Source organism: Anopheles marshallii, chromosome X, assembly GCF_943734725.1.
Source record: "Anopheles marshallii chromosome X, idAnoMarsDA_429_01, whole genome shotgun sequence".
In the NCBI taxonomy this organism is placed as follows: domain Eukaryota; kingdom Metazoa; phylum Arthropoda; class Insecta; order Diptera; family Culicidae; genus Anopheles; species Anopheles marshallii.
The window spans coordinates 17,883,168-18,027,346 of NC_071325.1; the positions used below are offsets into that span (position 1 = coordinate 17,883,168).

The following is a 144,179-nucleotide window of genomic DNA, read 5'->3' on the forward strand; positions in this document are numbered from 1 at the left end:
GCTTTAAAATCCTATTGGAATTTAGCCAACGGCTTCGTAATATAATAAACAGCATAAAATATGATGCACCAATCTTAATAAATCATACACGCATACTACTTTTGTAGACCACACCTCATGGTATACAATTTGTGAATCAATTCCATCAATTTCATTGATGAGCTTGTATCGACGAAGAACCTGCATCTAACATCGACACCTAGCCTTTCATTAACGTTCGTTCCACATTTCACATTACCAAAAATAAACTTCTCTGCCATCGGCGAGCTTGGTCTAATTGCATGAAAGACCGTCGGACATTGTGAATAGATGAGGTGGAATTTCGTTACAAAAAAAACTTCTGCTAAAAATGATCTACTCTGAATGTACACTTTCTCTCCGATACCAAACCGACAATCATACAATGTTCGCAGTTTGGCTTATCCTCGTAACAACACAGACCCTATTGTCCTGGATGAAGAGAAAAAGCTGAAAGAAATTTTTTTAATCAAATAACAGATAGCGGATCACACTCGGGCACTGCAACGCGTTCAGTTTACGTGACGTCTGACGGTTAGACGAACAATTTAAGAAAATGATAATTATCCATCCGTTACCGTATAGGCTCTTTTGATGCTCCTGACACCGGACCGTTGCTTCATCATCTGAGGAGCTTCCCGTACTAGGCATTGCACAGTGAGAAGGCTCATAAAGTACTCATCAACATCTTGATTCATCATGACCGGGTGAAAGTGTGTATGGTGTCACGGATTGCTGTTTCCATAAGAACTAAGCGAAAGAAGCACCAAACTTTATAAAACTATCGTTAAATTTTTCTTCATAACCGATTTGCAGTCATTGTCAGATATAAAACTGTAGCAATAAATGTTAAAAGTTTGGTGTTTTATTTTCTTATTTTATCTGTCAATTAACGGATTACTTAGTCGACTCGATGCCATAGAATATTCTGACTGCTTTGTTTTACACGTATGCACGTTTTTACAAATATACTCAACGCGCGATTCGTTGTCACATAACTAAAATTGGAAACTTTATATTGATTGAGATTTATATTGTTTCTGTAGTAACATCTTTTTAAAACATTCATCTATCCTCAGTCTGCACAGTTGGCTTTCAGAATGGGTATGTTGTTAGGAATATTCGTTAGGAGTACAGGAGTACTTTACTGTTCTAACCATTTCACTAGATGCTCTTAGTTTAATCATTGCTTTTAGGTGTCTACTGTAAAACTTTCACGCTCATCTTCATGTGTTCGCCTACGATCACATGTAGAAGTATACGCTAGGTTTGTAACGCGAAGACATATGTCGCAGATTAAGCTTAAAACCAGTTGCTTTAATTCAGATACCAACATTTACAGTTCAATTCTTAATAAAAATTATAGAATATAAAATGGAAGATAAAATCTCGCATGTTTAATAAAAGCGTAGTGTCACTTTAAAGAATTCAACAAATCTATCATCTTCTACACAAGTTTCACTGATATTGCTAATACTACCGCACATGTTATGTGTAAATAGCATGTGTAACTAGTTATTTTCGTGTGTAGAGAGAGATTTCTGAAAGTAGAGAGATAGATTTTAGAAATTATAAGCTAAAAATATAAATCAAGACCATGTGGAAAAAGGTTAAGCTCTGTACGAATATACGAAGACGCGAGGACCGTTAGCCATTACGTATAACCGTGTTACTATCCATCTTGAAGATATAATTGTTCTCTGTACTGAAATCGCAGCCTTTAAATAATTTCTCATAGGATGCCTTTTTAATTTACGATTTGCTGATTTCAGCAAACCAGCACCAATCCTGTTGCACATTTCGTGGACTCCCTGTCTACCAAGGAACTATGACTACATCTTGGATCGTTTTGAATTTCTTTCATTACAATCTTTGCTAAAACAGTGAAACCCGATAAAGAGGAATCCCACTCGACTTTGTATACGCGATCAGATTTACACAGGCGTAGGAAAATTTCACTTTCCCGTGCATCTGTACAACAAAAGCCGACCGTGGCAATCTTCATATGCTCATCTTACGCCGTCATCTCGTAAAGGGGTTAAATAAGTTATGGAACGAGTGGTGGAAAGAGGGTTGAAGAGCGGCGTGGTAACTCATACGATAACCATAATCATCATGTTCATCCTCATCTGCTACTCACAAAGATGAATAGCCCTGGATTGTTAGCAACTATCTTCCTTCCTTGCAATAGAAACACACGCACACGCTTCATCTCCATCGTCAACCAGTATTTCCTCTTTCGTTTATTCTGCGTTTTTCGTCTTTCGAGGCCAACGGTGGCATACGCAATTAGCGAAATAATAACATTCCGTCGCAATTGTTAAACGAAAAGGTGTATATGTATGTATGGTTACTTTTTTCTAGGTTCGTTTGCGCTTACTGTGTAAAGTGGGAGAAGAGGCAAAAAAACACATCGTTTTCACGTTTTCACAATGTTCAGATTGAACGTTCGAAGCCGAGTACGGGTTACATCTGCGGAAGATATAAGACGTTATACATGTTGTTTTGTTTCATCTCCGTAGCCAAACCCTGTTCCACTTCCTCCCTTTCTGAACTCTAGTTTAGAAACATTTTCATGGGGCAGAAAACTTATAAATCAATCACTTGAAACCGGTCCACCAGCAACATTATTTTCTTCTCTTTTTTACCCTTATGTAGGCGAAATTGAAAGGTTAGTAGATCCATCCCTCTTGGATCATTCGACATAATCGAATGGGTCAAATTTGGACACGTTTCTTGAGGAACCATCGAGTTAATAATTGGAAAAAAGCAAATCTTCCGAACATCATTATAAAATTTATTGACCATGAAAATGTTCACAAATTCGAGTTTTCCTGCGCTTGATACGAATTTACACGAGTCAGAGAAAACTATGAAAGGGAACTTTGACTATATTGCGGTACGCGGTTGCATTGATAAATGAAAAGAAAATGAGCGAGATGGTTAAAACGCACAGTAAATCCGTAAACAATCATGACGCTTAGCGTAGATCAAAATACTTTTTAACAATAGGATACGATGCCCTGCAAATTTACATGAATGTATCAGTTTATTGTGATTTTAGTCCTACTTAATACGTTTGCCAAGAAAAATATTGTTTACCGTATTAAATTATAGTAGGTAATACTTATCAGATCTACCTTGCGACGGTGCCCTAGTTATAAACCATAAAGGTTCCTACTCGAGTTCGAAAGACTTGAGACAAAAGGTTTCTTGCAAAAGAACGGTATACCGCGTAAATCAGCAGACGGATTTGTCTTGGACAAGCAAACCGTACGAACGAAAGTACCAGCCAAGCGACTTACCGCCCATAACCGGTGGTCATTGTACGTACGGAATGAAATAATTAACGTGGTGTTGCTCTCTTTGCCGACCCTAGAGGTGAGAGTAAAGATTTATGTTGCCCTCCAGATTACATAAATTTAAAATGCATATATGCACATTCCATCGCTTCAACGAACCGGCAAAGGTAAGGAGAAAATCCCAAAATAGGAATGAAACAGATTTTTAGTACCGGTAATAGTGGAAGCACTATCGTTTGTGAAACTCTATTCGTTAACGTCCATTGATAGCTTTATTTCACAGCACCGCATTTGTATCAAAGAGTCACGGTTGATTTGCTATATCAAGTAGTAGCATTATTTATTACAGGACGGCTGACTTCCACCCCACAAAAGGTAAAACTTGTATACTGAAACATAAACGATTGGCGTTTATTCTGATGTTTATTTATAGGTTCTACATCCGCTTCTCAGTCTTGACTTGGGCTTAAGGGCTGATATACAGTGAGCGTGGTAAAAAAATGAAATATATGTTATTACATATCTTCGAAGATGTATATGTCAGGAATATCTGGTAAAACATTCAAATCAATTTACCGTCAACTACAAAACAATTACAACCGAAAAGAACAAAACATCACTCATCGCATTGTAATTTTTCTCAAAGTTACTCCGGTAAAATCGGTTTCCAGAATTCTGAAACCTGTGAACTTGAATTTTTCACCAGATATTATTGATACAATCTACAACTATTGATCTAACGTAAATCGGTGTAAACAGTTCAAATTATTAGCCGAAAAACACTTGTCCAGCTTTAACCGTCCTCCATATTATAATCGATAATTGAGGAGAGTGGAGGGGGCCGGTAGCGACGCCAGTCCCATACGATAGGACCGAGAGAAAATCACATCCGCACCGTTCCGCCACTATCTATCCAGCGTCGTGTAAACCAGAAATGGCAGACATGACCTAGAAGGTGGTTATGACCAGATTTTTTTTTATTCTTAAAGATCGTATTGCTACGACCGTGTTGTCTATCTCTATTTCTTCTGTTGCTTTTTTATTCTTGATTTTTTTTTTCGTCGCTAGAACGACCTGGCCGTATCGTCTTATTTTACCACGTAGCGGGGTAGTCAGTCCTTGTTCCGGAGGATTGGTCCGGATGGGATTTTGGTCCGGTCCGGTCATGTGAAGACCAGCGATGCTTCCATTATGCCACGTTCATCATATACTGAGTAAGAATCCCATGTTCCCGAAAAAGAATCTAAGAAGATTTGAAACTCCTTGTAAAAAAAACTACTCACTGCTTCCTCATTTTTGCCGATGACCTTAAAGCCCGGTCCGTGTCTCCTCTTGCTCTGTCTGTGACTGTCTATTACTTCAACGATTTCTTAACTCCCTTTCCCGTTGGAGTTCTTTTAAATGTTTTATTCTTAGGGGTTAGCCTAAGCCTAAATTATTCTTAGCCTCACTAAATTTAAGGCAATTTCATTCTGTCTCTCGTTATATCCCTTTTGCTTAACATGTGAACTACAGCCCTCTGGATCGTGTCACGTCTGTGCAGGACTTTGGAGTGTGGCTTAATGATAGGCTTAGCTTTACTTTCCATTTTGACAGTTATAAGTAATAAGTAATAAGTAATAAGTAATAAGTAATAAGTAATAAGTAATAAGTAATAAGTAATAAGTAATAAGTAATAAGTAATAAGTAATAAGTAATAAGTAATAAGTAATAAGTAATAAGTAATAAGTAATAAGTAATCAGTAATAAGTAATAAATAATAATTAAAACACAGGGCCAATGCACCCTCAGTTTATTTCGCCGTATTGGTTCGGATTTCTCGAACCCCTTGTGCCTAATAATAGTCTAGTTAGACCAATACTCGACCATCTGTAACTTGAATTGTTTTGCTGAATTCTTTAATTTTGGTTCCTCTATCTTTCAAACTTCCGTAATTGTCTGGTGGCTCGCCCCTCATCTCACCGTTAGATTTTCGTTCTGCTACCCTCATTACATTTCTTCTATATCCACGTTTATTTCCTATTTCCTGCTCCTTCGTTTTTAATAAATTATAGTTCAGTATTTAAAAAAATAAACAAACAGACAAATGCGAGGAAGTTTGACAATTTTTACCGTGGGATCTGCTCTACGTTAGGTAAACCGTAACATTCACTCACACATGTGTAAAATAACTCATTAATGTATTAAATCGGTGTTGTGTTTAAATACCGAGTTAGCTGAAGGTTAAAATCGTGAATGGAAGGTCGCCGTGAATAATTAAATAAGAAAAAAAAACGATTGTATCAATGATAATGCGCTTATTCAATTTGAAAAAATAAACGATTGTGTCAATGATAATGTGCAAGTTCAATCCTACCACGCCTCCTCTGTCTATGAGTACAATCTAAAAGGACTTTACTGGCTGGGTAAAGACTGGCGAGTCTAATCCGCTGTACGACAGTAAGTTCGCCTTACAGCTCATAGAGCTCGTAATTATAGCGGTTCTACGATTATCCTTCCACACATACGGAACCAAAAATCCTTCTGAGCATCTTCCTCTCGAACCCATTTTCGATTTTCACTTTTTGAAACTTTGCCTCCTTTGTAATAAAGCAGCTCGACCCTGGAAGTCAGGTTGACGCGATCAACACAGATTTTTTTCTGACTTTCAATTGAGACATAGTTGAGTTGAGACATACAACCTTATTCTGGCCATGCTGTCGAAGCCCGGTTTTTCTATGGAGTCTTTGGATGGTTGTTCAAACCTATCTAGGCGTACGTCCCGTGTGAAGATCTCAGATTCTCGTTATAATCATTATGTGGGTAGTGTGTTGTGACCTCTACTATTCCTTCTGTTTGAATTATGTATCTACTATCCCACTCAACTATTAAATCGCAAAAGGGGCCTCTTTAAAGCTCTATAAACTCTATAAACTAAATAAAAAACAGCAGTTTTTGGAAACCTAAAGGTACAAACTATAAAATTTGAGCAATACGATTTTTTCGTTCTTCATGAATTAAAATATTTGAAGCTTTTAACTTTTAATTACTTAATCATATTAGGAACTATTCAATATTGGTTAATACGTTTACCTCGTTATTCGTTTGTGCATATGTTTCATCAAATGTTAACTATAGAGCACGGTGTTCATTATTGGGTCCTGAAAGTAGCTCATAGTTACTAGTTGGAGAAATCCAAACTACTAGTTGGAGAAATAGACGCCTAGACTGAGCATTTATGAAACAGCCCAAATATTACAAAACCGTGAATTTTTCGTTCCTCAGCTTTAACGACCTTAATTTAGTAACGACTCTAGTTTTAGTTTAATGATCCTAGGATTTAATGAGAATCTTCGACGAACTAAATGATCTTCTTGACCTCACCTCTAGTACCTGAGCTTTTAAGTTGATGACTTGGTAAGATTTTCAGTCGTCTACGCAGCATAATTTAAAATATGTGAGTGTCAGTATTTTTTATATCAATCGTCTGGTTCTGTATGAAGGACTGCAAACTAAGTTTTGTTTCAAAGCTCCTTTCTATTAAATAAAAATCTATTTTACAAGCTTCTTAGTACATGCATATCCTTCCTTAAGCCCCAGTTAGTCAAAAGGCTTTAATTATCAAGAGCATTAGAAAATATAGCTAAACGGGCCCTTGCCTTACTATTGCTCGAACGATAACCTGCCGATGCATGCAAACTTCACCAGACACACTCTGTGTGTGAACGCACTCCTATGAAGCGAAGAGCAAAACGCTTTTTTTGCCGCAAACGCCGTCAAGGCTTGCTGAGCTGTACTTGAAGAGAAAAAGAATACTCACCCACTGTACTTACGTCTACATTTTCATAGCTTTTTTGTTTGGCTTAGAAGGCCAACAATTTAGCTGAAGTGTTTTGCTCGAATGTTGTTTGGAACAAAACAAACGAAATATGTGTTTTCTGCTTTCACCCACGTGTTTTAAACTAAAATCAAAATAAGTCCATTTCTCTATCATATTCAAAGCAGCAGTGTAACTAAAGCCAAAAAAAACATAACAAACGAGATAATATTTATACTCTAAAGATTTGAATGAACACAGCTCTCCAACATTGTTTTTCTACACTTTTGAGAGTATTGGAAATTACAGGTAACATTTTCGTTTACACCGGATAGTGAAATACTACGTACGCAAAACTACCTCTCATGTACCATTTGACACTCTCTCGTTTTCAATTGTTCGTCTCTAACAGTAGGATCCGATAAATTCTTCGCTATTGCCACACTCTCACCGTATCGGACGTTTGTTGTGAAGCTCTCACAGGAACCCCAATACTCTAGAAGTAGCCAGTGCCGCACTAGGAGTTTTCAATTTGAACATAGTCCCACCCGTTCAGGAAGAAGACCATCCCGACATTTCCATCCCTCATAAATATGCCCTCTGCCGAACCAGACGCATGATACGAGGTAAGATACTCGACACGACATAGAAAGTGAGCCAAAACGGTTCGGGATTCTTTATCAGGGCGCTGACAACTACGGTCAGATCGTTTGTTATGCAGCAACTCCCGCATCCGGGTAGTTAGTGGAGTAGTGCCGTGAGTGTATTTGGTGAAGATTTTGTGTTTTTCCGTCTGGCTCTTGCTAGTTCTAGTGCTTAACATCTTCCATCAACTAATTCAATAGTACCAAATTAGCGGCTTCTCAAACTTAATTTGGTTTAACGTCGTGATATTGATGTCTATTGTGTTGAAAAGGTTTGATTGTTTATTTTTTATACACATGCAATAAGAATTTCGGATTGCACATCACATTAAGCAGCTAGTTATAACCTACCACTAGTCATAAGCAATACGGCCTGGACGTTCTATCGAATAAAAAAATGAAAAAAAATCAAACAATGCCACGATACCAAAAGTGAATATGTGTATCACTAAAATATATGCACAGAAAACTCCCTTCGTACAATCTTGTCAAACAGGAAAAATTTGGTTTCAAAATCATTTTGGTAATTCCGATAGTTTCCGCATACAAGCCAGTTATCGTTATCGATCGATGTACCTCACACCAACGGCAAAAATGCTAGCCGGCTTCGTATAGTTGGCGAGATCAAACCACTCAGCGATTGAGCGGTGAGTTTTATGTCGTCTTCTCAGTGTTTCGCTCCGTGCTGCTCTTTGCAAAAGAACGATTCAATGCTTTTAAATAGCATATAATTGTTTCGTGCTCAAAAACCCTCTAGCAGATATAGTACGAATCTCTATACAGAAGAGTTTTCCTCTCCGAAGTGGAAAATATTTAATCCTGTGCAAAAATGACGCACATGTTTACAAATGCTTTGCTTGCAATAACATTTGCTAACCAAACCATTAGATTAATCGTGTTTGACAATTCTATGTTTTACGACAATTCGTGAACGGCAATACACTCTGAATAGCAACAATCAACAATCAAACGCTACATAAAAGCGCATCCTGCCAGAAATCTGAAACGACCGCTGCAGATATACCACTGTTTAAAATCAGGAAGGTTTATTATTGCTTTACATAAAATCCTCTGATATTTTCTTAGAATGTTTCGTGTGGGCCACCGGCAAGCTCTGGGTATCAGTAATGAAAAATGTCAGATCTTATGCTAAATGGTGTAGCACAGCGGCAGGCATATACGGCATCTGCCCTAGCCATATCAAATAGTCCCGAGCCAAACTTTTCAGCCCACGATGACCTTTGCCGCCTTGGTGCTGTTTAAACCGGTAATCCCTTTTACAGTCTGTTTGTCAGTAGAGAGTACAGGCCAAACAAGCGAGAAGTACTGATTGAGATACGCACCGTGCTACCAAAACGGATAATCAGTATGAGTAACCATGCCGTCTCCTAATTTACTACGTTCTACTTTACGCTCGTGCTACCTGTGTTCCTTTTCTAGTATCTTTTTCCTGGGCACTACTTCAATACACAGTAGTAGTAGTAGTAGTAGTAGATAGAGTCTGGATATTTTGTCTCCCAAAACCATACGCCCTTATACGTAACTATCAAAAGCGTAAATCCACCTTCATCGAATCTTGACCTGATCTAGAGGGCACTGTTTTACCTTATATTAAATAAGTAGTACAATAATTAATCTATTCTGCCTATTCATTCTAAACCGGATGTATCACTTTATATACAAACGTTTGTACGTGCTAAAGAAAACCAGAATGCCTCTACTTGGATCCCATTTTCTACCATTAACGTGCATTTACGGTCTCTTATTACTGTAACGTCTTCTATAATTTTCTTACCAAAGGTACAGTTTTCAATCGCTTTACTTGTGCGGTTACAATCGGCGAAATTTCGTCAAAGTTTGCTGCATTCAAATCTATGCGTTGGGCGATGAATAAAAAAAAACGGTTGATACCTGTCACAAAATTTTACTTACTTAACTATTTTTACAATTTACCTTGTTTTATTATTCGATCCAATATCGTGAAATTTTATCGTTCGCAGAACCTTGTGCAGTAGAATCAATTTTAGGTCGGTGGTCCTTGCGTCAGGAAATGCAGAAATAACCGAGTTTCATGCAAATTAAGAACTTATTCTTGCAGTTTTTTTCAAGTTCTTTTTTTAAGTTTAGAACAGCGATTTCGCTGTGCCGATCTCAACCAATCGTTTGGATTTAATGAAGGCAACAACAATGTAGTTTGAACAGTCTTCTACACGGGGATATCATGAAGTTTTTGTACGGTTTCTCTTTAATTTTTACGTATTCCGCTCCAGTTTTCCGGAGATTTTTTTGTAAATTTCTACCAATTTGGAGCCACCTCATGCCTGATTTTCTCACAACAGGACCCGTTACAAATTCTATTAAGCTCCTCCATAAGCTAGATCTACAATCCAGCTTCGAATCAGTAAAAACCAGGAAAATTTTTGGGGGAAATCAGAAAAGGTATTCCAAAACCCATGAGGTTGTAATATCAAACGAAAGAGAGAGTTTCAATAATTACGGTATGATTTTATTTATATTATATGACAATGCTAGATATGTCGCAGTACATTGACATATTGTGTCGGTTAAAACATCATTACCGACTTGCAACTTGTAAAAATTACAGCAATCAGAAATACTAAACAAAATACTATTCCGAAACATGCAGGCAGGACATTTTTGATTCAGCGAGAGAAAACCATACTAGATAACGACTTTTGCTGGTAAAGATTACGGAAATGAAAAAAAAAAACTTAACTTCTATTCCAGAATCTAGTGGTTGGATGATTTTCCGAAAGATGAAAATAAATGAAAATCTTGAGGTCAAAAATTCCGTTGGATACACATAGAAGTTTACACACTGCATAGTAGAGATGAGAATAATCTTTTCAATGATTTGAATCAGAGTCAAAGAGTGGGTTTAAAGATTTGAAACCTTTACTCACTCTTTTAAGATTCTTTAAAAAATATTACACTGCATTTATGTTTTAACCACTCTTTTGCGTTTATACTCACTCTCACTCTCTGTGCCGACTAGAAACTCACTCAGGAGTGAGTAAAACTGTTTTATCACTCTTTGGATTATAATCACTCTGTAAGAGTGAGTAAAAGAGTATTATCACTCTTTGGATTATAATCACTCTCTACGAGCGAGTAAAAGAGTATTATCACTCTTTTGGGATTTTAAACACTGAGAATGAATGAGCAAACGTGTTTTAACATGTTTTTTGGATTTTATTCACCGTCTGCCAGGGGATTTCGGGTTAGTAAGAATGAGTAAAATGTGTTGTTTCCATTGTTGGATTTTAAACATTGAGTAAAACAGGCAGAGAATAAAAGAAAGTGTTTTGTTTTAGTGTTTATTATTCTTTTATTGAAAATGGTTTATTATAAAGAAAGGAAACAATTGGATGCAATGGGTAATTTAGAGGGACTGATGGACAACAAGATTTTTTTTCGTTCATTTTGATATGGAAAACCGAGTGATAAAACACTTTTACTCACTCCTATTCATCAATCTCAACCCAAAACGGATAATAAAACATTGTCTCAATCTTTTACTCTCTCTCTGTTTTACACAATGTTTACAATCCAACAAGAGAGACAATGCTTTTTTACTCACTCTTTCTAACCCGACATCCCCTAACCGGGCAATGAATACAATCCAAAAAAAGTGATAAAACACGTTTGCTCACTTATCCTCAGTGTTTACAATCGAAAAAGAGTAATAATACACGTTTAGTCACTCTTACAGAGTGATTATAATCCAAAGAGTGATATACTCACTCTTACAGAATGATTATAATCCAAAGACTGATAAAACAGTTTTACTCACTCCTGAGTGAGTTTCTAGTCGGCACAGAGAGTAAGAGTGAGTATAAATGCAAAAGAGTGGATAAAGGAGTCATAAAAACTCCATGTGCTGATTCATACTCATTCACTCTGTCGAAGGTTTCAAATCACTCACTCACTCTTACTCATCGTGCACATCTCTACTGCATAGTGCTCCTTCATCTTCTTGCAACTTCCAAAGTTAGCTAACCTGTACATATCTTAGTCATATTCATCCCATATATTTTCCTATCTTTTTTTTTGTTTTAGTTTTTTATAAAATGTTTTTTTGATTTGATAACATGGAGCTTGATAGGATATTATTGTTGGAAATAAAATTGAATACTAGCAGAGCAGTTTTGTGTATCCCAGAGCTGTTGGTTTTTATTTTTGGTTTTACCGTATTAAAACTGTAGTATATTTGCATTTTGCTTTCGGGGTTTGATCCTGGTTAGTGGTGCGCGAGTCGACCATTACTTAATCATCCATAAGCGACCCAAGGTTATTTGGGTCGACCCATAGGTACAGGTAGTAGGTAGAAGGTGCAAGAAATCAATAGAGGCTCCGACCATTTCGAGCAGCGAGTTCAATTTGGAGTAGCGTAGAAGTAGGGTCAATAGAAGGGTTCCAGTAGGGTGAATTAAGCGCGATAATCGACACAGACCCGTTAGTGAAGCGAAACCGGATCGAACCTCCTGAACCTACTTTGATCCGTTTCAAACTCGCTGCATCAACGGGTCAGAAGTAGTGATATGCATACTGAGTCAGAGTTCATGGGTAAGTTAAATCATATTAATGAGTGAGTTAACTCGAATCTTTACAAAGAGTTGTTTCAACTCATTTCTGAAATAACTCGCTCGTTGAGTTATTATAGTTCTACATGGGCAAAAACCCATAAAATTAAGCTGCTATAGGTGAGTTGGTTTTCATAACTCCTAGGCCGTTGCGCTAAATGTTTTAGTACTCACTTCTTAAATTGTCACCCATTTATTGAACTTTCCTTGAACTTAATTCAATATTGAAAAAACAACAACTAGATAATCAAAATCTTTACATAACCCTATAAGTTTAACGTACATTGAGTAAAAAGGTGTACTGCTTATAGCCAGTACGATAATTCAACTATCACAATGTACTCCTCACGCTACAGTGCAACGATTTTGTTTTTTTTTCTTGTTTCTCGGGCAAAGCGATTAACGAGTTAAGCAACACTCTTATCACGATAGTGCATAACACACACCCTCATCTTCTCCCGGTCTACGGAACAATAACGCTCGACTCACTTTTATTAAATCTTATCTTTTTACAAATGTTTCGTACTTATATATATATATTTGAACCCATTGTGAGGACATCAGCCTTATTTTATATATTATTTAGCCTATTTTATATATATATTATCAGCCTTATTTTATATATATATTTTATATATATATATATATATATATATATATATATATATATATATATATATATATATATATATATATATATATATATATATATATATATATATATATATATATATATATATATATATATATATTTATATATAATTTAATATATATATGATATTATTATATATATATAATATATATATATATATATATATATATATATAATATATATATATATATATATATATATATTTATATATATATATATATATATATATATATATATATATATATATATATATATATATATTCACATTCGACATTCTAATATTGTAAAAAAATTAAACTGAAAAATTGAAATTGAAATTTTAATATTAACTTTTTTAAAAAATTAACAAAAAATCGATAATGACAAAGTTGAACAGTTTTTAAAATACACTTATACATCCAGTTTAAAAAACAGTCTTTTCCCGAGTTACGCGAAACTCGAGTTACAAGAATTCGAGATATGCGAATCCCAAAAATTTGACAGTTCGTGTAATTTTGTATGTGGAATTGAAGTTTGTATTTGTCAAATTTCAAATTTTCCTAAAAATGCGTTACATTTTGGTATTAAAAACATTAATTTGGGTAAAAATTTACTCTAATTGTCGAAATAAATGTAGAAATATCAACTACTGATGTGTATCGTAACGTGAAAAGAAGAAATCGATCACTGAATACTAACTAAAAACGATATTCTCAAAGGAATCCGAGTTACGCGAATATCTCTGGCACGCATTATTCGCGTAACTCGGGAAAAGACTGTACTTCTTTTGGTTTTATTTTAGTGCTTGTACAATATGCCTGTTTGAAAACCACTGACCATTACTTTTGTCCGAGTTGTAAAGGTGTTCTTCGTACTTGTTTCACACTTTATTTATCGCTTTGTTTTTTTATCTACTAAATCTAATTGAAATTGTAAATATGAAAGCTGAATATGCTTTTTATAAAAAAAATCAAATCAGTTCCTTAGTTACAGCAATTACATTGTGATAAATAAATAAACTAATCCATTCGCCATACAATATGAATATTTTCCGAGGAATATAATATTACTAAAATAGTAGAAAATATTTATTCACAAAAAAATATCCTTCGTAGAATTTTTATATCTAAGTGCCTAAGTGAAGTCTATAACATTATTCTATTTGTTTTAATTGTGTTTATTTTTTTTAAATTGTGTTGTTATGTTTGCTATATAGTCACTTTATTCCGTCTTCTATGGCCGATTTGAATTCCAAAAACGCAAAATTTCGATGAGACCGACAAAAAATGCGTACGTCAACGGATTGTAAACATACCCGGCCTCATGGACGCACCTCTGCCCGTACTTTATTTTATGCTTTTGCTGCTGTAGCTTTTTTCCCAACGATCGATACCACCAATTGAACAACACCAAGCAAAGTACCAAAAATGCTAACCAGAGCAAGAGAGCGAACAAACCGAAGTGAACAATGCGGGAGCGCATGCAATGGGTCGCGTATTGGCGTGGCGTGGTAGCAGCAACAGCTTAGGTACTGCCATGACGCAGCGCAGCTCACGGGTCTCCACACGTAAAGTGTACACGCAAACATACGTACCGTGTACGCGTGTGACGGACATTCTTGACAGCTCCCTTGACTGCGAACACTTTTAGTTTACATTTGGGACAAACCACGACTACGGCGTGATGAACATGGCTGCGTAAACCAAACTGAGCCGACGGAGGACAAATCTGCATCTTGGTTTTTGTGCTGTTCGTGCCTCCTTCATAGCTGTTGCTGGTGTCTGAGTTGCTCACCTCATTGAATTTCATTAGTAAGCAGCCACAGTTACATCATAGGGGCAATTATTGGCTAGCACTGCGGCTTCTTCCTGCATCCATGCATTGTCTACCGCCGATCGTATGCGGTTCGTTCTCTATTTGTGTTCAACACTTTCTAACTGTAAAATCTCTTACCATCTACACCTACAGGATGGAACAGTAAACGTTGACGCGATGACACCCGCACAAAAGAACGCCTATCTGGAAGCTCACATGGCTGTACAGCAGCAAATGGCCCAGGCTGCTTTGCAGCTTCAACATCACCAGCATCACCAGCAGCAATTGCAACAGCAACACCTCCAACAGCAACAGCAACAGCAACAACAACATAGTCAAAGTTATTCGCGAGCTGTGAAGAAAACAAAAATCAGCCACGATGGTCATTCCTTCATGCAGCAAGGACAGCTAGCCCATCAATCTCAGCAGCAGCAACATCAACCCGGCAGCTCGCCCTCCGCTCTCCCGAATCCGAACGTCAACCACTACACAAGCACGATAAAGGTGCCGCAAATCAACGCCGGTTCGCACGCAAGTACGTCCAACGCAGGCAATGACACTGCTGCGTCTGCTGCATCCGTCACCAGTACCACCACCGTCGCTAGTTCCGCTGCTACAACAGCCTCCGGCAACGGGGGTGGTAGTGGGGGTGGTTGTAGCAGCAGCAGCAGCGGCAGCAGCACCTTCACCGTGCCGGATGACGTCGGAATGGGATTTGAAGGTGGAGTACGCGTTCTTCAAAGTTTGGGGAATTGGTACATCGTCCTGTCCGATACTGCTAGATTATATCTAACCTCACCATCTCTTCCATTTCCGCTATCTACACGTTCGGTCTTGCGCTCGTTGGCTGAACCACCGAACCACTTTCGGTGCCCAGGTCACCGGAGATTCCACCCAACATACCGCGGCCCAATCTGATACCGTTCACGGAACCGTACGCGGAAGGAGGTTCCATGCATCCAGCCACACGCCTAAAAGCACTGCAGCAAGTGCAACAGTCATCCGCCGCGGCTGTCGCTGCCGTGGCAGCCGCAGCTGCTGCTGCCTCTGGTGCCTCACGTGCAAAATCGACTCCGACAAAAGGGAAATCGGCCGTGTCGACCGCGGATCCGTCCGCACCGCCAAAACCCGTGTTCGAGTGCACCGTGTGTGGGAAAGGGTTAGCCCGGAAAGATAAGCTAACCATCCATATGCGCATTCACACCGGCGAGAAGCCATACGTCTGCGAGGTGTGCGATCGTGCGTTCGCACGCCGCGACAAGCTGGTGATACACATGAACAAGTTCAAACACATTACGCCGACGAATATTGCACCACTTGGAAAGCGCCAGAATCGGTCTCTTACGATAGGTTTGAATCTGGGCATGTTTGGTTTAAAGGGAGTGGGTTCGAAAGAAAAGACGGAGCTGCTGAAGCAAGTGCATAATCTAGTCAGGAAGACACTCCGTCGTAGGAGATTCCTTTTATTGATCATTCAAAACTGTGAGTTTTGTATCCTAATCGGTTCTCTTTCTTTTTTTTTTCTTTCCTCCGTGTGGCCAATCCTATCTCTTCTGCACCATCGGTCCTCTGCAAACCCCTTTTCATTTAATTTTAGCAGAAAAAGAAGAGTTCAAAAACGAAGACAATAAGCCACCCATGCTGGTTGACCATCAGGCTCTGGCGACGCAAACGTTAACAACCGTCGTGAACAACATCGCAGCACAACACCAACATCAACAGCAGCAACACCAGTTGAATACTCAACTATCGCATCAACAGCAGCAGCAAGTTCCTTCCAACCAACTCACACAGTCTGGTGCATCCGAAGGATCGCAACTAGGCAATGTCGGCGCACAGCAATCACATCATACGCTATCTTGGCCCTGCGAATTATGCGGTCGGATGTTTGGCTCCCGAGAAGAGTGGACTCTGCACGCCAAAAGCCATCTGGAGGTAATCGTCCCTCAACTACCATGCACCCGACCACAGGGAACGTAATACCATAATACCTGGTCAACCCGTCAAATGGGTTTCCTGGAAGTTCCTGTCACGTCCATGCGTAGAAGCGGGTTTTATTTTTCAATCATTCATTTCTTCCCCAATCCTTCTGCTCCCATCTCATCCCGTACGATAACTACAACATCTGGCGAAGTATTGACAATACGATGAACGCCAAGCGACGCGCTGGAGACACTGCCATGCCTAAAGCGAGCCGCAGCTTATGACGGGGTGAATTCCCCAGCATTTCACACTACCTATAGTCGCCAAATTACGGCTTACGTGCCACTTACTTCCTAGGCAAGTTGACAGGCGGCATCGCGAAGGGATCAGCAGCATATAATGCCTACCACCAACAACGTCTACCGAGTTCTGGATCGAAGACATCGAAGAGAGGATGATTATGAATACACCACACATATCGATTGCAATCCTCTGCAGTTCCTTGCTAGCTTAGCGGTTATCCCATAATTGCAGATTGGAGTGCGTAGAGCGTGCTAGCTACGTGGACGAGCTGGCCAACTCATGGCAGGTGACTTACGAAACTAACCAGGCCACATTCGCATTCTATTTCGAATTTTATGAAATAAATGTACTATCATCAACCATAACTCATTAGCAGTTATGAAATAAAAATGTACTAAACGCAATGGATGTAGATTTTAAATCATGGCTTTTCCTTTCATTATGGGTTAAGATGACAGAGAACAGTTAGGAAGTTCAATTCACTTATAATCTTATCCCTATTAACATGGTTAACGGGCTAGGTGTTCTAGGTTTATAGTTTGATAAATTTGGGTCGGTTAATTTCAGGTTAATAAGATTTTTATTCTTACCTCAATTAATCCAAATATTCTGGATTGGATTGTTATCAATCAGATTTAGCTTCACAGAGAAAATAGGAGTGAAATTTGATGATGATAGGACAATTTTTGTCCTTCTTATCAGACCCTTGTGGCAACATGGTCTTTGATACCACCTGAATAATCTGATTCTTGGTTCACATTAGTACACCATCGGACTTGATATGATCATCTTCACAATCGTTTTATTAAATCAGTAACTGAAATACATGTAGAGAAACCCATTCATTTCCCACACACGTACACGCACGGCTTACGTTCAGTTATTGAGATATTTGCTAACGGCTAGCAAATCAACAACTATGTTGCGTTGCGTTTTTTTTTCAGTCATTTTGTAATTTTACTGTGTTTAGAAAAGGAAATATCGATTCACCATTGAAAATTATTAGTTGCAAGGAGTATATTAGACCATATACATCGCGCAATTCCAGCCGCGTGATTGTTGTAACGAATTAGAAATAATAGTAAATGATTTGTAAAAACTGATTAATACAAATCGCCAAGCAATATAGATGACTTGAACCTTATATTTTCTTCCCATCTACATCATTATTGCATATAAAAACTACACTATACCAATCCTGTAGCTACATTCCTCATAATTGTAGAATAAACGTTTTTGATTTTCTTTTAACAGCCTGGATTTTTAACTATAACTTTTGTTACGAATAGTTTCAGCTTCATTTCAGTAATTTAAACAAAGGCAGACTAAAGTATAAGTTTTGCTGAGCCAAGATAATTCATTCTCTTTTCACATGTACAAAAACCTGCAGTCATTCTAGCAACATTCTCATCAACTCAATTTATCCCTTTCTCAAGATTTCTTTATTTTCTCCAACTTCGATATTCTTATTTTCTATAAAAGTAGCACTTCTTGGTATCGATTACATTTTTTGTTTCGTTTTCAATTCAATATTTTTAAAATTCTTCATCAGCTTTGTTTCTGGTCTTTTGCGTGTAGAATATACAAGTGTAACCCATACTATCATCAATCAATTACCATCCATCAGCTGAAAATACTTATACTATACTCTCGATAAGCACGTCATTTAGACTGTTTCCATCCAGAAACCAAGTTTTCGCTCCTTGCAGTAGCTCGTGGACTGTGTACCAAAAAACAAACATAGATGATAAAATATGAATCGATGATTTAATAATAAAACAAACACAATTTATAAATGCACACTTACCTTGCATTGTGCTGCACTGGCTTCATCTTTGCACCAATAAGCCGGTCCCCAGCTGCACTCGTTTAATCCGACAAGCATGGCATCCTTCTTTTCAACATGCTCCTCCTCAACGGGTTGATCAATGACACGTTCACCCGAAGCAAACTCCGGCAGGGACAACAGTGTTGACATAATGTTGCACATGTCGATGTTAACGCAAACTTGCTCACGTTCGATCGAATGCTTCAGTTGCTGCATCATGCTGATACCATATACAGTCAACAACTCATCGCATTGGGTATAGTGCTTCGCCGGGAGTGCATTACAAATATGATCCACGTACTTCGTAACGTGATCTTGCAATTGATCACCATTCATCAACTCATCAAGAGCCTTAACGGCACCCTGGCATACAGCACATCCGACAATTTCCACTAAAGAAAACAAAAAAGAAATAAAAGGAAACACGCACCATGAGATCAAGTTGGTAGAAACTTTCGCATATTCAATTGAATATCACTTACATTCGGACTGCTTCAGAATCGCCTGCTGTTTCTCACACAATTCCAACTGCGTACAAATCGCTTGGGGCGGTAATGTTTGCAGAAATTTGATAATAAACTCGCCGTACTGGTCAATCAATTTATCACACTGCTTGGTAATAGTGCTGGGCATTTTGTTGCAAACCGTGCGCACTGCATTTTCTATTTCTGCACGAGTTTTTTTGTTCGTCAGTTCCGATTCGATTTTCACTATGACGAACTCGCAAATCGCACACTGTGGTGGTTGATTTTTTTCCACAGCCCCCGCGGCGGATAGCAACAAATCCTTTCCAGGCTCCATAATAGCCGGTTCTACAACATAATCGAGAAGTGCCTCATCAACCTCCACTACAAATGATGAACCGAAAAAAATAGAAATTGCAAGAAAATACAATGTTATGCTTGATTTTTATAGAGTGATCTGTGTATTGGGGATGTTCTACTTCAACAGTTAATTTTTATTTGGTTGACATTTGGGGTAATTATAATTAAGGACATTTATACTCACACTCATCAGCGAACTCCTTTGGGACACAGAATCCTAGCGTGGTACATATTTCTTTTGGAGACAATTGTTTCATTAAGAGATCGACGATTTGGTCGCTGTGCTGATCGATATACTTCTCACACTTTGTACGATACTGGCGCAGCCGATCGCAAGCGTGTTCTAGTGCTGCCTTAATTTGCTCCTTACTTTTCTTGTTTTTGACACGCTTTTCAACCGCCTTTACCATTTCCTCGCACACAAGACACTCGGGCGTGCTGTTCATCGGTATGTGGTCAATAGTGATCTGCCCATTGACTGTAGTGTCGGGTATTTCGTTCGTTTCAACATCACCAGACGGACCTGACGGTGCATTCACTGGTCGCTGACTAAGCAAAGTGCGCTTTTCATAATCGAGTTCCATGCCGAGCAGACTGAGATCTGGGCGTTGGTCAACGCACAACTTCAGGAAGACACAGATCTCCTGCGGTGTAAAATCAGACGCCAACATTTCGATCAGCTCCGCTGTGTACGTGTCTACAAAATCGTTACACTCGAGACGCAATTTCGGAGACAAATGTGTGCAGAGTTTGCTGAGAGCACTCTTAATGTTTTCCTTGGAGCGATCCGTTTTGACCGACTCTTCCAGTTGGCTAACGGCGAAAAGACAGAGCGGACAGGTTGGTTTATCGTTGCCGGCACGAGCCTCAATCGTCACTTCCACCTGACCGGGTGCAAATATCTCCACATCTTCGTTAGTTGACGGGCACATCTTCATAGTTGGGCAGATTTGACGAGGGTCCATCGATTGGATGAGCAACGCAATCACTGCATCGCCGTACACATCCACGAAGTTATGACATTCACCACGAATCGATGCCGGTAGCCGGTTACAGGTGGTACCTACCACTACTTTAATCTCGTCTTCATTTGCCGGCTCACTCAATGCCTCCTGGACGAAGTGCATGAAATATTCGCAAAGTGTGCAGAATTTGCCATTTTCAATTAAATTTAGGGCACTGGGTGCACCCATGATGCGATCAATAGGTAACTGTGCTTGCTGTATTTCCGTAGCCGACAGTACGGGTTCGTTTTCACCAAGCAGCGGACGACGGTACGGTTTAGATGCTTCGTTTTGTTCATGCTGAGCTGCCACTCCAACCGGTAGCAATGGCATGATAGGGCCGTTTGCGATTACACCATCTCCCTTGGGACAAACGCCAATCATAAAACAAGCGTCATTACTGTTCAGATTGTGAACTAACGTTTCGTAGATTTCGCGATAGTATTGGTCAACCAAATTGTTACATTCATCAGCAAAGGTCTTAGTTTGCTTGCAAAGACCCTCCAACACCTGCTTAAACTCGAGTTCGGTCGTGTTTGCGATCAGCACATCACGCAGGTGATCGACTAGTTGCTCACACAATTTGCATGGAACATCGTCACCGGTCACCGGCAGCATACCGACACCTCCCATTGGTCGTATCTCAATTTGCTTACCATCCTCGTGTTGATGGAATTTCGCCGAGCAGGCTCCGCTAAGGTGGCATAAGGCATCCACGTTTAGATTGCGGTCCAAATGCTCATACATCTCACCAAAGTATGTAAGAACGAGGCTCGAGCAAGCGTCCGAGTAGGACGACATTTGGCCGCAGACACGCAGGAATCCTTCCAACACGCTATCCCGATCAGCGGATCGGAAGCGACGTTCAATTTGACCGGCAATCGAATTGCATTCTCCGCAACTAAATGTATCATAATTGGCTGAGTTAAGTTCGCTGGATGGTGTATTATCATCCACATCTTCCTCCAACTGCGGTTTAATGGCGGGCATTGCAGCCAGCAGTTTATCGATAGCGGCATTATTACACAATCCGGCTACGCTGCATACGACGTTCGGATTCATCTGTGAAGCAAGTGCCTCCACCAACTCTGGAATAAAATCGTCAGCTAGTTTGCAGCATTCCTTTTTCACTACCTTCACCGGGATCAACTTGCAGGAACCCTCGAAGACTGCTTTCAGGTCCGATTGTGTTTCATTGCTTTCCAACTGATCACGAGCCTGTTTTACCATATCCAAACAGATATTGCAGATCTCATCATTATCCACAGGATAATGTTGTTTCTCCCATACAGTTTGAATGCAATGCGTTACGGCTCCACATGTCTTAGCGTTTCTAAAAATTAGATAATAAAAAAAATAATTGATTGAGAAACGTAGTAGCAACTAAAATAAATCCATAGCTGATATTTATAGCAGCAAGTATCAAACACAAAACAATTCATTTAACATCATATATTTATCAAACATGTAACATACAAGAATATTAAAACCAGACGCAGACAATAAGGAGGCTGGACTATTAAAAAGTAAATTGGAGCACTAAACAATCGAGCTTATACTTGAGTAACAATATTAATATGCTTCAACAAAAATTGGAGAAACTTTGAACGATCATGAATTAAAAACGTACCAATTGAATAGAACATGATTGAATTCTATTTTTAATATGCATTCAAGAAAAATGCTGTGAAGCTCTATCGAGCGGCCATACGACGGCAAGAACATTAGCTAATGAAACCCAAAACAAATATAATGTCCAAATATTTATAAAAATATGTAATCTTGGCCAAATATTTGTCGAAGTGTTCACTATCAAATACCACTCCGTGTAGGCCTTGAAGTTAATAAATTTGATTCTCTGATTGAGCTTTGCGAAACAAACCAATCTTTCATTCTAACCTACTCACTTTCATTTTTTGCAAATGGCACTCGCGGGCTAAATCGTCTAACAAGAAAGCATTTGCTTTCACAGTTTTAGTTAATAATAGTTAGGCAGAGCTGGAAAGCTGTATAGCATCTCTTCTTCCAAGTGCAAATTAGGGGATTCCAGGTCTACGCTAAAACATTATAAATAACCATTATCGAAGTTATAATTACAAGTCGACCATTTCGGGAGATTGCCTGTTTACCAGATACGACTGATCTTGATAATCACTTTTATAAAATAAAACTCATCTTTTCCAGTTACTTTTTCTCTGTATGGCCGACTGCATCATCTTCCGCAGGTACGCAGGGATCACTTTGGCCTCAATCTTCATTTTTAGGTTCTGTTGCACTTTACAGTGATGTTTGACATCGCTGCGTTCTGTGCTGTAGCTGCCTGAACAAGGCTTCTACTAGGCTCTGGTCTTTCTTCACACTTTATAGACGGGCGCATATTTCACAGAACTGATTGCAACCATGTCACGGAATTGATCGTTACGAGCTACACCTATTTTGATCTATACATGAAATCATTGCTTTTATGAATAAATGTCGGTTTAAATTCTATTCATTCTTGCTATAGTACAACATAACATGCGCAGAAGAAACAATCAAGCCAGTACAAGAATTACGGAACATACGATAGACTCTCTATGCGGGAAAATCTTTTTCACCCAATTTGTTTGTTAAAAAAAACTAATACATTCCAAACCGAAATAATGCTTGTTTGTAATATACTTAATTTGTCGACTATTTGATTAGAATGACAATTGATTCAGTATTTAGATGATCCAGTTTGCGTTAGACAGTTAAGTTGATAGGACGTCATCTGATCCGGTTACATCATATTAGAGACCTAAACACAGTGTCGAAGGTGGTTCTCTTAAATATATTTATTTCATCCAAGCTGTGGCACTTTGAATCGGTTTGTGGCGCCCAGTCAATGGACATAGCCTCAGTCTTTAATACCATACGACGTTCCTTCTGGGACTGAGATGGAGGATTCCGAATGCAACAACTGGTGTTGCTAAGACACCGCAGACACAGTGAACATGCATAGGCTCCATCTCGATCAACTACCCTTGTCGTAGCAAAATTGTACAGAATTCAGCATATTTACGTAAACTGCATTTAGCGTAAACTGACAATGGGTCTGAAAAAAGCATCATCATACACCAGATGTCATCGATCCAGGGGTCTACGTTGGACAGATGGATCATCCTCGGTCTGCTCGGTATGCTTCCAAGTAGAAACCCTAGAGCATAGGTTGGCAAAGTTCTCTAGAGTATCATTTGCTGGGAATATACTGTTTCAGGAAATATCTGAAATTGTACCTAAACATTCCATAAGCTTCCTCATCTAACTTGTACTAAATGACGATAGTGCGAGTAATAGGTCTCAAATTTAACTTTTCCATTTTTTCCGTTAGAACGACCTGGTCGTATCTACTTATTTTACCACGTAGCCGGATAGTCAGTCCTTACTCCGGTCAGTCCGGATGGGATTTTGGTGCGGTTCGTTCGTGTGAAAATCGGTGCCGCTACCATCATGCCACCGGGCCGCCCCTACGTTTGCAAATTACATCGTGCAAATTGTAGGAAAAAAACAATGCTGTATGTGCTGTAACAATCCTCAAATATTCTTTGTAATTCCTGTACGTCATCTCTACATGTTTCCCATTCTTTTTGTAAGTTTGTAAGTGAAATACTTTTATTTAAAAAATCATACATCCCCTCCATCGTCCGGATGATGATTTCTGAGGTATGGAAAATAATATATTATGCTTTCTACATCTTCGAATATTGAGAATTAGTTATCTTCTGTTGCCGAAACTTTTTGCTATGCATCGGTAACTCCACAAGTTCTTCAGAGGAACCACAGATTTTTTTTTTATTTGCTCGATTAGAAACTCTGCGATATTATTATTTTTTAACTATCAATCCTGATCTAATGGCCAACGTCACCAGTCTATTTAGTTCTCTCTTAGTTAGTTAGTTCTCTGATGATTTCGATCTGAACAGCTTCTTACCATTCCATATGCTTGAAATGTTACAAAATGTAATGTTCATACCAACATTCCATTTTCTAAAGAAAAACATTAATAAAATAAACTAAAATTCTGAGTTCAAATAGTAAACATCCAAAATTTTAACGGATTCTATATTGATAAAGTTTATGATAAAAATAATAATAGACAAGTGTGTTCGACTATACTTTATAACAACATAATACAAAAAAAACAATATGTTTGTATGGAAAATTCGGAATTTAGATATCTCGAGATAATAATATCCTAATGAAAATAATGTCCTCGGATTAATATCAATCATTTTGCATATCATAATAATGTTGCCATTCCGTATAATGGCAAAGTTTTGACTTCTGCAACAAGCAAATATAATTTTCTAGAAATCCAAATGCTATTCGGCTCTTCTTCTTTTGCCAAGGCTGTTCAAAGTATCTGGCTTAATGCGTTGATTAATCGTTTGAATTGCAGCATCAGAAAACAAACCGAGTGCCAATTTTCTACACTCTTTCTAGAAATAATCATAATAAAAACTCACCAACACATGAAACTAATTTTAGTGCAATACAAGATTTCATGAAAGTAACTGTTTCCACTACTTCGTTGTTAGAAACGCATTAAATTGTACTTTTCCAACGCACCGGATCATTTTGAACTGAATGCTCTATTGTCTTACAAAAACTGTATTCTATTTCTTCATTTTAAAACATTCATTTGAAAAAAACTTCTTTATAATAATATCGTATCAAGTCAATGCATAAAAGAATTGTTCATATCGACTGTCTTAGCGAAAATTACCACAAGGTCAATTACCAACTCACACGGTCTAAGACCAGTCGGCTTTATATTCAATTCTAACCAAATCCAAACTATTTTTAAGTGAAAAAATAAATATTTGTATGCCTGTTTGCCCATGACGTAACCAAACTATTTTTACTATCAATAAAACCCACCTTTTTTGGCAGCAAAACAAAGCAAACACACAATGCAATGCAATTTTTTCCAATGTTATAAATAACAGTCAGGGCAATTGTGTTTTAAATGCTTCACAATTAATAAAAAAAATCCAGTAACCTTCATTTTTGAAAAACAAAAATGTACAGCGCTATTTGTGGTGACAACAATTTTCACAGCATTTAACGTAGTGGGTAGAATAATTTTAGTTAAATCACTTTTTTGGCCTAACGATCTTTTAGGTCATGCCTACGCCCCTCATTGACTTATTTTTATTAGTTTGTACATTAATAAGTAGCGACCTTTTTGATTTTGTTTGAACCAACGAACAATGGCGCTCATTTTTTAGCTACATAACATTACATAAAACATCTAGCTGGGACGTATGTGAAACAAACCGCATTAATATATTTACTATTTACTTATTGCATCATATTTCCTGCACCTTAATGGGAGTTATTTCGTGTCCAACAATCGTCATTCACGGGATGTCAAATTTGTTGTTTTGTTAGTAAGCCATAAGATATCTTATGGCTATTCAACACCTGGTAAATGTGTACAGATATGTTTCTATAAATTAAACAAAACGTCAGAAGTGGCTTTAAAAACGGAAATTTCAACGCTGTTGAGTCTTCGTGTAGGAACCTAAAAGTACGTAGTTCCCTCTATTTATTCCACTATCAGTAAATGATGATGATGAAATAACTTGTTGCGTTCGATGGGACGGATCAGCAGTAGTCTAAGTAATATGAGAATATCGAATAATGTTTTGATTATTGGTTTGTTTCTAAAAGATAAAATTTCGGTATTTGTAAATTCGGAACTTGACAGAAAGGTGAGTAAAAGTCATGACTTGTTATGATTCAAATCAATATCATAGAACAATTTACGTCAATGAACATATTATTGCCAGTTTAAAAAAATAGAAACTCATTTAATTCATATCTTGCCGTTTATTGATGTTGTATTTATGTAATGCAAAAGCATTGACATGCCATCAACCTTATGTATCCAATTGCAATGAAAGTATATACGACGTTCCACTACGCTGTTATCTATAATTGATTACGCATTTGCTAGTGAAAAGCGGTTTTCTATATTACACACCGTTCGATATAAGGCTATCGGTACTACGTCTTGACATCCATTTAAGTTGGCTAGAAACATAATCCTTCGTAATTGAATTAGTAAACGGTATTGTTGGTGCCGTGTGCTGGTTTATTGCGCCATATCATTGCATTGCCTATAAGTATGTTTTTAAATCATCAATTCTTCACGGTCACATAGACGTTGTGCATATTCCATACTTTCATGCTTATTCTGCTACTTGTATTGTTGAATTTCAACTTTTACGTCACACCATAGTCACGTAATCTAAAAACTAATCCAATTCGTTCTAACATCCACGAAGTTTCACAGCATCTACCAGCATACATAGAAACGGAGAAATGCAACAAATGGTGGCTTCGAATCGGGGTAGGAAATTCTCCCAGTCCATTCATAGCTAAACATTGATTATACGAGGAGATTAACAAGTTTAATGACTCAATAGAGAGGCAGACAAGACCCAGTACATTATAACGACAATTAAGAAAACGAAAATATTACATACAAAAACATTCCTCTTATCTAATTTTCAATTCCTTTCTATTGAAAACCAAGTCGGATCCACTTCGCTTGGCTTGAGTGGAATAGAAAGCAGAAGAGAGCATTTTCCATACATTCAGCTGTTTCTCATAATTTTTGTTGATGACTCGTCAATCCAATGGCGGCTAAACTGCCGAGTTTGCATTCGTTGATACCGATGAGTGTATACATATTTTAAGGACAACAAAGACACAACGAATAAACAACTCCTAGTGTTGTCATTCGTGCTACATGGATTCTGATTTTCGTAAAGTTCTTTTAGACGATGAACGTTTTAACCTCCGTCAATTTGCCGATAACCTTCCCTCGTCGTTATGAAGAACGTCGGCATCAGCAGAGGAAGCCATTATCGGTATGAATGCGTCATCGTCACTACACACCATGATTTCCTTCATTGGCGTTAGGGACAAAAAAATGAGGACACAAGTGTCCGAAGCCTGCGAAATCATCACAAAGAACTCACACAAGAACACAAGCTAACCAAGCACAACAATTTTGTCTTGATTTCTTATCAATTAGCACCTCATTCACAATGCCGAATGAGAATTTAACTGCGGTGGTCGTGATAATTTCATACATGCTGTTTTTTTTTTGTAAACCAACAAATTCATTTATCCCAACATTAAGTCGTTCAATTTGCAGACTAATGAACAGCGAATCGAGAATTTTAGTTGCAGAATGAAAAATATTGCAAATGTTTAGGAAGCGATAGGAAACGCAATGCTTACCGAAACAAATCGTAAACATGAATTGTACAGTCAGGTACAGGTACTATATCAGTGGGAAACGAATTTTCCAGACCGTTTCGAATTACGGCCTACATTAATTAATATGGTAACTATATAACGTGCAATTGTGTAAACGCTGAAACGCTTCTTTATGCAGTCTCTAATCGCTTACCTGATATCAGAACACCAGTAAGATGGACCCCAAGTACATTCTTTTGCACCTAACAACCGCTGGTTGCTTGATGAATTGCTTTTTTGTTTGAAGGGTGAGCTGAGTACGGCGGAACAGGCTGGCAATTGGTCGCACATATGAAAATAAAGAGAAAAATGTAATTTTTCATGAACTGGGAATATTAATTAGGTTTCATTTTAATAGTTGTTGTCAATTTGCAGTCAATCAACAGTACAGCATCATAACCTTGTGAGTTATCCAGCTATGAGAAGCTAGATGATGTTATTATCATAACGTAAAAAAGTAGTATGTATTAGGATATTCTGATATTTTTAACAGCGATAAAGGACAGCTTGCAACTACTTTATTAAATTGGACTGTCGAATCGAACGAAATATTTGCGTCACGAATGTGTATCATGTATCATGTGTTTAATAAGGCATAGTCGATATATCGAGAACAAGCCTATAAACCCTTCGCAGAAACAATAATGAATTATTGCTTTCCTATAATTGAATTTGCAAACGCAAAATTTGTTTTGAAACTGTTGATCAACAATTAGCACAAATTAAATGAAAAAAAGACTGCTGTGGCAACCATTTTGCTTCCGTCAATGACGTATTATTCTTCGCAGGCTGCGCCTTTGTTTTGGCTTACAACTTATCGATACAGGTAGATAGTGAAATGGCTTGCAATGTGTCAGCATATTTCAATTCACGATAGGTGTGAGCGGGATAGAAACAAATTTACAGATGTTTGAAAATGATTATTTTTCGCTAAGACGCCATTTACTATTACGAAAGGAATGCGGGACGCAAACCTACGCTTGGCGCGTAAGTTTTACTTTCGTTAGTTAATTATTTTTGGCACCATTCCTTTTAGGAAACCTCTGCAATAATGATTGTACTTACCCAGCACTAAAATGGCAAGTCCCAGCAGGTGTGATTTCATCATCACGATTACTTCCTGCTACAGCAACTTGCACAACGCAATAACACTGTTTACCTAATTTTTATGTTACCAAAACTATTAAATTTGTATCGCACAATGCTCAATTTCACAAGCGCGTACAACGGCACACAAATTTATGAGTCACAACGAAAACACAAGCCCAGTACTACACAAACGACCTTACTGTGTGTACGCAAAAACAATTCTGATGCATCATTCAACGCGTGAACAATGAAGAAATATATTTCATGAAGTACGACCGGCTGCATCAAACGCAAGTGCGGACCTCCATTTTTAATTGACAGCATTTGACAACCATGCAATCATCTTTCACCGATTGTTGATTCCCCTCCCCATAGGGTTTGAAGCCACCCTGGACATATTTGTTGCACTATGAGCTCGAGTTGGTCATGAATAGGTAAAAATTCAAATTTTATCAGGTATGTTTTAGTTTTTGTTTCCGTGGCTGTAATAGTTAAAAAAATGGTGGTTATGAAAATTATGACAAAATAAGGAAATCTTTAAAAAACATACAACTATCAGCGAATAACTTATAATATATTTATGATTTCAGGATGGTTCATATAGTTAACAACATAACAATTTTTTAAATATTTAACTTAATATCTTTAATGAAAAAAACTTTGTAGTAACATATGTTTATTTGACTTTGCTAAATTTATTAGGAATATTCCCTTGCATAAATGTTTACTACATCTTTAGACAAATTATAATAAAAATTTCATGCTTCGCGGGTGTAAAATCTTTAAGCAGTAATGCTTTTGATTAATAATAAAATACATGTATTATTTTTTTTTCTTAACTTACACCTTACTTTCCTTAAATCACCGTTTAAAACCACCACTGCAACGAAAACAAAAAAATAAAAACACTTTAATTTTTATATTGTTTTCCTTCATGACTACGTTCAGCCCATAGTGGTATGTCAAATTTTTTTCCAGGGTAGCTTCAAACCCTATAGGGGGGGACTACACAAATCTTTTGCCCAAAATCTTTTACCCGGCTTTAATAATGGTTTAATACACCTTGATATCATCTATTTTGTCCGAATGGTCTTCTTCTTCTTCTTCTTCTTTGGTGGTAGGGTTTTATATTCCTATGTTTATAAGGACTGATTCCTTACTCCCATACTCAGAATCATACCTACTCTATTAATTTTGACCTGACGGTTATGTCATGTGGTTTTGGTGTTTCGTGGTTTATCTTCTCTTAGACTCTTTTTTCTTTGGCTTTTTTTTTGTTTTTTCTCTGTTAGATCTACAACAATTTTTTTTTGTGTATTTGTATGCATATTTAAATGTATATGTTTCTGCCTCGTTCGAAACGCTGCTTACTTTGGATTTGTTTGGACGTCTTCTGACAAAATTCGTTAGATTCAATCCATACACGCCCAATGTAAGCAGTGGTCGATTAACGTGGTTTATATTTCGATATTGTTTTCTTTAATGAACTTAATTATCTTCTTTATTTCTTTTCCATCCTTTTCTTTCCATCTTTCTTTTAGTTTGTCAAAAGATAAATTGTCCCTGTTTTTTCCATATTTTTTGCAATCAAATATTATGTGCATTCCTGTGTTAGGAGTGTTACAAACTAGGCATATCCCTGTGTCTGCTAATTTCATTTTGGCCAGCCAAAATGGAGACCAGTCGTGACCTGTTATGATTCTATTTATTACTTTTGTTTCTTCAGGCTTTATATTTATTCCTTTTTCCCATGGAGTCATTTCAAACTCTTTTTGAAATGTCATGAATTTTTTACCTTTATATTGACATGTTTCTTCGTACCAATCTTTTGTTTCTTTTACCATGTTGGTTTTAAATTCTTCAAAAGCATCGATAAGTCTTATTTTGTTTTCGATTATTATATCTGATATAGTACCTTCTTTTGCTAGTCTGTCTGCACATTCATTTCCGTCTATTCCTACATGTGCTGGTATCCACCATATTTCTGCCTTCAATTTTATTCCTGTTTTTAATATGTAGTATACTTGTTCTTCAATTTGGTCCTGGTGTTTTGCTTTTTCTAATATGTTGCAACTTGTAAGGCTATCTGTATATATAGTGAGATTACTAATTTGTTGTTCTTCTGCAATTCTCATAGCTATTTCTATGGCCTTTAATTCTATGCTTGTTATGGAAACATTGTTACTGGCTCTTATGCTGTGATACCATCTTACGTTTTCTTTTTGTATGTATATGCCTATCCCGCATTTCTCTTTAATTTTGCTTCCGTCTGTAAATATGCTATTCTTATTTTCCATCCGCTGCCTTATATTTTCAAGTACTATTTGTTTTGTCACTGTTTTATTTCTATTTGGCTTTTCCTCTATTTTGTCATTAATACTAGTGTTAATATTTATGTGTTGACTTATGTCGTTAGAAGTACTTATATCTATTTTTTCAATCAGTCTTTTGTTTTCTTCAAATAGTTGTTCTTGTGCGGTGATTAGTTTTTTGTTTCTGTTTGTTCTTGTTGAATTAATTAGCTGTTTTCTGATGATGGGACAAAAAGTGTATGCCTTTGTCATTTCCTTGCATGCTATATATTTACATCTGATGTCTAATGGGACCTCCGCATTTATTGCATGTAATGAGTTAATCGGGGTAGACTTAGTGCATCCTGATATTTTCCGTAGAGCATTGTTGGTTATAGTGCATATTTTTTTTCTATTTGTCTTTTTGCAGTTTTTGGTGGTGGAAGATCCGTTTTCTAATATACTTCTGATTGTGGTTCTGTATAAAATTCTTGCTTTTGTTGTGCTTATTCCACGATTTTTTCCGCATAGTATTTTGTGTATGTTTAGTCTGTCTCTTGCCTTGTTTTTCAACTCTTCCACGTGTTTTTTGAAATTTAGTTTGCTGTCTAATATTGTTCCTAGATATTTATATGAGTTTATATTTTCAATCTCTATGTTGTTTATTTTCAGTTGTATCTTGTTTTTTGTTTTTCCTATGGTCATTATTTTTGTTTTTTTAAGGTTCATTTCTAGTCTTATTTCTTGCATTCCCTTTATAAATTCATGCATGCCTTTTTTTAGTTTCTTCTGTAATTCATTTTCGTTATTTCCGGATGCTATGAGTGCAAAATCATCTGCGTATTGTATTAATTTAGTCTTTGGTAATGTGTTAATCCTATGATGTAACCTACTTGTGTAAATATTAAAGAGTGTTGGGGACATTACATCTCCTTGTGGCAATCCATCACTGACTAGTTTTTTTATTAATTGGTTGTTACTTTCGATTTCTATCATTCTATTCCTTAGAAATTCTCCTACCCATTTTACTATTTGGCTGCTTAAATTCTGTTTTATTAGTTCTTCTAGTAGGATTGTTAATTTTACATTGTTGTATGCATTTCTTGGTCAATGAATATGATTCCTATTTTCCTTTTTTCTTTTTTCTTTTTGAATATCAAATTCAGGAGATAGTTTGTGCAGTCTTGAATTGATCTGTTTTTCCTAAAACCAAATGAGGTTTCAGGTATAGTGCTATACAGTTCACAATGTCTATTTATTTTATTTAGTACCTCAGAGTTGCTGACTTTCATTATAGTGTTAATTAGGGATATTAGTCTGTAGTTTTCCAGATTTTTGTTGTCTCTGTTTGGTTTTGGGATCGCTATGGTTTTGATTCTTTTTAGTTCTTTTTTTATTTTTCCATTTACCCACATTTCATTTATTTCTTCTATTATTTTTATGGCTGCATTTGGGTTTAAATTTTTCAGCATCTCATATGTGATTTTATCTGTCCCTGGGGCTGATTTCTTTTTCTTGTTTAATATTCTTTCCCATTTTTCTTTGTTTAGTAGTATTTCTTCGTTGATAAATTCAGGTATGTTGATTTCATTTATCTTTGTTGATCTATTTTTGCCATATGTTTTTTTAAGCAATTCTTTGGCCGCTATTTCATTATTATGAATTATGTTTTCCTCTCTTTGTGTTTTTCTTTATTGGATATTTTTTTTACTAGTTCCCACAGCTCCTTTGTAGATGTATTTTTATTTATATTATCTATTGAGTGTTGAAATGATTTTATTTTGTTTAACTTGATTTTTGTTTTTAGTATCGCTGTTCTTCTTTTGTATTCTATAGCATCTTGAATATCTTTGGAAGAATTGTATGTTTTTCGTGCGTTATTTCTGTCTTCCAATGCCATTTTGAGTTCTGTATTCCACCATGATTTTGGCTCATATTTGGTTTTTGTTTTGTTATTCTTAATTATTTTTTCAATTTGTTTAGATATTTGTTTTATTGTTGAATATCTGTCATGATTTAGTACTCTTAAAGTGTCTAATATCCTGGCCTTATTTATTGTTGTTCTGATTTGTTTTCTTATTACTTCTTTTAATATTATTCTTATCATTCTGTGGTTGCTATTTCCTATGTGGTAATCACTAATTTCCCTATTTATATCACTTATTATATCTGGAGAAAATATTGTTAGGTCTATGGACGTATTTCGTTTCTTTGGGTCCTCTGAAATGCATGTGTCTTTTTCATTTTTTTGAACGATGAGATTTGTACTGTCCACTTCATCCAATAGACATATTCCTTTTTTATCATTTTTCTGGTCTCCCCAGAACGTATGGTGGCAATTAAAGTCTCCAGCTATTATTGTCCTGTAATTTCTGTATCTTTCTATTTGTTGTATCGTGTCTTTTAATTCTTCTGCTGTGGCTTTTGGGCTTGCATATATGGATATAACTTGAAGTTTTGCTTCTATAAGTTCTATCGCTGTTGTTTGAATGTTCTGGATCTCTTTCACTATTTTTATTTCTTTGAATTTTATTCCTTTTTTTATTATGATTGCGCTGCCTCCATATCCGTCTGCTCTGTTTTCTTTAATTATGTTGTATCCTGATATTTTTATCTTTTCATTTTCTTTTAGCCATGTTTCTTGTAAGCATGCTATACTATACTCTTCCATTTTTAATATGTGTGTTAATTCTTCTTTATTTTTTTTCAAACTCTGGATGTTTGCCTGAAGTATTTTTACCCACATTGCATTGATTTTAATTCTAGTATATTCAAACAATATACTACCTATTTTTTCAAACGGAAGTAGTTTTTTTTTCTTTTTTCCTTTCTTTCATTACTTTTCTTAAGTCATTTCACTTTCATTTTCCTCTCTAGTGGTGTTTTGTTCTATTTCCTGATTTCGGTGTTGTAATGGAATTAGTTCTCCATTTTCTTGTTGTATTAATATGTTCTCTAAATTTTCTTGTGATGGATTGATTTCATTATTTTCTGAATTTTTTTCTGTGTTTATTTTGTTTTCTGTTTCGTTTATGCTGTTTTCTTTGTTTTCAATGTTCTTAGCTGTGTCATTTTTTTCCTGGTTTTCTTTGTTTTTCTGTGTTGTTGTCGGTTTGTTTTGTATCATTATTTTTTTTGTGTATGAGGGATTTATACTGTCTGATTGGTTAGTTTTTTCTGTATTGTTTTGTGACTTTGTTTTTTGTGCGTAGGATATTAATGAGTTTATGTGTGTTCTGGGAATATTAGGGCATTGTCTTCTCCTAATTCTTCTGGCTTCTCCATATGTTACCTTATTCATCGTTTTTATTTTTTGAATTTCGATTTCATCCAAAAATACTGGGCAAGTTTTTTGTAGTGTATGGTGCCCTTCACCGCACGATACACACTTTAACACATTACATTCTTCCTCATGCGCTATCTCGCTACACTTAGCGCACACTCTTTCTCTCTTGCACCACTTTTTAGTATGACCCATTCGCATGCAGTTACCGCAGCGCATAGGTTTCGGGATATATGTTTCTACTTTTATCGGATACAAACCGAAATCGATCATCCTTGGCACATTCGTTGAGTAGAAAGTAATCACTGCTGTACGCGTGTTTATTATTTTGTCCTCTACTTTTCTTTTTAGTATTGTCACTTCGATCACTTTATCCGCCATTAGTCCCTCTTTTATTTCTTCTTCGCTCATGAACTCGATGTCGGGGCACCTTATAACCCCTTTGCAGGTGTTCAGTGTCGGGTGTTCATACACTTTGATTTTGATTTCATTTGGGCCACTTCCGATTTTGTTTAATTTCATCAAATTGTGTACCTTTTTTTGTTGGTTTACTCTCACTAACAGCCTTCCACCTCTCATTCTCGTGATTTGGGCTACATTTTCACCCACTACCGTGTCAATTGTTTTTTTGATCAAAAACGGGTTTACTCGGCTTAGATCCTTGTTTTCTGTAACGGATTCGATCAACAAAAATCTTGCGCATTTTGTCCCCCGAAACACTGTAGCACTGATCCTTTTTTTACTTTTCTTTTTGGTTCTCCCACAACATTTTCTTGTGGCTCCAGTTCATTGTAGTAATTGTAGAGGGGTATTCCCCCTCCGGGGTCGTTGACCCCCATCGTGCAAAAAACTCTTTTTCGTGTCCTTTTTTCGCATTCCTATGTAACTAAATTTTTCCCTTCAATTATATTCACTTCCACGTGTTCCCTTTTTTTTTTTTTTTTTTTTTCGTTTGTTCACTCTAAAGTAACGGTTCACTCAAATGAGATGCGTGTTCCTTTTACGGTGTCCAACTGTCAAGTGCGGTCCGAATGGTCGAATTATGTCATTTGGGTGCTTTGACAACAGTAACGTCAACTCGCCACAACACTTCACGTTGGATATTTTGCTTGCTGGATATAACTTGCAATCTCTATGTATTAATATTCTGCGACTTTTTGAATATTACTATATTACATCATGATGTACGGGATACGAAATAGACTCGGTGTTGCTCGGGGTAAGTGTAATATGCTTTTGTTTTTCTCTAATATGTTTGTATAATGTGGCCACCAACAGCTCTTTTAGGTTATGTGAATAAAGCCGCACTAGTGCCAGCTGCAACAAATTTTCCACTCCGTAAACAATACACGACGACCGTCGACAATAATTCCCCGGTCCAGTTTGATGAAAACCCATTCGCAAAGGAAAAAGTACAGTGCATTTTGTGCAAACATGGCATAAACCCGGATTACAAAAACGTTCAACTACTGTCACAGTTTCAAAGCCCATACACTGGCCGTGTTTACGGTCGACACATAACCGGTTTGTGCAAAAATCGACACGAGCAAGTAGAACGGGAAATCATTAAAGCACAAAATGCTGGATTTATGCCTACATACCATAAGGCTGTAGACTTCCTAAATGATCCAAAACTGTTTGATCCCGAAAAGGCGATTCGTCCGCACAAATATTAACTGAAGCAGTAAGGTAGGAATTCAATAAACTTGTATTAAAGTAGTTAATACATTAGATTGCTTTGCATGTTCATTACATCCGTATATCCTTGCCCGTATGTATTAGCCAATAAGAGCCAAAGAAATTTAAGATTTAAACAAAAAGTATGAGGAATAGATTTATTCTAGTTGTTCAACATTTTAGTATATAGCAATATTTGTGTATGCTGTACATAATCCACGTTTAATCATTAGGGGTTTTGGATTTTGACCAAACATTGGTATTGCAATAACAATACTTTACAATGGGGAAACTTTGCTGCATTTTTTCAAATGGTGGTGGTAATATTGTAGCCCTAATCGCCCTAATAACCCTAGCGGTCTTCCCAGGTATGATTACCAATGTACAGTCTTTTCCCGAGTTACGCGAATCCCGAAATTTTGACAACTCGTGAAATATTGTGGAATTGAAGATTTTATTTGTTGAATTTAAAATTTCCCAAAAATTAAAATACGTTACATTTTGATATTAAAAACATTAATTTTGGTAAAAATGTACTCTATTTGACGAAATAAACGTAAAAATATCAATTATTAATGTACTTCGTAACGTGAAAAGAAGAAAGCGATCATTGAATACTAACTATAAACGATATTATGAAGGGAATTCGAGTTACGCGAATATCTCTGGCACGTATTACTCGCGTAAATCGGTTAAAAGACTGTACCTTTCATTTACCATGAGGCTAGGTACATTGGGAGTTTCTCATGATTTGTGGGAGACCAAAATGCATTGTTCTCTTGCTAACGTACCTGGGCAGATTGCTAGGTGTAGATGCACGGTAATATCCCTTGTTGGACTAGCTTAAGATTTTAAAGGATAGTCTTCTTATGATTTCTGAATTACTCTGTTATAATTACTATTCACTAAGTTCATTATTTGCAATAATCAGTCAATCAGTAAAGTCCTTTAGAAAATGTTTCGTCAAATTGATCTCATTGATTGATTGATTGATCATTTATATTTCTATTTTCAACATATTTCATGTTTTAATATATTTGGAATTTTTTCATGTGTTATTTTCAATACATTTGCTAATGAAGTGATATTGTAAATCAAAATGTTTCTATCGCTTCGTTTCTCGCAGTTTTTTTTTTTTTGTTTGATTCGTAACTAATTCTCATTCCAAAGAAATTTTTCAATTCCAATATATCGTTCATTTGGAATTTCGTTTTCAACTGTTCCTTCATTTGTTGTATTTAGTACCGGCGCTGGTCCCACACGACAGAACTGAGACTCAATTCCATCCGTACCTTTCCCCCGGAGCAGGGACTTGAATATCCGGTTACATAATAAATTTAGTCGATACGGTTTGATCGTTCCAACGGTTGTTTCTTCTCTTGAATAATATTTTCCATATACAGGCAGTCCCCGAGATACGCGGTTCCTCTTATACGCGGATTTGGAGATTCGCGGTTTTTGGAAATTTGACAGCTGAGTTAGTTTATAGTACAAAATCTAAGCAACAAGGTGTAACATTGGTCTAAAATAGCTTCCTTTGTCATATAAAACATTTGTTTTTAGTTTACTTTAATGTATTCTATCAGAAAATAGTCTGGTTTGCTGAATAAATTAAGGGTAGAGTAGAAAATCAACTTATCCAACTTTGATGTATAAACGATTTCACTCCCGGATTCGACATACGTGGTAATTCGAGATACGCGGATTTTTTCCCGGGTTATAGCAGTCCGCTATAATAGCGTACCTCGGGGACTGCCTGTATTGTGATATCAAAACGAATCTTTTCCAAATGATTTCAATTTAGAAATGCTGTTCGCACATCTATTTGATGTAAATGAAAGTTTTCTGCAGTATGAAGCACTGCTACTACCAGAAAGATTCTTACAATCAAATGTAATTTTATTAATTCCTATAATATCTTAAAAACTATGTATTAATAGTTAAATTGTCTACAATTGTCATAGCACGGGTGCATAGGTTTCTTAGTAATCGTATCGCTCTAAACGCGAACAACTTTTGACAACTAGATGCGCTTTATATCTATCTATAGATCCATTATCGGAATTTTTTATCTTAAATACCTACTTGCATGGCCCTCCATAGGCTCAGTCAGGAAGATCAACATTCTCTTATGTGTTATTCTTTTCATGTGAACGTGTTTCATTATCATTCTCACGTTTCCAGTCGGGGCCCATCACCTAATGAAAACCAGCAATATTACTTGCTTAATGTCTTAATACCGTAACTGCCATATTGTAAATCGTTGCCTTCTTAAAATTTCTTCATTATTCTTTTACATCGTTATCTACTTAGTTAATTTTTTGCAACAATTGTATAAAAACTATGACAAGAGATAAAAATTCAAATGCCCTCTGGGTTTGAGTCCACAGATAGCGAGCAGTTATGATAGCCCAAAGACCTAGAATATACAATTCATATAAAAACATTCAAGGAAAAAAACATCACCTATTTCTGTTTTATGTGTTAGCATCGTTACTCTCATGTTGCCTTCGTTGTGCCGTAATTAAAAGGTATAACGGATACATAACACATCACCTCATAGATAATGTCACCTTTTTGTTGCACAGTACAATGCACATAAAAAGTCAAATTTTGTTCGCCATCTGGGCTATTCTTACGATTTTTTTTTGTTACAAAACCCAAAAATAACTAATTCAAATGTATTCAATATTTAAAATACACATATGACCCAAAGGGCTTGAAAAGGTAGTTCGAGTTCGTCATATAAGATGTCTGCATTTCCTTCTTCCTTTTAACGCTTCCTGCCTCTGTGGTTGCTTCGTTTGTATTCAGCTGTCAGTATTCGTGTAAATAAGCTGATTAAAACTGAATAATCAGCTGTAGGTTTCGTTAGTCGCATAATTAAAACGAGGAACCGGTTTTACACTTGGTTAGTTTAGAGAACCTTCGCATCATCAAATTTTGTTCCAAATTAGTCACGTTTTTCAAAAGCAAACTTTGTCAACAAAGATGTTAAATGAATTAACGACTGAAACCGACACAGTTAGAGCATTCAATAAAAAAACCGTACAAAATCGTTCAATTACATTAGCTGATGAAATGAGTAAGTTCATCGAGGGATGTTCACATCTTGTTTGATTATGTATTCTATCTTGTTCAAATTATTTGTAAATTTTACCACGTAACTGGATAGTTAGTCATTGCTACGGGGGATTGGTCCGGTTCGTCCGGGATTTTTAAAAATTGAATATGGAGTACGGTTGCATGCAGAAATATTTTTTTAAATTGCAAATACGCAAAATTGCAATTTTTTTTTAATCAACAATACGTTACATTTCATCATTATAAAATTTAATTTCATAACATTTTATTGTAATTCTTGAAATAAACTCATTATGCGAAACATGTCATTGAACTTAGCAAGTGATAAAGTTTCATTACTTGAAGAAAAATCCAAATATCTGTTTTTTTGGTGTCCACACATGGTGCGACTTGTTAGTAAGCTTCTGTCCATTAAAAAGGGACGCATACGCCGTCGGTATCTGTATGCTAAAAGAAAAAAATATAGTATAACCTGTTGTTGCTTAAGGCGATATGTAAATTCAGAATAAGGGAGAAGATCAATGCTCTTATCTTTCCCGGTGGACGCTTCTTGGTGTCATTCTATAACCATGCATAAAATATGCGATGGAATTAGTAATCCCGTCTACTTCATTTCCATATTATCTATAACCATTCAGTGATGAGCCTAACCAAAAATGTAAAATAATTTAACCATCGCATACTCCAGCCAATTTCCTGTCTGACAGTCTCATGAATTCTTGCGTTACAACAAGTTTTGTTCTTTTAGTTTACATTTCTGCACAACACATTGAAAGCAGAATTAACTGAATGATCATAACTTTGTTGACCTTCCGCACTCGAATCGCTCGCAACTTAGAGGTGCTAATCTTTGGCCGACCCAGCGACAGAGCATTTTTTTTAAATCTACCTTTGCTGGTCTGGCTGAGGAGATAAGTTGTAAAATAAAACTTAAACGATAGATCGCGATGGTCGTAATTCTTCAAAATGACTTAAGAGAAGTGCAGGTGTTATCCAATGATGTCATGTGGAGACATACTATATTGCATTATATATTTTCTGAGAATTATATATACTCGATAAATAAACGGTAAATTTCCCTATCTCTTTATCTCTCTCTCTCTCTCTCTCTCTCTCTCTCTTTCATCTCTCTCTCTCTCTACGGATGAAGTACGATAAGATGTTTTCCGTTTTCGATCTGCTACTATTCCATACCTCTTGGAATTAACCTTAGACGAACCAGTTTTCAATGTTTGTGAAAACCTTGAGTGTATCTGGTTTGTGAAGTATATGTTTCGTTGTAGTTTTAATTTTTGTTATTCGTTTTAGTGGCTAATCTAAGCATAAGTCGGACTTAAGTTCGTTACCATTCGTCGCCACCGTCGTCATTGTTGGAGCGCGACTCACAAGGTCCGGTATCGTCCGATCGTTCATTCAGTGTGATCGTATCCACGCGGACGGTTGCTCGTCATTCGTGCTCGCGGTGCGGAGTATAGTGGTAGAAACTAGCAATACATTTGGTGGTAGTGTCGATGTAAACGATGAACGTGATTGTTCTCAACATTGCAAAGTAAAGAAACTGCTAAAATACAACATCTTCAATCAAGTGTATAACATTTTCCCGGCTGCTGGCATTTCACTGAGAAAGAGAGAATTTTAGATAAAACTCTATCACAATTCTACGATGCACACCTTCTCCAATCATCCAATCGGGTTGCTCCCGATGGAGCAGAACTATGACCCATCTAAACCTTCAATTGCGGAATTTTTTACCGGTCGAGACATTTTTGTCACCGGTGGTACGGGATTCATGGGTAAAGTCTTAATAGAAAAGCTTCTGCGATCCTGTCCTGAGCTCAATAATATCTACATTTTGATTCGTGAGAAAAAGCAAAAATCGATAAAGGAGCGTATTCTGGAGATGCAGCAGCTTCCGGTTTGTAGTACCAAGAACTGCCACCGTTCAGGGTTTAAAAAAATATTTTTAATGTTTATTTTTGTGCTAGTTATTCGATAAACTTCGCGGTGAACAGCCGGAACTATTAAATAAGATGGTTCCGGTGCAAGGTGATGTTTCGCTTCTAGGGCTCGGCCTGTCTCAGAATGACATCGACATGATGGCCAATGTCTCGGTCATTTTTCATGTAGCCGCCAGTGTACGATTCGACGATCCACTCAAGACCGCAATATTGCTGAATACACGCGGTACACGTGAGCTGGTCCATTTTGCAGAACAGTTACCTTCACTTCGTGTGTTAATGCACGTTTCTTCTACCTACTCGAACCCAGATCGATATGTAATAGAGGAAGAGGTATGTACTTATAGAAGGCATATCGAATTACCCGGGTGTAAGATCGATCGACTCTCCGTATAGGTTTATCCAGCTTACGCTGATTGGCGGGACACAATACGCATTGCAGAAACGTTCGACGAGCAGACGCTCGATGTGCTCGCACCGAAATATATGGGATTCTTGCCAAACACGTACGTGTTTACGAAAAGTCTCGCCGAACAGATTGTAAACGAGCATAAGGACCGTCTGCCCATGATCTTGTTCCGGCCATCAATTGTCATCTCGTCGATGAAAGACCCTATTCCAGGCTGGATGGACAACTTCAACGGCCCGGTCGGATTGTTGGTCGGATGCGGCATTGGCATATGTCGTACAATGTATTGCGACCCTAACAACATTGCCGATTTTACGCCGGTTGACGTATGCATCAAGGCAATGATCGTTGCCGCGTGGAAACGTGGCACTGAACCAGTGCCCAGGTAAGCCTAATATCTTAAAAACGCCTCTAATGTGCCGAGTAAGGGCTATTAGCTCAGATGAATTGATGTATCTCATTGATGCTACTGTTTAAAACTTACCTTCTCGTTGGTTGTATATCCATTGCGTAATCGTAGCTATTAGAAACAATGAGAAGTTCATGGTGGGAACCGGTTGGTGAATCGATAACATGGTTCAAATTGAATAGAATCAAACGAAATATCGCAATTTATACACCAACCGTTGGGAAACAATCCCCGCTACTTGCGGTGATCAGAAAAGCGCATTTTTCCCATTATTTTTCATCCTTCATTTCCGAAAAATACAAATATGTTAGCCCTTTAACATCTCAATATCAAGGCCCCAGTATATAGGTCATGGATTCGAGAGGAATTGAAGGCGAAGGAATTGTGCGATTTTTAACATATTACCTAAGCACATTTTTAATTATGGCTACTACCTGAACCGCTCACAAAACCAATAATTTTGATTGGCTGCCCGGTAACCTTGAATCTGGGTTTTTGGTATTTGATACATGTTATGCTAGTTCAACTTGGTGAATGTAACAAATTCTGCGTAACACGAAAGCACAACAAACTAGATTAGATGAAGCTTTTAAGCAAACAAGGGTCAGACTGGTCAAGCGGCTAGACACCCTTTTTGTATGCTGTGTTCCTTTGAACGTTTTAAATGGGGCAATTGTAACGTGAACAGTTGAACAGCTCCTGCTACAGCTACACTGTTGGGTATTATTAAATTTTATTTTCTCATAAATATTAGCAATTTTTTTCTAGAAAGCATAAACATTTTTTCTCATCCGTAAAATAAACTAGTCAAAAATATTAGTTCACAAAGGAGAAAACATTTACTAATTAGTAAAAACATCTCGTTCGTTTTTGGTGTAGTATAACGCTCAAAGTTATACATTGAGCAATTAATTAAGTAACATTTTCAATGATTATTGACAACACGGCTATTGTTACGGTATATTTATAAAACTATCGGTTTATGTTATGTTCGGCTACTGTTAAAATTTTATGTTGTTTTTCATTTCTTATTTTTACAGCAGTTCTAATCAAGATCTTCCGATATACAATTGCTGCATTTCCAATTTGAGAAACTCTACCATGTCACAGATTGTAGAGATGGGTCGTACCTTATCCGACGAGATTCCACTGGACAAATGCATTTGGGCTCCTGGTGGGGGTATAACACAAATTCGTATACACAACTTGATACGAGTGCTTCTGTACCATATTCTGCCAGCTATTTTAATTGATGGAATATTTCGTCTGATGGGTCAAAAGCCGTTGTAAGTATGGTATTGTAAGATAATGTTTTAAATATAGTTATTTCCTAAACGATTATTTCTTATTTAACTATAGCTTGGCGAAGTTACAAAGGAAAATCTACACTGCAAACGTGGCGCTCGAGTACTTCATTTTGAATAATTGGGATTTTAAAAATGGCAACTTTATAAAGCTAGCGTCGGAAATCAAACCAGAGGACAAGTACTAACTCATATTGTGACATTCTTCTTATCCTTATTTCATAGCCAAATCTGTTCTCTTTCCATTTAAAGCAAAGATTTCTACTACCGTGACTTCATCGAATTCGATGTAACACTGTACTTTCGCAATTGCATTCTCGGTGCCCGAAGGTACCTTCTAAAGGAGAAGGACGAAAATATTCCGAGAGCACTTACACATCTCAAACGGATGAAGCTGTTGGATAAAATATGCAAGACTATCATTGTGGCAGTCTTTATGTACATTACTCTTATCCAGTTTGACATGCTAGGAATGATACTTTACATCATTTCTTATAAACCATCGTACGCTTTAGATATCGATTGTAAATGAATGTCGACATTAATGAGAAGTTGTTCGTAATCGCGCTTTTAGAGCAACTTTTAAAGCAGTTTGCTTTAAAGCGTGTTCGATCATCAATGCAGGGTGCTGTGGTCAGTAATGTTAATGGTAAAATAGCTCTGTTTTTATAAAAAGAAATTTGAATCACAATGATAGTTTGTACAGCAACGGTTTATAAATCGTGCCACTCTTTGTCTTTTTTGAATAAAATGGGATTGGAATGGTACTGGAAGCAATATTAGCTTAGGAAAACAATTTTTTCTTTCAGTACAACAGAGTCTCGATTATCCGAACTCGTTCGAAAATAGCCTTGACTTCACTTTTTCATTGTCGCTATATGAATATGGACTATACCTTCCCATGGCTGGTTATACTTCGTTCATTCGTCCATATTCAGAGGATTTCCTTACTATATTTTACTTTCGACTTCTAGAAATCATATTCGCTGTTTAGTTTCTTACTAAATAGGAGTTTTCATTAGTTCCTCGACTACCTTTACGTTTAAAAGGACCGGCAGCTAGACCATAACCATATACCATAGGAAACAAAACCATGCACCAGAAAACACAACATCCGAAAGAATGAAATGAATTTCGGTATACCATCAAACAAACAAGAAAAAAATATAGATTCAGTATATATAAGTAAACTAGTTTGCCGACACTAGCAAAACCCACTGTAGTTGATAACCGCCCATAGTGAATTGTTAGATTTCAATAGCAACTCAACCTCAACCGGAACAAATGTAAACGCTGCTGAACACACACCTATAGCAAATGGAAACATTTGTCTCTGTATTTGTTTTGTACACAGCTCTAGTTGATACACATTGGAAATGCGTCATTTTCTTCCCCACACAAAGCCTTAAAATGAATTTCACCATGATTCGTGGCCCGAAAAAAACGTAGATACTACATTTTCCGTGCTTCATAGAACAAAAATTTAAACATACTGCAGGTTATCGCGCCCAAGCAGCAGCCTCCCAATCTTGAAACTGATAACCCTCGCGGTAGCTAGGGTTTCGGCGGATGACAACCGTGATAGCCGGATTGGCGGGGTAGGGACCGTTTTGCCTGGGTGCGTAACGATGCAGTGCAGAAAACATCTGACAACAGCGAAAGAAGGCCACGGCGCCACTCACGCAAATCTTTTTACCGGCTTTAAGTGTTGTGCGACCTTCTGTAGCTGTTCGATCCTGGTGGATATAGTGAACGACGTGTGAACGTGTGTGTATGTAAACGCGCTAAGAGAGAAAAATACGTTATCTCACACAAACGATATAGAGCGATGGCCAGAGCACTGAGAAGATTTGTCTCGCTCGCACCGATGTTCAACGTGCGACGCCTGTCAACAGTTGCACGAGTTGGGGGATCCCTGCCGGCACAACTGCCAAAGCATCGTTCTCCAGTAACGTCCGATACCGGTTTACAATTGCACGAGTCTTTTGGGGCTAAAGTGAATAACGATCAAGCTAGGTTCAGTTCGTCGTTGCCAAAATCTACCTCTAAGGTAAGTGGTCTACCGGATATGTGTAGATTGTTTAAACGTTGATGTTTCCAGCTTCATGAGTGGTCAATTTAGTTCTAGAAACTATAGCTACTTCGGAGCGTGATCCGATCTATCAAGCACGAGGAAAGTCTAATTCATTAAAAAAAAGGATTTCATAGCCTGGTTTCATTGTGCTGGTTGAACCTTGCACTATCCATCACTGTAAAACAGGCCATTTGCAATGATCGTTTTAGAATATAATATAATTAAGATGTTACGTATTTTGTTGATATTTGTTTAGTAGACTTATTTATTAATTTTGTTTTGTTTTTGCTGAATAATCGATGTTCCCTCACACATAAAACATGCGATAAGAGCGACCGCCTTTCATCAACTTCACTGCGGCTTGTTGCTACGCGTTTGTGCGTTGTTTCTTTAGAGCTAAAAAAACATTCTTGCATATGGTAAGATGTGACATGGTAAACAACCCTAACCTCTATTTGGTATGGTTTTCAATGTTTCATTTTCAATACGCCTTGAAAAGGTTCCCTTACGTTGCAGAACCGTGACGTACTGTTTAAGTGTTCTTAAAAAGATTGTGACTGGTTTATATTCTACGGCAATATAATCTTTACCGCCTGACGACTAAAAAAGTGATGGTGCCTTATGTACAATGAAGCTGCTGGTAGTCCGGGTTTACGTTATAATTCAAACATAGATAAGGGTACGAACGTCGACCACATCGGAAGATCCTCTTCACAACAAACGTATTATTTTTGTTTCAAACTCTCCCCATTGCCATCCTTCGGCTTCCAATTGAACTGATTCCATCGACTCCTATCATCCTTTCCGATAACGCGACGGGCCAAGATCGTGATTTAATCAGATCGCTTTCTGCGTGTTTCGATTCGTAACACAGTATAGAGAGCTTATAAATTCTTCTGATGGTCTTCACCAATCAGTCAGTAGGATCGTATCTCACACTTTAGACCCATTTACTGGGACTACGTTGGCATACGTTGTGCAATTAAGATCATTTAACAGTTTCATTTCAACACGCTTCGCTCCTATCGAGTCACTGTACTACTATTTGTCACCAATCAATATGAGCAAGCATGTTACGAAAACTTCCGTAAATATTTTAAATAAACATCATTCAACAATGGATAATTTAGCAATTGCGAAAAACTACTAACCGGTATCATCAATTGTTGGATTTTGTTTCAGATGGCTGGAAATGCAAAGCTCCTGCATGAGAACCTATGGGATCAGGATAAGGAGCTTATGGAGTTGATACGAAAAGAGAAGAAGCGCCAAACCAGAGGCCTTGAAATGATTGCCAGCGAAAACTTCACCTCTTTGTCAGTGTTGCAATGTCTGAGCTCTTGCCTTCATAACAAATACTCGGAAGGTTTGCCCGGTCAAAGGTAAAGGTCGTTTTCAATGATACTTCAAAATTATTTTCAATACAAAAAATACGGCCATACTTTTTCGTTTGCTATTTCGATTTCGGTTCGCAGATACTACGGAGGTAACGAGTTTATTGACGAGATTGAACTATTGGCCCAAAAGCGTGCATTGGAAGCATACCGTTTAAACCCCGAGGAGTGGGGTTGTAATGTTCAACCCTATTCTGGGTCGCCAGCAAATTTCGCCGTCTACACTGCGTTGATTGAACCGCACGGCCGCATAATGGGTCTAGATCTGCCAGACGGTGGACATCTAACGCACGGTTTTATGACGCAGACGAAGAAAATTTCGGCCACGTCAATCTTTTTTGAAAGCATGCCCTATAAGGTCGATCCAGTAACAGGGTTGATCGATTACGATAAAATGGAGGAAATGGCGCGTTTGTTCAAACCGAAGGTGATCATTGCCGGCATATCATGTTATTCACGCTGCTTGGACTACAAACGATTCCGTGAAATTGCTAACCAAAATGGAGCGTTTCTGTTCGCTGATATGGCACACATATCGGGGCTGGTAGCCGCTGGTATCATACCATCCCCCTTCGAGTACGCAGATGTGGTTAGCACAACGACACACAAGACGTTGCGTGGACCGCGTGCAGGTGTCATTTTTTTCCGAAAAGGCGTACGCAGTGTGAAAGCAAACGGGGAAAAGGTGATGTACGACTTGGAATCGCGCGTTAATCAGGCCGTATTTCCTGGGCTGCAAGGTGGTCCGCACAATCACGCCATCGCTGGTATTGCGACCTGTATGCTGCAGGCACAGACTCCGGAGTTTCGTGCCTACCAGGAACAAGTAATTAAAAATGCACGCGCGCTTTGTGCCGGTTTGCTTGAGAAAGGATACTCAGTGGCGACGGGTGGTACTGATGTTCATCTTGTGCTGGTAGATCTTCGACCGGTCGGTATTACGGGTGCCCGTGCAGAATTCATTTTGGAGGAAATTTCCATCGCATGCAACAAAAATACTGTTCCTGGTGACAAATCCGCACTAAATCCATCTGGAATTCGACTGGGTACACCTGCCCTTACAACACGTGGCCTGCTCGAGAAAGACATGCAAGTTGTAGTAGAGTTTATTGACCGTGGATTACGTCTGTCGAAGGATATTTCCAACGTTTCAGGACCGAAACTCGCCGACTTTAAGCGTGTCATTCACGAAGACAGCACACTTAGAGCCAAGGTGCAAAGTTTACGCAAGGAAGTTGAACTGTACAGTGAGCAATTCCCTCTGCCTGGTTATGTGGATTTCTAAACAAAAAATAAAAAAGATGTTATAATTTTACGAACTATAAACGTAAGCCAAAGTTGTAGCATTTTGTTTGTTAGTTTTTTTATGTTATTCCTTATCGCATGAAGTACAGAAATCCAATGTATCTGAATGTTTCAATCCAATGAATTTAAATGTATTTTACGTAATTTTTAATTAAACCTCTTAACGAGAGGTACGATAAGAACCTGTAATAACGTTTCTACTCGGATCGTTCTGATGAGTATATTTCGCTGGTAGACGCTTGTCGGATAACTCTGGTGGAATGATTGTCGATGTGGAGGTATTTTGTTGGGGTTAGGATTCAATTGCAGCTCCTTTAAATGTTTTCCACAGAAAAGAGACCTTTCTCCTTAGTACCTGTAACATTTGAAGCAGATGGATTAAAACACAAAACAGCAGTCACTTCCACACGCGGAAACTGTCGTAGTTGGACATCGTGCCAATCGTAAAGTCTAGTGTTTTGTGGGATCCCTCCGTTGTAACAGATATATGGAGCGTTACACAGCAAATTATGTTTCTAATATCAAACGTTATTGTTTATTATCATCATGGAACATTTTTAGCTTTAGTTTAGTAGATTAAGGAGTTTAACTGTAATATGCTTAAGCATCATCGAAACATTAAAGAATCAACAGATATTTTTTGATTGAAAATGGATAATTTTTAAACAATTGGTTAGATTTAATTTGCTTGAAAATATAAATCACATTTAAAATTTTCTATCCTCAATGTAACGCATATGAGTAACGTATCATTACGAAACGCTCTGTGTAATGCCAAAAAATAGAAATGAATTTACATGTACTTGTTTTCTTAAGAAAAAGAATAATTCAAAGCGAAAAAATACAGATACGTAATATGATTAATTTAAGAAATATCCAGAGCGTTCAAAATTTGGTGTACTCAAGAAACCTTGGGCAGCTGTCATTGTAGAAGACGCTATTTGACAATCCATTCTGAAAGGGTGTTTTTAATAGGTGTTCGTAAGAAGAACAGGAAGAGCAATTGAAAGAAAAAACGCTTCGGTGGGGGAGGTTGGAATAGCGTCTTGAAACAAAATCGCGGTAAAAATTGTGCTGACGCTGGTAAATTGATAAACAGTAAGTTTAAAGCATTGTGGTTATAATTGCGACTAAGTATCATTTCACCAGTAAAAGCGAAATTCCTGCAAGCAACTAATTTGTGTTTGCACAACCTATATGCGATAGCTTTCCTTTTCTAATTCGCGTGCCATTGTTTAAGCTAGGAATTGACGACGATTATTCCATTATTGTGCGAAAAATGATGACTATCTAAATACAAACTTCCCAGAAACATTATTTGCATCCTTACTGTAAAAAGAAACATATAAAAACAGTGTGAAATGGAATATTAAATGTATTATTTGATTTTGAATTCTATCTCCCTCTCTCATACTTATTCTATACGTCTCTTGCTATTTCTTTTTTTCCTTCGTTTACGATTGCATTCACCATTTTGTAGATGTTGCTGGTGGAATAAAACATTGAACGGCGTTTCACATAACAACGGTGAAATAGAATAAGTGTGATACGTACTAGTGTCCGTGCATTGGCAGTGAGTTGCCCTGCGGTAACTTGCAATTCTTACAAACATGAATCCACAGCAATTTTCTCTACGGTGGAACAATTATACTTCCTACATAGCCGGAGCATTTGACTCACTGCGCTATGAAGAAGACTTCGTAGATGTGACGTTGTGTTGCGAAGGGCGCAAGATACGCGCTCATAAAATTTTGCTATCGGCTTGCAGTCCATACTTCAAGGACGTATTCAAGGAGAATCCTTGTCAGCATCCTGTCATAATATTCAAAAATGTGCGCTACACGGACCTGATGTCACTGGTGGAGTTTATGTACCAGGGTGAGGTGAGCGTGCCGCAGGAACAACTTCCATCCTTCCTTCATACAGCAGAGATACTGGCAATCCGAGGACTCACGGACAATACGTCAGATTCGCGCCAGCCAGCAAGCACCACAACTTCCGCTATCGCACAGCAGCTGATACAAAGCCAAGCTGTACTGGACAAATCTGCTACGATCACAACAACAGACTCCTTGTACCTAACCTTGCCATCAAATTCTACTATAGTCCATCAACCGAAGCTTGTACAACAAATACAAACGACTCCGATCATCACTAAACCTCTTATCAAACCATCGCCCCCCGAAATGCCCGCCCTGACCGCCTCAACAACCACCCTGGCTGTACCAATCGCGCAACAACAACAGCAACCTACAATCGCCAAAATTCAGGTACAAGCATCGTCACAGCAACAGCAGCAACCGGTACAAGTACAGGTTCAGCAAGTAGCCGTGCAGCAACAGGTACAGCAGACGCAGCAGTCACAACAGAACCAGCAACAGACAACATCCCAGGTTCAAACACAACCACAACACCAAACTACTCAAGCGACTACATTGCAAGAGGTGGTAGACAACGTCGTTCAGCCTAGAAAGAAAAAAGTTAAAGGCCAACAAATCACGTCTCAGTCAAATACTTCAGTTCCTTCTGGATCGACGGTAACAGTTACATCGACAACCTCGGGACAATCGGGTGAAAATGAAATATACGAGACGGAAACATATACTATCTCAACGAAAGATGGACGAGTGCAACAAGAACATGGTTAGATAGATCTTGGAAGTTATGGAGTATCGAAACAGTTTTCTAATTTGATTTCATTATTTTCTTTAGCTGAACAGTATACAGAAAATGGCCAAACATCTGGTTCTGCGTTGAAGATGGAAATTCCGGAGTTTATCAGCGTCGGAGAGCCGATTAATTCTGGTAACGGCTCAAATAATACGTTCCTCCAAGGTAGCTGTATAATTGACCTCAAAACATTTCCAACGAGAGCCTTTTAAATTAATTGTCTTCATTCTATCGATTTTCACGAGTAAATTAGTAAATTTAAATTATTTTCTTTTACAGAAAGCTATGAACTGGTGCCAGAAAACATTGAAGAAAAGGATGACGACGAAGATATGGCGCAGGACAATATTGAGATCGAAGGCTCGGAAATGGATATGAGTAAGTAGTCACATATATAATTCATGATGATGCTGTTTTTCGATTTTCTTATTTTCGTCTTCTGAATTTATTGTCTTACGTCTGTAGGTCGCATTTTTCAAGGATCAACCGATGAGCAGACAAAATCTAATATTTTACAAGGTACGGATCATTTTATTTACATTAAATTCTTGGGAAAAGCAGAAACACAATAGTATTAATTTCGGCGCCGAATTTCTCGACCGAAAGCCTAATGATTTCATTTGTTGTGGTTGCTATTGTTCATAATTATGTGATGGGATAAGAAAACATATTTGAAAAGATTATTGTTATCATATTTATTAATCCGTTGGGCTGTTGGTTATTTTAAATGCAAGGTAATTTTAATTGTCTACGCAGTTGTCTAGAACCCCAATCTTTTACTACCGCGAACCACTTTGGTTAAATATATGTTCATTTCGGCCGACATGTGCCCCTGCAAGCAAATTATGCATTACTTCACTGTTCGGTGTAAGCTCCTGAATCGGAGCAGTTAAGCTAGACAATCGGTCATTCAAGGTGGAAATCAAAACATAATAACCCGGAGAATTCTAAACGTTAGTAGAATTTTAGTTTGGGCAATAAAACATGACAAAAGAGTGATGAAAATGTTAAATTAGCTTACGATATTTTGCTCTGTAGAATAAATCTATATGTAACTGTAGAATAAATCAGCTAGTAGACTCGCTTGGCACGACGCATAAAGTGGTAACGATCGGGCAATTTCTTCCGCGGATCACTTCTACTTGTGCCACGGACCGCAGGTTGGAGACCACTAGTCTTGATGATGCTTTTATCGCTGCCTATTGTTTCTATTACTCATATTGAAATTGAAAAATCTGAAATACGGTTCTAATCAGAATGGACAGTAGACCAAGACGCCTATGCACACAGTTCCGTGTATTAAACAGTTCGGGACATTTCTACACGAATAAGCCCTTGCTCAAAGTATATATTCCTTACGAACAATAGTTTCTGTATCGCCGGGTGGCCTTCATGAAACTATTACAATGATTAATATTATTTCTTTGGACGTTAGGCGATCCCATTTTGTATATTTGTAACAGTACCCATGCGCGTCTGATTTATTAACACAACAACCAAAACCAAAATAAAGCATGGGATGGTTTTCCAAATCAAAAAAAAAAAATTACAAAGTTGACCTCCTTCTTTGCATTTCATTTATTCAGCAAATCAGGCGACTTTTAAAAGAATACATTAACATAAATAAAAAACAAATCTTTTATATCATAAAGGAAGTAAGTACTTTCGATAATTTTTTTACCTATAAATTAATTAATTGCCTGTATTACTGTTGGCTATCTTCATGGAATTTGCATCTCTGAATTTGCATCACCCATACAGTATTGAATATATTAAGGTGTGGTGGAGCGTTTAGTCAGGTTATTGTGTTGATTTCCGATGATTGTAAGTAATCTTTTACACGGGTTGGCGATAGATAGGATATGGCGTGCCTAACTTATTGAATCGCACAAACGAATAAGATAAACGGTAAGATTGATATTAAAATACATCGAATGCGATTCCTTACGCAGTTTAGCAGTCCTATCTATTGTAAAACCTTGTATTTTCTTGCTTGCACAAAGGGTGCGTTATTATGGTGAGAAATAAGCTGCTAATGGTTGAGAACCATATGTCACTATTTATTCGGGTTAAAACAACCATCAAATTTTAAATATGTATTTAATTTTTTTTATGTATGCATTGTACTAACTACAATCGAACTATACTGTTGTATTGTACAATTCTAACTATAATCGAAAATTGTTTGCATTATTACCGCCTGAGTCTTTATTTTCTTTCGATTAAAGAAGGCAGTATACGACTCTAGTGGAATGGAAAATCTTAACGAAACATAAGCAAAAATCAGACAGGCCTCTATGTGTAAATGGTATATTCTATGGAGCACACATAGAACGTGTCGTACGTCCATAGAATTACTATCGAGATTGTGCCAATGCGCACCGGTTTGATTTAACACACAATTTATTCTTTAGTCAAATCAGCCATTTGCAAAACCAACATAATATTCCAAAAAGATGTATTTATTTTATTTTAATTTATACACAGTTATACAAAGCACAAGCGAGTTTTGGAAAGTTTATGTTAGAAATAATGAATTCGCGAGATGCAACTGCTACATTGTTGTGTCATTCAAGAAGAAGACAAATAGATTTTATATGTAAGGTCTGTGAAGCAATAATGCAAAATTGTTGAAAGTCTGCAAAACAAGGGTTTGTCAAAGATCCGAGAAAATACATGAAATTTTGTTGGAGAACATGAGAGAAAAGAGTAAAGGGTACCCTTTTATATTTTTATATAGCAGTGCTAATGGCAACAACAGTTTCATATCGGAAGAATATTGCAGAACTCAAGTCCATTTTTAGAAACGACGAGTTTATTACTCGCGTACATTACATTACATTACTTTAAAAAAATGATTACATTTGTACAAACCTTTTACAGCCCTCAGTCAAGTCTCGAGATACAGTAAATTCCCGAAATATACAGTCAATACCCGAGATACGCGGATAATGCGTTCTAGAGAAATCCGCGTATCTCAAAAATCCGCACAACTCAAGTTTTTATGAAAATATCATCTATATGTCGTATCTAAACGTGTCGAAATATGTTTATGTTGAAGATTGCTATGTAATAAAATGTCATGACTTTTTGGGATTGTTTGAATTTGTGACTCGGGTGTTACTTAACGGGTTGGTGTGCTCGGGTTGCTTAATTGTCCTATCTTTTCATCGTAGAGCAGGGGTCTCAAAACTTTTGAGCCCTCGCACTGCATCGGTTAAAACTGCGGTAGCAAGAGGCCTGCTTGCACTTGCATATTGTGCTTGCGTTGTTGGCTAGGGATCACTTGTATATCTGTGTTCGGACCACATACACCGATACTGCGCTCGCGATAATATTTTACGCAATTTTTGGTTGTTAATGTTGTTAACAATAACAATAATTAATATTTGAATGCTTGAAAATTGGTACAACTTATTTTATTTAATTGTAAAATTTCGCAATAGCGCCGCGTACGCACTGGAGACTGTCGAGGGCCTTTATTTTTCAAAAAAGCAGATTTTCGAATTTGTTTTAAGCAACTATTGCATTCACGTTCACGTTCATTATGAATTTCATTCATTGTGTATTTGCTTACGTTGTGTTATAACATTATTGGCTTCAAAATACATGGAATGTTTTAGCGTGTTATGTCTGTTTCAAAGTTTTAATGTTTGTGCGTATTTTTAACAAATAAAATAGCAGTTGCTTAGCGTCATTTGACAGTCTGTCTAATGACGCATTCACTGTCCGCTCTATCTCTCTGTCTCGTTGACTCCATTCCTCTATTTCTCCTGTTCTCTTGTATCTTTAAACTTCCAGACACAGAACTTCGCTTCCGGTGCAGTATCTGTTGGAAGGGCTTCAAGCACCCGATGTCTTTGACACTGCATAAGGATTTGCACTCGGGGAAAACTAAGTGTCCGGTTTGTTTGCGTTCTTTCTCGCGCAGCTACGACATGCGCATACACCTGAACAAAATCCACCAGGTGACGCTGAAGCTGGATGCCCGTTTCAACTTTAAAAATATGAAATCGGAGTAGTTGACAGCTAGTTGGATAGTTTCGGAGACTATGTAAAACAAAAATACAAGAAGAGAAATTAAATGTTGAAAATACTTAGAGTATATTGTTTATAGTAGGTTAGATTAAATCTACTTAACGTAATTTCATAAAAATACCTCTCATGCCCAAAGGACACGATAACTTGCAATATTGAATTAATTGTAGTTTTAGGAAAAATAACTTATATTAGGTATTTGGTGCGGTAAAGCTATTTTTACGATGTTTATGTGACAATTACAACGCCGATTGCGATACCGGATACACCATGTTTAATTGAAAGGAAAAGGTGGTACTATTATGCTTATAGTACTTTTACTTGGATAACATATACAATATCAGGTTCTGCTGATATTGATAATGCTCAGATAAAATAAACTTTGTTTCATTATTATCTTTTCGGAATATTGTGTTGTTTTCAGTAGAAATGCTATCGAATACAAATAACGATCAATTGCACGTTTATAGATCGTATTAAAAGTATTTTTCAATTTAGTTTCTTTTTGTTTTGGTACAGTAATGCACATCTATTCTAGTATGATTCTAGGATAAACTATGCATTAAAGGAAAAAAATTGAATTGTACAAAATACAACAAATTAGTATTTTAAATAATTAAATTTGAAACTGTCGGTTTGCAGTCGGGCTGTGATGACGATGCTGACTATATGATGTAGAAAATGGTGCTATATTAGCCAGCATCATTTCATCATTATCAAACATACTACAATAAGTTAAATTTATTTTAAATCGTACGTCTTTGTGATGATATGTCATACAATTAAAATCATACAGTTTGAAGTTTGTGTAATTCGATGGAGGATCTTTGGTTTTAATTTTTAAGTTGATGATGATCCTCGATGAAATTGATAAAATGATCCTTCTACTTAAATTGATAGTAATAATAATGACAGTAGTAATTATTATTTGGAAAATTGTACAAATAATAAAGAAACAATGATGTGAGTGAGCTGAAAACAAAAACACATTTCAAAAATTATTGGAGACCAATCGTATAGTAAAACACAATAATTACTCTTCAACACGTCCAATTTAGGTTCAAATCTCAACCGAATCGTATGATGAAAATCAGGTAGGAATAATTCCAATGATCGACAGGCCTCTTGCATTAGATATGGCAGGGCAACATTGGCAAAATTTGTTCTTGAGCCAAATAATGAAAAGAAGATCTGTTTAAGACACCGGCTGATCTTCTTGATCAAACTAGTTGAACAAACCGGTTGATCTTTTTGCAACGTTTCACAGGCGAATAATTTATACAATCGTTTATTAGCTGAAATTTGGATTCAATTTTAAATCATTTTGCTCGAACACATCTCAAGAAGGAACGCAGAGAATTGTGTCATATAGCTGCCGGTAATTCTGTTTTCTATGGATGGCTTGTGCCTTTCTAGTAACGATGCTAGATTTACTGTTGCTTAACAATAACATTCCAAACAATGTGTGACACAGTAATGTTTTTTATTTGCCATTTTATTTTTTATAATAGAGGTAACGTATCCGTTACGGAAATATTGTGCCTTGTATACAGCGTTAGAAAAATTGTTTCCTTTTAGTAGTGTTTATTTAGCTGTATTACTATGCAAAATGTAAAAGCAGCAACAATATTTTTTATGAAAATATAGGCATGTCACGTAAAATGAAATTTGTAACAGTGCAACAACAAAAACCCCTATATCAAGAATTTCAAACATCAATATAAGCAGCTCTTATGACATTTTCCTCTCTTCTCTCTTGCAGAAGTGTTTGAGCAAAAAATGAAACCCAAAAAATACAAGTGCAAAGATTGCGACAAGAGCTTCGCCGCCTGGAAATCGCTCACGATGCATCAGCATATACACAGGGGCCTCACAAAATGCACTATCTGCGGGTCGATCTTGTCACGCACGGCCAATCTTAAGCGTCACATGAAGCTGAAGCACGAGAAAATCATGCCATAATTGGCTCGCTAAAGCCGTACCAGGTACCCGGTCGCTTGGATGGTACTTGCCCCACGTTCGTGACATACGCGAGCTCATCACCGTGTGTATTATTTATAATATCAGGTATTGTATATAAAAGATTTAATCTAAAGCTGTGCAGTCATCGCCAAATTTAAGGCGAGACTTACGAGAAGTTTGAAGCGGTAGGAGAAATCTCTTTCTCACTGTTACAAGGACTCTACAGTTTAACCTATTGCAGATTCTGAAATGCCATTAGGCAAATTATTTGCAATATGCGGACACTTATTGCGAATTTGTATGCCATGGGTACAGTGTAATGAATAATCTGCATATTCATTTTAGTAAAATGTCGTTTTATACTATCGCTAGGTTGCAGTCCCAATATGCAGAATACAAGAGCAATTGCACTGAAGCAATTGCAGCTACTTAGGTTAGGATTTTTTAGGTTCATGATTGTCATATTCAAAGGTATGGAAGCATTTGCTTTGAACGATCCAAATAGTGGTTTTATGTGAAAGTTTTCATGTGTTTTTCGTCTGTTGCAATATTGCAAATGCATAAAACTACTGTACATGATCAGCTGGGTGTTTGCATTAATGTTGATAATGTTGATTAATTTAAACGATGTGGATTGTGAATAGACGATGCAATTTATGTTTCATGTTTTATTTTTGGGTAAACGTATTGATTGGTCCTTTTTGAATCTAAGTATTCATTTTTTTATTCATAAAGATCGTCCAGACCAAAGTACGCAATTATTGGTTAAAGAAATATAAAATTACCTTGCTTCGCTTGCCCCTTGTTTGATCCATTTTAATGCTTGACGTTAAAACCTCCTGTTAAACTGGAAACTTGAATAAGAACGCATCAGTAAAAAATGTCAGTGAGGGGTTTATTTTAAATGTCTTCAAACCAAACAGTCAAACTCGTTTGATAACGTATGGAAACTATTATGTTGATAGTTTCTCAAAGTTTACACTTCTCGGCAGAATTATTTACTAGGTCATATGTGCACGCATGTCATAACGGGTGTACTAGATTTTTTTTTTTTACCTAGCCGGATAGTCTTCCAACCTCCTAGCAATTCACCTTCCGATTGGGATTTGCTACCGGTCGTATCATGTGAGAAACCGACACTGCTACCTCAGCACTTGCGGGTAGTACCGGAATGGTTTACTTCTTTACATAAGCTCATCAAAATAAGTTTGATACAAAACTATGACGCAAAACCGCCGAAACAAACATGCGTAACATCGAAATTGCTAATTTTGATAAAAAGAAGCAAATTAATTTATCAAAATTAATGTAAGCACTCGGTATATACTGTAAGGATTTATATTTGTATCTTATGGTTGAATGTAAAGAAAACATGATTTTAGAATGTAAACATTTATTGTAACTATACAGCATAAACATGAACATGAAGAAGAGAACTGCAAGAAACACATCCCCGGTAACAATTTTGCAAAAAATTGGACTTAGTAGACCGTTATTTGGCAGTTTGTCTAATTGGTCTAATAGGTCTAATGAAAGGAATTAAGAGACCGAAATCACCGAATTCGAATAAATTTAGCCGATGTCTTTTTCGTTAAAATATGTGCTTTCGGCCATTAATGAAAACACGGTTGAATTTTGTCATTAGATTCTCTTTTTCACTTGTACATTTACATCGGTATAAACACGGTTCTCTTATTCAGGCACATTTTTTTGTTCAAGAAGAACAGGTCAGCCGTATTGCTGATGGCTTATTGTAATTAATATATGGTACAGAGGAACAATTTGATAGTAAATAGCAAATTATCAGTAAACAACACCTCAAACGCCCTCCATTTGATTTTTTTATTAAACAGAGTTTGAAACGTGAACAACGAGACCTCTTTCAACATACACGAAATCGACATTATTGTTTATGCAAAGATACTATGATAGTTTCTTCACAGAATACATCGGTTTTCTATCTATACATCTTTGATTTATTCGCATAGTGTATAGAATAACGCTTTCGGTGAGACGATTTAATCGAATCTATGGATTTTAGAACACTTTCGGTCGAATAACGTCGCGAATGTTATCGGGGATTTTAACGCATGTGTAGATAACAAAACATTTTTTTATTAAACAAAATAGCGGAATGGCATTCACATTTCATGTAATAAAATGGAAAAAAATGAAAAAAAGATTTATAGTGTGTAACTCAATTTAATGTATAATTTAAATATAAGCAAAAGTCTTAAAAGTTGTGGTCATATTTTAAAACCGGACAAATGATCGAAACGGTGGCTTGGTTAACGGTTAAAACTAACATGTGGGAGTTTTGAAAGTAATATAAACATATACAGGTAGTCCTCGAGCTACACGGTGCCTCTTACCGTGCATCTACACCAAGCGGTCTTCAACATATCACTGATACGTTAGCCAACTGTAATTTACCATTGGGCTGGGTACTAGTAATGGGAAAAACGGCTCCGCTATACTATCCGCTATACTCTGCGCAACTCAGAAAATTATTTGCGCAACGTTTTTTAGCTATATTGTACAAGAAAAGTAGCAGATAAATAATTCACATATTCCACCTTTTTTATAAGCTATTGCAACGGAGTGATTTTCGTTCAATAATTTTACATGTGGCGTTAGAATGAAACCGCCCCATAAAGTTTAATTGCGAATTAACTTACTACATTTATGCCAACGGTACGAAATGTTTATCCAAATGGCATGAAACATTGTAGTCCATCTAGGAATGACTCCAAATTGGGAGTGGGAGCTAGGACGTATTTTCATTTGACCTTGTTCAGACGTCGACGTATTAAAAAATACAATTTAATGTACCCGCACAAAATAATTGCATTACCGCTATTTTTTCTAACTTTATTTACAAAAATATATTCTTACGGATGTAAGATGTACGACCTGGACGTTCTATAGGAAATAAAAGATAACATTCCTACGGTTGTTTATTGTCGTTTATTCACAAATTAAAATGACATAGGAAATAACTTTGGAATGCTATTTTATTGCAACATTCGAATCTCACTTTTTCGACTCGATTTTATCCGAATCAAAAATAGATTAACGAATTGTTACTGATGTTAAAAGTGCACGTAAACCCGGTCTGGTATTATTTAAAATAGGCTAGAAATTTTATTTTGATAAATAGGGTTTTTAAAAAACGTATTTAAAAAATATGTTTGCGCAATAATATGTTCATGCGATGTAATGGGTAAATGGAAAAATGCCATTCTTGTAACATGCAAAGCTTGTATTAATAAATTGCAAAATATTGTAATTGAATATTGCATACATTGAAGTCTTGCGTGCCTATATCGTACAGTTCAAATAATCGATTCCTCAATCTTTTTAACCCGTAACGAGTGGATGATACACACTCTCAAAAAGTTATTGACTTCTCGCTTACTCATGGTTATGAGCCACTTATGGTGACATGAATATTTGCACAATTCTTCACAATTAAACGATAATTATTATCTTAATCGGATCATTGTGTAATTTAGTGTGTTATGTTTTTTATAGGATAGAAGGAAAAGATAATCATGTCTATGTTGTCATTTCTCCTAGTTTACAGGATCTGAGTTACACTTATAGCTCACGACGTTTTCTCGTACGAAAAACAGTGTTACGTAATAACCTACTTTCCGTGCCGATTTTATCTACTAAAACTAAAAATTGTTTTTTTTTAAACCCACTGTTTACAAAAGAGTTAAGAAAGGATTTGTTTATAAAATAATAAAAAAAGGAACGAACAAAAATTAAATTATTTATTTTATTTATGACTCCATTATGACGATAAAATATTAAATATGTTTTTTAACGGTAATGAAATGGAAAAAACGATTTTTCAAAACAAAATTTTATCCTGAAAAGACCGTCCAAAAGGAAGTTTAGATGATTATAAATTTATAATTGAAGTAAACGTGCCAATGATTACAATTTAACATTCAGATTGCGAACGTGTTGGTTACTATTAAACAATACTTTACTCGGAGTCTGTGTAGAAGTTGTACATATTTTATTTATATCTTTTAAATTTATTTAATGAAAGACAGCCTTACGTACAGGCAGGCAAACTTCTGGAAATACAGAGCCATTTTTTAACGTAACGTGCAAAGATTATTTATCGCTGAAATCCATTATCGGATCGACTCGCCCACGGCTCTCTGGACTCAATCTGTATGTCCCGGTGAGATTGGTCCGAAAGCTACTTAATCACTACTTGACATAGGTGAATGTCGTACTTGCTTTGGTTCCTCTGATCTGCTCCTCTTTATGTGTCAGGAATGCAATGCTGTTTGTGATCATTTTGAACCAAATTTGTCGCGTTCCGTTTTTGAATTGCACAACTGATTTGTTATGCGTGTAAAAATGTCTAATACGTTAAAATTGTAAAGCGAGCTAACGTTTTAAGGGGCCACATAGGTCAGTTTAATTCAACCAATAAATAAGAAGATAGGAAATAAGAAATTATCATAAAAAATCTCATCGAATGAGTTTAATGGCCAACATATGAAGTTTGGTAACTCTGATCTCTCTTCAAATGTCATATATGATGTTTGGTACTTAATTTTAATGTTTTGATGAAAATTCAGAGAATATTGTTAGATACGAAAATGAAGCACTAACAGTTTATTTGCCTACATGCAGTCCTCGAAATACGTTATTATAGAGGACCGATATAACCTGGAAAAAATCCGCGTAGGTCGAATCCGCGAGTACAATCGTTTATTTCAATGTTACATAGAAGACTTCTCTCTCTGCACTTTATCTCAATAAATAAAGTAAGGTGAATTTTTGAAAGAATACATTAAAATAAATTAAGAACAAATGTTTTACATCGCAAAGAAAGGTATTTCTTTCGACCAATCTTTCTTTTTGCTCAGATTTTGTGATATAAATTAACTCAACTGTCAAATTTCCAAAAATCGCGTATCGCCGTATCCGCGTATAAGAGGAACCGTCGTATCTCGGGGACTGACTGTATTTATAAACACTAAAATCATTCATGGACAAACATGAAAGGAGATAGAGTTGAAATACTCACTTGATTATCATGTGCAAAATGTTTACCTATAGAATTGACACAAAAACAGGATTCCCAGTTCTAATTGGTCTCATGTTAAATTTCAACATTATTGTAGAATTGATTCGGCTATTCTTATGATTCAGCAATATGATTCGAATGTAGCTATAATTTGTGCTAAAATTTCGGAAAGTTTAGCATGAGATTGATTATTTTCTACGAAGTGCCAAATAAATCGATACAACCGCATGGCTTACCCATAATGCTTAGAAATTTAACTTTTGCTTACTTGTTTAATTATCCGGTGATACAACCGACTCGCAATCTTGGTCTTCTGCAGTAATCCTCAAAACCGCTCACGCTCAGTCGCCGTCGTCTGTCAACTAGTGTATGGGGATCGGATCTAATTCTAGGATTTGATTCTTCATCGGATCAATCCGGATCCAGTCCTTAATCCAGGACCCTCTGAATAGGAATCCCAAAAATCCTTTTAGATCCGGATCTGTCATGATGGGAATCCGGGATCGAAATCTTGAACAAGAATCTGTATTCTGTATTGAATTTGTCCGAAAAATGGAAAACCGAGTAATCCAAAACAATTAGTTTTATGTAAATCGTTCGTGATCAAGATTTTGTTATTTTAGTATATCTCTTCTTCTACTTTGGTTGGCTTATAAAGACTTTGCCTCTTTTAACTGCGTTCGCCTGCAGTGCTTTAAATATCTAAAATCGCAAAGTATTTTCATATAAAAACATATTTCATGACCTTTTTTATGGTAATGGTAATGGTAAAAGTATGAACATGTTCAGCACCGTAGCACCCAAATTCGGGTGATGCTCTAATACATCTTCTCTGGTATGTACATTATTATTTTCTGTATAGGCACAAAGAAGAAGACATTCGATTTTTTCCAAAGTAAGATTCGGATCGGATTCGAAAGATCGATCCCAAGGTGGATCCAGATCGGTCGGTTCGAATCCCTTATTGGAGCGATTTAACTCATCACTACTGCCAATCCATTATTCCGGCCTTTCTGCGGTCCAATTTGGGTCTATCACGTTTCCTTTGTTCACGTGGACAACATGAAATGAATTTAAGACATGACAACCCTCAACCTTAACAACCGGACAATCGGAGCCTGGCAGGCCACCTTTCATCCAAAGGGTTGGAATTGTCCCCTGTACTCATACACGGTGACAAATGCATCAGCAGGACGTGACAGAATAGGAATTGTGTGAGTGAAGGTGTGTAGGGTTTTCAAGAGGTTTCTAATTCTACTTTATTGCAGAGTGTATACAATTTAATAATTGTACAGCAAGTCTTCAATAGTATGAAGGATCCTGACTGGAATACCAACGAAAGTGTGCTGGGTTTTTTTTTGTAACAACAGACTTACTAAAAACTTACTTACTTTTTATGTAGTTACTCTTTTCTGCAGAGTTGAGTGTGTTTGGTTTGCTCTTAATTCTTTACCTCTGTCGGTTATTGGAATATTGTGTTATTGTATATGAAGTATTGAATGTACTTTTAACGTATCCGGAAACCCAGTTCAATTGAAGAGCAATAACGAAATTCGACTTTTTTGTATGCTTTTTTTACATAGATTTTTTTGTACTATTGTCTGGCATAAGTTTGTGCCCGATACGTTCCTCATCTTTCTATTTAAATTTTTAATATCTCTCCTCTGTCTACTTTTAGATATTGATAGCGATAACAAGTGGGCGAGATGTAAAGTTTGTCGGTTGCTAATCACGGCGAGCAATCTTTGGCGACATGTGCGCACCCAGCATAGCCGTCTCGAACCAAAACGGTGTGAACACTGCAACAAACAATTTAAGAACAAATACAGCTTGCGCGAACATGTTCGAATCACACATGAATCGAAACAACTTCGGGATGTTGTTTAATATGGCAACAGATTGAAATACAGTGAATACCTGTTTTATTCCCTGGAAATCGAATGGCAATGTGGCATTTTTTGTATATATCAAACTTGGGTTTTCTTTCATTTATGTTATTTTTCATGTACATTAACAGCAGATGCTTCTCACAGCAGATGGTTTTAACTCATTAGCAAGAATCGTGAAGATAATGTTTTACTCTAAAAGTTATCTTCGTTAAGCGTTTAATTTAGTTCTTTCTGATTGTCAATTTATTGATTGCATTTGTTTTGTTTTTTTTATGTATATTCCGAAATAAAGATTGTCTTGATGAAGCCTTCAGAAGCAGCAGCGTTTTTATATATTCAAACAGAAAGTAAAATACTTTGATTTTCATTTTTCTTCACCCATTTCTTTTGTTCTATAAGGAACGGTTTCAGGTTGCTTTTCGTTTGGAAATTGTACTGTTTTTGTAAATATGATTTCCAGCTGAATATGAACTGCCGGAGCACAAGTATTGTTTAATTTTTAAAACTGCGCTGTGAAATTATGTTGATGAGAGAGTACATGATCGGACATGATCGGAAAATTGTCTAAACTTGTTGTGTGTGTGTTGTGTTGTGCACATGGAATAGATCGAAATATGAAATTAAAAAATCTATAGAATAGATATAATTTTGTGAAAGCGAATACGTACATTTTTTTCATGAAGAACGGCCAGGCCGTATAGCTACAACGTTTAGTGTGGTAATTTATTAACGTAAAGGCTTCGTGATGAAGTGTTAGTTCTGATATTTTCAATATCAGCCTTGATTTTTTTTTCATTTTTAGAACTTTTTTATTACATAGTCTACCTTTCTTTCGCAATTTTACTTCAATTTTTGCTAGACCGGTTTTTCACGCGTAATAAAATAAACAAATGTGTGCACATACCGATGCAGTGAAATTATAACCCCTGACAAATACATTTCCTACCTATACATGGCTTTTGAACATAGGGCAACTTATTTCCTCAAGCCGATAGTCCCCATGACCTAGTAATGAACTGATCTGTTATGAACTAACAACGCAGTGGAAGAATGGTTTAAAATTAACAATGGTGGAATCCCATATAATATTATTGTTTGGATTATAGTTTCTCAGCAGCCATGTTAAAAAACGAAACTAAATGAAACTAGAATGTTTGTAATTTTTTACACTTGCAGCAAGTATGGAAAAATTATTGGTTGTCTCCGACGAAAAGCTGCATAAGTGTCCCGAATGCCGACGTACATTCTGCTCAATGAATGCAATGAAGCGACACAGGCAGGCCAAACACTTTGCATTGCAGGATTCCTATGTCTGCGCCATGTGTGACGCTCGGTTCAAAACAAAATGGTCGCTGTCAACACATAAGTCCAAATACCATCGGAGTCAAACCACGACGGGCACTATCGAAACAGGCGACAGCACTGTCGCGACCGCAACCAAGACCGCATCAAATACACAGAAAAGGCATACGACTGCAACAATGGTGACGCGCGTCAAGACTCTCCGTGTGACAACGGAACATACGTAAGCACAAAATGCAGAATGTGCCATTCCAAGGTAGAGCTTAAGCTTGTATTTTAAGCTTAAGATTGTATTTTCGAGTTTTAGTTTGTAAAGACTTTTACAATATTCATCAACAAACTTGTAATGGTGTGGACAAGAAAAAAGAGAATAAACCATAAACGTGAGTAATGATGTAGGTGAATAATGAAGTTTATGTAATCACACATTTAATTTGCATCAATTCTTAACGTTTATATCACGGTATACGGCTTGAACTTTTTCCAAAAATTGTTTGCAATCTTTATTTAGTACAATTGTTAAAAATTGTAAACTTAATACAACTCTAATGAAATAGATTCTTGATTTTCCAAATTTTTAGCTCAATATTTATAGTCTATTGTGGGATTACTACATTTTCGTTTGACAAATATAGGAGCGTCCGTCACACATTTATGTGTCTAGAGGATAATCAACATTATTTGAAAATCTGGCGGAGCACTCGTACTAATATAATCAGTAGCACAATCGGTATATTGTATATCTTAAATTAAACCGTACATGGAAGTATAGATTGTTGGATAATTTTATTAAATTTTGAATTATTTGTCGTTTGTGTAAAGTATTTCCTTTTTTATGTTTCGTTTATGTTATGTTATAACATTGTTTTACTGAAGTTAAGATGTGAATGTACATAGTCTTTGTGTAGGGACATCATTCGCTCTTGATTAGATTCGAATTCGCATGTCTTAGATGAAACGCCTTTTTAAAGTTTCATATTTTGAAATGGTTTTATAAATTTTCCTCCTATAGTTGTTTGTATTAGAATGAAAAAAAAAAACACGGAAACATTTATAAACAATTGTCTGATAAATAGCTTATAGATAGATAAATAAATATAAGAAACGAATAAATAACTCCTGTGTTCTGTCGGCCCAAGTAGTGGGTGTATTAGCTGGCGGCGACGGACCCACATGATACAAGATCAAGAGAAAATCTAATCCGAATCATTTCCCCGTAGCCTGGCCCTTATTACAAGAATAGCTTCTGTCTATTGTGAAGCAAAATTACATTATTTCTTTGTGAGGGAAGTATATAATGAAACAGAACCAATAACTTTATAGATCTTGTAAATTTTGACCCAAAGGAAAGAGATAAGGTTTAGAAATTTAAGCAATAGCTCTTGTCTGTTATACAATCTACTATGTTTGTGCAAAACTCACGCAAACAACATGAAATGAACTATTTATACTAAACAATACTGTAAACTAAAGAGTTTCGAATCCGAATTTTCCGTTTCATTGTATCGAAATAAATCATAAAACAAACAAACAGAACACAACAGTTAACAGAATCTTATTAAGAACACAATTAAAGTGCATACATTTTAGTCTACATTTAAATAAAAATATTCTTTTAAAGCATAAAGCAAAATTTATTCATTTTGATTACACGTAAACATATTCCCGAGTTACGAGAATAATGCATGTCAGAGAAATGCGCGTATTTTGAATTCCCTTCATAATATGTTTATATATAGCATTCAGTGATCAATTTCTTCTTTTCACTATTATTTCGTTAATTAGAGTTAATTTTCACCAAAATTAATGTTTTGAATATCAAAATAAAACGTATTTTTGGGAAAATTTAAAATTTGACAAATAAAAAATTGAATTCCGCATTCAAAATTACACAAACTGTCTAAGTTTTGAGATACGTGTATATCGAATTCGCGTTACTCGATTGTCACGTAATTCGGGAAATGTCTGTAATCATTATTCTTTAGTTATTACGAATAAATCAAGCGCAATATGTTAAAGCGCTGAATACATGATAAATCCATGTGCCCCCTCCCCCCACAAGTTCGCTCTGTTCCCGAAAGAGTTAAAACAATGTACAACCTTCGGAACTCATGACTGGAAGCATCATAATCGTTTGTATTATTTTCTATGCATCTTTCATCTCCGTTTCGATAAAGCAATTAATATTTTAGTAAATATATAAAAGTACGAAAATTTATTCCAAGTAGACAACAATGTCTCGCCTATTGCAACACAATAGCTCAATCCAGAATATCCGAAACTGTTGAAAAGGCACGTTGGAAAACAATAAATGTAGTATTTCTTAAGAAAATAATCTTTTACTTCAGGAAAAATTATCTGTAAACAATGTTTGTTCGATACTTCAATTGTTCATTAAAAAATTGAAATATTTATGATATCATGGGTACATTGTTTTGTAGACCACGAAAAGACATAATTTATTCATCAATAGTTTACTTCTCTAGAACAAATACAATTAAACCGATCGAAAAATAAAAATGACTTCCACATAATTTTGAGATTTTATACCATTACGAAATACCTCATAACAATACTTAATAGCAATGGAATAAAATGGATGGAACGTTACACGTGATTTAAAATGTAAAAAAATATGTTTTTGTAAAAATAAGGTATGAACTCGGATGCATTACCCGGTCGGTGAAATCTGCAATATTTAGTAGGACAAAAATATTAACATTACTAGCACCGTACTACTGCAAAGTCCGACCCACTGGTGTGAATATCTGGGCGTGTTGGCAGTGTTGCAGAGATCTCCCTGGCAAAAGCACATGTAGACCTTCTTGTGGTTGTAGATGGTGTACGCACAGCGATCCTCGGAATCCGAGGGTCCACGCTGAACACACATGCGTTGGGTAGCCATATCATAATCTGTATGTGTAACATAAATAATCATGTAGATATAACAAAATGAAAAATATAAATATAACTCAGATTTACATACCATCTTCACGGAATGAACCCATTCCTTCGATTACTTTGCCACACCAACCGGATGCGCACGGTACAGCTGACACGCCACGTTCACTTTCAACTTGAGTAGCATTCAACAGGAATGGATCTTTGCAACTTCCAAGCTCGCTTCGAGATCGACATTGATAACATCGTTTTAGCAACGCTAGAATGTAATTAAGAAAATAAAGTATTAAATACTTCGTTAACATTAAATATAGCACCTTCTATTCGTTTCGTTTGACACGTTGGCTTGCGTCGTGCGTTGGCAACGCATCGTTGATTGTTCCACTCCATCCAATGCTTTCTAAAAGCGAACACAGGTGGCCTTCAAATGATCATTTCGTATTGATTGTGCTATTTACGGCATTTCCACGAATTGTGGCATACATGCATCCGCTATAAAACACAATTCAAGCTCAATTGTCTATTTCTGGTATAGCAACTAGTGTTAAATTTGTATTGTAAAATTGTATAAGAAGGTAGTTGAACCGAAGTTTTGTAGATTTGCAGGCAATGTTTGCTTTGTTGATTAACGCACCATTTGTTGTTACGATCTCGGTAGTCAGCAGTAATGTTGTCATCGATGCAAACCACACATGAAACGATCTGGTCCACATTACGCACTTTGCGTCCAAATTTCCGGATTAATAGAACTTTATATTTGCGTATTTAACACTTTTTTGTTATGTTGAATGTTAAGGGTACACGGTCGATCACTGAGCTTTCTGAGCAGGCGCAAGAAGTCTGAGAAAGTGTATTGACTGTTTTTTTCTTTTCTGTTTGCAGACCATATGCAACAGCGCAGACTATACGTCAAAAATGATGAAGGGGTGGTTAGAAGAAGTAAGGTTACCGTGCATCTACACCTAGCGGTCTTCCCAGGTACGTTTGACAACGTAACTGTCATTTACCATGAAGCTGGGTTAGCTACGTTTGGGGTCATTCAATTATTACGTAACGCTTATTAGGGGGAGTTTGAGAATCCTCTTGCGTTGAAGCAAAAGCAGCATCAATTTTAAAATAAACTGGCACATATCCAAAATAATGTTCAGAATTGCAAGTATATTGGCATTTGATACATCTAAGATATCTGCTACCTCAAAGAACTTCAGTTTTTATCATACGTTAGTTCATTATTCAAAATAACACAATGCTCGGACGATCATTCTTGATCAATTTTCGCTAACTAGAACGTGCGATATCATGATAGGTGCTTGTATGGCCGTGTTTGAAGTCACCATATCGGCTAAAATAGCAAATTTGGTAAAAGATTTTTGTAGTCCCCCCCTATAGGGTTTGAAGCTACCCTGGACATATTTGTTGCACTATGGGCTCGAGATGGTCATGGAAAGGTAAAAATTCAAATTTTATGAGGTATGTTTTAATTTTTGTTTCCGTGGCTGTAATAGATAAAAACAATGATGGTTATAAAAACTAAGAAAAATTAAGGAAATATTTTAAAAAATATAAAACTATCAGCGATTAACCTCTAGTATATTAATGATTTCAGGAGGGTTATCATACAGTTAACAACATAGCAATATTTTAAATATTTTACTTAATATGTTTAATAAACTTTGTTGAAACATATTTTTATTGAATTTTGCTAAATTTATTAGGAATATTCCCTTGCATAAATGTTTACTACATCTTTATATAAATTTTAACAAAAACTTCATGCTTCACGGGAGAAAAATCTTTAAGTAGTAATTCTTTAAATTAATAATAAAATACATGTATATTTTTTTTTTCTTAACTCACACCTTACGTCCCCTAAATCACCGTTTAAAACCACCACTGCAACGAGAACCAAAAAATAAAAACAAATTTTCAAATCAAATAAACAAATCAAATTTTTGTCCAGGGTAGCTTCGAACCCTATGGGGGGGACTATAAAAATCTTTTAGCAATCTTTTGCCAAAATATCTTAGGTTGCCTCCACACGGACCGCGGACGCGGCGTATAACTTTGGTTGTTAATTTTGAACTTAGGCACGGCTCTTCTCAGTTCGGTTTGGGTCGGCTTTCAAATCTTCCGCGGCAGGTTGTCAAATTTCCGCGCCTAACTGTCAAAGGCTAAACACACGTCCTGCCACGTCCACGTCCTGCCCACGTCCACACGAACTTCGTGCAAATCCGAACATAAACGCCTATCCTTTACCGTACGCGCAAGCGAGACAGCGTTTGTCGTACGATCAGCCCGTATGCTCCGTACGCGTCATTCTAATGGCTGGGCACACACGGGACGTCCACGTCCTGCCCACGTCCACACCAACTTCGTGCAAAGCCGAACATAAACGCCTATCCTTTACCGTACGCACGAGCGAGACAGCATTTGTCGTACGATCAAGCCCGTTATGCTCTGTACGCGTTATTCTAATAGTTATTTCCGATTCCTCTTTCACTTCGTGCTTTGTGGACGCCTTGTGGACGCGTCCACGGCAGGACCCAATTTTTTTGAATTTTTGTATGACTTCGTGGATTTTGGACGTCCAGTGGACGTACGTGTGTGCCCAGCCAATAGAAGCATACGTAAAATTCAGAGAGGATCTAGGATCTTACCCCCTAGTTCCTATCATAATCATTTTCTTTGCGTTTTGAACTAAACGAATACGTTTATATACTGACGTTAGACAAAAAAGAGTTGTAGAAGTCGATAAACATTTTTCTGTGAAACTAATGGTTGCTTTGGAAATGGCTTATGATAATGAACAAACTAATACCTTCTATTTCTGCCGGTAAATGTAAAAAAACAGTACTACCGAGCATTTTCGTGTGCTTATTTCGCCTAGTCAAAAATTTGTTCATGTAATTATATTTTTATGTAGGTTTTAGATAAACCATTGCAAATAATGGGTTAATAAAAAAATAATATTGTTCCATAATATCGGGAACCGCTTCGCAATATGTTTGTGGTGTTTAAACATTCCATCACAAAAAAAACAATGCTTTTCTTCCTAGTTCTCACAACGGTTCGATCACAACCCATATTTTTGCTATCCATCCTTTTTACTCTACAACAGCAAGGCTGCGTAAGCGGGTGAGAGTAAGTCCGCTGATCTGCTCTCGAGAGAATTATTTCCGATTCCTCTTTCACTTCGTGCTTTGTGGACGCCTTGTGGACGCGTCCACGGCAGGAATTTTTTGAATTTTTGTATGACTTCGTGGATTTTGGACGTCCAGTGGACGTACGTGTGTGTCCAGCCAAACAGGCGGAAGGCGCTGCCGCGGAAACGCAGCTTTGTTGAACAGCGACAAATCTGCGGCACTGCAGGCACCGCGGTAGATTTGACAGCCGAGCACGGTGAACTGGTATATAAATTCTGGTTTGACAATGAAAGTTATACGCGGCCGCCGCGGCTGCGCTTTCCGCGGAGCACCCTACAAAAACCTTTTACCAATAATGATTCTGTTTTTTATACAACTCCGTGCAGCATCTGTTCAGTACTCGTATTCATCTGTTCAGTAAACAACTTTACCAATGGCACAAGTGCCGGAAAAGCAAAAAAAAAAACATGGTGTTTACTGTAGGAAATACGGAACAGAAAAAATGGAAAAATTGATTAACTCATGTTGATTTCATTTATTTAGTACTTTAGCCAACATTTTCCAGAATAAATCACATTGTTCTTGGGTAAAAACAAACAAAAGTAATTCATAACAAAAAATAACTAAAATCAACGGTCAAAATCCACCCGTTTCAAACACACACTGGAAATTTGAGTGACGCGGCAAAAAATGGTTTTCACACGTTTATTGAACAATTCGGAGCGCGATTGGCCCGTTTAACAGTGTTCGCGCTTCGGACGCGCGTGTTTCTACATACGTCTGAACGGCGCTTTAGGTCGTCGTACCGCGATATACGCGGAATGACGCGTACGGAGCATACGGGCTGATCGTACGACAAACGCTGTCTCGCTTGTGCGTACGGTAAGGAATAGGCGTTTATGTTTGGCTTTGCACGAAGTTCGTGTGGACGTGGGCAGGACGTGGACGTCTCGTGGCGGCGCGGATCTTTCGGATCGGTTCATTTTACACTTACTCATCTACGAAAGTACTCATCGCGACACCCGAGCGACCAAAATCACTCAATTAGAGCGAGAGAAAACGATGAAAAAACGAGAGGTCAACATAAAATCATCGGGTTTTGCCAGCCCATCTGGCAAAATCCCTGAAAAGTAACTCAAATTTCGTTCTGAATTCGTTCTGAAATTGTTCTGAAGATGGACGCCTGTAATCCGACAGTGAAGTAAATTATCAGTGTACAAGCAATCCTCGACTGATGTATTGTTTAAAATGAATTGAATTAAAAAAAATTATGAACTTTAAACGATTTTTCTTAAATTCCAATTCCAATTTCCCCCGAAAATGATCCCTTGAGTCATTCGTTATGTCAAAATGCTATGTCTTTTACGAATCTGTACAGAATGATACATCCACTGTTTGGTGTGGGAATCATCATCGGCCTCAGGCCGATCATTTCAACAGTGATGTTTCGTTCAATTAGATTTGAATAAACCATGCTTTTTGTTTTAGAAATAAATTAATGACAGAAAAAAACCTTTGGGCCAGGCTCAATGTATTACACGGTCCAGGTGGAACTTTGCGTCAAAGTGCGGATTTTGACAGAAAATAACCAGCCAAAAAACCCTCGTGTAATACGGGTTATACAGGCTAAAAGCTTAAGCTTTTTAATGTATAGTATTATCTGCCTCATTCTTAGGAATTCGTAATGACCTACATCTGTGCCAAATGCAGTTTTTGCTCGAAATTCTTTGTCCATTTCGATCTAGTGAATACCTGAATTGAGATCAAGAATAGTTGGTGGAGAAATAGTTAGATCTTCCTAAATTATCTAAAATTTCCTCAATTTGCGGAATCGAAAATTTGTCGCTGATTATTATGTCGTTCATTTTTCTGTAATCGATTAAACTTAATTTTGCCTGAAGCGTCGAATTTCTTCTGTACGATCCAAATTGGTGCGTTCCAAGGAGAATTAGAATGTGTAAATATTCCATTTTCCAACATTTCCTTCATATGTTCTTTGATGGTTTCCTTGTGTGCATGAGAGTATCTGTAGGTTTTTGTACAAGCCGGCCTATCACGTACGCTGGTAATTTTGGTGGCACATTTAAGATCGCTGTTAATCTTTGATTTTCCTTCAAAATTATTCCATTGTGTTTACTGTCTCGAAAAGAATTTTTTCTTCGTTATCGGATAAGTGATTCGTTTTAATTATTTTCCAAAGATCTTCCACTTGTAACGAGTTGATTCCCAATTTCCTTTTGTTCATGTAGTGTTTGGAAAATTTGATTGGATCATATTTGGTTTACAATAAAAAATCTTTTAAAATGAACCTGGAATTTAGTTGTGAAAATGTTTCAGAACTAATGCAACTATGGGGGGGTTGAAAACGTACTCGTAAAATAAAAAATCTGTACAATTAGGTCCAAATAGTTTAAGGTTAGCTTTAGAATTTATGGTATTAGCTATTTTTGCTTTTGGATGAAACATTTTAGTGTTATTTTCATAATGCCTGGTCGAAACAGATTTTTGTTAGCGCCAGTGACTACACGTATTTTGGAATTTCTGTTCATACCGTTTTTAACATTTATAACTGGAATAAAATTATGGTTTAAGTTTTGTCTAGGTGTTACTCCGAAATGTACAAATTTTGGTTTAGATCTTTGTTTAGGTTTTTGTCTACCTTTTGATTATTTAGAATGAGTCGACTGCGAATAGATCTGTCTACTTCCATTGGTTAGCCGTATTCTTTTTTTGGTTTCTATGTTGATGGATTGAGCCACTTGTTTCCATCTAGAATATGATTTAATTTTTGGCATCGAGTATAGCTTAAATTGCGTCTATCTGGTAGTGCGCGAAGCCGATTGAACGTGTATCTGGTAGTACATTCAGGCCGAAAGGATAAAAATCAGTTCGTTTTTTATATTAATTATTTTAAAATCATAATTAGTTGCATAATCACTTGCAAGTGGCAACCTACATCAAGCGTCTATCTAATAGTGCGTTTTAGCCTTTGGATTCAAAAAGGTGAAAGAGTGTATTTTCACTGCACTGATTTGCACTGAACTTACCACCAATCTTTCCTGATGAATGTATCCGTCGTCGTGGTGGGTACTGCTGAGCGTTGCGGATGCTCCCGACTGTTTGGCAAGGCTTGGGTCCTCAAGTCTCGTGATGGGCTGACGTCCTTCGTATCACGGATGCTGTGAACATTTTTTGTCACCTTTGTTATTCAGTAACGCCAACTGTTTTCACTAGCTTCCATTTGTTCCCGGCTGGTCCCGTACGGTTGCGGCAATAAAGTACACGAGGGTGGAGTTAGATTTTTTTAAAAACATGTATTCGAACCGAACTCTCGAAGTACCAAACTAGAACTGATTTGTCGATGTACTAGCCGCAACCCGCTGGTGTCGCTGGCTGAAGTCCGCTGCAGTTGCTATCGACAAAACTGCTTACGCAGATCGGAAGCGTGTGGACATGCGCCGGGTCGTCTTACTGTTGCTGTGTGGTTATTGGGTCGCGGATGCGTGTGTCCACGTGGCGGAGTCCAATATCGACATGAACCACGTAACTGTATACAAAGATCGAAATAAAAATTATATATATATATATATATATATAATGATTATAATGTATATATATATATATATATATATATATATATATATATATATATATATATATATATATATATATATATATATATATATACATATATATTACGTATATATTACATTATATATATATATATATATATATATATATATATATATATATATATATATATATATATATATATTGGGTATATATATATAATGTAATTTCATACCCGAATCACACAACCAAGCCCAACTGACAACAGCAACACTAATTTCAGTTGGATGAGCTGCCCAAGGTTCTAAACAGGCGCTTCAAATCTGATCATAAAAAAAGCTGAAGATATATTTAGCTATAAACATGTATATCTACATAACAGTTAAAGTTAAAAAGGGTAGTTCAAGCTAGATTGTTTCTTATTGCTATTTCGGGAGCAAAAATATTTAGGCTGCTGTGTTAACAGCTTAGGTCTGTTAATTATTGACGTACTATTTCAATCTTTATATAAATTTATACGTGACATGTATCTGGTTCAATTGGTATAATACATAATATATACATTATTTATATTTTTATACACATATAATATGTATATATATATATTTTTTTTTTTCAATAATTTATATTTTTTACACTTAAAAGTAAGGATTGACAGCCGGCTACGTGGTAGTTATATAATATACATGGTTACATATTTATTACATACATTTATATGTATCATGTACACACATGTTACTTACATATACATGTGCATACATATTTATTATATATATATAAACATATATATCGGTGTATATGAGTGTACGAGTTACGTTGTGCAATTTATTTCCCACTTCCTATATTTTCAGATAAATGAGTTCGTAACATTAATAGAATTCAAGTATCGTGAACAATTTTTGATTCCTCTGAAAAAAACAGCGAAAATTTAAAAAAAGTGAAAAAGAGATATATCATATTCTGTAAAACCAGTTTTTTCTTCATTTCCGGTCCATTCGTTTTAATGATCGTTGATCTTGGTTTTGAAATCAACACCTACACATTAGCGGCAGTATTCTATATGATCTGGATCTCCGATCTTTCCGTGCAACTTGTTTTGCTTTTAGATTTGTTTCGGCTGTGATACATCCATTCCTGCCCCACACTCGCGCAGCTAAATTGGTGTTTGGAACAGAACAGATTTGAAGGTGTTAATTTTTGCATTTCTAAAGAAAAAGGTTTGTTGATAGTGTGGTACTTTAAAACGAGTTGTGGAGAATGTGTGTGGTTTTTGACTGACGAAATATTTCATTCACTCCTTAACCGTTGTTTTCATTCATGCCACATTCATTGTGGATTGTGGTTGATTGATGTCTTCGTACCGAAATAAATGTATTCGGTGTATGAATGGTTAATTCATACACTTGTGATATTTTTGGTTATGTCTGGCATAGCTTTACTTACACAGTTGGGTTATGCAGCCTGCTTCAGTATAATATCCAACAATTCGTATTATTTCATTTGTATATTTGTGAAGCTCTGCTACGTTAAGCTTGTTGAACACTTTTGTGTAAATATAATCATAAATACCATAGAGTAAGAATATCTAGCTTCAGTAGTTTTACCTAAATAATGTATACTATATGATTGATTCCAGCTAAATCAGGCATTAAACTATTTATGCAGGAAGTCCTCAAGATTCACTACTGTATTAGATATTTAATTCGAGTACAATGTTCTGTGCAGTCGAATGTTTTTGAGTCGGGTTCACTTAATTGACTGGAATGTATTTTGCAGTTTGTGAGACGTGTTGAAAAAACCAAACATTCCGCCAGATACACAGAGCTTCCAAACAATACGAAAAAAGCAAACACAGCTATTAAAAAAAAAAGAAAAACATTGAATGACAATGACAATTAGTTGCAATAAATTTCTTTCAATAACTATAATGATATTTTTTTAAATAAGTATACTATGCAATCAATTCACGACACCAACTTTTAAATTACCTTTAAAAAGTAAACGAAATTTGACTTGAATTGGAAACACGAAGAAATTTGATACACGCGAATGTGAGTAGTCTGCAATAAAAGGGCATCTCGGGGACTATACGTGAAAAAAATCATACACCAAATTTATACACGTGACGATGTTTTATCATCGATATTTAAATACATGTGGCTCGAATGCACATACGAATTTACAATAAGATGTTAAAACATGTGCTACAGGTTTTCATTAAAAAGATTAGCGATAGTTTGAATAACTAGCTTGGCAAAGTGCCCGGCGCGAAATGGCACGCAGCGAGTAAAGGTACAAAACGGACGACGAAAAAATGCCCGAGTTTCAAACGGGCAAATCAGTACAAAGGCACGCCGCTTACGCGGGTCAGACAGAACTGTGAATGGGTTAACAGAGTTATGCCTTTAGCTAGTGTCTTTTTCGGCTATGTTAATTCTAGTTTCACGTTCTTCTTTGTAATTTTCACACCGTTTTGTTTCGCTCTCCTCATTTCAATAAAAGAATGAATGAAGAAACTTGAATACATTCTTTTAACCAACTATCTGTTGAGCCCTAACGCATACTCTAACGAATCGTGTAGGTGTTTTGAGATGAATCAGAATCAACTATTTGAACAAGAACCAATTAATTAACATAATGTTCCTTCGACATGTAACAGAGAATAAACGAATATAATTCAAATAAAATAGCTGCGCAAATATAAATATGCGTAACAAACGCTGTAAAATCAACGCTGTAAAAAATAATCAAATCTGGATTGTTCACGATTCACACATTTTCTGATATTCGAATTTTATCATACACATGCGAGTTTTCGGAATTTTCGGCGATTTTTGCGAATCCTAATTTTTAGATGGTATAGTATAAAAAGTTTAACTAAATAACTAAACTTTAGTTTAATGAAATAAGAAGCAGATTTAAATTATTTTAAGTGACAAGTTTTCACATTACAGGATGTAAATTACAAGCTACAGTATCGAAAGTATACAGGTTCCTAAAGCAATGAACAGCACAGCTATTTAATTAGATTACGATAATTAACGTTGAGTCAAAAAGTTTCGTTGCAACCTCTGGCGTAACGATTTGGCTTGTTTGAAACGGGTTTCCTTCGCGCTATTTTGCGCAACATAAATTTGAATGTTAGTATAAGCATAGATCTGAAAATACATTCAAACGTAGGTTGCTAGCTTTTCGGTATGGGTATGTTTTGATGTGACGCTTAGAATAGTTTAGGTAATCAAAATTTATTGTTTGTCTTCATTTTGTCCTTTTCTTCTTTATTCTGTAACGAGCTACTAAGTCATGCCTGCTGTTTCTGGCTCACTAGACTTATTTTCTCACGTAACCGAATAGTCATTCCTTGCTAGGGGGATTGGTGCAACGAAAGGGGGACTGAATGCAAAGAGATAAATCTGGTGTGTGGAATTAAAAAGAGGATGGGTATATGAATGAAATTTCTTCCAATAAGCAGACACCCATCCACCCCCAATACCCATCTAAATTACGTGGAACTTGTAGTTAGTGTCATATTTGTAAAGTGGTGCCCTTATTGTTAATCGAATTTCTGCGTATCTGGTATACAAACAACCACAAATGAATATTTAGAAACTGATGAGTAGGAAATTAGTATGCCAGCAAATCAATCAAATTACAAGATCATGGACGTAAATGCTAAATAAATGGAATGCTTAAGATACTGAATGCAGACACTTTCTTCGGAATTTATTATCCTCGGACACACTTTTGATGGAATAATATTCACACAGATGAAATACATTAAATGCACTTTTCAATTAAAAATTATAATCTTTCAGTTGCAAATCATTTCAATCAGACAACAATACAACTAAACAAAACTGACACTTTCGATATTAACCGTACTGACTACGACCGACTTAATGCCATGATATGCACCGTTAACTGGGAAATATTATTTACTGACAACATTTATGATGCTGTTTGCTACTTCAACCAAAAGCTGGCCGATTATTGTTGCTGCTGTTCCTCTTGTCCGTAAACATACCAAACCAGTTAACAGACCAAAGATCAAATCGCATTCTTGATCGTATGAAGAAAACTAAGCAAGCCGCGCTCAAACGCCTTCAACGGAGTAACAATAAAATGATTCGATTAGTATGCCAAACGACTTTTCGCGAGTTTCGAACCTATGACAGAGTGCGATACATTGACTACCTAAACCGAGAGCAGCGTAATCTCCGGCGTAACCCGAAATATTTTTGGAAGTATGCAAGATCAAACGCTCGCAGAAAATTACACTTACATCACATAATGGTAAAGTAACTACCAATGATACTGAGACCTGCGAACTGTTTCCGACTCGTTTCCAAGATATATTCACGAGTGTTGGACAAAAAAAGTATTGAAATGGCAACAGCAAATTCTCCATCGAATGCCCTAATTCTTGACACATTTTTGAAAAGTTTGATATCGTGAAATTTGCACTTCTTGAGCTAAAATTGAATTTCAACCCCGGCCCGGATGGAATCTTACCTATTGTCCTGAAACAGTGTGAGCATAGGCACACTATTGCCTTGCCTTGAACGACTATTCAATTATCGCTCGCCGCTCGGAGTGGTGCCTTATATATGGACTTATATAAGCCTCATGGATGATAACGATTTTTAAAAAGGGAGATTTTCAACTTGCTGAGAGATAGCCCGATCTCTTCAATTCCTAGGCTTCGCGGATGACAACGACATTATCGGACGGACATCTGTGACGGTGTGTGCGGCGTACACCCGACTGAAACACGAGGCCCTAGGCAGCTTGTCGGAGGTTCTGATGGCGAAGATCTCGAGGTGGTAGAGGAGTTCTGTTACCTTGGTGCGATCGTAACTTCGGACAACAATCTACGCAGTGAAATTCGAAGGTGCATTGTTCAGGGAAATCGTGCCTACTACGGGCACAAACGACCTACCTACGATCCAGAAGACTCCACACAACACACGAAATGCACGATATATCGCATACTGATATGTCTGGAAGTTCGTTTCGAATACGAGTCCTGGACTATGCTGGCCGAGGACGCCAATCCACTCGCTATTTTCGAATGTTCGGCACGAGGCGTAGAGAAGCACAGCGAGTTTGGTGTCTGGATAAGGTGGAGTCGAACCTGCCAGAGATTTGTTTTGAGATTTGACCGAGTTTCATGGAAGCGGATTGTCGACCTGGCCATGTCTACACGGCGTGCTCAGCCCTGAGCATAGAGATTACATCACTTTGTTCCCCGGCAAAAGTTTTGGATATAAGTCTACACTAATACAGAGCTTAATTTTAATTATAATTTATTAATTCCTAAACTTAACACTACATCTACACTAATCTAAACCTGAATTTATAAAACCTAATCTATTAGAATAACTCTGGATTATGAACTGTGTCGCACGGAAGCCGTCGAGGAAAGAGATCGAGCTCAATAGTCGCATCGAGCTCGAGGCCTGTGACGGTGAGTGTTGCAGTGTTGCCTTCATTATCGCAATCATATTTTATAAACACTCAATACTCTAATTCGATGTAATACTTCATTATATACATCTACAGCCCAACACGGATTCATGCCTCAACGCTCTTCTTCTCTTTTATTGGTCAACAACCTAGCCCTGCCGTTTCTGGCATTGTTTGACTGTGTTTACCGGCATAGTCAGTACTGGATAGTCAGTACAGCCTACGGGGGATTAGTCCAGATGGGACTTTGCACCGGTCCTGCCGTGTAAAGACCGACGCCGCTACCAATACACCACCACCGCCCTTCAACGCTCAACTGCCACAAATTTGGTAGAATTGATCTCGGTTTGTATGAGTAGTATGGATATGTGGCTTCAAGTGTATTGCATATACACTGGCGTAAAAGCTGCTTTCGACACTATATCCCATGATATACTGCTAGTAAAGCTCTTGAAGTTGGACCTTAACGAAAATGCAGTTGACTGGTTTCGTTCATATGTCAGAAATTCAACATATCGAGTTCGATTTGGCCATGCGACGTTTGAACCATTCAACAGCAATTCTGGTGTCGCATTAGGCAGTAATCTCGGACCACTGTTATTTATTTTGTACGTTAACGATGTTTCTTGTCTTCTGCCTGATCATAACTACTTAATGTATGCGGATGATGTACATTTTTTTATAACTGTCCGTTAGTGTAGTGTTTCGTCGGACCTACAAAATACTCGCAATGTCTTCAGTAAATGGTGTAGTTATAATAAGTTAACCATCTCTGTCCAAAAGTGTTTTATCGTATCGTTCTCTCGTGCTCGCGATCTTGGTGTTATGCTTGATTTGAAACATAATTTCCCGCATCATCACGAAGACATTATTTCACGAACCAACAGAATATTAGGCATGATATTTTAAATCACAAGAGATTTTGATGACCCGACATGTATTAAAGCTTTGTACTGCGCGTTAGTAAGATCAATTTTAGAATACGGAGCCGTAGTCACTACACTGAACAACTGAAACAGAGAATCAAAAGCATATAAACAAAAATGTCTGTTATATCAAAAAATATTGTTGGAAACCATAACGTAACTCAAGAAGGAATTATTAATTTAATTGGAAAAATTGTTCCTGACCAACTCTATTACGAAATGAATTTTCAGGATTTTTTAAATTATGGAATTATCGGAACTGAATACTTAGCTAAATGTAGAGCATTGATTGATAACGAAATAATTTACTTTTGTGATAGAATTGTTCCATTTAGTGTTGTACTTAATGAATCTTTTGCGAAGAGTCATTAAAATGAATCTTTGACGAGGATTCATTCAAGTCAAGATTCGACTCTCTAAGGATTCATGAATCTTCAGAGATTCATGCATCCGCAAGCTCCATGAATCCTCAGAGATTCATGAATCCTCAGAGATTCATGAATCCTCATAGATTCATAAATCTCTCCGGAAACATTATTATGGGCTATTTTTTATTATTTTTGCATGTAAAATTATAAATTTTATACAGATGAAGTTATTATTATCACTGCCCTATTATTAACAGCATTCTTAAAGCTAGATTGCTTAAATCAATCGAGCTGAATTTTATTTTAGTGAAAGTAACTTTGCGTTGCCCTGGTCTTAAATTCCTACTAGGAGTCTGAAAGTTTATACTTTCTAGAATGTACTGGGCGTCAATAAATCCACTAATAAGCTAATGTTCAAAAACGCAATGTGCCCTCATTCGTCTATGTCAGGGGTCTCCAAACTTTTCAGTCCGCGGGCCGCATTGGTTGAAACTATGACAGCGTGAGGGCCACTTATACATTACAGGGTTTTACATTAGATAGGATATGGCGAATCCAACTTACTGAATCGCACAAACAGACAAGATCAGACACAAATAATACAAACTTTAATGAATCGCTAAAATTGGATATGGAATCGCATGCGCAATTTAGTGACTGCCAAATCGGTTAGCATGTTTACGTACAGGCGGATTCAAGTGGTGAAATACAAAATGAAGTTGCAAATTAATCACAAGTATTTAACATCATGAAACCTAAGTTTTAATGGATAATTTGAACAAACTTTGTTTAAAATGTCGTACATTAATTTTCAATATTCTATCTCAACTCTTGAATCCGGCAGATATGGAAACAGCCCGGCCGGATTTGACATTCGCTAAATTGTGCCCGAGACTCCATATCCAGCTTTTGCGATTCAGTAAATTGTGTTGTGTTTCACTATCAATCTCCCAGTTTATCTTATAAGCTTACGCGATTCATTAAGTTGCGCTCATCAGATTCTATCTATTGCCAAACCCTGTATCTTCCGGGTAATTTAGAGAGATGTTGCGCTCGGGGGATTTTTATTTCACAATTTCACAATGGTATAATTGTACCTTCTAACAGTTCATACTCGTCACCCATTTGTACCAAAAAAATCCGACGCATCACAAGTGCGAAAAGTTCGAGTTCTGATAGATTACCGCAAATTAAACGAGAAAACTATCAATGATAAGTTTCCCATTCCTCAAATAGAGATAGAGATTCCAAAATCTTAGATTGTTTAGGAAAATCTGAATATTTTACGACGCTTGATCGAAAATCTGGATTCGATCAGATAGAATTGGATCCCATACATCGCGAAAAAACGGCCTTCTCGACAGCACAAGGTCACTTTGAGTTCAAGAGAATGCTGTTTGGGTTGAAAAACGCGCCTGCTACTTTTCAACATGCTATGAATCACGTATTAGCAGGATACATTGGTTCAATTTGTGTTGTCTACTTGGATGATATTATTGTAATTGATTCTAACTTTAACTCTGCATTTGGATAATTAAAATCAAGTTTTGAAAAGATTAGCGTCATTCAATCTAAAAATCCAAGTACACAAGTGTTAATTCCTCAAACGAGAAACTGAATTCTTTGGGCATATTCATTCAGCAATGATTCATCATGGTATTAAGCTCAATCCCGATAAAATAGAAAAATCCTTGCGTGGAAATTGCCTTCAAATAAAAAATAAATTAAACAGTTTCTCAGTCTAATTGCCAATATCATAAATTTGTTAAAGATTATGCGAAAATAACCCTCTCTCTCTCTCCAGACCTCTTTCAAAATACTTAAAACAAGGAGCAACAATATTGCAGGTAGATAATGATTATGAGAAGGCTTTCACAAAACTTAAACAAATAATTACTTCTTATCAAGTTTTCGCTTATCCAAACATAGAATTACTATATTTGAACTACTATACGAATATTTACTAAATATTGACTATCGAACCCTACAATTTTGCATTGGGAGCAATTTTTTCATAAATTAAAGACAATTGTGAAAGATCTATAGCATATAGGAACCTTAAATTAGCTTAGAATTAGAAATCTTTGATTATGAAGTCAAATACAAAGAGGGCAAAACTAATGTCGACGCATTCAGTAGGATAGCTAATGATACAAGCTGTTTGCAAGAAATTAATACTTCCTGTATTTCAGATTCACAAAACAGCATACAATTTGGAAATTGCGATAATGCAAGCAAATACTCAACCATTCATTCAGCCGTAAAATCAAACGACTATTCACTACACGACTTGACCTATAAATTATTACAGCAACTATATATTTATTTATTTATTTCTTCCATGATATTACAGCAACTAATTAGTATTTAAATTAGAAGATGCAAACTCAATTATACACGAAACCCCATTTCCAAATGTTGTTAAAACAATCATCACGGAAGATAAATTTGATTCGAATAATATTAGGCAACACTTAACCACCTATCATAATGGTAAACAAACAGCGACTCTAGCCCCAGAAAACATAATGCAAATTTTACAAGAAACCCTACGTAACCACCAATTCACAAAAGGTCATTTTGTTATTACTACAAATATCTTAGAAGATGTTAAAATCCCCGAAAAATAGAACTTTCTTGTAACATCAGAGCACGATAGGGCACATAGAGGAATATGTGAAGTAGAAAATCAACTGCGACGATCATATTTTTTTCCATGTATGCTAAAAAGGATTCGTGATTATATTAATAGCTGCGAGATTTGTAACTGTAACAAGTACGACAGGAAGCCTTATAACATTAAGATTTCGCCCAGACCGATTACCGAGAAACCATTAGATCGCATCCATATGGATATTTACATTATAAATAAGTGCAGTTTCTTATCTATCATAGATTCATTCACAAAAATTTGCAAATGCTTTACTTGAAAAACAAGAATGTAGTGCAAGTTCAAAGAAAATTGGCTTCGTATTTTTTATCCTTTGGATTGCCCAAAAGAAATTATAACGGACCACGAGACCACCTTTATGTCCGTTCAACTCAAAAGATATCTCTCATCGCTGGGAGTTTTGCTGAAATATGCGTCAAGTACTGAATCGAATGGGCAAATCGAAAAAACACACTGCACAATAACAGAGATTATAAATACGAATAAGTATAAATACGAAAGAGCGGATACTAAAACGTTAACAAGGATTGCTGTCACTCTATACAATAATAGTGTACACTCAGCAACGAAATTTACCCCAAACGAATTATTGTTCAACAACATGAATAATAGAGATCCGGAAAAAAATTCAAGAAAAGTACGAGTTTTTTTTTGAGGCGTTTCATAACATGCAAAAAGCGGCCGACCACCAAACCAAAAATAATAATTCAAAAAGTGCACCACCTAAATTGAACGAAAATCAAGCAGTGTTTGTTAAACCCAATATTCATACAAAAATGCGACCAAGACCAACAAAAGTAACTATTCAACACGTTGCAGATAGAACTTTTCAAAATTCCAGAGGTACCAAAAGGCATAAACGTAAAATTAAGACGTTGAAATAAGCTAAAGTGAAATGTAGTGTTAATTTTTTGGTGTTTCATGAATGATTTTTTTCATTAGGCCAGTTTTTAAGATAGTTTTTAATTGTACGTATTACAATGTTTTGAAAACAAAACATGTCTTTTATCGAAACTTAAATCGAATGAGGACGTTCGAGCTACACCCCCCAGAGAACTTATAGAGACCACACAACCATGCCCAACCGACAGTTACACCAATGTCAGTTGGATGAGATGCGCAAGGCCCTAAAAAGTCAGTCCGAATCTGATTTCAAAGGAATAAAGAGCAAGTTTAGTAAAAGGGACGACCCACGACTGCATTATTATTTAATTAACGTGTTTTATCACTCTCTTTGGATTTTAATCACCACCCGCCAGGGGATCCCCTGGCGTTTCCTGGACGTTTTCTCACTCATCCTCGGAGCTTACAATCCCAAAAGAGTGATAATACTCTTTTACTCACTCTTACAGAGTGATTATAATCCAAAGAGTGATAATATTCTTTTACTCACTCCTGAGTAAGTTTCTAGTCGGCACAGAGAATGAGAGTGAGTATAAACGCAAAAGAGTGGTAAAAACATAAATGCAGTGTAATATTTTTTAATGAATCTCAAAAGAGTGAGTAAAGGTTTCAAATCTTTAAACCCACTCGTTGACTCCGATTCAAATAATTGAAAAGAGTGATTATTCTCATCTCTAATCCGGACCAATCTCCCGTAGCACTAGGTCTGACTATCCGGCTACGGGATTAAATTATTCGATACGGTATGACGAAAACAAAAAAAACTGTAGACCCGAGAATATATCGAGTTAAACTCCCTGGAAAATGTTCCATATTGTTAACAAACAAAAACTTTTAACGTTAAACATGTATGAATGTTTTTACTTGTGTCCTCCATCTTCAGTTTTTGCATGTACGAAGCTAAAGTACCTGTTATCCGCGGAAATCGATTAACCACCATGCGGCCAGTCCGCAGGCGCCCGGATATTCGACGTCATGTAGTTATATTCTGATTGCAGTTATATTCTGTAAATGATATAAATGTATTATAGTTCTGAATCAAATTACGAGCATCAAATTCCAGCCATTTTTTCCATATTTTAAATATTTTTCGATATTTTTTTTGTCTATTGTTTTTTTTTTTCTATAGAAGAGAAGGCAATTGTTGTAGGGGCAGCCCGGTGGCATAACCAGCGGCGCCGGTCTTCACTCAATGAGAAAATCCGATCTAGACGCATCCTCCAAACGCAGGACTGACTATCCGGCTACGTGGTATAATGATTGGTCGAAGTCGATACGGCCAGGCCGTTCTAACGAAAAGAAAGAAGGCAGTTGTTATTCGGCAGTACTTTCGGTAATGTTGTGCCAATTATGTGAAATGAATAAACAGTGTGGTATAAATGCGGCCCGGTGGCATGATGGTAGCGGAGCTGGTCTTCACACGAACGGACCGGAACAAAATCCCATCCGGACAAATCCTGCGTACGCCGGACTGACTTTCTAGCTACGGGTAAGTAAAGTCACAGAAATCAAGAAATGGCAGGTTTAGACCTCTTGAGGTTGTTGTGCCGATAAAGAAGAAGAAGTGGTATTAGTCTAGGTATGAACATATTCAGCTAAAATGTGCAGAATGTCTGGAATTTTAGGCTGGTCCGTAATTCTATTCAGACCAATACTTTCTTGTAGAATTCTGTACTTATTACAAATATTATTATCCTGTTTTGTGAGTAAAGAATATGTCCTTTCTTTCTGTTCAAACGAAATCATAATATCTTGCGAAATGTGCTACCATTTGTGTATCCTAAATATCCTTTTTATGCAATTTTATTTACTCGCTTCTGTATGTTTCGAAACATTCTATAGTTAAGTTGAAACATTGTTTTTTTTTTTTTTATTGTAGTTAGTTTTTTTGAACATATGTAGGAAATGAATCACCCTGTGCTTGGTGATAGTTGGTGCTAAGGCTGGCAACACGGTCTGACAACCGTAGGAAGCTAGCGAGGATAGCGGACGAGGGAGTCTAGTTCGGCAACTGCACTCGGAAGGTTGTAAGACAATTGATGAACGATTGAAAATAAACGAACTTTCTTTTTCTATCATCCTACACATATTTTGGTAACATTGAAATTATTATTCAAATTGTTATTATAATAAACTAGAAATCCAGCCATAATTTACCAGCCTAGTACGAATGCTAACAACCAACGTCACATGACAGGTGATTTAAAACTTTCAGGGCCCTTTACTACCACCAAGCGTCTGCGCCAACATCGGCAGGGTTTGGATCAGGTCGAGGAGTGGTTTAGTGAGGTCGCATCGGTGACTTGGAGGAGGTAACTTCGGAGACTTCGGGGATCTTCTATAAGTCAATCCAGATCCTGGCATACGCAGATGATATAGATATCATTGGTTTACGGCTCTCCTACGTAGCAGATGCATACCAAAGGATTAAGTAGGCGGCAGAAAACCTCGGGTTGGAGATTCATCAGGCGAAACGAGGCAAAACAGGTAATAATTAAACGAGGAAAACCCCAAGTTGATGGTGGCATCACCAGCGGCCCTGCTAACACATCCTAACTTACGCAGGGATGACGTACAAATCGGTGAGCGCTCTTTCGAAGTCGTCCAAAATATCACCTATCTTGGGTCAAAAGCACTATCGACAATAACATTGATGTTGAAATACGCGCTAGGGTGCTGGCTACCAACCGGTCGTACAGTCAGTCGTACAGTTCAGTACAGTCAGTACATTCGTACAGTCTGAGGAAATTTCTCCATTCAAAACACCTGTCGTAACGAACGAAGCTGGAACTATATAGAACTATATAATACCAGTACTTACATACTCCTCGAAGATATGGACTTCGTCCAAAACTGGCAAACCCACTTGACCGAGTGCAAGAGGAAGATGCTCAGAAGGATTTTTGGACCCGTGTGTGTGTAAGGACAATGGAGGAGTCACTACAATGAGCTCTATGAGCTGTACGGTGGACTTACTGTCGTACTGCGGATTAAACTCACCAGGCTCCGGTGTACTGGTCACACCATGAGAATGACACAACTAGTGCCCAGCCCATAAAGATCTTTTAGATCGTTCACATACACAGAAGGAAGGACAAAAGAGGCGAAGTGGGCCCAAATTGAGATGGAGTGATGGCGTTGATGCGTCCGCCCAAAAGGCCGGGATAATGGATTGGCAGAAGAAGGCGCTCGACCGTGAGCGTTTTAGAGGACTCCTACAGCAGGCCGCGAAGCGGTTGTAACGCCGGAGTAACAAGTAAGTAAGTAAATTAAAACAGTTTTCGAGCAAAACATTATCCCAACGTTTCTGGCTGACACATCAATGCCTTCACACATATCGATAAGGGCTCATTCAATAATTACGTAACGTTGATAGAGGGGGAGGGGGCTAGTACCAGCGTTACGGTTTGTTACATAAGGGGTAGGGGGGATTTAACTTTTTGCTACGTAACATACATTAAGATTAATCTTTGATTCCCGCAGTATAGTTTAGGTATGAAAAATTAAATTATTTAAGGGATTTTTATACAAAATGTTATCTATCTACTTGTTGATGTTTAAAGGTCACGATTCTCGTTGCCTTCTGATACCCACCCATTGATACTTTCTGATGTCCACTCAGATCGTGTGTAGTGGTGGATCCTGTTTACATCCATTGTCAGACAACAATCATCGTCGATCCATAAAACAAATCTTGAGCTAGAAAAGCTCTAATCAGTCTCTCCCTCTTGCATTTTAACAAAAACAGTTAAGTGTCGTGAGTAGTAGATTTAGTAGGCAGTATGTTTGTATCATTTTACACGTGTTGAAATACGACGGAAATAAATGGATTACCTAATCCGTGAATCGCTTAGTCCGAGAATGTAACGGGAAACAAAATCATCCCACTGTAGCGTGAGGAGTTAGGCGCGATAGTTAGTTTGTCGTACTGGGTCAAAGCACCCCCATCCTCATAACTATAAGTTGTTTTGTTGTAAACATTTTTAGCATAAGAATAGTTTGTAAGATATAGAGGGTGAGATGGAAAAAAACTGCTCAATAACATGCTCTCGATGGGTTTCGATTTGGTCGGGTTTTTTGAGAACCATTGGTGAGCCGTCCTCGTCCCGTCCTCCATAAACGGAAATCTCTCCAATTCCTTCCCTATCCGTTCAATATGGTGATCCTCTGTCCATACACTTCTTTATCCTTTATCTTCAACCCCTCATAACACGATTAGAAAGCATTTGTTCCGGCCAAGATGATCTTGTCAACGCATATGCTGACGACATATCTGTGAAGATAACCTCGCCTGACAAAATTCATCCGAGTGTGCGAGAGCTTTTGTGGCGTTTGGCAGTGTCTCCGGTGCTCGCCTAAACGTGGATAAAATACTCACCATGGTCATTGGACACATCACTCCATTGGTCATTGGAACATCCTCCAGAAATATCTTGAGCAACATACATAGCAAACACCTAAACACACTGCAACGCTCCACTCTTTACCTGTTGGTAAAGGGAAGATACCCCATGGAGTGCTCCAGCGCAGATGGGATGGGGCCAACACATCAAGTTGCCATGCATGCTATATACCGGAAACTCTATAACACAAGTTTGCCTTATGCCAAGCTGTAAATGGAACCTGGACAACACTCCTGCAACCCCTTGTTCGTCATGTTCGCCCTGTAACCGGGAAACTTAGCTATTCAATAAAAAATAACTATTGTTGATAAATCAACGGTCAACTTGACTGACAGCTGCCCGAGCCGACCCAGACTGAAGATTCGACGATAGATGGCGCTAGAAGGTATCGCGATCGGTGACACACGAGAATCCACGATCGCCAGGGATAATGACCGAGTAGGCTTGGTAGAAAAGACTTTACTGGCAAACGGCACTCTTCCAACGAACCCGAGACTATCGATGTGATTTTTTTATCTTCGCTTAATAAAGATAGTGTGTTAAATTACGTCGATCGTCTTTCTTTTGATTAAGATTCAGGTGACAAGAGTCTGTTACCGCGGTAGCAATAACTATAATTACTGATTTTGGACGATACTGATACTGATTACGATGGTAAGTGAAATACGAACACGATAAAGATTCGCAAACGACATATACATAACATTTTGATGGTATTTCATCTCATGCTGACATTTATCTCCTGGACAAATAGAATTACGACCACATTTAAAAACTACAATAGAAGGAATGTTTGAATGTGGAATGTGAATGTGTGAATGTGTGAATTTCGAATTTTAGGAAATTCGATCTGGTTGTTTTCGAACGGTTTAGAGGACTCCTGCAGCAGGCCAAGACCGCGAAGCGGTTGTAGCGCCAGTTAAGTTGTTCTCTTCAATAAAATACTGTAGGTGCATCGTACAATCCAGATAATTCTATGCTTCTTTTGGGATAACACACACAATAGGTAACTTAATCAGTACAGTATACAACTGTTATAGTTTTTAAATAAATCGGTGTTAGTATGATGGAATGTTTGACGAAAACATTTGACTGGTTATTATTATGCAAGAAAATCGATTTAAAAATATCAGCTGGCAGATAGAAACGTTCATTAACTACTCTTTCCATTACTATTTTTACTCAATCAAATCATGATTTGAGCTATGCGTGCTCTCTTTCATTCCATTGATAATTTTTCGTTTATTGTTCTCTTCGTTTCTTTAAATTTCACAGCAAATTATTGTTTTTCTCGCTAGCAATAATTAAATTTAATCCAAAGTGTATCTTATATCCATATCGCATGCATGTATTTTGTTTTGCCATCTAAACATTGCTTTAACACAGGGGAATACGTTTTGTGTCAAAATAGACTCCCATCCATGTTCAATTAAAATAATTACTGATGGCGTACACAGAAGAAATCACTGTGCCTGCATTTACGAAAGTGATAACCTCTAGCGAGGTATTCAACTGAACAATGAAATTTCAGTGAGTATGCTCAATATCTATTTATTCAACCGTCCATTAAGCCTAAATGCACTCACTCGGTTGCCTACTCACTTTTTCAATACTTCAATTAAATAATTATGTTAAGAAACCAAAACCAAAAAAAGGAGCAGAGCACAGTAATGGAAGACCGGCGAATGGTTAAAATTCCAAACACCAGGTTAGTTTTTTAGTCGATTTGAATTATTTGGGTTCACTGTGCTGTATGCTTTGGTCGGTGATGGTACTGGTGCTGCTGATTGAAAGCGAAGATTGAGTGATTCAGAGATAGACAGAGTGAAAATGGTTAACACTTAAATGAAACAAGCGTACATGTACGTGTCTGAATGTGTACAATATTTGGGAAGTGAAGTGAAAACTATTGAAGAAGTTGCAAACTAGTGTTGCTGCGTGTGTTATATTTTTCAAAATAAAAGTGTTTTGCTACAAGTGTACTTACAGGTATGTTTTAAAATCTTTCCGTCTCCTTGTTCTTGTTCTTGTTCTTGTTCTTGTTCTTGTTCTTGTTCTTGTTCTTGTTCTTGTTCTTGTTCTTGTTCTTGTTCTTGTTATTGTTCTTGTTCTTGTTCTTGTTCTTGTCCTTGTCCTTGTTCTTGTTCTTGTTCTTGTTCTTGTTCTTGTTCTTGTTCTTGTTCTTGTTCTTGTTCTTGTTCTTGTTCTTGTTCTTGTTCTTGTTCTTGTTCTTGTTCTTGTTCTTGTTCTTGTTCTTGTTCTTGTTCTTGTTCTTGTTCTTGTTCTTGTTCTTGTTCTTGTTCTTGTTCTTGTTCTTGTTCTTGTTCTTGTTCTTGTTCTTGTTCTTGTTCTTGTTCTTGTTCTTGTTCTTGTTCTTGTTCTTGTTCTTGTTCTTGTTCTTGTTCTTGTTCTTGTTCTTGTTCTTGTTCTTGTTCTTGTTCTTGTTCTTGTTCTTGTTCTTGTTCTTGTTCTTGTTCTTGTTCTTGTTCTTGTTCTTGTTCTTGTTCTTGTTCTTGTTCTTGTTCTTGTTCTTGTTCTTGTTCTTGTTCTTGTTCTTGTTCTTGTTCTTGTTCTTGTTCTTGTTCTTGTTCTTGTTCTTGTTCTTGTTCTTGTTCTTGTTCTTGTTTTTGTTCTTGTTCTTGTTCTTGTTCTTGTTCTTGTTCTTGTTCTTGTTCTTGTTCTTGTTCTTGTTCTTGTTCTTGTTCTTGTTCTTGTTCTTGTCATTTTATGTTTATTAACTGAAATTACTTATCTGATTTACAGCTTCGTATTTACCATGGACAACCGGTCGCAAGGTATCGTTTATGTTGCTCAATCAAATAATTCGTTTTTTAATAATTTGAATGGAAAAAAATACATAACTAACAATTGAAGATTTTGAAGCTGAATCGAGCTCTGAATTACAACATGTTTCTATGCTGGTAGTAATGATTTGGTTGGTTAGTAACTTATTTTAATGACTAATGGATATTTAAAAAATGTGCTCTTATTCTGGTTGTTCACAGCATGATACATGCTTTTCTAAACTATTCAACAGCATTGTGCTGTTCATTATTGATTACTCGTGTAAAATTAAACTAACTGTTTAAGATTCTTTTTATGACCCATGTTTTATTCTTTCCAATGGCTATATATAGCCTATACCAGGGGTCTCCAAACTCTTCAGTCCGCGGGCCGCATTGGTTGAAACTATGATAGCGTGAGGGCCACTTACACATTAAGGTTTACACTTACCATTTATATATTAAGATTTTACACTAGCTAGGATATGGCGAATCCAACTTACTGAATCGCATGAACTGACAAGATCAGACACAAATAATACAAACTTTAATGAATCGCTAAAATTGGATATGGAATCGCATGCGCATTTTAGTGAATTCCAAATCGGTTAGCATGTTTACGTACAGGCGGATTCAAGTGTTGAAATACAAAATGAAGTTGTAAATTAATCACAAGTATTTAACATCATCAAACCTAAGTTTTAATGGATAATTTGAACAAACTTTGTTTAAAATGTCGTACATTAATTTTCAATATTCTATCTCAACTCTTGAATCCGGCAGATATGGAAACAGCCCGGCCGGATTTGACATTCACTAAATTGTGCCCGAGACTCCATATCCAGCTTTTGCGATTCAGTAAATTGTGTTGTCTAGGGTCAATTTCCCAGTTTATCTTATAAGATTCCGCGATTCATTAAGTTGCTCGCGTCAGATTCTATCTATTGCCAAACCCTGTATCTTCCGGATTTTTTAATATAGAGATATGTTGCGCTCAAGATGATTTTTATTTCACAATTTCTACTATTAAATATTGCAGTAATTAAATTGAACAGTTAAGAAATATTACAACTTTCCCAAAATAGACATTTTCATTACAATGGTAATATTAGCAATAGCGTCACGGGCCACCCTGGAGACTCTCGAGGGCCGCATGCGGCCCGTGGGCCGTAGTTTAGAGACCCCCTGGCCTTTACCGACTTAGTTAAATGTTCTTTTTGAGAATAAGTATTTACTGATAGCAAAGATATGATGGTGGCAACCGTATGGTAGAAGCGACCATATTTTTATATTTCATTTGTATTTCTTAGCTGTGGCTGTTAGTGATACGTGAGTTCTTAAGTAATTTGACTTATTAGTTCGTTATTACTGACATGATTTATTAAGTAATTCCGTCTAAGAAGAAAATTGCGATGAAAATTTATAGCATAGTAAAAGTTATCAAAGAATTATTTTAATGGGGAATGTTAATAAACTTTTACATTTCTTTTTTGAAGAACTTTCATGTCGCGCAGTGATCAAATACACTGTCATGTAAAGATTTAAGCTTTTTAAGTTTATACTGATATATACTGATTTTGAGAAACTTTGCAATTAACCATACCGAGAAGTCTCATCATCATTTATTTGTGCAGGAGTAGGAGTGGTCTGGTAGTGTATTGGTAGCGGTGCCAGTCACACTCATGATCAGTCTAAAATCCCATTCGGACCAATCCCCTGTAGCAAGGACCGACTATATGGCTACAAGGTAAAATTAAGTCTAGTAAGCCAGAAATGGACGGCATGACCTAGGAGGTCGTTACGCCTAGAAAAAGAAGAAGATTTTAGTGGCAATAAGAGCCAATTATCTATTATAAACAAGATAGTTAGAGAAAAAGCTTTACAAGACAAACGGGAAACAGGTTGCTATAATAAAAACATGTGTAAGTCATCAAGTTTTTAGCTTCGTTGACTTGCGACAAAACTTCAAGAGCTTATGTTTAAAATCTCAGAAAAGCTTTAATTTTCAAAATAAGACCGTTGCCCCACCGTAAGCAGCACTGAATGCTTTTCAATTTATTGTATTTTTTTAGATATGAGTATTTACAATACAAGCGGTATTCATCAACGGTATCAACCTCTCACAAATCAGATCGATTCGACCGATCTAAACATGATGTCTATTAGATTCAATGAAACAGTGGTGACATAGAAATACACATTGTTGGAAATAAGGATGCATTTGTATATAAATGTCGAACCACGATGGCGATGGCTTGAGATTAACAGCGACAATGTTGACTTGGACCGAGAAACGCTATAAAATGCAACCAATTGTTGAAGCTTTGCAATCTTACTTGATGCGGATGATTGTCAATCGCTAAGACCGCGGAAGATCGAAATCGTCATCCTTGAATCGACCAAACCAATCACGTTAAGCTGATTAACTTAATGGTTATATTTGTAAAATTAGACATTTTCAAGAAATCAAACGACATATGACGCATATGACGCAAGAATAACATAATTAACCAAGCCAACTGAACAGTGGCGAATTTAACGGTGGGTGGAGTAGGCCTAGGGTCTCGCCGTGTGGGGGCCCCGGAAAAGCTGTTTAGCTGGTAAAAGTGTATGTATTATGCCAGAAAAGGTCCCGAAAATCATCGCTTTGACCTTCGCCGTATGCTTGAGGGGGCCCTACGCCACAAGGGGCATCTAAGCCCCAAGTGGGAGATATTGGTACGCTACCGCTACGACGCTACGACGCTACAATCCTTTTTTGCACATTATGAACTATCAAATTTCGATTTCAAAAAGCAATTGTTTTCGAACTGTAGCTTATCTATTCTTTAAACCGAATCAACTGATCGCAAAAGAACAGAAATCTATTTTATAAGAAAGAAAAAGGGGGGACAAGTGCCAATACACTCGGCTGAGCCGTGTAATTTTTGTGTCAATATATCAAACAGTACATGAAGAGAAATTTTGGAAGATGTTATGTTCGATAACTAGTTTATTTGATGATTGACGATACAATAGTTATCAACTAACTCTATGTTGCTTGGCAGCTCACCCAACTATTTTTTCATGATTGCCAACTTATATAAAATTATTCTAATCGGAACCTCACTAAAATTCGTCTACTTCGTCGTCCGAACAGGATCTTGAAGGATCCTCCTTACACGCGGTTGAAGTCTTCGATTGTACATCGCCTTTCGAATTCCGGCCGATCTCCTCTATATTGATAACTAGTGACACTAATGTCACTACTTCTATTCCTTCTACAAAGGATTGCGCCGTTACAAAGTGACCGGTTGCTTTTTTATCTTCAAAAATTCAGCGACATACACATCAATTGCCAAACTCTAACAAACAAGTGTCTAACACACCTTGTCAAACCAAACGGTAAATCAATCGGCCTATTCCTATCTTAATCTTAATTAATAAATAATTAATAATTTATAATAGTAAATAAAGGTCTTAATCGGAAGACTTATTAGAAATGATCAGCTTTTATAGAGTTGTTGGAATTAGTTTTTTCGTTGACTCGCAACAACTCTCACTGTTGAATGCGGTATTTTCATTGCTTAACTGGGAAACATATGTGAACAAAAGAGAATCGAGGGAGTTAGTTCTATTTCAGTTCGCTTTTTGATAACATTTCCTTCTTCCTGCAGCATGATAATGGTTTCTTGCCATTTATTTTTTTTTCATTTCACCGAGCTTTTCTTTGCTTTGTAATAAAACATCATTCATGCTTTTACGTATCCTTTTTCTCTGCTTTGGTTTTTCTGGAACTGCTGATGTTGATGGAATCTCTAGTTCGGCTTGTAGGATTTGTGCAGGTTCTGCTTTAGTTTTTTCACTGGGATATGGAACTGGAAACGCTGCCGAACGGAATGTGTTTATCTTTGTGTGTGTGTGCACATGTCTCAAACCGCATCCAAATGATGTGCATACAAACCAACTTTAAGGATGGTACTTTTTAGTAAAATAGTGATATATTTCAAACAATATACAACACAAAAGTTTATTTGTTAAAACATGCATGAAAAAGTAGCTTTAATTAATTTTGAAAATATGGTACAAATCACGACCAAATACAGCCCGAAATCCCAGTGAAAAAGCTAGCATATCGCAATCATATCAAGTCAGCGGTTTTACATTTTGAGCGGGAGAAAATACTTCATAGGAAACGAAATACGTTTCAAGACCGGCGAAGTATGCCATTCACATGGCAAAGTGACTTGTTAAACCCTGTATTATTTTGTTGTTATTTTTATGCTTTTTACTGATTAGCCTGTAGTTCACTTCTATTACATTGTTCGCTCAAAAATGGAGCAACTCCAAATATAACATTTTATCATTTCAATGCTTGTGAGAAAAAAAGATTATAAAAGGAGCGCCATGTACATAAATGGTATTAGCGTCCGAACAAGTACACTTGAGTTAATAAAAAAAAACTTTCTACAAAAGCACTTACCTTTTCTAGATTTGGTAGACAATTTCAATTTCATTCTGGTTGTAATCATTTTTGTACACCATAAACGGACTCATAAACGTTCAATATTTTAAAAAAATATTTAAATAAACCATAACACTATTAGAACAGAGTGTTAATTTTAATCCACTGGTAAATTTCTCAGAATACAACATGGCATTTTCCGCATGTTTTACATCAATTTTCAATAGTTTTCCATGATCTTATAAGAACATGTTTATTTTTTTTTTGCGCGGCCAGGTAGTGTGTGTGATGTATTTGATAGCGGCACCGGTCCTACACAACACGACCAGTACATAATAATTTCCGGACCGTTACCGAATAGCAAGGATTGAATGTCCGGCAATGTGGTAGAATTAATTTAACACGGCCTGGCCGTTATAGCGAAGATAAAACTGTTGTTTTTAACCAGTCTGTTTTATGTTTCTTGTTCCAACTTTAAATTTTCTTTGATAATTCATTTTATTGTACAAAATAACCAAACCTATTCTAATCACGATCTTCTAAAACGATTAGCGAAAATTGCAAGCATTACACGGCTGCAAACATTACAGAAGTATGGGATAATAATAAAAGTAACGGAACTGCGTTTCGGAAACTATGATAAAAAAAACAGCTGTAGATGCTCCTATTAACAAAAGAAATAATATTTAAAGTGCATCCAAAATTCAAAACAGCTGCTATCACAAAACTTAAAAATAAACAGTAACCAAACATTTTGCGTTCAACTGACGGAAAGATTTTTGTCAAAAACGAGTGTCCGTTTGGATTTGACAAGTCAACGTTAGAGAAAAATCTTTCATCAGGTTGAAAACTTTCTGAGTTGTCTAAAAGATTGTCTAACTAATAAGAGATTGTCAAACGGGAAGCCAAACACGCTCCGTAATGCCAATTTGTAAAATTGGGAACTTTTGGTCTAACATTAGAGTATAGGTTACAGGCAATAGGTATGATAATCAGCAATCAACACATCAAAACACATCAGTTGACTGTATGTTATAGGTAACGCTTCTGCAGCAGGTGTGGAATGATCGAGAACCCAAGGGTTTGGGTGGCTCTTAATCGTCCCAAAACGTATGTTAACAATTTACAGTTTGTTGCTGGGTGTTGTTTGCACGGCTATTAAACCTATCCTCATGAATTCGCTGGTGAATAAAACAATTCTTCTTTTACAATTAAATCATATAATAAAAATTATTTCACATCGTCCTCTTGGTTACACTCATGTTTTTGCTAGACCATCACAACCGGACACAACTAGTCCTATCGGGTGAAGACCAGCGCCACTACCAGTAAACCACCGGGTTAAACCCTGTATTGTAGATTTCGACTTAAAAATTTATTGTAAAAATTTGGCTGAATTTAAATGTACTAACTGTAACTTGTACCTGTAACTAACTTGTACTAACTATACAAACTGGAATTTCCTGTAAGAAATTTGTTTAACTTTGTCATAAGTACATTCTGTTATACACTACGAGACGCGGATTATTAAACAAGCGATTGTGTCTTGTTGTTTATCAATCGTTTATTTCGTTCTTTATAGTTCCTCAGGCAGGTTAAACGGGTATTCCGATATTGATTAAGAATAATCCACTAGTGATATTAGAGACTTTAGGTTAGTCACTATGTGTTATGCAATTAAGCTGCACACCACATCGATTTTGCTCAGATTAACACAAATGCTGCTCACACGCCCTAGTCGGATTCCGTAGCGGCTTTTTAACGCTTTAGATGAAGTTTAATCATCTGTATTTGATATTTTAAAAACTGTGTCTCATACTGCTAAGATAATTTGAGTATTTAGAATCTGATCATAAATGACCTTTATTTATCAAGCAATTGTTTCACTTACTGTTTTCATTGTACACTTTAAGTATAAACATGAACGTGTAAAATCAGACCGATGGTCTATATCGCGAGTAATAGAACATGAGTGCAATGCTGGAAATTTGTTTTCCATGATCAATAATTATCAAAACACTTACGACTTACGCTGGTACTCAAACTCCAAGATATTTAACTGAAGAAGTGAGCATGCTTCATTAAAGTATACTTCAAATGTCAAGGACTTTTGTTTAAGGTTAATGATATTGTACCAAAAGAGAGGCTTCTTCTTCATTACCTTTGGTCAGCTTATGTTGCTTTACGTTGGTTTACGCGATTGGCACAGTATTCACAAATGGTTTGTTTGATTTTCTTACGCATAGGCCGTAACTGTGTATCTCTTAAAACCCCCAGTACTTCCTATGGGTTTCAAAATTATTGGATGTTTTGACAATTCCGAAGTTGTTGTTTTCTTGTATATCTATGTTCTATGTACTTAAATATAAATCAACCCTCTTGAAATAATTTCATGCTTGTAATTTCAGGTCTTCTTTGACTGGCGATAACATCGTAGTAGAATAACAGTTCAAGCGTAGGGGGAATGATACGTTTTGGATTTCTTAACTTGTGAAATATCCTAAAGTATCGCTACTGCTACACCCACACCTAAATTTTAAATGTGATATATATATATTGGTATGATATATGTATATATACATAATATATAATATAATATATATATATATAATATATATAATATATATAAAATCTATAATATATATATATATATATATATATATATATATATATATATATATATATATATATATATATATATATATATATATATATATATACATATAGTATTATACAGTATATCATTTATACAGTACAACATGTATATTGATATTATATTGATAAACATGGTTTTACATGAAATATGTTTTTTTATTCGAGAGTAACCAGGCCGTATTGCTATTAACCAGTGGAACAGCATAATTTTAATAATGTAGCAATAACAGCCTAATAACAATGTGCAAATGTGCAGCTGTTACAAAACATAGAGAACATCAAAATGGAATTCAATTCAACCTATTTTGTCTTGTACGAGTACGGTTGTTAAGCTATTTTTTTTTTTTGGTTGAATACTTCATATAAAGCTATTGTTACTAAAGCTACTGCAATCGAAAATTTCATTTCGAAAATTTCTCATGAAATGATATTCGCTTCGTAGTGGCATTCATTTGTAAAATATTGTTGTTGTTATCAAAATGGTAGAGATTGGTAGTATTGTTGCAGAATATATATACCAGATAATCCTGGGATATAAATGTTTTATGGACCGTGTCTCCATAGCAAGGACTGATTATCCTCGGCTACGTGGTAGGAATACGTCTAGTAACCTATTATACGGCAAGCATGACCTAGTAGGTCATTTTGCTGAAAAGAAGAATTGCAAAAACGCATTATTGATTTTTAATAAAATTGTATAATATGATCTAACACAGTTACATGCAGCTGTTGTAAATCTTGTCAAATTTCAAAGCTTATTATAGTTTATGTATGCAATTATATGTAACAAATTAACTATATTAAACAAAAATTACAGATCATTGGTTGATTAAAATACATTGAAGACATAACTGTTCAAAAATAGTGTATTAGAATACATTGTACAAATTGCGAATTTATGAGAACAACACAAAAACGGCAACAACTTTTGCATTAGAGTTTAAAATCAGAGTATCACCTTAGTTTTTAATTTCGTTCTCCCATATTCCTAGAACAAATAGAAGTAATTGTTATGATTTTTTTGGTTCGTTTGGTATAAAATGATATGTATGTTCAGCTATTCATCTTCTCAGTGCATAGACGATTATGTATGGAAGTGGGTTTGTCGAGATTTAATGTTTATTTCATTTATATTCATAGTTATAATCAGCTAATGGAGATGTTGAATCTGTAGTTGTACAGGCGTAAGTAAAATCAAGGGAAAAATAGGAGCATATCTGACTCAAAACATAATTTTACTATCGCACATTTCCACTGCGCGAATCATAGGTAGTTGCTCCGCCTATAATGTGCGTTGCGTACCGGCTAAATTTCCCTTTATCGGAACGGTTGGAACCGCAGGGTCGATCCAGAAAGTTCATCGGAGTTATCATGGTAACAAAAATAGAAGGCGTGGCTAACACACGAATTGTTTTTGCACTTTAGCGTGAAACAAAATAAAAGCAACCTACGCATTGCAATGCATTATTGCGTTGAGCGAGCCGCTTATTTTCTCGTTTACTCTACAGTTGGGAACAAGTGGCCGGCAGGCAATCATATGCGCTCTCTCACTTTTTTATGCTCGGAGATAGCATCAACTATTGAATATATTTTTGTGTTTTAACTTTGCTACTATCTCGTTTACACTCATGACTGTTCACCGCAGTTTTGCAACGCGGCTTCGGCGTTAGCTGAAGAGCTTCGCTGGCTTCAGTGTGTATCTAACGTTACATGTTAAAGCATGTGTTATGAGTGACCTAGGCGCGATCTTTCTTATTTAAAGCGTATTACGTTCGCAGCAAGTAAAAAAGAAAGAACGAAAAGTGCTACTAATACGATCCGTTAGTTTTGCGAATTCAATAGTTCAGTGCACTGTGCCAAGTTCTCTAGCACGAAAAGATAATTTTAAAGCTGTGTGTGCGCGCGCGCGCTTGTTTCAGAGTGTATTTGAGTGTGTGTGTGTGTGTGTGTGTGTGTGTGTGTGTGTGTGTGTGTGCGCGTGTGTGTGGGGGTATGTTTATGTGAAATATTGTTGGTTGCGTGTGTATGAAGAAGAAATTATGTGTATAATTGTGTGATGTTGGTTTATTTATTTGCACATTTATGAGCGTGCGTACAGGCTTGTGTTTATTGGTAGTGCATCAATGCATGTATATGTGTGCGCATTTTACGGGTTTGCTGCGCAGTATTTTGAAAAGAATGTCTTATTCTTCCACAAACATAATTGTTTTATATCGTTCAGCGTTCGACATAGGTGTTATACAATATGCGACAGAACAGAGCAAAGAAACAATTACACGCAAACGGAAATCATACCGCGCTCAGTTCTTAGTACAACAATTTCCATACTAATGACATGTGCTATAAACTTTGCAATGGATCATACTTCTGCATTACTTGACACTACGGAGTAGTGAAGATAGTGCAGACAATCAATCAACTGATCAATTCTTCTACCAAAACATTATTCAAATTCAATCAATCGTAAAACAAGCAACAGCTGAAGCTACTGAATCGAAAGAACATAATGAGAACGAGTAATTAACTGATGCCCATCAGTATGATTCATTGTTCATAATTTACAAGGGCATAAGTGATGTTGAGCTATTTTTCTAAAGTTGCAGATCATAGCTTTGCTATACTGTTAATGTTTAGTTTTTTGTTGTATTGTTGATGTGTCCAAGTCCAAATGAAAGCTTGAAATATGTGTGTACACTTTATTATATATTCATTTGAAATGCAATTTCAAGAATATCGTTTCCCAATAATTAAGCGAGAGCTGTGTGTGAGTTACTGTGAACAGCTTATAGACTATAAACGAAAACATTGTATATATTTGCTCAAACCTACATCAACTGATATATTAAAAGCTAGATGGCATACTGCCGATAGCGCATAAGTTATGAAAAACAAAAAAAAAACAAAGTTTATGACCTTTATGTTGGGGTTATCTCTCAAATAAGTAGGCTTTTAGGCGTAGTATTGGTTTGACTGTGTGAGTTTTCTATTGCGTGATCTTTTGCACAATCATTTGTCACAAATATATTTTTTGTGCTTTTCTAGTGAAGTGATCATATGTGTGTGGATAAAAAAAGAAAAAAGTTGAAAAAAGTGTCATTTTGGCCACGCGCGTGATATAGTTTGCCTAACAGGGAAGCGAATATATCTCTTTTCCGCACAAACGTTTATTCAAACAGCCGTCAAAATCGTGCTCCAGTGGCATATTCCGGGCGAAAGCCCTTTCGAGCATACCAATATTACTGGTCTTGCGGACATCGGTGGGCCAGGCAGAGGAGGGGACGAGACTGGTGGTGGAACAGGACCCGGAATGACGGTACCGGTTCAGCGCAACTCTTTGGCGGTTTTGCAGCCGCCTAGATCGCGGTTCATGATCACTGATATCCTTGCCGGAAGTGGTCCCTCCCCTCCATCCAACACCGGTCCACCGGAAACGGGTGATGGTATCGAAACCCTGACGAACGGCACTGGTGGTCATACTGCTATCAACCAAGGGAGTGTGGAGGCCCTGTCGGGCAGCATCAATATTGGTGCGACAGGTGTCTCTCCCATCGCCGGTATCATTAATGGCAACACGAACGGAAGCGAAGGACGCACGCCAAGCCCGCCCAATGGTCCGAGGGATCTCAGCCTCTCGCTTCCTGGACACGGATCAACGGCGATGCTACACGCAGGAGCTGGCCCACTCGCACTCCACGCAGCTGCTGCCGCAGCCGCTGCCGCCGCTGCTGCCGCGATAAACGCTGGTCATGGTGGCGAAACACAACACAATCAACATAAAAATCCTCACCATCATCATCATCATCACCACCATCACCACGGGCTTGATGCTCACAGTCTGGCGAGCCATGGGCTAATGGATGAGCACGACCAGGAAAGTGACAGCGATGATAGTTGTCCAATGGATAACTCCAGTATATGCAGCAATGGTGAGCTTGCTATTCTTATTATAAAATCAGCAAACTAAAGTACCCAATTCTAAGCGTAAACACAAGCGACATTGAGTTACATTTATTATACATGAATTAACTGTCTGTGTATATATATACAACATTTATAAATATACCCATATATATTTAATGTATATGTTAGTACGAATATATACGTATATTTAAAAAAAAAAAAAAAAAAAAAATATATATATATATATATATATATATATATATATATATATATATATATATATATATATATATATATATATATATATATATGTATACATGTACTTTACATATATACACATACCCACTTTTGACATTTTTTATCCTCAAATTCAATGAAAAAAATACGTTACATTTTGCGGCAAGATAAAGCCTTTTTTACTATTCTTCTTATATATTCCATAACATGTTTTGCGGCTGCAGTGTGCAGCGTAGGGCGCTTTTTGTTTCGTTTTCAGAGCCGGACCTGTAATTGACTTGGTAGTTCAGCGATACAAAGATGACAACTTTTTACATTTTTGTGTTGTATCATATTTTGTGGTTAAATCGTCGCTTCCTTCTCGCTCGCGCTTTCGGTGCTTCCCCATCAAGCGCAAATTAATACTTCTTAGATGTCTTCCTCATTATCATTTTCCGTCCCTTCTTAATCCCCCCTCTATCCTTCGTTTGTACCTTTTACTTTAGTTTCGTCTTTTTTGTACTTTAAGAAAACATTTCCACTGCTGCATATGTAGGGCTTTACCACAGTAAACACGTAACATGATTCCTTCTTACGATTTTCGATTTCGATGTTGTGTTGTGTTATGGAAAATTTTCTATATTTGAAAGAGCGAATAATAAACGCTCCCCTATTATAAAGGCTAGTTTAATTTTAAGAATATGATTGTCTATAATTTAAAATTAACAAACATCTAAACATCTGACTATTGCGATGCATAGCTGAAAAATGATAACATCGAACGAATATACCCAACAAATGCACCAGAAATCAAGTGACATTGTGCAATGTTCAACAAAGAAAAATAAGCAACGAACCTGAAATGCACCTAAATGCTGAACCTAAATGCTATTATGAAAGACAATGGTGTTACATTTTATTCTAACACGATTTGCTACTCGCCGTTATTATTAGGTGAAAGGTGAGTGAAGTTGGAAATCAAGAGTTGAAAGAGTTAGATAGTTAAAGTTGTATTTTCGTTATGTCAAAGTTGGTTCAAACGCATGTAATATGTTTTCTCGTATCATCAGTATTCACATTATTTGAAAGTGACATAATTTTTGGGATGATGAAAACTCTAGAAAAATCAGGGGTTTTCCACAAGTGTTGAAAATCTGAATATCTGAAGTCTGAAATTTTAATTCCAATAATATTATTAGCCTTGAGCATTACTTGTTATGCAATATTTTTCAGTTGCAATAAACATGTATTGAACAAAAGTGTATAAAAATTATATGCATTCGTATTACACAACTTGATCTTGCGATCTTTTTATGTACATCTTTTTTATGTACGATCTTTATGTATGTGTCTTATTAAATGCAATTTTTTAAAATAAAAACTGATGTTTTCTTTAGTTACCTGTGAGCTGTGATTTTAATGGACTGCCAACTTGTGAATCCGACTTGTCAATTTGTCACCCCACTATGTCCCCATGATTATTATTACCTGCTCACTGAACCTTAATAGTAAAGAGGCAATTGAAATGTACACCTCTTTAGCAAGTACATCTTCCTTCCCCCATTGCGATAGAGACGCTACCAACGTTGTTTGTTGCGTTGTTAGACTTTTCTCTGTTATGCTGCCGGTGTATGAGATAAATTATCTAAGTCTGAACAGGCAGGTACGTGTTTGTGAGACACAGTTCAATCTAATTTTGAACACGGACGCGGCTTGCTTTTAATTTGTGAATTAAGACTAAATGAATTAATTTGTGAATTAACCATACGACAGTATAATAAATGCTTACAAAACGGATGAACACCGTTCAAAATAGTTATCATAGTTATGTTATTCGCATCAAAATTGTTTAAAATCATACTAAATTTGTTAACTATTCTAATAGTTGTAAAATAATCGTTTAACAGTCTAATACAAATGAAGCTATAATATAGAAATTTTTAAATTTATCAAGCTTATTGTATAACAATATTAAAGCTTGCCGGGCATTACATTGTTACTGCCTAAAAATGAACTTTAATTCTTTTGGGTATCAGTTCAAGAACATTTTGTGCCTTCACGTTATTCACACAATCGGCAACAGAGGGAGTCTCACTAATGATGTTTCGCAGCTTACGTGCTACGATTGCAGTTGAGTTTCATTCTTATTGTCCGTCTGTTCTGAATTTGATGCTTTGAAACGATAATTTGATAATCACGGCATCCCTCTGAGTCTCTGTACACGTTATTGTTCCTAATGCTTCATTTATTTTTGATCCTTTGTATAAACTACTGCAACACTGCTGCTAAATGTTTCACCTTTCCATTCGATGATTAATAGACTATCGTCCAAAGAATCGATCATTAAAATCATACAAAAGCATTGAGTAGGTGAATCATTTATAACGCAACATTGTTTTCGAATTTTAGAAGCGCTTTTAAAGTTCAAGTTTTTTTTTAACTTCAAACAGCGTTGAGATACGCTTGAGTAATTTTGTTTAAAACTTTATTTATAGATGGATCAAGTTTTCTTATCAAAACTAACTTAACACGAAAATATCACATTAGGAAGGATGAATGATGTTTCTATTTTATGTTTAAAATGTGTTTGGAAAAGGATAAACATTATATAATGTTGTTTAATTAAAATGATATAAATAGCAAAAAACTCATAAAAATAAAATTTGCTATGTAACTTTTGGCACTTGTTGCACTTTTGCACTTATGTATATATATGTATATATATGTATATATATATATATATATATATATATATATATATATATATATATATAATATTATATTATTTAAAATATGATCTTGGTATTATTTTCCATAAAGAAATAGCTCATCAAATCTTAAGGGGACGCTTGACTGTAATAAAGAGAAACGAACCTATCTTTGTTAACGGCTTGTCGCTCTTTATTTTCCTCATCACGTTATTACATTATACATCATTCAGAGGATGAGTTAATCGAATCAAATAGTTTCTAACAATCACTGTTAGACTGTTAAATACGGTATGCGGATGATGAGTTTCCTGAATGGTGTGGTACATTCCATTGTTGTAGCATTCGTTTCACGAGTATCGACAGGAACTTAATATGTTCATACTTACACAGCTCGTACTTCCTACAGCGGCCAATGCGATAATTCCAGGTCTAATTTCCTGATAAGCGCATGTGTGTATCATAAATATACCCCACGGCTGTGTTTACACAAAACAAAAACAAAACCAGTTATGTCTGTGTGTGTGTGTGTGTATGTGTGTGTGTGTGTGTGTGTGCTTCGCAATGTGAATGTACATGGGAAATTCCGTATTTACCAGTGTTAAAGACCTCTTTCTTCGCTGAAATATGTAAGTGATGCATATAGTGTGCAAATAAAATCTTATTATGTATGAATCGTTAATAAACTGCTCAGTACCGGGACAGGCTTATTTGGTATCCGGAACATTTAGTTTGAGTCTAATTGATTATCAAAATATTAATCGAGCATTAAATAATTTCTAAAGATGGTTTTTTATTTTTCTCTTAATGGTTAACATGATAGTAACACGAAAACATGGTTCCAGAATCATCTGTATTCATCCTCTTTTACTCTACTATCTTTGATTAAACTTACAGTTATCTGGGTTTCTCTAGCTCTGAACAGAACCCGCAGTGAAATTTAAAACAAATCCGAGAAATGCTATTGAGTACCGCATTACCTACGTCACCATTTACCAGGTGTTTGAGATATTCGTAAATTAATGTATAAAATCGTTACCGCTGTCAAACTATAAATTATCAAGCATAAAATCCAACAAAAAACACTATAACCTATATACTTTACGAAATTGGGCCATTTGCTTATTTTGCAAGTTTCCATTTGCTTATCAATGCAAGACAGCTTTTTTTTTTAACTATTATGATTTCATTTCAACACATTGAAAATTATCGAGAAAAAAATCGTTATTGTGGCTAATACGCTCGTGGCTAGTTTTTCTGTTGGTTCATTTGTTTTCACGCTGTCAACCTTCTTTGCTCCATTTAGTTTTAGCACGATGTTTTTGTAAACTTGATGCTTTCAATCTTCGGGCGTTTGGGTCGCTTCGCTACCTACAGCTATTGCGACCGGTTCTACATTCATTTATATCACACCGGTTCTACACTACACCACAACCACTTAGAAGTCGAGCATTATTTACCACTCTTCAACCCTGTGTTTCGCAGGACATCAAGGAACTAGACAAGAAAGCGATTTGTTTTACTAAAATAAAATAGACGGGTGAAAATATTGCTAAAACCGATTGGCCGCCGAATGAATGTGAGGTCATATGTGTAAGCTGATGTCAGTTCGTATTAGTGCTGAAATGTATATATGTATATGTATGGATAAAGTAACTTTGACTATTACCACCGATCACCTAGTACAGCAAGCAAAGTCTCTAATGGGTTAGTGACCACAACTAAAGAGCCCACAATAGGCTAATTTATTATCACAAGAAAAACTCAAATGATAGCGCGGCAATAAAAGCCCAAATTAATTCTCCTTTTTAGCTTTTTACACTATGTATTGGTTTTCTAAATCTTTTGTTAATTTAGAATAACATACTCATTCAATAATATTTGAACACCCTGTGTTGACCCTTTTATTTAAGTAGCAAAATAATTTAACCTTTAAAATAAAATTTTGACATTGAAACGGTAAACCGTAATAAGTCTTTAAGCTACATGTCCACTTCCCTTGCAAAAGTTTGCTCCAAAATATACACGCCACAAAACAAAGAGCACTGAGCGTGACGTTTATGGAATTGCAATAAGAAGGTCGTATACCTTACTGACGAGTGTACATGGACAGTAAACGATGATTGTAAAAAGTAGTCAGTACGTTAACAAGCTGTATGGAAATGACTAACTACATTCATAGGCAAGCAGTCAAACCTTGTATCATTTATGTTTGATGGTGGTGAAGTGCGGCATGAAATCGATTACTGCTTCGAGATAACAACATTATTACTTTCCTGTTTTTTCCTGTTTATGTTACATGAATGACTTGTCTTGTACATTATCAAGTGTAAAGAATAATGATTAATATCATTGGTGTTAAATCAATTATTTAAGAAAAAGTTATTTAAATAGCATTCAAAACAAGTTTTACAACAAAAAAATACATATATTGACCTAATGATGAATAGTAACTTTTTTTTACTACTATTCGTCACCTTTTTGGGTTTCAGAGAGCTTTGTATGGCTTCTATCTTTGAATTTTAAATAAGAAAACATAATTTTCTTACATCATATTTCCTTCACTTATAGTTAGCCTTGAAGATTTTTCTAAGAATATATGTGCATTGTGTGATGTCCATACACTAATGTGAGGTTAGACAGAATGGAAGCTGTAGAAGTGAAGCGCTCAGTATGCGTCTCGAACCTTGCGATGGAATGACTGTTCGCAGTTGCCACCTTACAAAATCTGCTGTTTGATATTAGATTTGAGACGTCGTCTGATAGAAGAAGGAACGTTCAAGCGTTTTATACTTATGACAGGACATGTTGACAACTAGAGCCGAGTTTTAAATAACAGTGCGTAGGCCAAGCCTTCCGCAATATTCAGCATTATTTTCACCAAGCCTGTTTTTTCTTACTTTATGTTAATAGTTAATACCTGTAAAGATGAAAATTTGAGTTGTTTTTGTACATTGGCTGTTAATTCCATTGGAATTGTAGATTTAATGTAATTGTAATAATAGTAACATATACAATTTGTTTTCCTGATTATAGCTCAACAATGTATGAGATAAACAACTGTTTAAACGTGATAGATATGTGACTGTTTCAATGTAAAGAGAAAGATCGTTTTAAACGATATCACTAGCAAGACCTTCTACTTCTAGTCTTGTGTAGCTACATTTATGAGGATGAAAATCTTCAGAAAAAATGAATATATATATAATCAATCCATTTTGAAAGACATTTGATTGAACTTTTTTTAAAACACTTTGCACTTTCACGTATCGAAAGGCATAATCAACTTTTCAAATTAATTGTAAAGTTAACCTCTTTAATAAGTTCCTTAATCAAGTGATTGTACTGCAACCATTATCCGTGAGAATGTGATTGAAACAAAACACGGGCTACAAAGTTATAAAATCCAGAAGCGCTGAACGCTACGCGAAACCTTATCCATAGAAAAGTAGTTGTCCGTTGACCAAGTCGTGGTCGTTTTTCGTTTCCTGACCGGACCATAGCAGCGTGTTGGTGTGTTTTGTTTTATTGACATTAATGCTACCACCTTTTTGGCCACACCGTTCCACCCTAGCTCGCTCTTTCCACCGACTGCAGCACGGAAGTCATGGGGTGTTTTCTGCCGCGGGTATGTATTATTAAAATACTTTTTCACGGTTCGTTAAATGATCATTCTTTCGACGAATTTTCATTATATTTATCCACCCCTTTGCTCACCGGGCATTTTCTCCACTGGTTGTTGTGTAACCTGCAAAGTAAAAGGGAGAAACATTAAAAATATAAATAAAGCGGTCAGTTATAATAGGTGTAAACTCTCTCCATGTCTACTGTACAGAACCTTTGAAATTGTGGGGTTTACTGATTCTGCTCACTTCATGGTCAACCATGTACCAGACTCTTCATCAGAGTGAACGGGTATGTTAATACAAACCAATTTCTAAGTCATACGTGCTAGAAAGGAAGTTTAACTCCGAACATGTCATGCATGTGTAAATGTGCACGAATATATGTGGAATGATAGAATGATAGAGCGATAAAGCAAACGGTGAAAAATATAGATTGAAATACATAGCGAGCAAGACAGAGAGGTATTGAAGGAAGATAACAGATCAAGAAAATGAACAGCAACAAAAACGAGAGGAAGTGAGGAAAAAATTACTTACATCATGAAGGGGTACTTGCGCTCGCAATAGCCCCTTGTCAGCAGCTGTGAGAAAAGATCGTCGGTGGCTTTTACCTTAAAATACAAGCTCAAGCTACCTTTTTTTGTTCTTTTTTGTGCTTTAACACACCACAGGGGCACTTCTTTCGGTACTTTAATCATTGCCTCCTTTGGCCTTGTTTCGTGGCTTGAAACATTTACATTTTATAATCATTTTTTTTGCTCATTTTTAAGTATGGAATATAAAAATAGGTGGCCAAACTTTATCTGCACACGCGAGCGCACATTGCTGTTCCCTATCAAATCATCCCTTATTCGTTTCATTAACGGTTAAAAACTTATGTTTTTACTGAACTGCTTCCTGTTCTCATTTTGTGTGTTTTGCTTCGTTAAAGGAAACACTTCAAAAGAGTGCCTAGACAATTAGTGTTACTATCTACCTTGTCCCCTAACAAAAAATCAGGAATAGAATAAACCTTGTGTGCTGCATTACATAGGTTATTACTAACTGACACATGAGGTGTTACACGAATTATTTTCTTCATGAAATTTAAATCGTTAAAAAGATTAATTGTGGGGTTAGTTAGGGTAATCAATGGGTGCAGTTGGCACTATCATTTGCAAATGGAGGTGCAGTTCATATTTAAATAACAATTTTGAAATATACTCTATACAATTATTAATGTTTTTCTTATATCTATTTGCTTGCCTCCATGGGATTCATAAAAAATATATTGATTTCGATATGGTTTTAAAATTTATCTTAATAATTTATTTTATATTCTCGTAATAATTTCGTACGTAATATAGTATGTAACGCAATATTTTGATCATGATATTTTCTACAGATTTATTGTCTTACTGTTTTATTTTACGTTCTGTCTTAACACATTGTAGTGTTATTGATGGAAATTACGTTAATTTCTCCAATTAAACATTTTGCCTACTGCTGGCAATGTATGTCGTTCGTCGTTTACCGCCGTACATGTTTTTCGTTTTGTTCTGTTATTAACTAAGTCTGTTAGTTAAATCACCAATGATATAAATGATACGATAACAAACTAATAATGGAAAAATACTTTTATCACCGCTTCCAGTAGTATCATGATGGTAATGTGACAATCATTCACAAATTAGCTGCATACGATATTTGTTATTAAAAACAAAACAAGGAATACAAGCAACACCTTTCGATGAATGACTACTAAGTTAAATTCGTTTCAAGGTCAATATTGACCACGCAGTGTGTAGTGTGCGATTTCAATGCATAGCTTCCTGAAGGGGCTCATTTTCCACCAGGTAAACACCGAACCGTAACTAAATACTTCAACTTATTTGAAGCACATTTAGCTGGTTCGTAACGTTCTGCTTGACCGTCTAACAGCCACCAATGGTGATGATGACGATGCCAAGGGTGTGCACTGAAAAGTGATCGCTTTGGAGTGAAAAATAAAACCATAAATAAAAAAGCTGTTTTTCAAAGAACAACAGAAGGTAGACAATAGACTGAAAAATAATTTCAAAACAAAAAAAAGCACATAAAGAATCGGTCTGAATATCTTTCACAAGTAACCGAACAGCAAAGGCAGGTCAATTTACTGCTCATAATGATGGTAAATGGTTAACCACAAACCTCTCAACCCCCGAGACCACGGGTTTCACAATCTCCTTGCCTCCCCTTGCGATGGTTTCTATATTAGCAGATCGCACCGGAAGAGACCGGAAACGACGATTCTGCTGAGACGCCAACGTCTTCACTATCCAGCAAGCGAATGGATTAATGAGCCATCCAGTGGCATTATCGGCCTTTCAGCACCTTCCACCTCGGCTGCGAGAGCGATTGGCAGCATTGCACTTCTCGACTGTCCCTAGCTGCTCGTCGGATCAAAGCACGCTGCTTGTGTTCTCCATTCTGTATCAAGTGAACACTGCCGGTGTTTTGTGAGAGCAAATTATCCAACGCGTTGCTTCCGTTAGCGCTTCCACGAGTGAGTGAGCTTTTAATTGTATTTTAATGATCTTTTTAAACCCCTCAGTTCAAGATTAAGTTTCATGCTACATCAGAACCTTCTGTTATAACCATTGTTAATCAATAAACGGCCAACATGCCTCGGCAGTGTAGAAGTGACTTGTTGGATCATTTTAACCTTATTCATAAAATAATTTTTGAAATGTTTCTTGTTAATTGTTTAGATTGACCGAATAGATATTAACACTAGAACTGCCAAGTGTTTTAAGCATTTTTCATTGATGGTCACTTTGTAAACAATTTCACTGTCCTGGATTATGTTTTAATAAGTTTTTGAGTTCATATTACAGAAAATATATATAAAAGGCATGCATCACCTATAGTAGAATTGTTTTACTCCAAAAATTAATTTAATGAAAACGAAACGTCAAAGTTAAAATGACTGGTCCGGTAGTTCTACTGTTAGCTTATATTGAAAAAGTGATCATCGTGTATTTGTGTATCGTGTATCATGTATAATCGTGTATTTTTGATTCAAAAAAAAGTTTTGAAAATTCTGACTAACTTACTTTTGAAACAGCCTTCATGTTTCTTGTTGAACTATTTGCAATCGATTTTGACGTTTAAAGTAAAAAAAGGTAAACAGCATTTGCGTGAAACATTATTCGGTTTTGTAATCATTACTATGCGTACAATGTTTAAATATTGATGATCCGAATTGAAATTTAATTGAATTGAAAAGCCGGTTTTTGCAAATACAAAATTCATTACTTGCTTACGTGGTATGACTTAAATTTAAGGATAACTAATTACAGTTAGACGAATGCCACCAGCAGTAATGTGATTATTAATGTGAAAAACAGACGTAATGTTTTCAAAGCAATTTTTGATATGGATCTGTTGTAGAAATAGCAATCTCGTGATATGTTCGTGAGTAGTTTGTTTAAAACAAAGACAATCGTGAGCAACAAACCGGAAACTGAACGCAATATTCCTGGATCGTTAAACAATCTATGTGGAAAGATTGACGTGCTCGTCATCAAATTAGCAACATCCAGGCGGAAACTCAAAAGAAGCATCAAAGGCGTTAGATTAGTCTAATTATGACTATTGGCAGTAGCCAAATTGCATCAGAAAAGCCGTTCAATTTTTTCAATGCAAACGCAGAAGTAAAATTAAGATACCTTCTTTTTGATTACACTCTTCTCTCTGCACCATCATTTAAGTCTTTTGCTCGAAGAGGAATGAGAAATGTTGCATCTGGTTGTTCGAGAAGTGCTTGGGTTCATGTTAATTTTCTTTCTACGGTGTTTTCTCCTTTTGGTTAACATAATCGATGGCAGGAGTTTATGTTTATTCAAATACATGATGCCGTAAATTTATGATATAGTATGATGTGCGTCACTTTGGCAACCTTTGATTTGTACAATTTGTTTAAGAATGAAGTGATGAAATTTTCGATATGCGTTAAGAAACTGTTTTATTTTTTACTGTTTCAACCAAGCAATGTGTAATAATCCTTTTTCATTGCGGTTGATCATCCGTTCTTCCCAATTAAACAACAAACAAACTCTTTGAATGAAAATTGATCAAGAAAACAAAAATCAAAAAGGCGTTCTATTGCGTACAGTTAAAATTAGATGCACATCTTACAGAGCGTTGAACCTTCCGTCACTCATGGATTATCTAAATGATCTGTATTTCCTTTCAAAACAATGAATCAATCGATGAATAAATTTCATTACATCAATTTTTAATCTTATGAAGTGGAACGTTGGAATAACGTTTTAAATGAATAAATACATTAAATATCATTTGATCGTTGAACGTTACTTTATAAAATAATTTTAAAAGAAACGTACAAGAATGGATATTTTTATATGTCGCGATGCTGAGATCATTTCTGTAGATGGGCTTTTCTAAAATATATTACAGCATATAATAAATTACTAGTAGGTTCAGTCCGGTTGAGTATTGGTAGCGGCGCTTAACCGTTTCAAGACCGCAACTACGAAAGGAAAATATCATCCGGACCGTTCCTCCATAGCTAGGACTGACTATCCGGCTGCGTGGTAAAATAAGTCGATACGGCCTAGCTGTTCTAAAAAACAAAATACGAATGTTGTTGTTGTTTATTGTATTTATAGAGACTTTGTAAAAAAAATACGAACCACTCCAGTTATATAAATTTAGCTGCTTTTGAAATTACGTTGAATACATAGTTTGATTTACGTATAAATGACCTGCGGTAATCCAGATTTGAACTCTGGTTTTAATGATTCTTCTTTTCCGAAAAGGGTCAACTCTATACATACATATACACTTTTAAATACTCCATAGTTCTTCGTGTTTTCCGTAGATTTACCGCTATCGTGTTTGATTAAGTTTTGAAGTAATGGTATGGCATAACACCTTAAATAATGATTTTTGTAACACGTTAACTGGTTTATCGAAAAACCAATCCAAAAATTTCGCCCTAAACGTCAAACAGATTTTAGCTCCGAGTCATGCCCAATTGGTTTTTGAGAGACAAAGAATAATAGGGTAAGAAACCAGACAAATAATATCTTTCCTTCGATAATCCCGTCGTGGGGCGAGAAAAAACAAAATAAGGTGAAAAGCGCGATAAGTCAAATCAATTGTGGGACACTAATCACTTAATCAGCTTTAAACTCGGTTGAAATAAAACCTGTTTGATATTTTTTTATATCCGTCTTTAGATGATCGCGAGTCCTGTTCTTTTTTCTTTAAATTGATATTTGTTTGTCACTTAAGCCAAGCTCTTTATCGTGGCCTGCAGTATAGTTTATTAGGTTTTTTGTTAACTGTTTCCCGTGTTATTCTTTTTCCCTGCCCTTGCTTATTTCTTTGACCAATCCCAATTGACGAACCTAACGCGCGATTGATTCAATGTGGCACGATATCAAATAATCGATTATGCGTAGAACCGTTGAACCGAATTAAACACTCTATACAAAGCAAACATAAAGAAAACATAAAGGAAAGGGAATGCGTGAGAAGAATGTCAACAACTAATTTTAATCGTAAGCGGCAATAATGAATGTATAGAAACACAGATAGGTTAACAATAAAGTTTATAGTTGTGCTGTATACGTACATGTATGTATATAACCTAATCTACTGTTAATCTTCCTCTTCCTCTTATATATATATATATATATATATATATATATATATATATATATATATATATATATATATATATATATATATATATGTGTGTGTGTCTGTCAAATATGTGTGTGTGTCTGTGTGTGTGTAAATATTGATTATATATAGGTTGTAGGCTATATGTATGTACATACACAAGTATATGTAATATGTATATGTAAAAACAGTAAAAACAGTTGGCGGTTCACGTCAAACGGGCTACAATTTAAAGATAAGAATGAAAAAATAGGAAAGTGAAAGGAAGAGTTGAGGCTGATCAGAACCAAATAGATATCAGTTTATTTTCTTTTGTTATCATTTTCTATTTTTGAACCTCATTTTCTAGCCTGCTCGAGGCGAACGTTTCTTCGCAGTCTTGGCTGATCTAAATCCAACAGAAAAACCTTCCAGTTAAAAGGTTCATCACCTCGTCTCAAATGGATTAAGATCTTTGATCTAAGAAAGCGGCTCTGTTAAAAGCTATATCGTCAAATCTTGATTGTTTCGTGTGTTCCCTCAGTTTTGTTGCCTTCATACGCACGGTTCTTTACGTCTGTCAGTAGGCTTTTCAAAAGGCCTGTTTTTACCGATTGGTGTTAGATTATGTGGTTCCATTTTTGAAGATAGCTTTTCTCATTATTTTATCCTAAACATAGATCAGATGGTCGTCACTACGATATAAATCAATTATCGCCGAGCTTGTTACACTTTGCAGTTTGTTAAAACATTGAACCCGTATAGAGTTATAAAATTAGAAAAGTTGTTGACCAATATCATCACGATGCTAGTTCAAACTAGCACTAGCCTAGAGGTGTTTGTCAGTGCATTAAATTAGCATTAGGATTAGCAGTAAAAGTATAATTAGCAAGAAGTTTTTACATTTCCATAACAAAATTAAGATTACTAGTTTTACAGATGATTAGTTCTAGCGCTGCGTAGGTCTTCGCACGACAGGATCGATCCGAAATTCAAATTCGAATCAATCCTCCGTAGCAAGGACTGACTATCCGGATAGGTGGTAAAATTAGTCTAATATGGTAATAAGAAATTAGTACTACCATATTTGATCTAATACTCCATGAAATATGATGCGTTATGAATGGTTATAATTCTACACGTCCCATGATTATTGTGAAAATAAGAAAAAAGACAATAGTATTTTCTTATATTGTTCTTATTTTTAGTGTTGTCATTGTATGCTCTTATTTTTATTTATCTAATACAATTATAACGGCTCTTTGTCGTATTATCAGTCATATATTTACTGCGAAGAGCACAAATTCCTCAAGGTATTTCCTCCTTGTGTATTGCGTTATCTCGGGCAGCGGTTGTGTGTGTTCTTTTGTTGTTTAGCTAAGCTATATTTCAACTAGAACATTAATCTGCGATTTTCTTGCAAAGAAGTATAGCTAATGTAAAGTTCTAGAGGTCTAGAGGTAGGCAATGCTAAACTACGCTATCATGTACCACGTGGCTCGGTGGTGATTAGGTAGCAGGGCCGATCTTTTACACGGCTGGACTGGAACCAAAATTAATTTTGACCGCGTTATCCTATAAGTACCAGGGCTGGACAAAAGAAAAAGTTAAGTAATGCTAGAAATGGTCATACCTATAGTTATAGTATTCAAATTGTCTTTCAAATAGTTTTTTCGTTAGAACGATCAGCCATATCGACTTATTTTACCACGTAGCCAGATTATCACTCCCTGCTCCGGGGATTGGTCCGGATGGGATTTTGGTCCGGCCCGTTCGCGTTAAGATCGGCGCCGCTACCATCATACCATTGGGGCGCCCCAATTGTTTTAACGTAAACCCTATCAATTATTTTTCAATCAATCACATTAATAGATTTATTTCAAAGGTCTTGTTAATCGCAAAACAGTGAAAAAATTATGTATCGTGTGCATTGCTTACCAATCCTTAAAACTGCGTAACATGTCATTTAGAATGTTTCACTAGTTACTGTCGGAATGGTAAGAACATTCTTATCTTCATTTGTCCCAGTGAAATCAGGAAATGTAAGTCAACTTTGTGGTTTTGTATTCAACGGCGTACAAGCAATTTAAAAAAAGGTATTAGTTGATGAATTCTATTGGTGATCACATAAAATTGACCTCGAACACGCAACACTTCGGAAGAGAAAAGAAATTGTAACAAAAGTCGTCCGTAGGGGTGAACAACGCGCCCGTTATAGACAGGTGGTAGTTTTCATGTGGTAAGCTCAATGCTTTCGAACTAAAGAAGGGGGTATATTCCGTTGGGTTATTTGATATCGTAGTTGTAGCGTGGGGAAGCATGTGAAAGCAAAAAGGAATGATTGAGGTAGTTAAAGAAAACAGAAAAACCGGAACAAAAAGTACTCGCCTAAACAGCCGATATTTGGTGGAGCACTTCCGATCATAGGTTTCCGGTACGTTAAACTTTACGCCTGATATAAAGTATCACAAAAAATATATATGTTTTATTACGTAAAAAGTTCCAGAAAACGCGCCGTGTTATGTATATATATATATATATATATATATATATATATATATATATATATATATATATATATATATATATATATATATATATATATATATATATATATATATATATATATATATATATATATATATATATATATATATATATATATATATATATATATATATATACGCCACATATAAGTGCATGTGTGCACGTGTGTGTTGTAGGAATATTGTGCGATCGGTAACCGCTATAATCGATCTCTTTTTGTGCGAACAGCTGACGATATATATATATATATGTATATATATATATATATATATATATATATATATATATATATATATATATATATATATATATATATATATATATATATATGTAAAGTTCTAGAGGTCTACAGGTAGGCAATGCTAAACTACGCTATCATGTACCACGTGGCTCGGTGGTGATTAGGCAGCAGGGCCGATCTTTTACACGGCTGGACTGGAACCAAAATTAATTTTGACCGCGTTATCCTATAAGTACCAGGGCTGGACAAAAGAAAAAGTTAAGTAATGCTAGAAATGGTTATACCTATGTTATAGTATTCAAATTGTCTTTCAAATAGTTTTTTCGTTAGAACGATCAGCCATATCGACTTATTTTACCACGTAGCCAGATTATCACTCCCTGCTCCGGGGATTGGTCCGGATGGGATTTTGGTCCGGTCCGTTCGCGTTAAGATCGGCGCCGCTACCATCATACCATTGGGGCGCCCCAATTGTTTTAACGTAAACCCTATCAATTATTTTTCAATCAATCACATTAATAGATTTATTTCAAAGGTCTTGTTAATCGCAAAACAGTGAAAAAATTATGTATCGTGTGCATTGCTTACCAATCCTTAAAACTGCGTAACATGTCATTTAGAATGTTTCACTAGTTACTGTCGGAATGGTAAGAACATTCTTATCTTCATTTGTCCCAGTGAAATCAGGAAATTAAGATATATATATATATATATATATATATATATATATATATATATAAGATAATAATAATATAAGATATATAAGATATATATAAACATACAAACATACAATGATATACAGAACGTTTATAGCAAAATCAAGGGAACAGTTTTGAACGACAGGAATAAAAAAAAAACTCTGCCTTGTTCAGGTGGAAACGTTCAATTCATATCAAGGTAACGAATAAGAATTTCTTAGAGGATCTGTGGGTTGAAATATTTCCCAAGGGTCTGAAGAAATTTTGAAATAACTTAATTTTTTCTGACAATTTTTTTTTTTTTTTTTTTTTTTTTTTTCGTTAGAACGGCCTGGCCGTACCGACTTATTTTACCACGTAGCCGGATAGTCAGTCCTTGCTACGGGGGATTGGCCCGGATGGGATTTTGGTCCGGCCCGTTCGTGTGAAGACCGGCGCCGCTACCATCATGCCACCGGGCTGCCCAAATTTCTTTTTACTATGTCTTAGTATTCCAATAAAACTTGAATTGAAAAGGATTGTTTTACTTTACTTCAGAAATAACTATTTTTTTTATATTTAAAGTTATTTGAAGAGAAATTTTTGACTGAAATGACTGATTGTCACGATGAATGAAAGAAAAAGTGTGGATTTGTCCTTCAACATGTCAACGAGAGTTTGAGTAAATTAGTAATTTATTTTGTATGTATGCTGTGTATGTATATATAAGCAATGTTTTAATACTATTAAACTACGCTTCAGTTTGTATCAAATATTTGCATTACCTCAATGTGCTGGAACACACCAACCCCTTCCTACCTCATTCTTCATGTTAATTTAATGTTTTCTACAAAACTATCCTCGTTAACCATTTTTTAACAAAACATCCTATTTGCGTTTATTTTCCTTATTCCCTGCAGGTATTTCAATTATTCCCTAAATTTTCGTCAGTTTGTACATTTCGAAATTTTTGAAATTATTTTAATGTTTTTTGTTATTTGGTGCATAAGCACTGAAAAACATTATTTGTAGTAAATATCCTGCTAATGGTTAACACAAAACCACATGTGAAACATGATCCATACGATTGGTAGATTTTCTATTCGTTTTTCACCAATTTTAGTTACCGATATTTAAAATACAGCATTGTTATATAAAATACATTAAATAATGAATTAAATGTTAGTGACAATTCTAGCGATCATATTATTAAGCGGATGTTATCGATCGATGTTATCGATGTTATCTTGCATTGATTTGTTATCATTGCTCGATTTATCCCCTACGGACGAAGGTTTTGTACTCTGAGGAATATTGGACATGGCGTATAAATTGAGATCCTACAAAAAATGTATGTGAAATATTTAATCAGAAATCAGGCACTTACAGCTAAATTATTGAACACGAATATCCAAAAAGAAGGTGTCACCCAAATTTATCCTTAGCGCAGAGCAGTTGATCGCACCTAGGAGATGTAAACACGACACTAGTATTAGAAAAAGGGAGACAAATGTTGTAATTCACGCTATCTTAAAGATGCTAATAGGGCGGATACTGTTTACACATCGATACAGAGCATTTCGCTTTTCTCTTTCGTACATTAGCATTTAGCTCATTCTGTGATTGGCTGACGTGTATCCTTTCTCGTTTTAAGAATCTCTTATGCATGATTGGATGCTTCTGCTCCCTATTTTGATTGTACTTTGAAGCATGTTTTCTCTCTACTTTGATTCGCTTTATTTTATTTCAACCGTCATCGAAAACATTGTCTTGCATCTCTGAGCTGATTCCACGTGATATTTGCTTTTCCTGCTTCATTCGCTCAATTAATAGAAATTCTCCTTTTGCAGTTACACTAAACAAATGAGTCGGACTTTATTTCCATAAAAACGCATGATGACTGTGGAGTGTTATATTTTTCGAAGACTTGTTTCATAACGCAAAATTGCTGGTTGTTTCCTTAGTCTCTTAATACTGTGTTGTTGTCGGAGTCACTTTTCCAAAGCTGCCAAACACACGAAATGTATGTGAGAAATAACAGCAAAATGACTAGCAGTTGAAAACCACGCCCAGATTGAATGAATTATGTTCTAGAATATATATATATATATATATATATAAATATATATATATATAGCGGGGATACTTTATGTACATATATGTATGTACATATAAATGTACATTATATATATACAATCTTGATCATAAAAACATGCGAATGTAAAATATTCATTTCAATATTATACCTGGTATGTGTATAAGAACAAGTATATGTATTGATACATACATTATATCAATGTATACTGCATGTATAGTTACATGCATTAGCATATGTTTATATAAGTGTTATTATACATAAGAAAAATATAACATTCGATTCTATTTGACCTTCCAAGGTCATGAACATTTATTATAGAAATTCTTCGAAAGATGCATTCACAGGAGCTCCTTCGGTTTCGATGTTAGTTTATTGCACAATGACTGCCACATTTAATTGGCTGCCACGTTTCTCGTAAAACGCAATCTATGAAATGTAGTGTACTCATACACTTCGATGCGCACTACAATTTTATGCTAAACTTAAAAATACACATTATTTTTTTATTTATTTTATTTATTTTCCAGTATGAAGGCTTTTGCCGTATTTTAAAAATACATATAAGTTGTATATATAATTTCATCGCAATGGGTATGTACGTGTACATGTATACCTGCTTATGTATATCTACATAAAAATATACATGTACTTTTACATATGCATATGTCATCAGCACCCTAAAGTAAACACCTAGGTTAGACTGGACTATAGACCGTCAGACAACGGTTCGGATAGAATTTGGTACCGGATGTGTCGTGTTAGAGACCGGCGCTGTTAGCGGCCACATACAAACATAGGTATATATATATTCTTTGCAATTTTAAGTTATTTTTTTTCAATATCATATTACATCATGATGTTGTCCGAACTGTACTATTTACATGGTCTGTAGGACAAGTTTCTTATTATTTGTTTAAAGCAGAGAGGTAATAAATTTATTCGTAGCTAACATCATACTGTTTCTGTGTGAAGTGTTTGTTTGTGTATTAATATCAATACCAACCCCTCTGTGGTCTATCCAAGCATTTGAAATTACTTTAGCCGTGAAGGATCGTTCAGCAAAGTGCAGGGGTTGGCCGGACGTAGGAATAAATGAAACAACATCGAAAGCCGACAAAAGTCATCACAAGCACGTTAGGCGGCTGACGATGACTAGCATAGCTAGCGAACGGCCGTGGCTAATTGTCTCTTTACGCAAGAATTATGAACAACAGTAATAAAATACTTCCGCATCACGCATGCACCCTTCATTATCACAATCGATCTTTTTTTTTCAAGAATGTGTGTTAAAGAGAAGGAGTGAGATAGAATTGGAGAGAGAAAGAGAGAGACAGATAGGTGAGAGAGTAAGAGAGTGGAAGAAAGAGAGAATGCGAGTATAATGGGATTTAAAGAGTTGGAGGGAGAGAGATAGAGAGAAAAGTTGTTTGAAGCAGAATAAAAGTAGATATTCGACCACTTTAATCCAACAAGAGAGGCGCCGATGAACCTAAACTTGGCACTTCTGACTCTAATTCAAACGGCTCAAAAAGTGCTGAAGTGTGTATTCTGTTTTCATATCCCCTTTTACATTTCTCGCTTGTTAGGAGTTATCTTTATCTCTTTATTTGGTTAGATCAGTTTCTTGTGTTCGGCAGCGGCACGCACGCATAATAAAGTCAAGCAGGGGTTAAAGCAGTTATGAATGTGAAGTACATGGATATATCAAGAGTACAAATAATAATGTAGTTTAAACTAACTTAACTTCAAGCCGGCCAATACATCGTCTATGAAACGTTACATCAATTTGTTCGCGGTACTATCTATATGTATTTGTTATGTGGATACAAACATATGCATGTACCGTACCAATGATATTAACTTACTACGTATAAATTATGTTCTGGCGGCCTACGAATTAGGCTTCCTGTATGTCTTACTGCTATGAAACAAATTATCCTAATTAATATGACATGCAAATACACATCATAGTTATTTATAGATTATACCATACATATTTTGTTTATTTATTTATTCATTTATATTTCATTTTCTCATTGGCTGTAAGTTTCAAAATTTGCAATTTTCTAACAAAGCCGGGTGAGGTTTATATGTGGTCGCATCATCATTCTAGAAATTAGAAGAGCAAATAAAGCAATTTGCTCCCCTACTTAACTCAGCTCAAGGCTAATACGTCGAAGTGCAATCCATATAATACATTTAGGTTATAGTCATATGTAAAACATCATGCTGTATGCCATAGAAAATAAAACACCGCCAAAAATACACGCTTTTATTTCCCCGCTAGATCGTGTTTGTTGATAAATAAATGTCCTATGTTATTAGCATAGATAACATTGTCAAAAGTAAATGTCGTAAATATACGGAACTGTTTAGATATCCTGCTAGATAAAACATGGCATTAAGCCAATTTTTTTAAAAGCTTTTTTAAAATTGCTGAACAATAAGTTCATTTTGCACTCCTGGGAAATTCACGTAGTGGTATGATTTGCATTTCAGTTTTCTTTCTTACTAATTGCCTCTATTATTGTAGTATTTTATGATGGGAGCTGATATTTGAATATGGAAGGCCACCCCCGGACATGTTAAATTGCTAATTGGATATAGAACTGGCTACATTACTCTGAACTTATTAGTCCTTGTAGGATAGTAGAATAACATGATACCATCATAAAAGACAATTGTTGCTTTTATTAAACAATTCTGTAGCATAAATATCCTAATCACAAATGTACAACATTTCTCAGGTAGAATGGGTTGATGCACTTTAAAATGTTTCTCCTGGTTGCTACATCAAAATGATAGGAAAGTATGTTTTTGAATGCCAATGTTTTACAATTCAACAAAGCATATTTAATTATCAGTTCTGAAGTTGAAAAAAAAGAAAACCCATTACGCAGCAAATCATGATTTATTTAAACTGTTTAATGCCCTCAATATATTCAATATAATTAGACCTGCAGAGACAATTATTTCTAATAAAGGCTAGTAATCAAACAAATCTGACAAGGACTGATACATTCATACGCACATACGCATTCAACATCTTCAGGGTAATGGAAAATAAATGTTGCGAATGTATGAAAAGAAACACAGAAGAGCATGTAGCAAGGGAAGTGCTATTTACCGCTGATACAATGGACAGATTATGTTCTTTACATAATTATATTTTGAATACTCTTCACAATAAATGGCCTTGGGACTAAGCAGAGGCGCTCTATCGCACTCCTTATCTCAATCCACTTTAGCTTAATACATGCGCGATTTGCATTCTTGTGAATTTACAATTGGGTATCATCACTGATTGTCCTATTAGCATTTCATGTAGGTGCTAGATAGCTAACGAAAGATAGGATAATTCGAGCTGTACTACGCTTTTCTAGAAGTAAATTGAACCCAATACCGTTACAAACGCGAAGAAAATACAATTATGTTATTATGGATTATATAGTTCAAGCGAAGTTTATTGACACCCAGATAACCTTGTGACTACGGCGGGTGGAAAATAAGAAAGAAAAGAATGCCAATATATTGATGCTAGGTAGATAAGTGAATTGGAAAAAGATTAATTATAAAACATAGAAGCTGAAGAAAAGATGTTTATCAGCGATGTTAGCACCACCGGTTTAACATCAGCATATAACGGCTATATTTTCATATTGTTACACACGTTGTTTGTTTTATCCATAGTAATGCAAGCATATGTTACTTATACTTTCAATATAGCAAGCATCTCGAAAACAACGTGCAGAGAGAAAATATATTTAAAACGAAAAACATATATTTTGTTGTATTATTAAAAAAATAAGAATATGAACAAAATGTAAGATAGCATGATTATTTATGGTACTGCTTTAGAGTTTTAAAGTTTAGAGAATTGAACAGATAGTTTAAAGTTCGTAAGAGATGGATCTTTTCAAATGTCAAGACGGGTAATAATCCAAAAGAGAGACCATTTACATAGAACAATAACATCACGAGGCCAGTCCAAAATCTGACTCGGACCAATCCCTCGTAGCAAGGATTGATCACCCGATTTAGTAGAAAAAGAAGAATAACATGTTCCATTGTTATCAAAAACATTCTCAAGACGTTCGGGTTCGTCTAGTACGGGTTAACAAGAACACTTCTATGGAAAATATTCATTTAACAATGATTATCATATGCGTGTTCTGATAGACTTCAGGATCTTTACATTGAAGTGAGATGTTTTGCAGTCTTGTGATAAAGTATACACGTAAATCAAATAATCCAACAAGTTATAGTGCTGTCTTAAAAGGGGCCACAAATATTTCAGCTTTAAATACTTACTTTCATGCTTTCCTTCATTTCATCAATTAGACCTATGGCATTACGTTTAATTTCATTGTAGGACAACTGTTTAATCACCCGAGAATTTGATAAACTAAACGGAATCTCGAAATACTGATAAACACTCAGCAGATCATTTTAACAGCAGAGTTAATGAAAATAAACGGTATTTTAAAATCAAACATTATGACACCAGTCAGAATTTTCATGAACATTATCATATTTCATTGGTTTATTTCATTTCATAGTAGCGATCTATAGCAAAACGGCCTGACCGTTCTTCTTGAATAACGAAAAACGTAGCAATTTATGAAGCTACTAGAAGCTAACAGAATCAATTCTGAAAAAATGTTAGGAGATGGAATCATTTTTTCCTTCTTCGCCAAAGAAAACAATTTCATCAAACGATTCTTTCATAACTCCTTAACACCACGACAAATAATGGTGTAATATGTAATCAAATGGAGTTTCACTCTAGCGCTAGAAGTTGCATGCAAGTCTTCTTTAATGATTCTTCGCCTACAGGCAGTCCCCGAGATACGCGGTTCCTCTTATACTATTCGGAGATACGCGGTTTTTTGGAAATTTGACAGCTGAGTTAATTTATAGCACAAAACTAAGCAAAAAGGAATCAAATTGGTCTAAAATAGCTTCTTCTGTAATATAAAATATTTGTTTTTAGTCTATTTTAACGAATGCTATTAAAAAGTAGCCTTTATTAAATAAATTAGGCGCATAAAAGGAAGTCAACAATCTAACTTTGAAGTATAAGCGATTTTACTCCCGGATTCGACTTACACGGAAATTCGAGATACGCGAATTTTTTCCAGGTTATAACGGTCCGCTATAATAGCGTATCTCGGGGACTTGTACATTTAACTTGGCTTGACTTCTATGGCAAGTTTGATGCTAGAAAATACCATGCTGTGAACAATCGTAATCACGTTTGGCGTACGTGCGGCTTTCCAACCCTCACGTCCACAACTATCATTGCTTAGGACTCATTCAATTATTACGTAACGCTGATAGTGGAGGGAGGGGAGGGGGGGGGGGGGGTTAGTACCAGCGACTTGTTATATAGGGGGGAGGGGGGATATAACTTTTTGTTACGTAACTTACAAAAAGAATAATCTTTGATTCCCCACAATTTATGTATGAAAAATTAACTTATATAAGGAATTTTTATACAAAATCCACGTTATCTATCTACATGTTGATGTTTATAGGTCAAGATTCTCGGTGCTTTCTGATACCCACCCATTGATACTTTCTGATGTAAACTCAGATCGTGGTTTTTGATTCAGGTGTGTAGTGGTGGGGCATATTTTCACACAACAAGCATCGCCGATCCATAAAACAAATATTGAGCTAGAAGAGCTCTAAGCAGTCTTAAGCAGTTAAGTCATTTTATCAAAAGCAGCAACAATTGTTAAATCAACTGGCATATATCCAATATAATACTAAGAATTGAAAGTACATTGCCTTTTGATGCATCCATGTTATCCGCTATCTTAAAGAACTTCAAAGTTTATCGTCAGTTCATTATTCAATATCATATAGTTCTCGGACGATTATTCTCGGAACAATGATCAATTTTAGATAGCTAGAACGTGCCGTACTTAACCATATTTTCATTGACCCTCTAAATTCCTATTTTTTCCATTGAGTGTTAAATTACAGAAATGGAGTCACTAAATCTAAATTATCAACCAAACATAATTATTTTAGAACCTTTATATTTGTGTTTTATGCTATCTGTGAGTTGGCGCGAATAGTAAATTTCTTAAGAAATATGTTTGTATCATTCTACACGTGTCGAAAAACGATGGAAGTAAATGAATTACCTTTCCCCTGAATCGCTTATCCCGAGAATGTAACGGGCAATAAAATTATTGCACTGTAGCGTGAAGAATAGAGCGCGATAGTTGTTTTTTCGTACAATGTTAAATTTTATTTGATTCACGTTAAACTTATAGGGTTTATAAGTTAAGATTTTGAATAACTAGTTGTAGATTCATCAACATTGAATTATGTTCGTGGCAAGTTCATTAAATGGGTGACAATTTTAGAACTAAGAACTAAACGGTCAAAGGGTTAAGAAAATTTCTAGATATTTTATAAACCAGCGGGAAGTGGGGTCGACGAAATGTTTCGTAATTAATAGAAGGGGATTGCGTCTAGTGTTACGTTTTGTTACAATAGGAGGAAGAGGGTCAATAATTGTCAATTTTTGCGTTACGTAATAAGTGAATGAACCTTTATGAACATTGCATAGAAAATTTTTGATGCGATAAACTAATGCCACATGACATCCAACACGTTTTGCAATCCTCTTCGGTGTGTTCTGAGTGAACAGGAAAATCATAACCATTCTTTGACAAAAGGTTGGTTTAACAGATTTGTAAAATGAAAATTATCAAAAAGTTTTAAGCGCTTACATTATCCAAAAATTGATTATTATTATTTATGAAATGTATTTAAACATAAAAAAATCATTTCGCTAGTAGTATAATACACAGTTGGCACAGGTGGACCCAATATAAGATTAAGATAAGTAAGATTTATTTCTGCCTATTGCACTAAAATAACATAGGTGCCCTAAATCATGCTCCTATTTATTTCACCGACATAGGGGTAGATCATACCAAAAGTTAGAAAGCTTAGGTCGCCTCCACACGGTACCGCGGCGGCCGCGTATGACTGTCGTTGTCAAAAGAGAATTTCTATACCAGCACGCCGCGCTCGACTGTCAAATCTACCGCGGTGCCTGCAGTGCAGCAGATTTGTCGATGTTCAACAAAGCTCCGTTTCCGCGGCAGCGCCTTCCGCGGAGCGCCTGTTTGACAGTTAGGCGCGGAGATTTGACAACCTGCCGCGGAAGATTTGAAAGCCGACCCAATCCGAGCTGAGCCGAGCCGTGCCGAAGTTCAAAATTAATAACAAAAGTTATACGCGGCGGCCGCGGTACCGCGGTGGCCGCGGTCCGTGTGGAGGCAACCTTAGGCTTTTATCCAGTACCTGTCAAATAATACAGGTACCGGGCTTTATTATCATGAGCAGATTCGTGAAGGACATGGCATTTTGACATAAAGAATGACACAAGGGATCATTTTTGTAAACTACAAATTGATCGAATCGAAAATCGAAAAATCGATTAAAGTTTAGAAATTTAATTTTAATTTCAATTCATTTGAAATAATATACAAGTCTGGTTATTAAAATAATCCTTTTTCAGTTGTTTTTGTTAAAAAAAATTGATTACATTTCTCGCACACGGGAAACATGACTTAACCTGGCTCAGACCAGCTAGCAAAATTCTTTGTTTTGACATTTGTCGAGCTTGGGTTTTGGGTACTTGGGTACTTTCATTGAGGAACCTCTAGGAACTCCTAGTTCTTAACTTGGTTTGCCATGTGTATGGCGAGCTGTAAGGGGATAAGCCTGGAAACGTCAAAACGCATACAAACCAACTGGCTTAGAGTATGATTCCGGCCAGGGACTGGACAAAATATTGTTACCAGTGGTGGATAATCCTTAGGTGGCAACGAAGTTAAGGCCGCAGTAGTTAAATTATCGCCATGTCTCCATGTTCAATGCTAAAGGTTAAATCGTCTTCTTCTTGGTCCGCTTACAATTACAGCACGTCGTGCTGATATGGCCAGGACACCAAACCGTTTCCAAGAACTCGAATCTGGGATACTCTACTTCATATCTGCCTGCGTCCAATTGCTGTCAGCTTTGAGAGTCTGTTTGATATAGCGAACGAGAGCTCCTCTATGCTTTGTGCCGAACGAGTCGCTGACAAGCACCTATCAGGGGCATCCGTGTGACAAGGCATAAGTGGGGCATCCTCATCACGTGCCCCAGTCTGCTCCGCCAATCGTCCTCCGCTCGTATCGTTCAAGACTCATAAGCATAGAGATTTACATTTCGTATTTTTTTGGAGTCCTAGGAGTTTGTACAACCCATAGTAGAAAGGATTTCCCATCACAATGCGCCTCCGGATTTCGATCTTATCCGAAGTTTCAGCTGCTTGATGGTCATAAAAACTTCGTCCTAGAATTGTACTACTCCTAGAGTAACCTACCGTATTCACTCCATTAAGGTATTCATCGAAGTAGCGCTTCCAGCTACTGTAAATGACCAGCATATGAAGTTCCCCTCTGCATTTCGCGTATATAATGATCTTAGGAATTAATCCGCTCAGTGTCGCAGAACTTGAAAGTTACCCCAGACTGGAATAGGTGCTGCATTAGCTGTTCGTCCGGCACTGCATTCTTCTTAGATAGTGCTTGAATGCACTCATCATCAAACCATTCCTCTTCTGATTACGTTATTTCCAGCCGCTAGTTCGTTCGGCTAGCTGCTGATAGCTTGGTCAACCATGCGCCAGGACCGTTTAGGGTCATCGCGTCGGTTGTGTTGTCCTCAGCTAGCGCTTTCCCTAGCGCATACGTGAAGTCCCATGCCACTTCCTTCAGTGTGTTGCACCTCGGGCTTGGCTGTCCTCGAAGATTGTTTGGTACGGCAAGTTTCTGACAGAACTTTACTATAACCAGGAAATGGTCTGAGTCGACATTTGGTACTCTGTATACCCATACGTTGATAATATCCGGAAAGTGCCTTCCATCAATTAGAACGCGATTAATTTTTTGTTCCTTATTTATTGGTCAATCGACGGACTGTTTAGCCCCCTCGTAGTAAAACAATACGGTTTTTACGTAACAGATTACAGATACAGATCTTTCACAAAAAATCATGTTTTACGAAAGGAATTACATAACGCAAATATAACAGACAAAAACGATAACGGACGGAGTAGAACGCAGGCTGGACATTAACACGATTGATGTACTCAACCGAAGAAATCCCAGGCTCGAAGACATCATAAACAGTGTTGCATCAACGAAATAGCACTAAAACTAACAGCAGCTACCACAAAATAGCAATGGCAATGGTTAACATGGCTTTCTCTAAGCTGAACATGATGTTCATACACCAATGTCTCTCTAAGGTAGCCGTGTTTTGGTGTTTGGCAATGATAGGTCGTCTTGGCTTCGTTGACAGAGTATGGTTGAAGATTTTTGCTGTACATAAATGGTATACCAACCAAATGTGTTTGTCTCCCAAAGCTGCAAGTCTCTCTAAGATAGCGGTCCCTGCAGCTTGCAAGTTAGAGAGACTTGACTGTATGTCTGTAGTAGTGATCTCTAGGTGTAACTGAAATGGGCCGCGTGTTGGAAGAAACTACTGCAAATGGTCTTGTGCTTGGAGGAGACGAAGTTTGTAAACCGAATGTCGTTTGTCAGTTGGTAGGCGCTGAAGATTCCTATCATTGGTTTATACAAAGTCTCAATTTATATAAGAGATTTTTTAAATCGTTTGATGAAAATTTGCAATTCATTGGAAAATATTTTCAATCGATGAAGAAAAATGCTCTGGGGATCTATTTGTCAATTTTAATCATTCTTTTTCGGTTGTATTGTTTTCGAAATGTTTAAATTGGTTGGTTGATGTCGTGTTGTGGGTAGCGGTCATATAGTAGCTGTCCTTCACGTTATCGGTGGTTTCAAAGAGTGTACTATTTGATAATTCTCAGGTTGAGGAAACTGCCAAGAATCCTAAACCTACACATTCGTTCGTTGACCGATCACCATTAGATCACACTTTTTCATCGCTGTCATCTGTCATCCATTTCATCCATCGTTAGGAGCGCTGTATCGAGTGCATGCGTAGATCTACCGCTTTTTAGTTCACGCAATTGCCACGGTAAGGACGCTCTAAGACCCCTTTCCAGCGCACCTCTTGAAGTGCTACTTCTCCGAAACTGCGGAACACACCTCTTTCGAACGAATACGGTTGCTGTGAGGGATCTGCGGTTACAAGCTGCAAGTTTCAAATCGTTTGTCCTTTTTTGTAGCAAGGGTCGTTTACAGTTTTTCCGATCCGATGTTTCTTGATTTCCATGCGTTGCGATTCTATTGGGGGTGGCATGCAAGGCCTCTTCTTCAAACATCAGTCCCGTCGGAAGGCATACGATTATCAGTTATTTAGAGTCCTGTAGGAAGCCAGGACAAGAAAAAGAGCCAACCGCCCCGACATGAAGCATAGTCGCTAAATACTTCCCCCTCCCCACATTAGCCATGTCACCTATACCAAGAGATTCTGTGGCCTCGAATTAACCATATCACCCACCTTCCCAAGGGGTTGGGTTTCCCCGTGTATCTAAGCTCAGATATTTGGAGAGACATGGTACCGCCGTGAACGTATTGGAGTCTTCACAGGTACGATTGCTAACGTACCTTTCATTTACCATGAGTGACATACTAGTACCTGGGAAGACCGCTAGAAGTAACTGCACGGTAAAATGTTAAAACGTGGTTTTCTCAAAACATTGCGTTTCATATCCAGAATTTCTCGGAACTGGTTTGAAATATCACTCGATATTGTTTACGCAATTTTCTAGTACATCGCTACTAGTGACATTTTTTTCAACGTGCTTGATTTTTATGATTTCGATATTTTTTTACGAAATGCCAGACACCTTATGCTCGGAATTTTGATAGCTACTTTTTCCTTAGCGACACAACAACCGCAATGTCTATGAATCGAACAGGAAGGTCCGTCCAGAGCGATTTGACAGCAGAAACCGAAAGTAGGAAGAAGACCGTCGCGGACCTAACACGTTTTGAGATACAGAGTAATTGTTGCCGGTTGCAGTAGTAATGAATAAGTTTTAGGTTATTTTTATCTATGGTTGCGTAATAAACAAGGTGCCAAGTTTGAACGCAAAAATGTCAACGTATGGTAATCTTTGTTTGATCTGACCCAATTTTAGTGAATCACTAGTTACAGATAGGAATTGCTAGGTCTCAGAAAGATTCAAATAAAAGACACGTTTTAACGGATGACAGATTAACAATAATCGGACATAAATCATTAGTATCCGGACCATCACAGGTTAACTTCGAGCCATCGGTTTAGGCAATGGTCTAACTTGGTTGCGGACATCGTGTTGCAGGCGAAACGTATGGGATTTGACAGCTTCGGCACTATAATGCCGAAGAAATTCAAATCAATTTGTTTTTTCCTATCATACCATCGGCAACATATTTTTGTTCATCTTGGTATAACATATGACGTTTGTCAGTGTCGAAATTGTATTGCATATTTACAAATATAATAGTGCCGTGAAAAAATTTAAATAAAATTAGCATAGCATAAATTTAAACAATTGTACGCAATTCCTGCAAATTTTGGTTCAACAAAGGCAGTCAATAAAATCATCCAAAAGTTGCCAGCAACTTTCATAGACCACCCCGCCAGCATAATGTTGCGGAACTATGTTGCCCGCAACCAAGTTAGACCAATGCCTTAGGCGAGTGTTTCATCATCATATGCGTGCGTGATAAAGTATCGCTTTTTGAAAAGGAAAAATACAGCCGAAGCCAAAAATTTACTTGATATAGAGTTTTTGGATACTGCTCCACCAAAATCAACCATCGAATATTGGTATGCCAAATTTAAACGTGGTGAATTGAGCATTGGGGCGGCCCGGTGGCATGATGGTAGCGGCACCGGTCTTCATTTGATCGGACCCGACCAAAATCCCTTCCAGACCCCCAGAAATTTCCCGTATGCAGGGCTGACTATCCAGCTACGGGTACATAAGGTCACAGAAAGCCAGAATTGGCAGGACTAGACCACCTTGAGGTGGTTGTGCCTTGGATGTGATTTGGCTTCCACTACTCTCCAATGTCCAATAGACAGTTATCCGAGTGTACTGGGCGCGATGAAGTTGCTCCAAAGCGGGGGAAAACGCAACAATCAGCAGCGTTTCGGTATCAGTTTTTTGGGATTCGCAAGAAATAATCTTCATCGACTATCTTGAGAAATGAAAAATCATTAACAGCTGCTACTATATTAAGTTATTAGAGCGTTTGGAGGACAAAAGATCGCCCACATTAGAAGAAAAAAAAATTTGTTCTTTTGTTACGACAACGCACCGTGCCACAAACTAGTGAAAACAATGAAAAAAAATATATGAATTAGGCTACGAATTGCTTATCCTCCCACCGTATTCCCTAGATCTGGCTCCGACTATGAGATCTGGTGACTATTTCCTTTTCTCAGATCTCAATAGGATGCTCTCTGGGAAGAAATTTTCGTCGGATGAAGAGGTGATCGCCGAAACTGAGGCATTTTTTGAGGCAAAGGACGACCTAATACGACTTTACAGGCTGAGTCGTCCGATGTCATTCTTATCACGTGACCAGCCCACCGGAGCCTGGCGAGTCTAATCCGCTGTACGACAGTAAGTTCGCCGTACAGCTCATAGAACTCGTCATTGTAGCTCCTCCATTGTTGTTAGACAGTCTCTACATTGGTAGCGATTGTCGCAATTGCGACTGCGACAAAAGTAGCTCAGTTTTCACAAACAAATTTTGCGACATTCTTGCGACTTCTCGAGTTGTCCAAGTTGTTTACATTTTCTCACACACACACACACACACACACACACACACACACACACACACACACACAGAGTTTGTTTACCATTTTGGTTGAACTGGTTGCAAGAAATCATTATCGAATTTAATGAAATTAAGCTGTTAAAGAATATACAGTGTATAATGTACAGTCAAGTCTCTCTAAGGTAATGTCTAAGATAATGTCAAAGATCAAGTCTCCCTATGATGAACATTTTTGACAGTTCCTACTTTTTCAATACATTTGTTGTCTCTCAAAGCTGCAAAGTCTCCCTAACATGGCATTCTCTTAACTGCACATGATGTTTATACACCAATAAGGTAGCCGTGTTTTGGTGTTTGGCAATGACAGCTCGTCTTGGCTTCGTTTACAGAGTATGGTTGAAGATTTTTGCTATACATAAATGCTATACCAACCAAATGTGTTTGTCTCCCAAAGCTGCAAGTCTCTCTAAGATCGTGGCCCCTTAGCTTGCAGGTTAGAGAGACTTATTTCGCCGAACGAGTGTTGATTAACGAGAGGCTAGTGATGGTGTTTGAAAACAGTCATCATCAAGAAAGCTCGACGACGGGTAACACCAAATGGTACCAAAATATAATAATAAATACGTAAGCTTACTCAAATTAAATATTACTTCGTTCCATTTTATTGGTTCACAACTGAATTAATTTGAATTTAAACATTTAAATCGACAGCATACTGCACCATGCAGGGAGTTGATGTTAATTGTCATGCGTATACACATGCTTTCCTTCAAACAACGAATTGCAATACGATACTCTTCTTCGCTAGTGGCACAATAATGTCTCTCTCTTTCTCTTTCTGGGGTAATGACCTACTAGGTCATGCCTGTCATTTTTGGTTTACTAGACTTATTTTTCCAAGTAGCCGGATAGTCAGTCCTTGCTACGAGGGATTGGTCCGGGTGGGATTTTGATCCGCTCCGTTCGCGTGAAGACCGGAACGGTTACCATCAATCTACCGGGCCGCCGCACAACAATGTCAACAACGTATTTACCCGTAGCCGGATAGTTGGTCTTGTGAACGGGAGATTTATCCGAATGGGATTTTGTATCGGCCCTGTCGTGTGGAACCGGTGCCACTACCGAATACAGTCAATACTTGAGTTATGTTGTTGTCGACCTACCCAAATTCGTATAAATAAAAATTATAAATTTTACATTTCGCAGAGTTTTGTATGCGGAATTGAATTTCTATTTTGCAAATTTCATATAATCCTAAAAATTCGTTACATTATATTATTACAAATTTTGTTTTATGTTAAATTTTACACTGATTCTAGAAATAAACGTAGACAAATCTATTTTGAATGTGGCTAAAAATAAGCAAAAGAATATTCCATTCCATAATACGATATATTACGATGTTTTAAAGGAAACTCGAGTTACGTTTATTTCAAGGTACTGGTTGTGCCAAAGTTTTCTTTAGCAACTCTCAAAAATGTCAGATATAAATCATTCGTTAAATGCATTTCGATTCTCGCAGCATTTATTTATTAGATTTTTTTTTTGTTGATTTCGTAGCTGAATTTACTCCATTCTATGTTTTCGTCCTCAACCACAGGATCATTTCAATGTATACCATGAATCTCAGTTATAATCTACTAATAATTTTTCAGTACGTTTTTTTTGCTAAGTCATACGAGCCAGAACTGTCTGCGTAGAATTATTTATAGCACGTTGATAGATAGTCATTCCTGTCGTGTCAGAATCCGATGCCGCCAGCACAAGTAACATCGCGTCGACCTACCTATGTATCTTTCAAATTGCGCTTGTTTCGAGAAAAACATGAAGCACTGTTCTGAGTTCATTCTGATTATCTGATATACAAGGATTCGCAGATATATGGACTTTAAAATTGTGTAGCACTATAAATAAACAACACAATAATTAGATGTACGAAATACAAGCAAAAAAGTAAAACATCATGCGGATGAAGATTAATTAGAAATAGTTTGGTAAAGTAATTTAATTTGCATCATTAATTTTTAATAACTATTTGCATTGTTATTTTTCTAAAGTAAAGTATTAATGCACGTCAGGTAATTCAGTTACATTATCCACTTAAATTATAATGAAATAATCTTAAATAATAATTAAATAATGAAGCATGTAATTCAGTTACGAGATCCACTTAAATAGTCTGGGACTACTTACTTCTCTTTTTAGGTTTATCACATGCTGGTGAGATACAAAGACGATGAAGCTGCAAATCAATATTATTTGCTTTGTTTTATTGATCAGAATTAATTTCCTGTGCCCTCAATGATTTGCTAATAAAACTATTCTGTGCTCTCTTGAATAAGCATAACAACAACACGTGTAGCAAGGGAATTAAGATGGATTCGCATAATGCCAAAGATAAAGGAAAAAACTCATTTTGTGGCAAACCGAAATAAAGCAGACGACATTTTACGTAATCAGTTTTATTGATTATGTAGTCATGATCGTTTTCCTTCTTCGCAGTTCTATCTTGTTGATTCATTCGGACGAAGCTTTTAATTCGAAAGAAGTGCGAAATTTATTTGCATATTCTGCTTATCTTATGATCATAAAATATGAAACATCACTATTTCTACATGCACATACACAAATTTAGAAGGCAGTCAAATTACTTTATACATAATTTAAATAGGCATTGATTGCTGTTCCATGTTTCGAAACTGGATGGAGGCGGTGACGAAATAGTATGAAATCATTTTTTGTTCCGAAATTTCGGAAATTGTAGAATTGGGTTACCCTTACAATCGATTTGTTTTCACAGTGTATTTGTTAAAGGATAGTTTTGGGAATTAGGACGAATTATTTAAACAGGCATGTGTATCAAACGATGTTGCTAGTTTGGTATTTTAGTTAAACAAATTGTAATGGTATATAAATGCATTGCTTGTCTGATTGTGTCAGATACAACTATACCAACAATATTATAGTACATCAATTAATCGTTTCTTGAATCATTGGAGACATTTTGAGGATTCACAATTTTTTTCGTTTTGATTTATCTCGGATAAAATTAAATGTTGTAGTATATACGTTGTTTGTATTGTGATATTAAATGCAAGAATAATACCTCATTAGCGATATACTCAACAGGGCAACGAATATAAGTAGATCACGTTCTATTACGTCGCTCATTTTCAAGCTGTAATATTTTTAAGAAAGGAGGAAATACACTGCCAGTATGCTGGTTACCATACTCTATATGTTAGAAAAAAAAACTTCATGATGCCGGTTGTCCGCATGCGCATTATGAGAAGTACTAAATTAGTGCAACACGTTCAATCGTGAATAAAACAAAACTGTACGTCAAATTACTTGTTAAACCGCGCTGGTAATCCTAGAATATATTTCTGTTCAACCAAATCGATCAGGTATTGTTAAGTCGCCGACGGCGGTCAGACCGGCCAAATACATAGAAGAATTACCGACGGAATAAATCCGACGAACCCTCGTTTTTATTCCGGCTTTCTTAGGGACTGTAATTTGGACAACGGGCATTTGAACCGCTCTAGATCCGCTGCAATCAGATACTACAAATATAGTTACAAGAGACGGCTGGGAGGGGTTAAAAACTATTATGCTAATATGTGTAAAATATACTCTCCCTCTCGTAGCGATGTAGCAACATTGGATCAAGTTGGTTCGTCGAAGAATGTAGACAGTGGCTAAAACGAAAGAACTGTGTACACTGAGTAATACGGCAGCGGCACGAAACGATTACGCATAGAGGAATGTTTGCAACTCTAACTTGGAATGAAAGCAGTTTCTATGTGTGAAAGAAAAAAAAACAATTTTCGTGAACAAGTGCACAACACAAGTGTGACTACAAATGTATTTCGAGTCTTGACTGCTCATTGCTTGATTGACCACGGGAGCGCATGCCTAGGATAATATAATGTGTGTTTTAAATCATTACTCATCGGACGACGACTAGCGTCGTTTACCCGTAAAGTTTTCCATCCCACATCCTTATTACTTGTTATCCAAAAACTGGTTATTGCCTATTTTCGAGATGATAACTTAATATACAACACAGCGATGTTCGGTTGGGGTTGCGCGATGTTTTATGTGCTAGCACGAAATTTAATAAACAGTTCGTTTGTTCGTCTGGCGGTGAATGAAGTACAAGTTAGGTGAGGATGTAGCTACTCAATAAGAATTAAATCATCTGAAGATGTTTTCAACGATCTACCGATTCGGGTTAAAAATTCATTACTCTCTTGTTGTGGCTCTTAACCGAAAATGATCCATCTCTTGCCAGCTTGTTAAAATTTTATCACAAATTGTAACTGCATTTAAACCTTATTGCTAATTCATGATAATAAGTGAATAAATTCTAAAAATAGTAGAATTTATAGTAGAATCTAATAAAATATTTCGCGAGAACAGTAGAGACTTGGGATTTTCCTATATCCGTTGCGTTTGGTTGGCAGGGTACATGAAGTTGATTTCATACCGTACTTTGTCGGAAAATGATGCCTCAACCAGCATTTTTTATCTAGGATCAATTGATGTTTCAATGGATGATGAACAGAAATTTATGCAATCTAGTAGTTTTTGTGCATTAGTACATTCAATGGATATTTTTCTTTAAAAATTTTTTTTTTTTGTATTCGTAAGAACGGCCTGGCTGTATCGACTTATTTTACCTTGTAGCAGGAAAGTTATTCCGTGCTACGGGGCAACGGACCGGACTCGATTTTATTTCAGTCCTGTCGTGTGGGACCATTACGGTTATTAAATACACCACCCCACCATACACAAAAAAGAAAAAAAATACTGTAAATAAAACGAAATCATAGGAACAATAACACCTGAGAACAAGATTATGTAGTGATCACTAGGTCCTAGGTAGGACCAGCTGTTAGTTAAAAATACATTTTGGTTTGAATACACTTTCTGATATTTCAGTTACATTGTGAGCTACCAGGAATCGCATGTAACAGATATACAAATAGATTTCTATGGATGCATATATTTTAATGATTCTGTCATAATATGCGAAACGTTCAGTAGCCTTCGTAAGAGTGATTTATGACCTGTTTTAACAATCGAATACAGTGACATGTACATCCACATCGTAGAAAAAAACCACTATAACAATAATTTGGTTCTTCTCATTCATTGATAGCTTAGTTTTCGTCAGCATAACGCTTTCTTTTCTGTATATATTTTGGTCCTTTTATCCCGTTCCAATTGTATTTTTATAATTAACTCTTTGCTCCCAGAAGCTTGCCAACCACTGTGATAGGAAGATAGAGCAGATTGAAATAGCTACGATAATAAATTTAAGGGCGTTAAGTTTTATTTTATTTTTTCTAATAAGTGATTTGCATGATTCCCTGATGATCGAATTACATCTTTCAGGGTATGGAAATAATAAACATGGTAGCCAATGAACTTAATATACGGTTTTTAATTTAAGTATAAACAATGCATGGAGGTGTTCCTGCATGTAAATTCCTGTCAACATGTAAATTCGTTCATAGATTTCTGATCTGGGTTCAATATTTATGTGATGCTTAATTTCCTTTTTACGTATAATTTGATACTAAAGTATGGATAGTTTAGAGTATTTATTACTAGGCAAAGACAAATTACTATTAGTGCTAAAAGAGAAATATAAAGCATATACAAGAATATAACTGTAAATATTGCATTTACAATTTGCTTAAAATAAATTACAGTGATTTTGTAAGAACTTATACGTTATACTGAATGAAACTTCAGGAAAAGATTTTGATTTGAAGTTCTCCTACATGTTTGTCTCGACAAGATTTAATATTCTTCACTTACGATGTGTAAAAAATAAAAATAAAAATAAGTCATATGTCTCAATTTAAGAAGCTCATTGATCAGAAACAGTATTTATGTTAGAATTTAATTGTCTTTAACAGTTTGCGGCTATAGACTGATTCTCTCTGAGGCTATTTAATTCTGAATTTTCAATCAGATGTTGAATTTCCGTTCGTATGACAAGTCTTTTGTATCCACATCTCGATATAGAACGACATTCTTGGACGTCGGACGTGATCTTACATTCTAAATCCTAACCAACATGAAGATGTATCATGAGCATACATTTTTCTGGACCGTGTGAATAGGTAAAAACAAGCGCGTGCATTTGCGTGTTCACAATATTTCGATATACACCTAATGTAAACTACAAATACGCTTCAAATGCTCATTTTTGCAATCATATGTATTTTCTCGTTCTAGCAGCTCTAATCTTTCTTCGGCTATGCACACCACAGGCGATCCTCACATGATTTAATTTTCTCAGATTTCACAATTATTTTCAAAAATCTGTTTACTGCAAATCAATATTATTTTTGCAGAAATAGCATAAGTATTAGAAGCAATATTCACTAGGGAAATAATCTAGCTGCATCAGCTTAATTTTGGAAACGTGAGAACCACAGAGCCTTTAAACAAGTCTTTTTAAACCACCTTAGCCCAAAAATTTATACGTATACCTTTTAAGCTCCTGTCTTCTATGCAATCGTCCTACATGTACACTAATGATTTCGGCGCCAATTCCTATAGAACTCGGTTAATATTGACAGAATCGCGACAACAATGCATCTTTTCCGGAAGCCATACTTATTCCTCATAAGCTTGTGTTTCCTCCCAATTCGTGTGTGTGTTTTCAATGGCTTGAAAAGGAAACAAGAATTATCTTGCCAATCGAAGCCTAATTTTGCTGATGTAATGCAGTCTAATAGATTTTTAAATGTCCCAATTCAGCTTTAACAATAGTTTCTCTTTGGTAACTCTTGTGATCGAGAACAATGGCAACATACACTAAAAGTAGCAGCGGCAACGTTGAACAGCAGCGGCTGCAAGAGCGTTAACGTAGCCGCTTACCTCCTGGCGCGTTTTGATGGTTGATTGTTATTATTGTTATAAATATTTAAAAGCATAATTAAGAGCACCCCGAGAATGGTGGTGAAGTTATGGTTCCGATTTTGAATTACGTACGATAATGAAACAGAAGAAGGGATCATATGCCATGAAATGGATAACGTACCTGCGCGAAGGGAAAAGAGGGGGAACAAATTGCAACGTCATTATGACTTCTCACATAATTGATATCCCATTCCAGTCGAAGGATATCTGCCGCGCATAGCGCTGCCTGCTACGATTCCTATATATTTGTATCGCCGATTACTTTATTCCCATTTGCCTTTTTATTATGACCCATCTAAGAAGATTTCTTATTATTTGTAACTCTTAATTTGTCGTAATTTGCTCTGTTTTTTAAACAGCATGCATGTCTGTTTCTTACAGTTGCAATACTTTTTTTTCATTTCCTTCTAGCTGCAGTTAACCAAATAGTATAATTTTATAATTTGATATGAGGTATATTTTTTTTATTTACATTCACTTTGGACACCCAGTCTAGATGAAATGTCAACAACCATGATAAATATTCCTTATGATTTATAAATACTCGTTTTACCTATCGTAAATGTGTAAAGTGTGAGTAGAAAATTATTTTTCTATTACAGTTTTCAATTTACATATTATTTGATACGTGCAAGATTCATAACAAGATTAATTTCGCAAAAAAATAAAGGAAACTGAATATAATATTACAAGCAATAAACACTTTTCACATAGGCTTCATTAATGACAGTTTTAGGGTTTCCAATCGTTACGATCTGTCTTTAAAAAAACATCACAAGTGCTGATCTGAAGTGATCCTTCTTGATCCATCTTCATTCTTAAAGTATGGGTTGGATGTCATTAGAAATGTCAAAACATGTTACGGTATTACGATCACACATATATACTTTTCTCTTTAACAATATGCAACTTATTTTATCCGATGTAATAATCTTAAAAATTAAGAAAGAAAACCGAATAGTTAAGAAATTAAACAACTGAAGTACAAAACAATAATTTTGAACAACCATATAAGCAATAATAAAATGACTGGTTTGTATGTGATGCCTTTCAGACATTAACATACAGCGTAGTTATATATTCTCTATTAATATTTTAGTTAGTATAGATACATATTTATTTGTTTTCTTTTTTACTCTTTATTGTTTAAAGGTGGAAAAGACGAGGATGGCAATAGTATTAAAAACGGTCTTGGACTTAACACTTCCTCTGGTCTGAGTAAAAAGCAACGCAAAGCTCGCACCGCCTTTACCGATCACCAGCTACAAACGCTTGAAAAAAGTTTTGAAAGACAAAAATATCTCAGCGTGCAAGATCGAATGGAATTAGCTAATAAGCTCGGGCTGAGCGATACTCAAGTGAAAACGTGGTATCAAAATCGAAGGTGAGTTTTTAGGATAAGACTTAAGAAGTATTATTTATCGTCTGTATATAGTAACAGTTTATAATATTTTATATCTATATATATCTATGTATAATATTATAACATAATAATTCTAAATCATTTTACTGTCCTCATTATTGAGGATGCAATGCTTATGTGCAAGCGCATTCAAAATACAGTAGGAGTTGATTGGTTAATGAATTAAATTGTTTAGAATGAACGATTATTATAAAATGGTTTTAAAAGGTAGCCTTATAGTTACTGATATTCAACTATAGAAATAAAAACTTTGCCAATATTAAATTTACTTACTTACTTCGGTACAATAACCTCAAGAGGTCTAAACCTACCATTTCTGGCTTTATTCTGTGACTTTATTTACCCGTAGCTGGATAGTCGATCCTGCATACGGGGGATTGGTCCGGATGGGATTTTGATCCAATCCGTTCGTATGAAGACCGGCTCCGCTACCATCTAGCCACTGGGACGCCAATCTTGCACTTTTCACAATGTATAATTTTATACCGTGTTGCTTTTCAATGAGATATAAATCTTAAAGTTGTTCTGTCTGTAACTAGCAATACATTATTCCTCGACTCGATTTTCTCAGACAAATTGACAAGATCAGTAGTCAAAAGTGGAAGATTCGCATTATGACTTCTGTTTGTTTTGAGTCTGCTTGAGAAATGAGCTTTAACGAAAGGCAAGCTTTGAAACCCACTGTCAAGAATTTGTATTCTCTAACACATACGAAGACCCGTATTTGTCAAACTGTTTTCCGTCAGCTAATTGTAACGAAAAATATCCAAACTCGCTTGTTGTTAAGTGATTTAATTGTACGTTTTCAACCAAAAAGTATATACTTTATTTTAGAACGAATCTTAAGTAAATAATGAAAAGTTTTTGATCGAACCTAAATGCGTATGTATTAATATACAAAATTAATATGCTAGTTGCTGGTAAGAGATGTTGCAGTTGGTTCTGCTGTAGCATGCAGTACTGTTGTTGTTGCTTCTTGAGTCGGTGTAGTAATGCTAATATGGATACTGTGGCCGCTGTGAATGGTAATAGTAAGATAACCTGATGCACTGTCAAACGCATCAGTTTTGCGTACAACACCAACAAGAGCGTACTCCAGCCAGATGCGCCAGCAAATTTTTCTTTAGTCAATAGCAGCAGCATCCATTTAGCAAATTCTTATTCCACGTGCATGTTTCTTACGATAACGGATCACTGAACCGATCAATCCATTGAACTTCATGAGTTCTGTCCTCTGCTAGAAATCGTACGAAGCAGCCAACAGTTCCTTTGGCGTAAGCCTTTTTAGTTTTAACGGCGGATACTTTGGCTTAATCTTCTTGCACCGCAGCTTCTTTAACTTACTGTCTCTTTCGGGCCATTTCTTTTATTTGATTTATTGTTAATTTAAATCTCAATTCGTTTTAGTCGCTGTATTTGAAATAATACCACAAGAATCTTATGTGGAATCAATACACGGCCAGCAAACCTCGATAATATGCAATTACCCGTTCTATGCGGTGTCTTTACTATTTTCCCCCGGGAAGGTTGGAGTTAACCTTTGCTGGAAAATCGTTGCTGTACTGTTTGAAAAAATAAAAAAATTCCTATCTTAAACATATAAAAATAAAATAAATTGAATAGCATTGAGTGCTGCTTACGGTGGCGTAACAGTCTTATTTTGAAAATAAAGCTTTTTAGAACTTTAAAACATAAAGCGATAAAAGTTTTCTCTGAAGCCAACGAAGCCAAAACCTTCACAAACGACTCAAACATGTTTGCATAATAGCAATCTATTTTCTGTTATTTCTCTATTTCTCTTTTTCTCAAACTTTTTTATTTGTAATAGATAACAGGCCCTATTATCTGATAGCCAGACTGTACAAGTTTATGGGTTTTGGGAATTTAATCCCATGCATAGCATTTTGTAAAAGGCATTTTGTACTCAACACCGATGGGGTCAC

General features: G+C 36.3%; 8 protein-coding genes across 8 annotated transcripts in view; 6 read left to right on the forward strand and 2 right to left on the reverse strand.

Moving 5' to 3' along the window:
- The first annotated feature begins 14,957 nt into the window (after positions 1-14,957).
- On the forward strand, positions 14,958-16,790 carry LOC128707390 (early growth response protein 1). The gene is made up of 3 exons (XM_053802346.1): positions 14,958-15,565; positions 15,688-16,160; positions 16,408-16,790. Exons 1-3 carry the CDS (start codon positions 14,988-14,990, stop codon positions 16,788-16,790), a joined length of 1,434 nt encoding a protein of 477 aa, XP_053658321.1. The 5' UTR covers positions 14,958-14,987.
- Positions 16,791-18,702: 1,912 nt separating this feature from the next.
- Positions 18,703-29,096, reverse strand: LOC128711071 (uncharacterized). The gene is made up of 6 exons (XM_053805939.1): positions 29,054-29,096; positions 28,143-28,260; positions 19,873-22,025; positions 19,347-19,712; positions 18,844-19,256; positions 18,703-18,756 (listed from the first exon to the last, which is right to left on the reverse strand). The coding sequence occupies exons 1-6, from the start codon at positions 29,094-29,096 to the stop codon at positions 18,703-18,705; spliced, it is 3,147 nt and encodes a 1,048-aa protein (XP_053661914.1).
- A 6,734-nt stretch (positions 29,097-35,830) lies between these two features.
- LOC128708945 (28S ribosomal protein S18c, mitochondrial) lies at positions 35,831-36,327 on the forward strand. Its single transcript, XM_053803929.1, has 2 exons — positions 35,831-35,870; positions 35,930-36,327. The coding sequence occupies exons 1-2, from the start codon at positions 35,831-35,833 to the stop codon at positions 36,325-36,327; spliced, it is 438 nt and encodes a 145-aa protein (XP_053659904.1).
- A 4,748-nt stretch (positions 36,328-41,075) lies between these two features.
- LOC128715228 (putative fatty acyl-CoA reductase CG5065) lies at positions 41,076-44,024 on the forward strand. Its single transcript, XM_053810146.1, has 6 exons — positions 41,076-41,327; positions 41,398-41,703; positions 41,767-42,164; positions 43,229-43,474; positions 43,548-43,673; positions 43,745-44,024. The coding sequence occupies exons 1-6, from the start codon at positions 41,076-41,078 to the stop codon at positions 44,022-44,024; spliced, it is 1,608 nt and encodes a 535-aa protein (XP_053666121.1).
- A 1,296-nt stretch (positions 44,025-45,320) lies between these two features.
- Positions 45,321-48,245, forward strand: LOC128714751 (serine hydroxymethyltransferase). The gene is made up of 3 exons (XM_053809635.1): positions 45,321-45,542; positions 46,749-46,948; positions 47,042-48,245. Exons 1-3 carry the CDS (start codon positions 45,321-45,323, stop codon positions 48,243-48,245), a joined length of 1,626 nt encoding a protein of 541 aa, XP_053665610.1.
- A 1,624-nt stretch (positions 48,246-49,869) lies between these two features.
- On the forward strand, positions 49,870-65,412 carry LOC128714244 (protein abrupt). Its single transcript, XM_053809122.1, has 5 exons — positions 49,870-50,908; positions 50,978-51,100; positions 51,215-51,313; positions 51,401-51,454; positions 65,060-65,412. Exons 1-5 carry the CDS (start codon positions 49,876-49,878, stop codon positions 65,410-65,412), a joined length of 1,662 nt encoding a protein of 553 aa, XP_053665097.1. The 5' UTR covers positions 49,870-49,875.
- Positions 65,413-67,856: 2,444 nt separating this feature from the next.
- LOC128711082 (uncharacterized) lies at positions 67,857-68,799 on the reverse strand. Its single transcript, XM_053805948.1, has 4 exons — positions 68,721-68,799; positions 68,172-68,345; positions 67,917-68,098; positions 67,857-67,874 (listed from the first exon to the last, which is right to left on the reverse strand). The coding sequence occupies exons 1-4, from the start codon at positions 68,797-68,799 to the stop codon at positions 67,857-67,859; spliced, it is 453 nt and encodes a 150-aa protein (XP_053661923.1).
- A 33,926-nt stretch (positions 68,800-102,725) lies between these two features.
- Positions 102,726-144,179, forward strand: part of LOC128708570 (homeobox protein B-H1-like) — a 47,934-nt gene continuing 6,480 nt past the window's right edge. The window contains exons 1-2 of the mRNA XM_053803552.1: positions 102,726-103,344; positions 141,966-142,197. Of these exons, the coding sequence (XP_053659527.1) occupies positions 102,726-103,344; positions 141,966-142,197 (851 nt within the window). The remainder of the gene's footprint in view (positions 103,345-141,965; positions 142,198-144,179) is intronic.

What these genes read in the sequence shown, in the direction of transcription:
- LOC128707390 (XM_053802346.1), top strand. Translation starts at nt 14,988, where the DNA reads ATGACACCCGCACAAAAGAACGCCTATCTGGAAGCTCACATGGCTGTA. An exon ending in CTTCAAAGTTTGGGGAATTG is followed by an intron (nt 15,566 to 15,687) that starts GTACATCGTCCT and finishes TTCGGTGCCCAG; the next exon opens with GTCACCGGAGATTCCACCCA. An exon ending in GAATCGGTCTCTTACGATAG is followed by an intron (nt 16,161 to 16,407) that starts GTTTGAATCTGG and finishes ATTTAATTTTAG; the next exon opens with CAGAAAAAGAAGAGTTCAAA.
- LOC128711071 (XM_053805939.1), bottom strand. Translation starts at nt 29,096, where the DNA reads ATGATGAAATCACACCTGCTGGGACTTGCCATTTTAGTGCTGG. An exon ending in TACTGGTGTTCTGATATCAG is followed by an intron (nt 22,026 to 28,142) that starts GTAAGCGATTAG and finishes TCTAATTTTTAG; the next exon opens with AAACGCTAAGACATGTGGAG. An exon ending in GATTCTGAAGCAGTCCGAAT is followed by an intron (nt 19,257 to 19,346) that starts GTAAGTGATATT and finishes TGTTTTCTTTAG; the next exon opens with TGGAAATTGTCGGATGTGCT.
- LOC128708945 (XM_053803929.1), top strand. Translation starts at nt 35,831, where the DNA reads ATGATGTACGGGATACGAAATAGACTCGGTGTTGCTCGGG. An exon ending in TAGACTCGGTGTTGCTCGGG is followed by an intron (nt 35,871 to 35,929) that starts GTAAGTGTAATA and finishes GGCCACCAACAG; the next exon opens with CTCTTTTAGGTTATGTGAAT.
- LOC128715228 (XM_053810146.1), top strand. Translation starts at nt 41,076, where the DNA reads ATGCACACCTTCTCCAATCATCCAATCGGGTTGCTCCCGATGGAGCAG. An exon ending in TGGAGATGCAGCAGCTTCCG is followed by an intron (nt 41,328 to 41,397) that starts GTTTGTAGTACC and finishes TTTTTGTGCTAG; the next exon opens with TTATTCGATAAACTTCGCGG. An exon ending in GGCACTGAACCAGTGCCCAG is followed by an intron (nt 42,165 to 43,228) that starts GTAAGCCTAATA and finishes TTATTTTTACAG; the next exon opens with CAGTTCTAATCAAGATCTTC.
- LOC128714751 (XM_053809635.1), top strand. Translation starts at nt 45,321, where the DNA reads ATGGCCAGAGCACTGAGAAGATTTGTCTCGCTCGCACCGATGTTCAAC. An exon ending in TGCCAAAATCTACCTCTAAG is followed by an intron (nt 45,543 to 46,748) that starts GTAAGTGGTCTA and finishes ATTTTGTTTCAG; the next exon opens with ATGGCTGGAAATGCAAAGCT. An exon ending in GAAGGTTTGCCCGGTCAAAG is followed by an intron (nt 46,949 to 47,041) that starts GTAAAGGTCGTT and finishes TTCGGTTCGCAG; the next exon opens with ATACTACGGAGGTAACGAGT.
- LOC128714244 (XM_053809122.1), top strand. Translation starts at nt 49,876, where the DNA reads ATGAATCCACAGCAATTTTCTCTACGGTGGAACAATTATACTTCCTAC. An exon ending in ACGAGTGCAACAAGAACATG is followed by an intron (nt 50,909 to 50,977) that starts GTTAGATAGATC and finishes TATTTTCTTTAG; the next exon opens with CTGAACAGTATACAGAAAAT. An exon ending in AAATAATACGTTCCTCCAAG is followed by an intron (nt 51,101 to 51,214) that starts GTAGCTGTATAA and finishes TTTCTTTTACAG; the next exon opens with AAAGCTATGAACTGGTGCCA.
- LOC128711082 (XM_053805948.1), bottom strand. Translation starts at nt 68,799, where the DNA reads ATGTGGACCAGATCGTTTCATGTGTGGTTTGCATCGATGACAACATTA. An exon ending in CGAGATCGTAACAACAAATG is followed by an intron (nt 68,346 to 68,720) that starts GTGCGTTAATCA and finishes ATTACATTCTAG; the next exon opens with CGTTGCTAAAACGATGTTAT. An exon ending in GGGTTCATTCCGTGAAGATG is followed by an intron (nt 68,099 to 68,171) that starts GTATGTAAATCT and finishes TTACACATACAG; the next exon opens with ATTATGATATGGCTACCCAA.